The sequence below is a fragment of the Mobula hypostoma genome, chromosome 9 (assembly GCF_963921235.1).
Source record: "Mobula hypostoma chromosome 9, sMobHyp1.1, whole genome shotgun sequence".
In the NCBI taxonomy this organism is placed as follows: Eukaryota; Metazoa; Chordata; class Chondrichthyes; order Myliobatiformes; family Myliobatidae; genus Mobula; species Mobula hypostoma.
In genome coordinates this window covers 147,430,575-147,574,753 of record NC_086105.1, presented here as the reverse complement: position 1 = coordinate 147,574,753, position 144,179 = coordinate 147,430,575, and the positions used below count along the sequence as shown (strand labels likewise).

Below are 144,179 nucleotides of genomic sequence, written 5' to 3'. Positions count from 1 at the left end.
CTGCCTCCAGCATGACCGGAATCATTGATTCTATTGTGCTCTTGTATTCACTGTGAATCTCGGGGTTGTATATCATCACCTGTATCGTCGTTGGCATCCGTCTGTCTCAAACAACAATGGGTGCTGATGATCATCACAAACCTGGGCAGAAGATACGGAGATTGCAATACCCAGTCGTCAAGACCACCCTCTCGGCCTCACCAGTGTAGTCCAAAGGAAAGTTTATGAAGCAATGTGTTTGACATCAGCTTGGCTGCAGGAGCTGCTGGAAGCATGTTCAATAATGTTCAGCCACCTTAGGGGCTCCGCTCCGGATTTGCAGTCTGGGTTTACTCCTGTAGCCTTCGGCTCCCGAGGCTGCCCACAGGCAGTGGGGCTATTTACCCGTCGCTGGGGGTCTGGTTCATGGGCACCAGGGCGTGTCCGCACACCGGTGGGCCTGCGTGCCACGTGTGCAGGGGCCGGACCTCCTCCCCGTCCTCTGTAGTTCATCCTGAGTCCGAAACGAGCTCAGTTTCCGTGTGTCACCAGTAAGGAGTCTCTAGGTGAGGCTGTGTACTGGCAGGGAGAGACTGACACACCTGGCTCTGCTTTCCGCCAGCGGTGGAAGCTGAAAGTGAGAGCGACGAGCACTGGCCACTACACTACCTCACTAGACCATGTCACAACAGCCATTTTGACACCGATGACCTTTATGTACTTTGATAATAAATTTACTCTGAATTTTGTTGTTGTTTTCCCTTGTACTACCCAAGTGCACTGTTGCAGTGGAATTATCTGTGAGGACGGTGTGCAAAACAAAGTGTTTCCCTGTGCCTTGGTCAGGTGACAACCATAAACTGATAAACCAATTTATAACCTTTCCAGAAGGCGTGGACCTTACAGTGATGGCGTACCGCAGTTGGCGATGTGTCAGAGGCCTGGCTTACAGTCTCCATATGCTACGTTTCTGATGACCTTTTAATTTCCTGTGCAATGTTCTTGCTTCCAGCTTCACGTCCTGAAGGAGTTTATTGCCATCTGCACAGGTCCACGTGTGCAGTGAAAAACTCACAGATATCGCATGAGATAAGCAGCATTCACAAGAAAAGCATCAACATAGATTGTACAGAATTAGAACAGAAAAACAATACAAGGGAGGTTTCAGTATTTTTGTACAGGTGTTGGGAGATTTGTTCTATTCCCAGGAGTGTTTGGTGGCTCTGGGTTTGTACTCGCTGGAGTTTAGAAGAATAATGGGGAATCTCATTGAAACCTATCGAATACTGAAAGGCCTAGATAGAGTGGATGTGGAGAGGATGTTTCCTAAAGTGGGGGCGTCTAGGACCAGAGGGAATGACGGAATAGGCATGAGGAGGAATTTCTCTGGCCTGAGGGTGGTGAATCTGGAATTCATTGTCACAGATGGCTGTAGAGGCCAAGTCATTGGGTGTATTTAAATGGAGGTTACGGAGAGAATGGGGTTGACTGTGATAATAAATTAGTCATGATGGAATAGCAGAGCAGATTTGATGAGACCACACCTGGAGTACTGTGTGCAGTTTTGGTCTCCAAATTTGAGGAAGGACATTCTTGCTATTGAGGGAGTGCAGCGTAGGTTCACAAGGTTAATTCCCGGGATGGCGGGACTGTCATATGTCGAAAGATTGGAGCAACTGGGCTTGTATAATTTAGAAGGCTGAGAGGGGATCTTATTGAAACATATAAGATTTTTAAGGGATTGGACACGCTGGAGGCAGGAAGCATGTTCCCACTGATGGGTGAGTCCAGAACCAGAGGCCACAGTTTAAGAATAAGGGGTAGGCCATTTAGAACGGAGTTGAGGAAAAACTTTTTCACCCAGAGAATGGTGGATATATGGAATGCTCTGCCCCAGAAGGCAGTGGAGGCCAAGTCTCTGGATGCTTTCAAGAAAGAGATGGATAGAGCTCTTAAAGATAGCGGAATCCAAGGTTATGGGGATAAGGCAGGAACTGGATACTGATTGTGGATGATCAGCCATGATCACAGTGAATGGTGGTGCTGGCTCGAAGGGCTGAATGGCCTACTCCTGCACCTATTGTCTATTGTCTATTGATGGGCCAAATGGCCTAATTCTGTACCTATGTCCTTTGGTCCCACACTCCAGCGGGTCAGTCCATGGTGCTGTATCGTTTGGGTGTCTGGGCACCTGGAATGAGCTGCTGGAATCTGGCAATGATGTTGTGTTTATGCCGGGTCCAATGTTTGTTCCACTGCAATGGCTGAGCCTGGCCACTGAGAGCAGTGCTGGACCCAGGAGGGGAACTCTTCACAGGTCAGGCAGTGTCCGTGGAGACAGGAATTGGAACTGGAATTGGTTTATTATTGTCACATGTACGGAGATACTGTACAGTGAGAGGCTTGTCTTGTGCACTGTTCACACAGATCAGATCATTACACAGTGCACTGAGGTGGAACAAGGGAGAACAATAACAGAACGCAGAGTAAAGTGTCACAGCTACAGAGAGAGTGCAGTGTGCGTAATCAGTAAGGTGTAAGATCATAAAGTGGTAAATCGTGACTCTCTTTCTCTCTCATTCTCTCTGTTTCTTGCACTCTCTCTTGCTCTCCTGCCCCCTGTCATGCTCTCTCACCCTCTCTCTTTCTCACTCTCTCGCTCTCTCTTGTTCTCTCTCACTCTCTCCCTACACCCTCTCTCGGTCTCTCTCTCTCTCTCTGTCTTCCCTCTCCCCCTCCCCTCTTCCCCTTTCTCGCTTGCTCCCTCCCCTTTCTTTGTCTCTTAACCAAGCGGTGCTGATGAAGTGTCCCCCCTCCACCTCCCCTCAGGCTGCACCGGGGCTCGAACCCCATCCTCCGACCACATCCTCAAGCTGGCCGACGCCAACTCCTGTTGGTCAGCCCGGGAGCTGCGCTGCCTGTCCCAGGAGACCTTTGTACGGAGCGTCGAGTTCCTCGGTGCTGTGAAGGCCTTCAGCGTCGCTCAGCTCGAGGCCCTGAAGGAGAAGGCCAAAGAGGTATGGGACAGGGGTCACGTCCACGACACAGGAGCCAGTCTAACACCCACAGGAAAGACAGCATCTGTGGAGAGAGAGAGAGAGAGACAGCCAGCGTTTCGGCTCCATGACCTCGCGTCAGAGCTGCTTTCAAGCATTAACTAGACGACAAATTATAAACACGAGATGCTGGAAATCCGGAGCAACGCACATAAAATGCTGGAGGAACTCAGCAGGTCAGGCCGCGTCTGTGGAGAGGAATAAGCAGTGGATGTTTCAGGCTGAGACCCTTCATCAGGGTATCCTGTTGGCAGTTAGAAATGTTATTTATTTTTATTTTATTTATAGATATAGTGTGGAACAGACACGTCTTGCCCAACGAGCCACACCGCCCAGCAACCCACCTATTTAACACTAACCTACCAGTAATCCTGGGACAGCTTACAATGACCAATTAACCTACTAACTGGTAGGTCTTTGGAGTGTGGGAGGCAACTGGAGGAGCCGGAGGAAACCCACGCAGTCAGGGGGAGGGTGTTCAAATTCCTTATAGATGGCGTCAGACTGGAACTCCGAACTCCAGCGCCCTGACGGTAAAAGCACCACATTCATCGCTGCGCTACCGTGGTGCCCTCTAGAGGTTTATTCCTCTCCATAGACACCGCCCGACCTGCTGAGTTCCTCTGCATTTTGTCTGTGTAACTTTACAAGATTAGTAACAAATCCCTCCTCATTGCGGAGTACAAGATACAAAATAATCCTTGCCCTGAAACGATAACCGTGTCTCTCTCTCTCTCCATAGTCCTGCCGAGTGTTTCTAATCCATTCTATTTCTTAGCATCCCAGAAAAAAGCCTCCTGGGGATTTCAGTGTAAATATACGCTGAGCCAGACGAGGGACGAAAGGAATATCTTTAACACCACGGTGGTGGGAATGCGGAAAGGATGATCAAGGATTGAAACAATTAAGGAGAGGTTAGGGAAGGGCAGAGGGTCACACTGGTACATTAGATGGGGAAAGGCAGGAGAAGGCTTGGGCATAAAGGCTAGTAAAGATTGGCTGGGCTGAATAGTGCGATCCTCCAAATGGCCGAGTCCCCGTGGATCCCATGCATCTTAATCTTTTTTTAAATTTACTGAGATTCAGTGTGGAACAGGGCTGCACCACCCAGCCACCCCCGATTTAACCTCGGCCTAATCCTGGGACAATTTACAATGAGCAATTAATTGATCTACCAACCAGTATCTGGAGGAAACCCACGTGGTCACAGGGAGAACATACATACCGTCACAGGCAGTGACGGGAATTGAACCCGAGTCCCTGGTACTGTAAACCGTTGTGCTAACCACTACACTACCATACCGCCCTACTCTTCTGGATGAGCCCAGCATGAGAGACTTCGTCAAATACTTTCCTAAAATCTTCCACGGCTCTACCTGCACCAAGCACTGTCTTCACCTCCTCGAAGGGGAAAAGAGAAAGAGCAGGGAGATAGTGAGAGACAGAGAGTGAAGGAAAGAAAGAGACATGGGGAGAGGGAGAAAGAGGGAAGGAATGTGAGAGAGGGAGAAAGGCTGAGGGAGAAGGAGGAAGAGAGAAGACAGGAAGAGAAGGGAGGAGATATGAGAAGGCAAGAGAGAGCGATGGAGAGAAAGAGGGGAAAGAGAATGGGAGAAAAAGAGACAGAGGAAGAGAAAGATGGGATGAGAAAGGAAGTGAGAGAAGGGGAAGTGGGAGGTGAGGAATGTGCCAATGGCGTGATGTTGAACACGGATAGGACTTTGAACTCGGATGGGGATATTGAACACGGATAGGATGTTGAACACGGATGGGATGTTGAGCACGGATGGGATGTTAATATCAAGTGTTGCTGAGTTAGGAAGGGGTCTGTGAGCAGCAAGGAGGGGAGGTGACATGGGATGTGTGGTTGGAGAGGTTAGTTGCCCTTGTATATGGAGAGTGGGATGACGGAGACCAGTGACAAATCTGTTGCCATGGTCCCTGCCCCTCCACGAGCACTCCCGCAGCTGGTCCCACCCCTTGGGTAGCGGTGGTGGGAGTTGAAGGGTGTGTTGGGGAGGGTTTCTCTGTTGGGGGATGTGTTGGGGAGAGTCTCTCTGTTGGTGTGTTGGGGAGGGTCTGTTCGGGGGGGTGTTGGGGAGGGTGGGTAGCGGTGGTGGGAGTTGAAGGGTGTGTTGGGGAGGGATTCTCTGTTGGGGGATGTGTTGGGGAGAGTCTACCTGTTGGGGGGGTGTTGGAGAGGGTCTGTTTGTTGGGGGGGTGTTGGGGAGGGTGGGTAGCAGTGGTGGGAGTTGAAGGGTGTGTTGGGGAGGGTCTGTTGGGGGTGTGTTGGGGAGGGTCTGTTTGTTGGGGGGGTGTTGGGGAGGGTGAGTAGCGGTGGTGGGAGTTGAGGGGTGTTGGGGAGGGTCTGTTTGTTGGGGGTGTGTTGGGGAGGGTCTGTTTGTTGGGGGGGTGTTGGAGAGGGTCTGTTTGTTGGGGGGGTGTTGGGGAGGGAGGGTAGCGGTGGTGGCAGTTGAAGGGTGTGTTGGGGAGGGTTTCTCTGTTGGGGGTGTGTTGGGGAGGGTCTGTTTGTTGGGGGGGTGTTGGGGAGGGTTTCTCTGTTGGGGGTGTGTTGGGGAGGGTCTGTTTGTTGGGGAGGGTCTCTTTGTTGGGGGGGTGTTGGGGAGGGAGGGTAGCGGTGGTGGGAGTTGAAGGGTGTGTTGGGGAGGGTTTCTCTGTTGGGGGTGTGTTGGGGAGGGTCTGTTTGTTGGGGGTGTGTTGGGGAGGGTCTGTTTGTTGGGGGGTGTGTTGGGGAGGGTGGGTAGCAGTGGTGGGAGTTGGGGGGTGTTGGGGAGGGTCAGTTTGTTGGGGGGGTGTTGGAGAGGGTCTGTTTGTTGGGGGGGTGTTGGGGATGGTGGGAGTTGAAGGGTGTGTTGGGGAGGGTTTCTCTGTTGGGGGTGTGTTGGGGAGGGTCTGTTTGTTGGGGGGGTGTTGGGGAGGGAGGGTAGTGGTGGTGGGAGTTGAAGGGTGTGTTGGGGAGGGTTTCTCTGTTGGGGGTGTGTTGGGGAGGGTCTGTTTGTTGGGGGGGTGTTGGGGAGGGTCTCTTTGTTGGGGGGTGTGTTGGGGAGGGACGGTAGCGGTGGTGGGAGTTGAAGGGTGTGTTGGGGAGGGTTTCTCTGTTGGGGGTGTGTTGGGGAGGGTCTCTTTGTTGGGGGGTGTGTTGGGGAGGGAGGGTAGCGGTGGTGGGAGTTGAAGGGTGTGTTGGGGAGGGTTTCTCTGTTGGGGGTGTTGGGGAGGGTCTGTTTGTTGGGGGGGTGTTGGGGAGGGAGGGTAGCGGTGGTGGGAGTTGAAGGGTGTGTTGGGGAGGGTTTCTCTGTTGGGGGGTGTTGGGGAGGGTCTGTTTGTTGGGGGGTGTTGGGGAGGGTGGGTAGCGGTGGTGGGAGTTGGGGGGTGTTGGGGAGGGTCTGTTTGTTGGGGGGTGTTGGAGAGGGTCTGTTTGTTGGGGAGGGTTTCTCTGTTGGGGGTGTGTTGGGGAGGGTCTGTTTGTTGGGGGGTGTTGGGGAGGGTCTGTTTGTTGGGGGGGTGTTGGGGAGGGAGGGTAGTGGTGGTGGGAGTTGAAGGGTGTGTTGGGGAGGGTTTCTCTGTTGGGGGTGTGTTGGGGAGGGTCTGTTTGTTGGGGGGTGTTGGGGAGGGTCTGTTTGTTGGGGGGGTGTTGGGGAGGGTCTCTTTGTTGGGGGGGGTGTTGGGGAGGGTGGGTAGTGGTGGTGGGAGTTGAAGGGTGTGTGTTGGGGAGGGTTTCTCTGTTGGGGGTGTGTTGGGGAGGGTCTCTTTGTTGGGGGGTGTGTTGGGGAGGGAGGGTAGCGGTGGTGGGAGTTGAAGGGTGTGTTGGGGAGGGTTTCTCTGTTGGGGGGTGTTGGGGAGGGTCTGTTTGTTGGGGGGGTGTTGGGGAGGGAGGGTAGCGGTGGTGGGAGTTGAAGGGTGTGTTGGGGAGGGTTTCTCTGTTGGGGGGTGTTGGGGAGGGTCTGTTTGTTGGGGGGGTGTTGGGGAGGGTGGGTAGCGGTGGTGGGAGTTGGGGGGTGTTGGGGAGGGTCTGTTTGTTGGGGGGTGTTGGAGAGGGTCTGTTTGTTGGGGAGGGTTTCTCTGTTGGGGGTGTGTTGGGGAGGGTCTGTTTGTTGGGGGGTGTTGGGGAGGGTCTGTTTGTTGGGGGGTTTTTGGGGAGGGAGGGTACTGGTGGTGGGAGTTGAAGGGTGTGTTGGGGAGGGTTTCTCTGTTGGGGGTGTGTTGGGGAGGGTCTGTTTGTTGGGGGGTGTTGGGGAGGGTCTGTTTGTTGGGGGGGTGTTGGGGAGGGTCTCTTTGTTGGGGGGTGTGTTGGGGAGGGTGGGTAGTGGTGGTGGGAGTTGAAGGGTGTGTGTTGGGGAGGGTTTCTCTGTTGGGGGTGTGTTGGGGAGGGTCTCTTTGTTGGGGGGTGTTGGGGAGGGAGGGTAGCGGTGGTGGGAGTTGAAGGGTGTGTTGGGGAGGGTTTCTCTGTTGGGGGGTGTTGGGGAGGGTCTGTTTGTTGGGGGGGTGTTGGGGAGGGTCTGTTTGTTGGGGGGTGTGTTGGGGAGGGAGGGTAGCGGTGGTGGGAGTTGAAGGGTGTGTTGGGGAGGGTTTCTCTGTTGGGGGGTGTTGGGGAGGGTCTGTTTGTTGGGGGGGTGTTGGGGAGGGTCTGTTTGTTGGGGGTGTGTTGGGGAGGGAGGGTAGCGGTGGTGGGAGTTGAAGGGTGTGTTGGGGAGGGTTTCTCTGTTGGGGGTGTGTTGGGGAGGGTCTCTTTGTTGGGGGGTGTGTTGGGGAGGGAGGGTAGCGGTGGTGGGAGTTGAAGGGTGTGTTGGGGAGGGTTTCTCTGTTGGGGGGTGTTGGGGAGGGTCTGTTTGTTGGGGGGGTGTTGGGGAGGGAGGGTAGTGGTGGTGGGAGTTGAAGGGTGTGTGTTGGGGAGGGTTTCTCTGTTGGGGGGTGTGTTAGGGAGGGTCTCTGTGTTGTGTGCAGGCTTGTTGAGTTTCTTTGCTTTGCGACTGCCTGCAAGATGAATCTCAGGGATGTACATGAACAGAAAATGAGAGTTGAGCACTGACAGTGTCACTGACACCTTGCCGGCAGGTGTGGGGCCCTGTCCCGGGCTGGAAGAAGCACCAGGTACGGGCTCTCGGCCGCATCGTGCTCTCCCTGAGTGAGGAAGAGATTGCGGAGCTCGATCTCGGCTCCATCGACACCGTGGTGGCTCTGAACCAGCACAGTGAGTGGTCTCCACCACAGGTAGGGGCAACTAACGCCCAAAACGTTATCTTGGTTCCTTTCTTCACAGACACTGCCTGGTCTGCTGAGTACTGCCAGCACTCTTAACATAAGAGCAAAATTAGGCCGTTCAGCCCATCGATTCTGTTCTGCCATTCCATGATGGCTGATTTATTATCCCTCAACCCCATTCTCCTACCTTCTTCCCATAACCTTTGACACCCCTGATTAATCATGAATCTATCATCCTCTGCTTTAAATATGCCTAACGACTTCACCTCCACTGCCGTCTGTGGCAGTGAATTCCACAGATTCACACGCCCAGCTAAACAAATTCCTCCTCATCTCTGTTCTAAATTCTTCCTTCTATTCTGATGCTGTGCCCTCTGGTCCTAGACTCCCCCATGATAGAAAACATCCACTCCATGTCCACGCTATCCAAGCCTCTCAATATTCGATAGGTTTCAATGAGGTCACCCCTCCCTCTCTTTCTTCTAAACTGGCAACACTTGTGGGCTGCCCCCAGCACATTCTCGGACTGTGTTGGTTGTTTACACAAACGAGGCATTTCACCCTGAATGTTTCAATGTACATGTGACAAATAATTTGCATAATTCAGATGTGTGCGAAACAGACAACAGATTAAACACGCCAACATTAGTGCTAGATGGGGCCACACCTGGGACACTGTGAAAACAAGAGGATGCAGATGTTTTGATCCAGAGCGAAAAGGAATAAATGGCTGGTGGAACTCAGCTGGTCGAGCAGCAGCATCAATAGAGGCTGTTGACCCCAAACATTTTTGCCCTTCTCTTCAACCAGTTCTTTCTGATCCCCACCTCCCCCTGTGTGAAAAAACCTGTCTCAGAGGAATGTGTTGGAATTGGTGTGTTATTGTCTCTAACTTGTCTTGCATAGTGTTCATTACAGATCAAATCATTGCACAGTGCGCTGAGGTAGAACAAGGGAAAACAGTAACTTCTAACTCTGACTTCTCCCCTTTCCTTCCAGTCCTGATGAAGGGTCTCGGCCTGAAATGTCAACGGTTTACTCTTTTCCACAAATGACCTGCTGAGTTCCTCCAGCATTTTGTGTGTGTTGCTCTGAGATTTCAGCATCTGCAGATTTTCTCTTATCATATGAGGGGACCGTTCAATAGTCCTATAACAGGAACAGAATGCAGAATAGAGTGTCACAGTTACAGTTAGAGTGCAGAGCAGGTAGACAGCAAGGTGCAAGGACATAATGAGATAGATTGTGAGGTCTGGAGTCCATCTTGTTGTGTACTGAGGAACAGTGAAGATCTTTGTTTTGCATGACATCCATATTGATCATTTCATGACAGTACGTCATAGTGGGTTCATTCATTATGTGCTGTGTCGTATGACATCATCATTATGTGCTGTGTTGTATGACATCATCATTATGTGCTGTATCATATGACATCATTATGTGCTGTGTCATATGACATCATCTTTATGTGCTGTGTTGTATGATGTGAATGATCATGGTCGTTCGATGACCGTGATCGTTCTTGGCAAATTTTTCTGCAGAAGTACTTTGCCATCGCCTTCTTCTGGGCAGTGTCTTTATAAGACGGATGACCCCAGCCATTATCATTACTGTTCAGGGATTGTCTGCCTGGTGTCAGTGGTCACATAACCGGGACTTGTGATCTGTACCAGCTGCTTGTACGACCATCCACCACCCACTCCCATGGGTTCATGTGACCCTGATCGGTGGGCTAAGCAGGTGCCACACATTGTCCAAGGGTGACCTGCAAGTAGTGGAGTGAAAGAGTGCCTTCCATGTCCTTTAGTAGAGACCTATCTCCACCCCGCCACACCGGACAATGTAGTACAAAGTGAAATAATAACAATGCAGAATAAAATGTTACATCCCACTGCTGTCTGTAAGGAGTTTGTACATCTCCCTGTGACCATGTGGGTTTCCTCCAGGTGCTCTAGTTTCCACCCACATTCCAAAGACATTCCCTACTACAACAAGATGGACTCCAGACCTCACAATCTATCTCATTATGTCCTTGCCCCTTGCTGTCTACCTGCTCTGCACTCTCTCTGTAACTGTGACACTCTATTCTGCATTCTGTTACTGTTTTCAGTGAAAATCTTGTCTCGCATACTGTTCACACAGACCAGATCATTACACGGTGCATTGAGGTAGAACAAGGTAAAACAGTAACAGAATGTGTCACAGTTACAGAGAGAGTGCAGTGCAGACAGACAATAAAGTGCAAGGTCACAACGAGGTAGATTGTGAGGTCATGAGTTCACCTTATCTAACTAGGGAACCATTGATGCTGAGATACGTCCAGGGATGCGCTGGGACACATCATCAGTGATATAACATGGGGTCATCAGGTGTTTCGGGTCTTTCAACACCAAACACTCTCACTCAGGTGACCCAGCCAGGGTTGATCGGCCTTGGCTTGTGTCCCAGCGGCACTGGTCCACGGGACACACCTCTTGATCCATAGCCATCTGGAGGCTCGATCGGCCCCCTCTGAGATGGCTCAGTAGATTTATAACAGTGGGTAATTGAGCCCGGTGGAATGTGCTTTCCTTTGGACTGTGGGAGGAAACCAGAGCACCCGGAGGAAACGCGTGCGGTCACAGAGAACATACAGACAGAGAGACAGACAGACAGTCCTTACAGACAGAGAGACAGTCCTCACAGACAGTCCTTACAGAGAGACAGAGAGTCCTTACAGACAGACAGACAGACAGACAGTCCTTACAGACAGAGACAGACAGACAGTCCTTACAGAGAGACAGAGAGTCCTTACAGACAGACAGACAGACAGACAGACAGTCCTTACAGACAGAGACAGACAGACAGTCCTTACAGACAGACAGACAGTCCTTACAGACAGCGGTGGAATTGAACCCGGGGCACTGGTTCTGTAATAACATCACACTAATCCGCTACGTCACATGCCTCCCCAAATCTGCCCGCTGGGAGAGAGGAGAAGAGAGAATGTTCAAAGTGGATAAGTCCTTGATTCTGCTGGCTGCTTTACCGAGGCAGAGAGGAGTGTAGACAGAGTCAGTGGAGGGGAGGCTGGTTTCTGTGATGTGCTGAGCTGTGTCCACGTCTCTCTGCAGTGTCTTGAGGTCACGGGCAGAGGAGCTACAGAATGTGTCCCGATAGAATGCTTTCTATAGGACATAGAAACCTCTGCACTCTTTCTATAGTAAATACAAATCTTTCCATCATGTCAGATTTCTTTAGCCTCCTGAGACACTGGACATCAGTGTGGTTAGCAGAGGGTTCCATGGAATTATGTTTACTTGTACCTAAGGGCCCCTTTACAACAAGGTCAGTAACTGTCCCTTTCTGTTTGCACCGGACAAGATGTAAAATAATCAGAACTGAACTTTGACCTTAAAGCATTAACAGTTTCTCTCCCCACAGATGCTGACTGACCTGCTGAGTCTCTCCAGCACTTTTCATTTTTATTCCAGATTTCCAGCATCTGCAGGTTTTCTGATTCTCGTCAAAAATAGGTGATTCCCAGCATGCAGAAGAGCTGGGGAGGTACCGAGCAGAGGAACAGGCTGTTCGGCCCATTGAGCCTGTGCAGACCATTTACATTAATCCTAATTTATTCTCCCCACATTCCCTCCAATTTTCCCCAGACTCCTACCCGTCGCTGACAGACCAGCAGCCGATTAGCCCATTGAGCCACAGCTTGGAGATGTGGTTAGAGACTGAGGGGAACCAGTGTGGTCACAGGGAGAGCGCACAAACTCCACACAGACAGTGCCAGAGGTCAGGATCGAACCTGTGTGTCTGGGTCTGTGAGCCACTGGCTCTATCCACTGCACCACAGTGCCACCCTTCAGACAGAAGGCACTGGGGTTGTTCTTAGACAGGGTGGGGAGGGTTTAAAGGAGACTGGCTTAGCAGCCCGGGCCACAAGCTCTGAAATTTCCTCCCTGCACCTCTGCATCTCTCTCTCTTCACCTCTCATGGGCTCCTTAAACTCCTTTCTTTGACTGAGCCTTTCCTCTCCTATCCTAACACCTCCTTACGTTTGCTGCTGGGATACAGGGGCTACGAGAGCGCAGATTGTTTCTTGTACAGTCCAGCACCTGCTCTTCCCTGGCAGGTCAGAGCCATCTTGGACGGGTTTCTCCGAGACTCGAGCCTGGCGGTTGGTGCTCTGGACGGCTGGGCCCTGGCCGGGCTCGGCAGCTTGCTGTGCGCGATGACCAGCTCTGAGGTTGACTCCGTGAACGCTGCCGCCTACAGGTAGGGAGACCATTTGGCAGGTTGGAATCAAAATCGGATTTGTTTCAAAATTCAAAACTTCAAAGTAAATTTGTGATCAAAGGACATCTGTGTCACCAAATACAACCCTGATATTTGTTTTCTTGTGGGAAACTGAATAAATCTATAGAGTAATAACCATAACAGAATCAGTGAAAAACCACACCAACTTGGGCATTCAACCCGTATGCAAAAGACAACAGACTGTGCAAGTACAAAAATAAAGAAATAATAATAATAATAAATAAATAAGCAAAAAATATTCAGAACACAAGATGAAGAGTCCTTGAAAGTGAGCCCATGGGTTGTGGAAACATCTCAATGATGGGACAAGTGAAGTTATCTCTCAACTTCACTTCAACTATAGAATCAGATTCATTATCAGAATCGGGTTTTGAATCAGATTTATTTTCACCGATTTTGATGATGAGAAATGTGTTTTTTTTTGCAGCAGCAGTACAGAGCCAAGACAAAAGATTAGTATAAGTGACAAAGGGATAAGTAAATAGTGCCGACAAAGCAGAATAACGAGGTAGTGTGCACGCGTTTCCATTGTGGAAACGGTGGCGGTGACTGTACCTTGGCAGAGCGAAGCTGGAATCGAGGTCACGGCGTTGTCGGGACAACCGCTGCACGAGGGAGAGGCCGCGAGGAGTGGAATTGGAGTTGGTTTATTATTGTCAGGTGCCCTGAGATACAGTGAAAAGCTTGTCTTACACACTGTTCACACAGATCAGGTCATTACACAGGGCACTGAGGTAGAACAAGGTAAAGCAATGACAGAACTGGATTTGGTTTACTGTTGTCACACGTACCGAGACAGAGTGAAAAACTTGTCAGCATCAGGTTTAATATCACTGGCATTCATTGAGAGATCTGTTGTCTTTGTGGCAACGGTACCATGCAATACATAATAATAGAAAAAATACTGTGGGTTTCAGTAAGTGTGTGTATATGTGTGTGTGTGTGTGTGTGTGTATGTAATAGTGAAATTAAATAACTAGTGCAAAAATAGAAATTAAAAAAGTAGTAAGGTAGTGTTCGTGGATTCAGTGCCCATCCAGAAATCGGATGGCAGAGGGGAAGAAGCTGTTCCTGAATCGTTGAGTGTGTGCCTTCAGGCTGCTGTACCTCCTCCCTGATGGTAGCAATGAGAACAAGGTGTGACCTGGGTGATGGGGTCATTAATGATGGATGTTGCCTTTTTCTTGCATTGCTCCTTGGAGATGTCCTGTTTGTACAGATCAGATCATTACACGGCTGGCGCATTGAGGACGAGCAAGGTAAAACAATAACAGAACACAGAATAAAGTTACAGAGAGAGTGCAGTGCGGGGAGACAATAAGGTGCGAGGTCACAGCGAGAGAGATTGTGAGGCCAAGAGTCCATTTTGGGGAATCGGGGACAGTTCAATAGTCTCGAGCCTGGCGGAATGTGCTCCTCCGTAAAGTGATGGCTGCACCCAGTGATCACCCTCTGCCTCTCGCAGTGTCGCAGCAGCAAGGGTTGGCGAGGTCACCTGCAGCCTGGAGGTGCGGCAGAGGCTGCTAAGGAAGGCGAGGGAGGTGTTCGGAGACATCCGCCAGTGGCCGGGCTTCATCCTCTGGGAAGTTGGAGCAGTGGCAGGTCAGGAAGTAAGGGTCATGAGGGAGCTTGGCTGCGTGTGGTGGGGGGAACAGGGGTCACGGTGGACAAGAGGGAGCTTGGCCACGTGTGGTGGAGGGAACGGGGCGTGGGTCACGGTGGACAAGAGCTGAGCCCTAGGATTGGACTGGACAACAGTGATAGATTTAGCTGGCATGGAAACTGACCGTTTGTCCCACCATATCTGTACTGACCAGCACGTTGGACTAATCCCACCAGCTCCCCGCATTCCCGTCGATATGGGGTGTCAGCGTTATTACAGTACCAGCAACACAGGTTCAATTCCCACTACTGCCTGTAAGGAGTTTGTACATTCTCCCCATGAACACATGGGTTTCCTCTGGATGTTCCAGTTTCCTCCCACAAGGAGAAGGCAGGTGAATGGGGTTGAGAGGGATAATAAATCAGCCATGATGGAATAGCAGAGCAGACATGATGGGCTGAATGGCCTAATTCTGCTCCTTTGTCTTATGGTCTTATTCCGAAGACGTACAGCCGGGTTAGTAGGTTAACTAGTCACATGGGTGTAACTGAGCGGCCTGGCCTCGTTGGGCCAGAAAGGCCTGTAATTGTCCTCTATCTTGAAATAAATAAATTCCCTCCCTGAATGAAATTCCCTGTTCCTACCACCGAAACTCCCGCAAGGAATTCTCTAGCCCTACCACCGAAACTCCCGTAAGGAATTCCCTGTCCCTACCAAAACTCCTTTAAGGAGTACTGGCAAGTCCTAATTCTAGAAGTTTGTAAACATTGAGGGCTATTGATAAGGTGAATAGTCAAAGTCCTTTCCCCAGGGTAGGGGAGTCTAAACCTAGACAGCATTGGATTGAGATGAAAGATTTAAAAGAGATTCTCTCTCCCCACTGCCGACTGTCACCCCTCCGGCACAGGGCACTGAGAATTGAGTCCAGCGGTCCGATATCTCCTCAGGAACAGTCTGCCGGAGAAACTCCAGCAGGTCGGGAAGCTTCTGTTGGGGGAGGGAGGGAGCTGCCGACAATTCATCAAGGACTGAAAATCCTCCCCACACCCCAAACTAAAGATGAGTTCCTCCTGCAGACTGTGTTCAGGATCAGAATCAAGTTTATTAGCGTCGTCCTATGTAAGGGTCTCGGCCCGAAATGCCGACCGTTCATTCATTTCCACGGATGCTGCCTGACCTGCTGAGCTCCTCCGGCAGTTTGTGTGTGTTGATGCGAAATTTGTTGTTCAGCGACAGTGGCAAAGGGCAAAAACATGAAATTAATGTCAATTACCGAGAAATCTGAGCGAAACGAAGGGAGAATGAGGTAGTTGTTCATGGTTTCATGAACTGTTCAGGAATCTGATGGCAGAGAGGAAAAAGCTGTTCCTGAGTCATTGGAAACAGAAATTAGTTTTATTTGTCACATGCTCATCAAAACATGCAATGAAATGCGTCATTTGTGCCAAATCTAATCAGCGAGAATTGTCCTGAGGGCAGCCCACAAAATGTTGTCACATTTCCAGCGCCACAACTCACTAACCCCAAAGTTCAAAGTTCAAAGTACACTTATTATCAAAGTATATCTACTGTACACAACCTTGAGATCTGTCTTCTTGCAGGCAGCCACAGAACAAAGGAACACCATGGAACAAACCATTTTAAAACAAGCCCACACAGCAAAGACCATCAAGCACCCAATGTGCAAGCAAATCGAACAAACAATAAAAAAGTAATGAATAACACACAGAACAGAACATTTATTTGCAGTGTCCCCGAGAGTGGGGCCACAGCCACAGAGCCGGTTCAGGGCCAAGGCGAGTGCTGATGCTTTTCAGGGCCGAGGCGAGTGCTAATGGCTGCAGGCCACAGTCACAGAGCTGGTTCAGGGTTGAGGGGTGTGCTAATGGTTGCAGGCCACAGCCACAGAGCTGGTTCAGGGTTGAGGGGTGTGCTAATGGCTGCAGGCCACAGTCACGGAGCTGGTTCAGGACCCAGAAACAAACTGCAGAGTTGGTCTTTGGAATGTGGGAGGAAACTGGAGCCACGGGTGGAAACCCACACAGTCACACGGGGAGAACGTACAAACTCCTTACAGCAACGGTGGGAATTGATCCCTGATCTGACATGAGCTGCTGTAATGCTTTACGCTGACTGCTACACTCCTGAACCACCTCCTCCGAGGAGGGGTAACGAGAAGAGGGTGATGAGGATCTTTAATGATGAACGCTGCCATCTTTAGGTGCCAGATGTGTTGCTCCAGATTCAATATTTGCATTCTCTTGTACCTCAATAAACGCCCCTCGCCCCTGTGGCTGCTCTGACTGTGTCAGCAGAAGGAACTGTTGTCCCTGTCACTGGCCCAGCTCTCTACAGCGTCTCCACAACATAGAGAGGATGTGCTGAAACTGTCCAATTGGTGCAGAAAGCACAACACAACCTATCACTCAACATCAAGAAGACTAAAGAAATAATAACTGAGTTCAGGAACAAGCCCCACTATTCATGCATGGTGAGATAACAGTTTCAGGTTTTTGGGGACGGACAGCACCGAGCCCTCGTGGCCGGTCAACACAACGTCGATAGGAGGGAGGGCATGTCTGCGACTACACTGCCTGGGGTGCTGAAGGAGAGCTGTATGCTGCTGTCCCCTCCTGGTGGAAGTGGTGCTCTGCCAATCACTCTGCTCGAAATGGGAGGTTAATTCCTGTTCAAAGTAAACGTTACTGTCGAAGTACGTATATGTCACCATATTCAACTCTGAGATTCATTTTCCTGTGGACATACTCAACAAATCTATAGAACAGTAATTATAACAGAATCAACGAACGATTGCCAGACTAGTGATTTCAGCCAGAGTGCAGAAGACAACAAACTGCAAATGCAAAAACAAGAAACAATAATATAAATAAATGAGCAATAGATATCGAGAACATAAGATGGAGAGTTCTTGAACGTGAGTCTACCGGTTGTGAGAACATTTCGATGGTGGGGCAGGTGAAGTTGCCCCAGTCAAGTGAAGTTATCCCCTCTGGTTCAAGAGCCTGATGGTTGAGGGGTAACTGTTCCTGAACCTGGTGTAAGTCCTGAGGCTCCTGTATCTTCCTCATGACGGCAGCAGCAAAAAGGGAGCATGTCCTGGTGGTGGGGGTTGTCTGATGATGGAGGCTGCCTTCCTACAACAACGTTTCATGTAGATGTGCTCAATGGAGGGGAGGGCTTTACCTGTTGTGGACTGGGCCATATCCACAACTTTTTGCAGGATTTCCCATACAAGGGTATTGGTGTTTCCATAGCAGGCAGTGATGCAGCCAGTCAATATGCACTTATAGAAGTTTGTCAAAGTTTTAGATGTCATGCCAAATTTCTACAAACTCCTAAGGAAGTAGAGGTGCTTCTGTGCTTCCTTCATAATTGCACTTGTACCTCAGGGCCCAGGACAGGTCCTCCAAAATAATAACACCTAGGAGTTTAATGTTGCTGACCCTCTTCACCTCTGATCCTCCAGTGAGGACTGGTTCATGGACCTCTGGTTTCCTAATCCTGAAATCCATAATCAGTTCCTTGGTCTTGCTGATGTTAAGTGAAAGGTTGTTATGACACCACTCAGCCAGATTTTCAATCTCCCTCCTCTATGCTGATTCATCACTACCTTTATCAGCAAACTTGAAGATGGCACTGGAATGTGACAAGAGAGGCTGCAGATGCCGGAAGATCTTGCAATTCTTGGAATAATGGCAGGATTCTTAGCATTGTGGCAGAACAGAGAGATCTTGGGCTCCACATTCGTAGATCCCTCAAAGCTTCCATTTAAATTGACAGAGTGGTGAAGAAAGTGTATGTGTGTTGGCCTTCATTAGTTGTGGGCATGCAAAGCTGGCACTGGAAGCATGGTGACATGTGTGGGCTACCCAGCACCAGCATGCCCTCTAATACTTTTTACAGCTGCGCACACCAACCATTGCTCTGATCATGAAATTTTTATGCAGCCTGAAAACTGCGCAGCATTTTTAATGATTTTTTTTTGTAATTTGCACATCAAACACAAACCACAACTCACAACACGTGTAAACAATGTCCAGACAATCTAAACAACTGACAGGCAGAATGGCAAAAGTAAAATGTTTTGACTAGACAGTGTCAGTGTTCAGCAGGCTAGTGAACAATGAGTTATTGATTTCCATTCTGTGTTTATTGTTACAATTTGTAACTTGTAACACAGACAATGTAAATTCATCGAAGCTCTAAAATGTTTCATTGGTAAAGGTTATGGTATGTTTAATATTTAGGAAATGTATGAATTATTTTCAGTAACATAATTACAGGGTAGTTCACAATTATATTAACATAGATATCACAATAATACAGAATTAACATAATTTCAAAATGATATAAAAGAAAACTCCCCCCGCATGGTAACAAAGGCCATGTGCGCGGGAGTATTTCAGTTACTGTGCGCTGCGAGGGAACAGTGCCCAGCCCAGCCCTCGCCGATTTGATTTGACACAAATGACTTGTTTCACTGTATGATTCAATGTACGTGACAAATAAAGATAATTTTACTATAAAACACTGTGTAGACCACACAGTGTTCAGTTCTGGTCACCTCATTATAGGAAGTATGTAGAAGTTTAAAGAGGTTGCCTGCATGGATTAGAGAGCTCGTCTTATGAGGATAAGTTGAGAGAGTTAGGGCTTTTCCCTTTGGAATGAAGGATGATGAGAGGTGACTTGATGAAGGTGTAAAATGGTGAGATGCAAAGATCGAGTGGACAGCTAAAGACCCAGTGGAAACAGCTACTATGAGGGACATGATTTTAAGGTGATCGGAGGAAAGTACGGGGGATGTCAGAGATAGGTTCTTTACACCGAGAGTGGTGGGTGCAGGGGTGGTGGTCGAGGCAGATACATTAGGGACATTTAAGAAATTCTCAGATAGGCACAGGGATCAGATAAAAAAAAAGGAGAGCTATGTGGGAGGCAAGGGTTAGATTGATCTTGGAGCAGGTTAAAAGGTCAGCACAACATTGTGGGCTGAAGAATCTGTATTGTGTGGTAATGTTCTATATCGACACACAAAGTGCTGGAGGAACTCAATGGTTCGGGCAGCAAGAGGCACTGCTGTTGCTGGGGGCTGCTGGGTGGGGAGGTGGTGGGGTTGTAGACTTCCTTGTTGTGTTACGGCCTCTCACTGTTCACCCCCCCGTGGAAGGAAGTGGAGGGTCGACGTTTCGGGTCGGTACTGGAAGAAGGAGGGGGATAGAAAAGGTGGTGGGGTAGGTGTGGAGCAAGAGGTGGCAGGTGATAGGGGGATACAGGTGATGGGCTGATAGGCAGATGACGCAGGGAGGAGATTGCCACGTAATAAGTGGAAGGGCTGAAGAAGATGGGAGACGATGGAATAAAGGGAAAGGGCTGGGGAGGGGAACAGGAAGGAGGAATGTAGGTGAGGTACCTGGAAGGACTGTTTAGGGGACTGAACGGAGGTGAGGGAGGAAGTGGGTGGGTCGACTGGGAGGGCAGGGAGAGAAGATTCCCTGTTAAGGCGGCGGGAAGAAGGGGAAATGGAGGAGATGCGGGTGAGGGCAGCATCGATGGCGGAGGGAAGAAAACCCCATTCTCTGAAGAAGGAGGACATCACTGATGTCCTGGAATGGAAAGCCGCGTCCTGGAAGCAGATGCAGCGGAGATGACGGAACGGAGGAAAGGGAACGGCATCTTGACAGGAGATAGGATGGGAAGGGCTACTGTCAAGATTTCCATGGGAATTAGTAGGTTTATAAAAGATGTTGGTAGACAGTTTGTCTCCGGAGATGGCGAGAGTGAGGTAGAGAAAGGGGGAGGAGGTGTTAGAAATGGACCAGGTAAATTCAAGGGCAGGGTGAAAGGTTGAGGCAAGGTTGGTGAAATTGACCAGCTCAGCGTGGGTGCATGAAGCAGCGCCAACGTAGCAGAGGAAGAGTTGGGGAGTATAACGGGGAAGGCTTTGAACATGGATTATTCAGCGTAGCCAATGGAAAAGCAGGCACAGCTGGGTCCCAGGCAAATGCCCATGGCTACCTCTTGAGTCTGGAGAAAGTGGGAGAAGCCAAAGGAGAACTTGTTAAGGGTGAGGACCAGTTCTGTCAGATGGTTGAGGGTGGTGGTGGAGGCAAACTGGCTGGTCTTGTATAGGGACTGGACATCCCTGGTGAAAATGGGATGGTCGGAGTCAGGGAATTGAAAGTTTGTGAGGAGACCAGGTGAGGGGGAGGGGGGGATGAAGTGAGAAATTGGGAGGTGATAGGTGGGAATGGTAAAGGGCTGGAGAAGAAGGAATCTGATAGGAGAGGAGAGTGGACCATGGGAGAAAGGGAAGGAGGAGGGAACCAGTGGGAGGTGACGGACAGGTGAGGAGAAGAGAAGGGAGGAGAGGGGAACCAGAGTGGAAAAAGAGAGCAGGAAAAGTGGGAGTAGGGGGAATATCTGGAAGCTGGAGAGATTGATGTTTATACCATCAGATTGAAGGCTACCCAGATGGAAAATCATCGTCCAATGTGGCCTCATTGTGTGGGATTCCCGTTCTGCGGGAGGCTGCCAGAACCTTCTTTTCCCTTTGGGAGGGGGCATATGGTTCTGGCGCAAAGCTCTCCCCACAACCAGCTTGATGGACCCTCCATGAGGCACTGTTGTTGCTGGGGGCTGCTGGGTGGGGAGGTGGTGGGCTTGTAGACTTCCTTGTTGTGTTACAGCCTCTCACTGTTCACCCACGAACTCCTTTGCAGCCGGGATGAGTCGGGAGGAGATTAAGGACCTGAACCGGGACCTGATGCCCTATTTCAAGCCAGCAGCGGTAGCTGCACTACCTGCCGACGTATTCCAGGTGAGGAGACCAGACTGTCCCTGGTCCCGGGGATGTCGTTGACGGTTGCAGTCTCAAGCTTGCACTAGTGCAATGAGTATCCGCTGTGTGTGTAAGCTCATCTGCTCATGGTCTAGGGGTGGGGAGGGGGACATACTACACCCCTGACAAATATACCAGTTGCTGCGAGAAGTTACATAGCTGCCTGCCCTTGTGTTCAGATCTGGTCACCTCATTAAAGGAAGGATGTGGAAGCTTTAGCGAGGGTGCAGAGGAGATTTACTTACTTTACTTTATTGTCGCCAAACAATTGATACTAGAGCGTACAATCATCACAGCGAAATTTGATTCTGCGCCTTCCCGCTCCCTGGAGTACAAATCCATAGTAAATATAATAAAAATTTAAATTATAAATCATAAATAGAAAATAGAAAAGGGAAAGTAAGGTAGTGCAAAAAAAAACGAGGCAGGTCCAGATATTTGGAGGGTACGGCCCAGATCCGGGTCAGGATCCGTTCAGCAGTCTTATCACAGTTGGAAAGAAGCTGTTCCTAAATCTGGCCGTATGAGTCTTCAGGCTCCTGAACCTTCTCCCGGAGGGAAGAGGGACGAAAAGTGTGTTGGCTGGGTGGGTTGTGTCCTTGATTATCCTGGCAGCACTGCTCCGACAGCGTGCGGTGTAAAGTGAGTCCAAGGACGGAAGATTGGTTTGTGTGATGTGCTGGGCCGTGTTCACGATCTTCTGCAGCTTCTTCCGGTCTTGGACAGGACAACTTCCATACCAGGTTGTGATGCACCCTAGAAGAATGCTTTCTACGGTGCATCTATAAAAATTAGTGAGGGTTTTAGGGGACAGGCCAAATTTCTTTAGCCTTCTCAGATGCTGCCTGGATTAGAGAGCGTGTCTTGTGAAGGTAAGCTGAATGAGCAAGGGCTGTTTTTCTTTGGAGTGAAGGAGGATGAGAGATGTCTTGCTAGCGGTATGCAAGATGATAAGAGACATTGACAGAGTGAACTGTTAGTGCCTTTTTTCCTAGGGCAGAAAATGGTAATTCAAGAGGCATAATTATAAGGTGTGTGGGGGAAAGTATAGGGGCGAGGGGATATCAGAGGTAGGTTTTTACACAGAGCCTGGTGGGTGTGGAACACGCTGCCGGGGGTGGTGGTAGGGGCAGATACATTAGGGGCATTTAAGAGACCTTTGGGCACGTGGATGGTAATGGAGGGTTATGTGGGAGGGAAGGGCTCAATTGATCTTGGACTAGGCTGAAAGGTCAAGGGCTGAAGCATTGGTCTGGTGTAGTGTTCTACGTTCTGGAGAGGGGTAACTCAGAGTTGTGCTTTGGTTTCGAGAAACTTTATAAAAAGCAATGTGAAATGGTTTTGTCCTGATCATTATCCAGATTTACTGGAGCACAAAAACACAGGAGCAGAGGAGGCCACTCGGCCCCTTCGTCCAACCCCACTACAGTATTCAATACAACTGCGGCTGATCCATGTTGGTCTCGGAACTCCACCTATACCTCCCCATCTTGTACCACTCCATCAGGTCCTCTCGTCCTCCTTCACTCCAAAGTGAAAAGCCCCAGCTCGCTCAGTTGTTCTCATAAGACATGCTCTCCAGTCCAGGTAACATCCTGGTAAATCTCCTCTGCTCCCTCTCTAAAGCCTCCATATCCTTCCTGTAATGAGATGACTGGAACTGAACACAATACTCCAAGTATTCCCAATATTCTCCTTGTATCTCTCTGTCTGTCTCCCTCTCTCTCTGTCCCTCACTCTGTTCTGCCCTCTCTCTTATTCTGTATCTCTCTCTCTCACTATGTCTCTCAATCTCTCTTTCTGTCTGTCTCCATCGATCTATCTCTCTCTCGCTCTCTCTTTCTCAGTATCTCCCTCTGCCTCTCTCCAACTCTCTCTCTCCATCTCTCTCTCAATCTCTCTCCCCTCTCTCTGTCCTCCTCTCCCCTTCCCTCTCCCCTCCCCTTCTCCTCCCCCTCCTCCCCTCCTCTCCCCACCCTCTCCCTCTCCCCCTCCTCCTCCCCTCCTCTCCCCACTCTCTCCCCTCCCCTCCTCCTCCTCCTCCTCCTCCCCTCCTCTCCCCACCCTCTCCCTCTCCCCCTCCTCCTCCCCTCCTCTCCCCACCCTCTCCCTCTCCCCCTCCTCCTCCCCTCCTCTCCCCACCCTCTCCCTCTCCCCCTCCTCCTCCCCTCCTCTCCCCACCCTCTCCCCTCCCCTCCTCCTCCCCTCCTCCTCCTCTCCCTCTCCCCCTCCTCCTCTCCCTCCCCCTCCTCTCCCCCACCCTCTCCTCCCTCTCCCCCTCCTCCTCCCCTCCTCTCCCCACCCTCTCCCTCTCCCCCTCCTCCTCCCCTCCTCTCCCCACCCTCTCCCTCTCCCCCTCCTCCTCCCCTCCTCTCCCCACCCTCTCCCTCTCCCCCTCCTCCTCCCCTCCTCTCCCCACCCTCTCCCCTCCCCTCCTCCTCCCCTCCTCCTCCTCTCCCTCTCCCCCTCCTCCTCTCCCTCCCCCTCCTCTCCCCCACCCTCTCCTCCCTCTCCCCCTCCTCCTCCCCTCCTCTCCCCACCCTCTCCCTCTCCCCCTCCTCCTACCCTCCTCTCCCCATCCTCTCCCCTCCCCTCCTCCTCCCCTCCTCTCCCCACCCTCTCCCTCTCCCCCTCCTCCTACCCTCCTCTCCCCACCCTCTCCCCTCCCCTCCTCCTCCCCTCCTCCTCCTCTCCCTCTCCCCCTCCTCCTCTCCCTCCCCCTCCTCTCCCCCACCCTCTCCTCCCTCTCCCCCTCCTCCTCCCCTCCTCTCCCCACCCTCTCCCTCTCCCCCTCCTCCTACCCTCCTCTCCCCATCCTCTCCCCTCCCCTCCTCCCCTCCTCCTCTCCCTCTCCCCCTCCTCCTCTCCCTCCCCCTCCTCTCCCCCACCCTCTCCTCCCCCTCCCCCTCCTCTCCTCACCCTGTCCCCCTCCCCTCCCTCTCCCCTCCCCTCCCCTCCCTCTCCCCTCCCCTCCCCTCCCACTCCCCTCCCCTCCCCCTCTCTCCCCCCGAGCAACTGCAGCAGTTGTTGCATTTCATGCCCGCGTGGCCAGATGAGTGATTGATGGGTCAGTGACGGACGAGTGTGCCGTGGCGGGCCAGGTGTGTGATGGGCAGATTGGCCTGTGGTTTTCCTCTCCTACAGGCGCTCTCCCCACAACAGCTGCTGAGCCTGGGGCCAGAGAATGCGGCTGCCGTGACTGAGGCCCAGACGGCAGCACTGGACCCGGACCAGACCTCCAGCCTGCGGGCTGCCAGGGACGGCGGCGAAGCAGAGGAGACGCCCCCCTCCACTTCCCCGATTACAGGTAGTGAGTGGGGAGTCGTTGCTGTGCTGAGCTGGGGATATAACTCACCCTCCCCATCAACTCACCGGGATCTGAGGACCCCCTCCCGACCACAATGGGACCCTGGTCCCCTTCCCACCCACACTGGACCGTATGTCCCCCTCCCCATCAGCCCATCAGGATTCAGACCCCTTTCCCATCTGCACCGGGACACCAATCCACACATAGAACACTACAGCACAGAAACAGGCCTTTTGGCCCATCTAGTCCGTGCCAAACCATTAATCTGCCTCACATCCATCACTTCCACTGGCAACTCTCACCACCCTCTGAGTGAAGAAGTTTCCTCTCAGGTTCCTCTTAAACATTTCATCTTTTACCCTGAACCCACAACCTCTAGTCTCATCCAACCTCAGTGGAAAAAGCCTGCCCCTCATAAACTACCTTTACACTCACCTGGATCTGATTTCTAACACACCCTTTAGACTTACTGGGATCACTTATAAATACAAGACATGAATTTAAAATGTTTTGAAGTTTTGGTAAATATAAGATCCAGCAGTCCAGACAATGCGCAGACCAGTGCCAACAAATCTCGAGAGTGCCAGATCGACAGAGTTTCACTGTTCTGTGAACCAAGCACAGAGGAATAATTGTTTTTGTGTTACATTGCTGTGTCTCCTGTGTCTAATCATTCCTTTCATTCATTAGACTTTCTAACAGGTTCAGCTTGCCGTGGTGACCTATGCCTCCTGCTCTGGGCTGCCGCAACTGCTATGTGTTTTGTTTCCTGAGGGTCAGACCGAGTCGCCGTGTCCCAGCACACGCTATTTGTACTTTCGAATGGTCACAGGCTGTAGATGTCCCTGTCAACGCGACGTGGCTAGCTACAAAGACACAGATTAGTGTAACACTTTACAGCACCAGCAATCACTGATCAGGGTTCAATTCCTGATGCCGTCTTTAAAAAGATATAATTATCTTTATTTATCACACGTACATCGAAATATTCAGTGAAATGTGTTATTCTTATTCTGCCACCTTCCTCCTTCCTTTCAGTCCTGATGAAGGGTCACAGCCCGATATGTCAACTGGTTATTCATTTCCATAGATGCTGCCTGACCTGCTGAGTTCCTCCAGCATTTTGTTTGTGTTGCAGTGAAGTACATTGTTTGCAACAAAACATGTCAGCTGGGCTGCACTTCTGGAGCCAACATAGTGTGCCCACAGCTCACTGACCCTGACCCACTCCTCTCTGGAATGAAGGAGGAAACAGACTTTTGCACAGTACTGTATTTGTCAATGTGGACAGGAACAAAGGGTGTCGGGAATGGTGAGGGTGGAGCGCCATGGGACAGGTGGCAGAGAGGGAGCCCCAGGGTTGGGGATTGGCACAGATACAGACACACCCAGCCCTAAAACACCAGGCAAGGTAATTTGATTCCAAACAATTGGTTTATTAATTATTATAGAATGCCTCTCTGGTGCTTCCTGCTCCCTCCCATCTCCCTTTCCCTTTTCCCAACCATGATTCCCCTCTCCCTGCCCCCTTCCCAATCTCAGATCACAATAGAGACCCAGATCAGAATCAGGTTTATCATCACTCACATACGTCATGAAATTTCTTTTTTTTTCAGCAGTACAGTGCAATACATAAAATTACTACAGTACTGTGCAAATTTCTTAGGCACCCGAGCTATATATATATGCGTGTCTAAGACTTTTGCACAGAGCTGTCCGGGTTAGGGTTAATACATTGTGGACACGTTATGCTGGCCCCCCAGCACATCTTCTGACTGTGTTTGTCATTGACACAAATGATGCATTTAACTAGATATTTTCACTTACATGTAACAAATAAAGCAAAGCTTTAATCTTTAACAAATCAAGGATCAACTTTATTCACCAAATACATTTACATGGATTAGGAATTTGCTGTGGAGTGTTGACGCGACTGCAACAAAAAACACAATTATAATTTTGAAGAATTATATAGATATAGGATAAAATGTGCATAAATACTGTATATAAACACCAGCATGTATTTACAATTTAAACATCATTATAAAACAGTGGTTTAAAGTGTTTACAGTGCAGTGTCAGGGTTAATAGATAGAGGGGGTGGAGGTGGGTACTAACCAGATTGGTTGATCAGATGAGTTGCCCGAGGGAAGAAACTTTTAAGAGGGAGTGAAGTTTTTGTTTTAATAGCTTCATAATGCTTTCCAGAGGGGGCTTTGGGAGAGGCAGTTTTCCGATGAGCAGTGTCCACTTCATTGTCCTGGACACATGCAAGTCCTGAAGTGATGGTAGACCTTTTCTGCTGACTTGACAGTTCGCTGTAGCTTTCATACATTGTGAGGGGACGCTGCGCTAAACCAGACAAGGAGTGGCTGATGTGAGGATGCTGTCTATGATGGCAGTGTAGAGCTGTACCAGTACGTTCCGGGGAAGATGGAATTTTACCCACTGCAGCACAAAGTACATCCCCTGCTGAGCCCTTTTATTAATGAAGGAGATGTGTTTCTCATACGTGAGGTCCTGTGAAAGAATGATCCCCAGCAAACTGAATGTTAAAATGGTGCTAACTGTAGAGATAGAGCAGCACGCAACAGGGCCTTTCACAATGTTTTGACAACCGTTTAACTTACTCTAAGATCAATCTGACCCTTCTCTCCCACATAGCCCTCCATTTTTCTATCATCCATGTGCCTTATCTAAGAGTTTCTTAATGTGATATTCACATCACCCCTGGCTGGGTGTTCCACGCACCCACCAATCTCTGTGTAAAGAACTTACCTCTGACAACCCACCTATACTCTATCCATTCATCTTCAAATTACACCCCCCCCCTTGTATAAGCCATTTCCACCCTGACTATCCACTCTATTAATGCCTCCTATCCTCTGTCAAAATCACCTCTCATCCTCCTTTTCGCCAGAGAAAAGCCCTAGCTCATTCAACCTATCTTCATAATACATGCTCTCCAATCCAGGTAGCATCCTGGTAGATCTCCTCTGCACCCTCTCTAAAGCTTCCACATCCTTCCTATAACGAGATGATCAGAACTGTCACAATATTCCAAGTGTGGTCTACACAGGGTTTTATAGAGCAGGGCCACATCAGCTCATGGCTCTTGAACCCAGTCCCCTGATCAATGATGGCCAACACATCACAAGCTTTCTTAACAATTTACAAACTTGCACTGCAACATTTTGGGATATATTGTCATGAACCCCAAGACCCTCCTGTTCCTCCTCATTGCTAAGAATTCTGCCACCATCCCTGTATTCTGCCTTCAAATTCGACCTTCCGAAGTGAATCATTTCAGACTTCTGCAGGCTGAACTCCATCTGCCACTCCTCAGCCCAGCTCTGCATCCTGTCAATATCCCACTGCATCCTAGAACAACCCTCCAGGTTATCCACAACTCCACCGACCTCCGTGTCATCTGCAAACTTACTAACTCACCCTTTCCACTTCCTCATCCAAGACATTTATAAAACTCACAGAACAGGGGCCGCAGAACAAATCTCTGTGGAACACCACTGGTCACCGACCTCCAGGCGGAATATGCTCCATCTACTTCCATCGCCAACACAGCGCATCCAAGCATATTAACCTTTACATCTCTGGAATGTGGGAGGAAACTGGAGCACCCAGAGGAAATTCACGGTGTCGTGGGGAGAACGTACAAACTTCCTACAGTGAATCATAACCCTAACCGCTAAGTTACCACGACTTCACTCCCCAGGAAGCAATGAACTGAAAAGAAAATGTTTTACTATGCCATTAAATTAAACTGTTTCAAAATGAATCAGAATCGGATTTATCATCACTAATTTCTGTATTTTGTGGCAGCAGTACAGTGCAAAGACTTAAAGTTATGATAAATTACAAAAATAAATTAAGAGTACTGAAAGAGGAATAGTGATGTACAATCAGAATCAGGTTTGATATCACCAGCATAAGTCACGAAATCTGTTGACTTTGCAGCAGCAGTACAATTAAATACATAATCAGAGAGAAAATGAATTACGGTAAGTTTATACAGTATATGTATTTTAGTTAATATGTAGTGCAAACGTAGAAATAACAGAAGGAGTGAGGTAGTGTTCGTGGGTTCAATGCCCATTCAGACATCAGATGGTGAGGGGAAGAAGCTGTTCCTGAATTGATGGGTGTGTGTCTTCAGGCTCCCGTACCTCCTCCCTGATGGGGATCCTTAATGATGGATGCCACCTTTTTAAGGCAACGCTCCTTGAAGATGTTCTGGATACTACGGAGGCTGGTGCCCATGATGGAGCCGACTAATTTTACAACTCTCTGCAGCCTACTTAAATCCTGTACAATAGCCTCTTCCCCACACCCCCATACCAGATGGTGATACAACCAGTTAGAAAGCTCTCCACAATACACCTGTAGGAATTTGCGAGTGTCTTTGGTGACATACCAAATCTCCTCAAACTCCTAATAAAATATAGCCACTGATGTGCCTTCTTCGTAGCTGCATTGATATGTTGGGCTCAGGATAGGTCCTCTGAGACACCCAGGAACCTGAAATCGCTCACTCTTTCCACTTCTGATCCCTCTATGAGGACTGGTGTGTGGTCCTTTGCCTTGCCCTTTCTGATGTCCACTCAGTTCTTTACTCTTACTGACACTGAGTTCAAGGTTATTGCCGTGACACACTCAATTAGATGATATGCCTCACTCCTGTACGCCCTCTCTTCACCATCTGAAATTCTGCCAACAAGACTTGTGTCGTCAGCAAATTTATAGATAGCATTTGAGCTGTGCCTAGCCACACAGTATTCTTGTGTTCATGGACTGCTCAGAAATCTGATGGTGGAACGGAAGAGGCTGTTCCTGGAATGTTGAGTGTGGGTCTTCAGGGTCCGGGATCTCCTCCCAAAGGTAGAAACTAGAAAGTTTCCCTGGACTGGTATCACAGCCTCATCTCTTACCTGGCATTGTTGTGTGAGAGCCTCCAAAAGAGAGTGAGGCTTCTCAGAAGGGTTCAAGGCTCTCTCTCCCCACCGTCAACTGTCAACCCTCCAGGACAGGCCACCGGTAACTGAGTGGGAAAGTGCAAAAATCTTAGGCCTCTTAGATTTTTTATATAGTTTCAAATGCTATGGCCTCCGCAGTGCCCTGATCTCAACCTCATCGAGGCCGTCTGGGATTACCCGGAGAGACAGGAGCAAGCGAGACAGCCAAAGTCTGCAGAAAAACTGTGACAAGTTCCGCAAGATGCTTGGAACAACCTACAAACCAATTTTCTTATAAAACTACACAACAGTGTACCTAAGAGAATTGATGCAGTTGTAAAGGCAAAGGATGGTCACACCAAATATTGATTTTAGGTTTTTTTTTACTGCTTATACTTTATACTTTATTATCGCCAAACAATTGATACTAGAATATTTGATTCTGCGCTTCCCACTCCCTGGATTACAAATATTAAATATTTAAAATATTAGAAATAGTAACAATTAGTAAATATGACAAATTTAAATTATAAATCATAAATAGAAAATAGAAAAATGGAAAGTAAGGTAGTGCAAAAAAAACCGAGAGGCAGGTCCGGATATTTGAAGGGTACGGCCCAGATCTGGGTCAGGATCCATTCAGCAGTCTTATCACAGTTGGAAAGAAGCTGTTCCCAAATCTGGCCGTATGAGCCTTCAAGCTCCTGAGCCTTCTCCCGGAGGGAAGAGGGACGAAGAGTGTGTTGGCTTACTGCTCTTTCTAGAAATTTTTTTGATATTTAGGATCTTTTCACTTCATTATTTTTGAAAGCATCTTCACTTTACAGAATTTTTTAAGTGTGCCTAAGATTTTTGCACAATACTGTATTTCCTCAGGAACAGTCTGCTGGAGAAACTCAGGGGGTCAAGTAGCATCTGTGTGGGGATGGGGGTGGGGGGAGATGACTGTTTAATTCATAGATTAGACTAATTATTTTTACAATTTAGCAATAATTATCTGGTTGTGTTTCAAGTGATTCTTAATAACAGTTTAATATGCCTCCAGCGTCTATACAAAGTATAATTCTGGAACACTCTGGAAGCTTCTTTGTTTTGCATTAAGTGAACATGTGCTTTCTCATTGGTTAATTTGGTACTGCATTATTCAAATGTGTGCTTTCTAATTGGCTGTCTCTTATCTATAGCTTTGAATGGAAATTTTCCTTATCTTGGTAGTATAAAATTAGCTGTATTATACTCCGCACCACCATTAGTTTCTCTCTCATCGTCAAGTAGCAGACTCGCTGTTTCAATTTCTCCTTGTTCTATCAAAGTTTAATAAAACAATTGTGACGCAACATGGTTTATGCCTCATTCTTGACTTCTAAAAGAACCTTGATTAAAATGGCAGCATCTATCGGAACTGTCAACGTTTCATTTCTGACCCTTAGTTCTGACGTAGAGTTTCGACCCAAAACATTGACGGTTCCTCTCCATGCCCACACTACAGATGATGCTCCACCCGCTAAGTTCCTCCAGCAGATTGTTTGTTGTAAAACCTTAATGGGTGATTTCCTTGCAGAATGAATATTAAGGCAGGCTGGCTAACCCTTCACTTGGGGAGATTCAGGCCTCAGTGACAGTGTTGGTGTAGGAGGCGCTCCTTGTAGGAGTGATGTTTGGAAAAAGTTCAGAAGTTCTGCAAACTAAACAGCTGACTTGGATCAATAATTAATTTTGGCATGATGTGTGACACAAAGGAACCAGGCAAACAAATCCTGAACCCCCACCCCCATCGTTCAATGGGATCATCGGAATCAGACCCAAATCAGGTTCATTACCACTGACATACAGTACTGAGCAAAAGTCTTAGGCACCCTTGATTTTTTTTATATGGTGTCAGATGATATGGCCTCCACAGAGCCCATATCACAACATTATCCTGGCTGCCCGGGATTATCTGAAGAGACAGAAATAAGTGAGACAGATGAAGTCTGGGGAAGAACTGTGGTGAGTTCTCCAAGATGCTTGGAACAACTTACCAGCTGATTCTCTTATAAAACTGCACGACAGTATACCTTAGAGAGTTGATGCAGTTTTAAAGGATGGTCACACCAAATATTGATTTGATTTAGATTTTTATTGTTTACTGCTATTTGTGTGCGGGCACATGGCCAAATGATTAAGGCTTTGGACTAGTGACCTGAAGGTCGTGAGTTCGAGCCCCAGCTGAGGGAACGTGTTGTGTCCTTGAGCAAGGCACTTAATCACACATTGCTCTGGTGCCAAGCTGTATGGGCCCTAATGCCCTTCCCTCGGACAACATTGGTGTCGTAGAGAGGGGAAACTTGCAGCATGGGCAACTGCTGGTCTTCCATACAACCTTGCCCAGGCCTGCACCCTGGAGAGTGAAGACTTTCCAGGCGCAGATCCATGCTCTCGCAAGACTATTATTTGTAGTAATTTTTTGATATTTAGGAACACTCAATCTTTTAGGAACAGCTTCTTCCTCTGTGCTATCAGATTTCTGAACGGACAATAAACTCATGAACACTACTTCTCTCTTTTTTTCCTTCCCTTCTTCCTCTGTGCTCTTTCCATCCTTCCTCTTTCCCTCCATTTTTCCTTCCCCCTCCCATCCCTCTTTCCTCCCTTCCTTCCTACCTTCCTGCTTTCTGAGTTTGCAATATTTAAATTTTGCATTGTACTGCTATCTTATCGAAAACAACACATTTCACAACATATGTCAGTGATGAGGAGCCTGATTCTGATTCTAATCAGAAACACGAGAAATTCTCTTGATGTTGGAAATTCAGAGCAACACACTCACACAGACACACACACACACACACACACACAATGCTGGAGGAACCCAGCAGGTCAGGCAGCATCTATTGAAATGAATAAACAGTCGACATTTCGGGCCGAGATCCTCATCAGGGAAGTGAGAAAATGCCAGAATAAAAGGTGGGGGAGGGGGAAGGAGGCGAGCAGGAAGGTGACAGGTGAAGCCGGGTGGGTGGGGAAAGGCGAAGGGCTGGAGAAGAAGGAATCTGATAGGAGTGGAGAGTGGACCATGGGGGAAAGGGAAGGAGGAGGGGAGACCCAGGAGGAGGTGATGGGCAGGTGAGGAGAAGAGGTAAGGGGCCAGAATGGGGAATAGAAGCAGAGAGAAGGGGGAAGGAAATATACTGGGAGGAGAAATCAGCGAGTTGTTTGCTATGTCTCTCCTCTCGCTGTGAAATGGGGACACCTCTTTTCTCTCATTAGGGAGAGAGAGAGCCTGTGGTATGTCGAATTACTGGGTGAACGAGTAGTCTTTGGGGTGCTGCAAGTCTGTGCCTTTGTTGATGCTTTGCTGCACACTTGAGTGCTCGGTGGAGGGTGCAGATGCTTTTTTGCCGGTGGGGGTGGGATGCCTTGCTTCTGCTTGTGCGTGGGTGGCTGGGGGAGCTGGGGGCACTTCGGGGGTCTCACGTTTTAACTGTCATTCATTCTTTGGGGCACTCCTCTGTTTTCATGGATGTTTGCGAAGAAAAAGAAATTCAGGATGTATACTGTATACATTTATCTGACATTAAATGTACCTTTTGAAACCTATTGATATTCATGCCATCAGTAAGTTGGTCACCATGGATTTAAGAGAAGGAAGTATGTTTGACAAATCGGAGAGATTTTTGAAGTTGTAGCCAGCAAATAGGTAAAATGGAAACAGTTCATGTGGAGTCGTTGAACCTTCAGAAAGCCTTTGAAAAGTTGCCACACAAAAGATAATTAAAGAAGATTAAAGGGCAGACTATTGGAGACGACATATTGGATTGGTTGATGATTGGTTGTTGGATGATAGGGTTCAGATACCGTGATTAGTGGGGTGCTGTAGGGATTAGTGCTTGGACACTAACTGTTCGTAATCCAGATCTATGAATTAGGTGAAAAGGTCATGTGCAATACATGTGAAGTGATTTGCTTTAGAAGATCAAATTTGAAGGCAGAGTACAGGGTTAGTTCAAGTTCAGGTTTAAGTTTTTGTCAACAAGCAAACGAAACAATGTTCCGGCAGACCACAGTGCAGCCACACAACATATATCACACACAGCACATCAAACAAAATATTACTGTAAATAAGTTAATAAAATATAATTTAAAATGCATATAGTGCATTGCAGAGATGAGCAGTGAACAGCTCCCTGTCCTAGTGACAAGACCTCAGCAGTGGCAGGGTATTCATTAGTCTCACAGCCTGAGGGAAGAAGCTGTTACCCAGTCTGACAGTCCTAGTCCTGATGCTGCTGTCCCTCCTTCCTGACGGTAGTGGGTCAGAGAGATTGTGCGATGGGTGGTGGGGATCCTCAGCAATGCTTTGGGCCCTTTGTCTGCAACTCGCCTGGTAAGTGTAACAAATGGGGGAGGTGGGGGGAGACCCCCTATGATCCTCTCAGTGGTTTTTACTATCCTTGAAAGGTTTTGCAGTCCAATGCCTGTCAGCTTCCGTACACGCAACGATGCCGCCAAACAGGACAGTTCTGATGGTGCTCCCATAGAAAGTTGTTAGAACGGGGGTAGGGTGCCTTGCATACCCCAGTCTCCTCAGAAAGTGTAGACACTGCTGTGCCTTCTAGAATAATGAGGAGGTGTCGTGGGTCCAGGTTGGATCGTCTATGACTGTATTCTTAGCATTGTGGAGGAACAGAGGGATTTTGGAGTCACAATCCATAGATTCCTCAAAGTTGCCGCACAATGATTTGGTAGGGTGGTTAAGGTGGATGGTGTGTTGGCCTTCATTAGTTCCCACCACTCTTGGAGTATTGTGTTCAGTTCTGGCCACCTCATTATAGGAAGGGTGTGGAAGCTTTAGAGAGGGTGCAGAGGAGATTTACCAGGATGCTGCCCAGATTACAGAATGTGTCTTATGAGGAGAGGTTGAGAGAGCTAAGGCTTTTCTCTTTGGAGTGAAGGAGAATGACTTAATAAAGGTCTACAAGATAGAGGCATAGGAAGAGTGGACAGCCAAAGACTTTTCCCCAGGTGGAAATGGGTACTACAGGGGGGCATTAATTGAAGGTGATTGGCGAACAGTATAGGGAGGGATGTCAGAGGTCGGATTTTTACTCAGAGTGGTGGGTGTGTGAAACGCCCTGCCAGGGATGGTGGTAGAGGCCGACACATTAGGGACATTGAAGAAATCTTAGATAGGCACACGTATGAAAGAAAAATGGCAATTATGTGGGAGGGAAGGGTTAGATTGGTTATTAAAAGGTCGGCACAACATTGTGGGGAGGTTAAGTTCCTGAGGCAGCGGGAGGTGTAGACAAAGCCAGTGTCGGGGAGGTTCACAACTCTGCAATTTCTTGCGGAGCCGTTACTGCACCCGATGCGTCCGATCCACAAAAATTGGTAAAAGTAATCGGAGACACGCCGAATCTCTTTAGCCTTCTGAGGAAGTAAAGACATTAGCTTTCTTATCCATTGAATCCACGTGTTTGGACCGCGGTAATAGTCAGACCTCGGAATTTGCAACTCTCCCCATCTTCATCTCCGCACCTTTGACACATGGAGAGGTGTGCAGTCCTGCTTCCAATTTTAAAAAACTGTACATGCTGAGATCCTGAAATAAACAGACCGCGTCCTGTAAATTCCCGCAAGGTGTTTCACCCTTCTGAAAGGTTAATGATGTGCAACATTTCGGCCTGGTTCCCTCTTCAAAGATACCTCCTAACCTGATGGGTATTTCTAGCCCTAAAGCAGAGTCTCGACCCGAAACTTTTATTCATTTCCATAGACACTGCCCGACCTGCTGAATTCCTCCAGCATTTTGTGTGTGTTGCTTTGCAGAATCTCCTGTCTTTGGCCAGTGTTTATTTCTATTTATTAGAAGGACCAGTCTTCTCTTCCTGTTAGTTATGCACCTCTGAAAGGGGATAATTTTGTGGATTTTTGGAAAAGATATTAATATTGGGCGAAACATGAGACTGGCCCTTTAAGTGGGCGGGACTATGGGCCGAGCAGGCCGGATGACGTTACCGTCTCCATGGAGCGTCGCGCGGCCCGGGGTAGTGGGCGTGGTCCGGCCGGTTCCGGAGTTGTGTGGGCGGGTCCTCTCGCGGGCAATGACCGCGGGTTCCAGGGTTAGGCGGGCGTGTCTCCGCCCGGACTTCGTAGTTGAGCGGGCGTGGCGTGGGCGGGGCTTCTGGCGGATCGGGGGTGGGGGGGGCGGCTTTATTTCGGTCCGGGATCCGGGTTGCGTGGGCGCGGCTTCCGAGCGCGCGTGCTGAGCCGGCAGGGATGACGTTGCCCGCGATCCCATGGTGCGCGGCGCGGCCCGGCCCGAGAGGGGGGCGTGGCCTCCCGGCCGTTGGCCACGTCCCCGGGCCACGTCGCTGCCGCCGCCATTTTGCCGGGGAGGAGCGCCCGAGGTTCGGCTGAGGGACGGTCACCGCTTTGCTTTCTCTCATTCCCTCTCTCTCCCGCCTCTCACTCAGACGCCCGGCCGCCATGAACGTCTTTCGGTTGACCGGCGACTTCTCGCACTTGGTGGCCATCATCATCCTGCTGCTGAAGATATGGAAGACCCGATCGTGCGCCGGTAAGCTCGGCGGGTAACGGGGAAGCGCCGAAGCGGCAGAGGGCTTACCTCCGTTGGGGCTTTCATGTGAAAGGCTGCATGTAGAAAACCCCGGGGAGTGGACGCTGGTCGGCGGCCCACGTTAGGCCTCGGTTGCCTGGGTGCCTTTGCGGTACCCCAGGGTCCTTCCTTCCACCGCGTTACGCCTGACTGCAGGTATTGGCCACATCTGGTCGCTGTCTTGTGTGTGTGGCTACTATGCTGACCTTTAGGACCCTGCTGCTTGACCGGACCTGCGGTCACTCACACCGTCTCTCTGTAACCCCTGCTGACATCACCGCCGGACTTTGCTTTGCAACCATCACGTCAAATAAGAGTTTCGTGTTCCTTGCAAGTTAGCAAGAGAATAAGCGGGGATGTCCTAAAGGATGCTTTCGTCCAATTCATAGTGCATTTGTAGTTCAAATAGTGAATAACTAATGATAGCTGATCGTTGGAAAGGATTTTATTTTATTTAATCATGACTTTCTAACTGCAACTCAGTGTATTCCTCGAGTTCCCCCCACGCCATTGTGCAGCCGTCAGTTTGGTTTGATGGTCATGCTCTGACGTGGCAGACGCTTTAGGTATGGTGAGGGAGTTGTCTTCTCTGCAAAGGATGAGCTTCGAATGAGAATTGTTAACTTTAGGTGTGCTGTTTGACCATCTGTGTTGGTTCGGGTATTGTGATGGAAATGCAACAGCGTTGCTTTGTTTGCCCTTTGTTTCGCCACCGTTTCTTGAACGCATGCGTGTAAGTTGCAAACACTCAGTAAAATTCGCGTTGCTGAAATTTATATTTAAAAAAAGACACACAAGGTGTTTTAAGTGTCTGAGCACTCCCGCAAATTCAGCCAAACTTTGATGCTCGTTGCACTTTTGTCCTTCCAAGTTAAAATGGGAAATAGTCCAACAGAAATTCTGGTAAATTGTCAATGTACAAACCGAAGCTATTGTAGTCCCCAAATGCAGATATTGAAAAACTTCCTTGTGTGTTCCCTTTTCCCTTGTGAAGAGCGTGGTTGGGGCTCTCCAAGTACTGCTGGAGTTGGATTTACAGTGACTGTCAATGCAGTAAGCTGCTTATTCAGAAGCAGCCTTGACCATTAGCATAATTGTGGGGTTATTTGTAGCAAAAGGGGGGATGGTCCTCAGTAATGGGGGGATTTGGTAAATTGACCAAATTTCTGATCACCAATTCATGATGTATTCAGCCTTGATCCCATGAAGCACAGAATACTGTTCCTTGTACATTCTCTCATTGATAAAGAAAATACTTTTCTCTGAATTAACTCTGCTTACATTGTTTACTTTTCTTTCTTGTCTCTTTTCTCCTGTATTTCCACTGTGCTATTGACAGAAGGTTGTTTGTCAGAGGAGCTCAGTAGGCCAGGCAGCATCTATGGAGATGGATAAAGCAGTCGATGTTTTGGGCTGAGACCCTTCCATCAGCACTTGGAAAGAAGAGGGTGGTAGAAGCCAGAAGAAGTTGGTGGGTGGGGGGGGGAGGGAGGGGAAGGAGTACAACTGGTAGGTGATGGGTGAAACCAGGAAAAGGTAGATTGGGAGAGAGAATGATGTGAGAAGCTGGGAGGTGATGGGTGGAAAAGGTAATGGGCTGAAGGGGGAACCTGATAGGACGATGCACCATAGGAGAAGGGGAAGAAGGGAACCGATGGGCAGCTGAGAGGGGAATCAGAAGGGGAGGAGTGAAATTACTGGAAGTTGGATGAATTGACATTTAAGATCCATTAGTGAAAGATTATCAAAGGTATAGCTTGGTGTGGTACATGTATAGTCTTGTGGCACTGCCCTTAAATAAGCATTTCAAATGGTTTACCCATGATACTAACTGATTAAGATTTCAGTCACAACAGAAATAACAGTCTAATTCTTGAAAGTGACAATGAAAAAAGTTGCGTTAGTTGCAAAGGTTGGCTGAGTTCCAAAAACTTGAAAATAGCTTCTACGTTTAACCTCTAAACTTTTTTTTTCTAGTGTTAGTCTTGCCTCGTAGCAAATACTTGCCTGTTAGGCTGCCTTTAGCTTGTTTTTCCCCACTGATTTTACGTACTGGAGAGAGCCTTGGTGTGATTTGTGAAGGATAACCAACTTTCATCCCTGTATACCCAAGTTAAGGGCAGTGTATCTGCTTTGTTTACAACAAATGGAAGAGTCTAACAACTGCTGGAAAACCCAGCCAATCATGCAGCTTGTGTGACGAGACGATTCTGATGAAAGGTCATTGACGTGAACTGTTATGTTATTTTCACTTTTCTTTCAACTGCCAACTGTTGTATAAAGTATTTGACCAAGCAGATGGTTATTCCGCCAGGTTACCTCTCCGTATTAGGTGATGTGAATCTGCCATAAGTGCATCTGTGAAGAGTTGTATTGCAGTTTGAAAGTACTGCCAGCACTTTATCAGTGACCTCCAGCATTTACTTAGGAATGATGCTATAAAATCTTAATAGCTACCTCATGAAGAGGTGGTTTCCTGTTCCTCCTTGAAGGCGAAGTTAGTATCAATGTTTTCACTGTATACTCAAGTGTCAATAGGAAAGTGTTTGGTGAAAGCAATACTTCAACTGTAAAATCCCATCTGTAATATAAAGCATATGAAAAGTTGACTCAGTCATTTTCATTTCATTGTAGTTCTACAGTGCTGCTTAAAACTTAGCTCCTTTGATTTTACACACAGTACTGTCATCATCTACCTGTGCTGTCCTTCAGGATGAACAGATGCCTTTTTGTACACACCAGTGTAGAGCTTTGTTGCTCCTGTAAACGTGTAAAGTGCTGACTGCTTTACCCAGCATTGTGCAGGGTATAGCTAGCCACCAGGTTAAATTCTTCTTGGTCTGTTCTTTGAACAACTTACTTGCATGGGAAGAATTTCTTCAAATTTTTCAACTCTGTCATAGAACATAGAATAGTACAGCACAGTACAGGCCCTTCGGCCCACAATGTTGTGCCGACCCTCAAACCCTGCCTCCCATATAAGCCCCAACCTTAAATTCCTCCATATACCTGTCTAGTAGTCTCTTAAACTTCACTAGTGTATCTGCCTCCACCACTGACTCAGGCAGTGCATTCCACGCACCAACCACTCTCTGAGTGAAAAACCTTCCTCTAATATCCCCCTTGAACTTCCCACCCCTTACCTTAAAGCCATGTCCTCTTGTATTGAGCAGTGGTGCCCTGGGGAAGAGGCGCTGGCTATCCACTCTATCTATTCCTCTTATTATCTTGTACACCTCTATCATGTCTCCTCTCATCCTCCTTCTCTCCAAAGAGTAAAGCCCAAGCTCCCTTAATCTCTGATCATAATGCATACTTTCTAAACCAGGCAGCATCCTGGTAAATCTCCTCTGTACCCTTTCCAATGCTTCCACATCCTTCCTATAGTGAGGTGACCAGAACTGGACACAGTACTCCAAGTGTGGCCTAACCAGAGTTTTATAGAGCTGCATCATTGTATCGTGACTCTTAAACTCTATCCCTCGACTTATGAAAGCTAACACCCCATAAGCTTTCTTAACTACCCTATCCACCTGTGAGGCAGCTTTCAGGAATCTGTGGACATGTACCCCCAGATCCCTCTGCTCCTCCACACTACCAAGTATCCTGCCATTTACTTTGTACTCTGCCTTGGAGTTTGTCCTTCCAAAGTGTACCACCTCACACTTCTCCGGGTTGAACTCCATCTGCCACTTCTCAGCCCACTTCTGCATCCTATCAATGTCTCTCTGCAATCTTCGACAATCCTCTACACTATCTACAACACCACCAACCTTTGTGTCGTCTGCAAACTTGCCAACCCTCCCTTCTACCCCCACATCCAGATCGTTAATAAAAATCACGAAAAGTAGAGGTCCCCGAACAGATCCTTGTGGGACACCACTAGTCACAATCCTCCAATCCGAATGTACTCCCTCCACCACCACCCTCTGCCTTCTGCAGGCAAGTCAATTCCGAATCCACCTGGCCAAACTTCCCTGGATCCCATGCCTTCTAACTTTCTGAATAAGCCTACTGTGTGGAACCTTGTCAAATGCCTTACTAAAATCCATGTAGATCACATCCACTGCACTACCCTCATCTATATGCCTGGTCACCTCCTCAAAGAACTCTTATCAGGCTTGTTAGACACGATCTGCCCTTCACAAAGCCATGCTGACTGTCCCTGATCAGACCATGATTCTCTAAATGCTCAGAGATCCCATCTCTAAGAATCTTTTCCAACAGCTTTCCCACTACAGACATAACGCTCACTGGTCTATAATTACCCGGACTATCCCTACTACCTTTTTTGAACAAGGGGACAACATTCACCTCCCTCCAATCCTCCGGTACCATTCCCGTGGACAACGAGGACATAAAGATCCTAGCCAGAGGCTCAGCAATCTCTTCTCTCGCCTCGTGGAGCAGCCTGGGGAATATTCGGTCAGGCCCCGGGGACTTATCTGTCCTAATGTATTTTAACAACTCCAACACCTCCTCTCCCTTAATATCAACATGCTCCAGAACATCAACCTCACTCATATTGTCCTCACCATCATCAAGTTCCCTCTCATTGGTGAATACCGAAAAGAAGTATTCATTGAGGACCTCGCTCACTTCCACAGCCTCTAGGCACATCTTCCCACCTTTATCTCTAATCGGTCCTACCTTCACTCCTGTCATCCTTTTACATAATTGAAGAATGCCTTGGGGTTTTCCTTTACCCTACTCGCCAAGGCCTTCTCATGCCCCCTTCTTGCTCTTCTCAGCCCCTTCTTAAGCTCCTTTCTTGCTTCCCTATATTCCTCAATGGACCCATCTGATCCTTGCTTCCTAAACCTCATGTATGCTGCCTTCTTCCACCTGACTAGATTTTCCACCTCACTTGTCACCCATGGTTCCTTCACCCTACCATTCTCTATCTTCCTCACCGGGACAAATTTATCTGTAACATCCCGCAAGAGATCTCTAAACATCGACCAAATGTCCATAGTACATTTCCCTGCAAAAACATCAACCCAATTCACACCCGCAAGTTCTAGCCTTATAGCCTCATAATTTGCCCTTCCCCAATTAAAAATTTTCTTGTCCTCTCTGATTCTATCCTTTTCCATGATAATGCTAAAGGCCAGGGAGCGGTGGTCACTGTCCCCCAGATGCTCACCCACTGAGGGATCTTTGACCTGACCCGGTTACTGTCGCAACCTATCTTGAATTTGGGACTAAAAAACTTAGAGCAATTGCCATTTCTTAAATATCACTATTATAGTTCAGGTTCACAAAGGATAAAAATTAATTATATTATCTGTTAAATGTCCATCAAAACATACAGTGAAATGTGTTGTTTTATGTCAACAACCAACGCAGTGTGAGCATCATTCTGGGGGCAGCCTGAAAGTGTCGTCACACTTCCAGCACTAACATAGCATGCCCGTGACTAACCTGTATGTCTTTGGGATGTGGGAGGAAACCAGAGCACCCAGAGGAAACCCACACAGTCACAGGGAGGTTGTGCAATCTACTTGCGTCAGCAGGAATTGAACCCAGATTAGTGATCGCTGTGCACTAACTGCTACCCTGCCATGCTGCCCAATTGGCATTGGGATCAAAACTCCTTCTAGTGTTAATCCTGACCCTCCATTACCAAATGTATACTTATTCATTCCTCAGGTACAGTAAAAGCTAGTTGCCTTTAACCAAGGGATATTCAGTGGCTAGAATTGTACTTTTTCCCCATAATCGGAAAATCTATTGTCTCTACAAGAATTATTATCATGTATGTAGTGTTTCCAACCCATCTGGTGTAATGCAACCAGAGAGGAAACTGCATTTGATAGACTTCTTCATTAGAGTCACGTTGGACCTTGGGAAAAGCAGGTGGAGCAGCTTCCTGCTACGTACACTGAAGTTTTTGATGACGAGGCCCTTTGTAAGGAAGCCTAGGTGATTCCACCTGGTTCTACAAGGTGTGGTGCATAATGTTGACTTAGTGTTGCTGTGCAACATCACTTGTGGGGGAAATTCTTTCCCTTGCTCCCTCTCCTCTCCTACACACAAACATGTGCTTTAGCTCCAAATTAATGTCTGATGTGAGAAGGTGAACTCTTTTGGTAGGTGTTTCAAACAGAGATCAGTGGGTCCAGGGAATGGGTTAAGTCACTTGAAAACTTTTAGCAGTTTATTGTAGTTTTGGGAAACTCTGGCCTGGTTAGGGGGAGTGCATCATTAAAATGTGTCGGTGATGTGATGTGCCATTGAAAGAACATTAAAAATAATAGGTCACAAAGTAATGGGTTGCCACATTAGTGTAATGGTTAGCTTGGGGTGTTGGAGTTTGAAGTTTAATTTTGGCGTCCTCTGTAAGAAATTTATACATCCTTCCTCTGAATGCATAGGTTTCCTACAAGTGTTCCAGTTTCCTCCCACAGTCCAAAGACCTACCAGTTAGTAGGTTAATTGGTCATTGTAAATAGTCCTGTGGTTCGGCAGGGTTAAATCGGTGGGTTACTGGGTGGTGCGGCTCATTGGGCCGGAAGGGCCTGTTGCATGCTGTATCTCTAAATAAATAAATAAAAATTGACCAACCCTCCCCCCCCCTCCCAGGATGGTCTGGCTCGCAGGAGGATTGTAGTTGGTTAAATGGTTCAGGTTCACGACCTTGCCTGTTAGTGCCCAAGATAATCCATCTCACTTCATAGACCAGTGAATATTGTCTAGACTGATAGTGAAGCATAATACTGAGGGAATGCTGTGCTGTTGGATATGGCATACTTGGAATGAGTTACACAGGGGTTCCTAACCTAGGATCCACAGACCCCTTGCTTATTGGTATTGGTCCATGGCTTTAAAAAAACAGTTTGGGAACCCCTGCAGAGAGAATCAGTTCTGTGGTTATTTCAGAGTGAAGTTCTCATGTGTCAGTTAACTTCATTCAATGCAACAGATTCTTCCATTATACCATTATTTCTCTTGTAGACCTGGATTGGCTGTTACATTTTACTTGCATTCCAATAGCACCTCAATGATTCTGAAACACATTGTAATATCGTTGCGTGGTGAAATGTGCTTTGCGAATGGTTTCTTTAATGTTAGTAAATGTGACAGTTCTTTAATTGGAGAGATTAACCATTTTACAGATGATGGTCTTAAACCCAAAACCCCTACTGGGACATAGGCTGACGACAGCCGCTTGCCAGAGTCCTCTATCCTGGGCCAGTTTTTCAACTTGTAACCAGGTGTGCCCTATCTTCCACTCCCAGGGATGAGGTCCTCAGAGCTTCTGTAGTGCTAGGTGATTGTGGGCTAGCCCCACGCCCAACCTTTCTCCTCTGGCAGCCCGCCTTGGCTGAGTTGGTTAAAATGGTTGTGGAGGTTGATGATTCTCTCGTGTATTTTGACATTTGCACTTTTCGACAATGAGTAGTTTCCTGTGTTGCCAAAATGTCTCTGAATTTAGCTTATTTTGAGGGTGATGTGACATTAAATTGTCATGAATTCAGCTCGTTTTGAGGATATGATATTAACTTGTCATGAGTTTAGCTCATTTTGAGGGTGATGTGATATTAACTTGTCATAAATTTAGCTCATTTTGAGGGTGATATGACATTAGCTTGTCAGCTTGCATTAGATTTCCCTTTCCTAATCTCATGGCTGAGAAGTTAATTGAATAACCCCCTGAAGTATACAAGAATCTGTGTGCAGCTAGGCCTTCAATCTGATTGGGTGCAGTTAATGCCTTTGTGCTGTCTGCCTCCCTGTGCTTCCATTGCCTGCTGTGCTCACGTCTTTTCAGTTTTTGCGTTGGTGATTCAATGGGGAAGAGACTCACCTTTGCAGAAGAGACTCAGATTCATTATTCAGAGCTCTTCTGAAGTGTAGAAATCCTGAACTTCCTGGGAGATCTTTGCCACGTATATTCTGACTGCTTACTTGGACTCTTTCTGGAATACTGTGGCAGTGTGCCAACTTCCTGTAACAAAAGTTGTAATGGCAAATCACTCTGTATGTCAGTGAACAGGGGAATGGGAAAGTTCCAGGTAATTGTATTCACCTTTTAACAGATAAAAAATGTATTTAAGTATTATCCAGTACTTTAATTTTTAAACTTGGCACTTGAAAAATGTTGAATACTTTGTTTGAATGTTAAAGGATACGGGCATTCAGTCTGTGATGTTTTGACAACTGGTAATTTGGCTGTATGACAGGGTCAGCTGTCATAGCATTTTTAAGGATGGATCTTACAGCTCTGTGCTTTTCAAGGAACCTGTCAATCAGGAACTGCATTCCAGGTTGTTGATGCAGAATGGCTGAATGGGGTCTTCCCATAGGCTGGAAGTTCTGCATCGTTGGTCTAGCCATACATTAGGATGCCATGAAATCCATATAAACCATAGTTCCATTTATTAGCATTTAAATCTTTAACATACCTTGCAGAGTGTTAAATCAAAGAGTAACAGATTTTGTAATCCCTGAACCTAAATGTTCAGAGATTACACAGTGCTATAAATACTTAGACCTGTAGGCAGTTCAGTTTGGAATTTTTGGGAGCTGGGCAAAATGGAACTGTCTTTGGTAGCTCTTCAGAGATCTGCTTGGGTCCCCAACCACATCAATCTAAACCCACCAGGCACTTTTGTTTATTACCTGACATAAGCTACACAGTTGGGCTCTGACTGCCATATTTTACAGTGAAGCCAGTATGTTGAGAGGTGGGAATCTCTTCCTGCACTATCTGCTCTGCAGTGAAAATTCTGATTCTACAACATTGGGCTGTTTGGTACATTGTGCCCACGCCCGTTGGAAGAGCTCTTCAAGGGATTTTCCATTTCAAGCACTGGATCAGTTGCTCTGCAGGTTGTGGCTGTTCGAGTACACAACCAGGCATGTTTATTTCCACCGCTCCTTTATTGATTTCCTTCTCCCCTACTGTCTTTGTGACACTGTTTGAACACATCTCCCTATAGTCATTCTGCAAATTATTTTAAAACTTTACCCCTCGAGTCCATTCATTCTTTCATCAATGGTTTTATTGAGTATGCCCACAAGAAAATGAATTTCAGTTTTGTATATTGTGGCATGTGTACTTTCATACATATTTAAGGAGGGGTAGCACCTCTAGTGAAGAGGCTTGTGTCCATTCCAAGGTAGCTCACTCCCCTTTACTCCCCACTGGATACTGTGGCTGTTGGCACCCTGGTATAGCCGTTTCAACAGGCAGGCTAAACCAGGTGAGGGTAGCTGGCACCCTCATACCCTGGTAAGATGAGGACATGGCATGGCTGTATAAGCCTGCTCCAGCAGACTGGGTGGATGAGATCTACAGTAAGATCCAAAGGCTAGGAAGGTGGTACTGCAACGTTCTGTGGAAAGCGAGGGACATGACAAGGTACAGCAGATGTTGTGATCATCCTCTGCAACCGTGGAAGACCCCAGTTTGAGATGCTTGTTTGTACCACTTGACCCAGACTTCTGAGCTCGAGAGAGTGGAACTGCTCCAGTGCCATGCCTTTTCCCCTCTAAAAACCACCCCCCCCTTAGGTTTTTCTGTCATTGTTGGACACAGTGAGCAACCACCACATGCTTAGTCATAGTCATACTTTATTGATCCCATGGGGAAATTGGATTTTGTTACAGTTGCACCATAAATAATTAAATAGTAATAAAACCATAAATAGTGATATGTAAATTATACCAGGAAATAAGTCCAGGACCAGCCTATTGGCTCAGGGTGTCTGACCCTCCAAGGGAGGAGTTGTAAAGTTTGATTGCCACAGGCAGGAATGACTTCCTATGACGCTCTGTGTTGCATCTCGGTGGAATGAGTCTCTGGCTGAATGTACTCCTGTGCCCACCCAGTACATTATGTAGTGGATGGGAGACATTGTCCAAGATGGCATGCAACTTGGACAGCATCCTCTTTTCAGACACCACCGTCAGAGAGTCCAGTTCCATCCCCACAACATCACTGGCCTTACGAATGAGTTTGTTGATTCTGTTGGTGTCTGCTACCCTCAGCCTGTTGCCCCAGCACACAACAGCAAACATGATCGCACTGGCCACCACAGACTCGTAGAACATCCTCAGCATCGTCCGGCAGATGTTAAAGGACCTCAGTCTCCTCAGGAAATAGAGACGGCTCTGACCCTTCTTGTAGACAGCCTCAGTGTTCCTTGACCAGTCCAGTTTATTGTCAATTCGTATCCCCAGGTATTTGTTATCCTTCACCATGTCCACACTGACCCCCTGGCTGGAAACAGGGGTTGCTGGTACCTTAGCTCTCCTCGGGTGTACCACCAGCTCCTTAGTCTTTTTCACATTAAGCTGCAGATAATTCTGCTCAGACCATGTGACAAAGTTTCCTACCATAGCCCTGTACTCAGCCTCATCTCCCTTGCTGATGCATCCAACTATGGCAGAGTCATCAGAAAACTTCTGAAGATGACAAGACTCTGCAGTAGTTGAAGTCCGAGGTGTAAATGGTGAAGAGAAAGGGAGACAAGACAGTCCCCTGTGGAGCCCCAGTGCTGCTGATCACTCTGTTGGACACACAGTGTTGCAAGCACACGTACTGTGGTCTGCCAGTCAGGTAATCAAGAATCCATGACACCAGGAAAGCATCCACCTGCATCGCTGTCAGCTTCTCCCCCAGCAGAGCAGGGCGGATGGTGTTGAACGCACTGGAGAAGTCGAAAAACATGACCCTCACAGCACTCACTGGCTTGTCCAGGTGGGCGTAGACATGGTTCAGCAGGTAGACGATGGCATCCTCAACTCCTAGTCAGGGCTGGTAGGCGAACTGGAGGGGATCTAAGTGTGGCCTGACCATACTTTGAACTTTGGTTTTTGACCCTACTTCCAATGGAAAATGTTGACAATGAAACTGCAGCTACTAGTATCTGGAGGAACTCAGTGGATCATGAAGCATAAGGGCCAATAGATGTTTTGGGTCAAGGCTCTTCATTTGGAAATTGTTCAAATGAAAAGTCTTCACCCTAAACGTTGACTGTCTGTTTCCCTCCATAGATGCTACCCAATTCAGAAACTCTTGTGTTTAACATTTAAATTTCCACAACTTTCTTTGTTCTGATGAAGTAACCCCAGTGGTTCCAGTCTTTCATTCTATAGCTACAATTTTCCAATCCCAGCAACAATTTCCTGCATTTCCACCACACACTCTTGTGTAGTTGTAGCTTTTCTACAGTGCTTGCTATCTTATTTGTGCTATATGGGACCTTGTCAAAACTCTGAGTACACTACCCTCATCAGCCCTCCTTGTTACCGCCTCAAAGAATTCAGTCATATTTGCCAATCATGTCTTTCCCTTAACAAATGCATGCTATTTGTCCTTTCTAATGAATGTCTACCTTAGTGAATTTGAATAATTTGCGAACTACCAAATTTGTCTATCCTTACCTTACTTTTTAAGCAATAATAATTTTTGTGGTCCTCGTGTATGCTGGCATTAGGCCAGAGAGATTTTAAAAACTGGTCAGATGTTCTTCTTTACTTTAACACTTGGTGTACATTTTATTTTTGCCTTGCGGTTTACAAGGATAATAAATCATTCAATCAGTGATTTGAACACAGTTTACCTTGCCACCATCACAGTGAAACTCATTAAGAGCCTTGCTCATATTTTCTTCCTCCGCATACACTTCATTCCCATTACGCCACTTGTGTTTAGGGCAGCGATGAAGGTCATCCATCTCTGTCCGTACTGTCGCACACAGATGTAGAAGAATTCTTCATTGCTGTTTTAGTAACAGTTTTGTTTTGTCAATCAGGGTTGTTCGTCCTCAGCTGAACCTGCAGGACCAGTGGACCACTCTTAGTCTGGCCTCTACACTTTGACCTGTTTAGCATGGGTGACCCTACCAGAGCCAAAGCACAAGATTGTGACAGTAGCCAACATAATTTCAAGAAAGTTTGTGAATCCTTTGCAATTACCTGATTTTCTGCATTAATTACTCATAAAGCATGGTCTGATATTCATCTAAGTCACAATAATAGACAAACACTATTTGCCTGAACTAATAACACGCAAGCAATTGTACTATTTCTTGTCAATACTGAGTACACCATTTAAACAATCACAGTCCAGGTTCACCATGCCTTGATCAGAACAACTTTCAGAGGACCTTAGAAGAAGAATTATAGAGATCCATGAACCTAGAAAAGACTACGAAAGCATTTCTAAAGACCTGAATGTTCATCAGTCCACAGTAAGAGAAATTATCTACAAATGGAGGAAACTCAGTACTGTTGCTACTCTCCCGAGGAGTGGGTGTGTAACAAAGAACTCAAGTGCACAATGTTCAATGCTGAAGGAGGTGTAAAAGAACACAAGGGGAGCAACAGTGTTCTGTGGGCAGGTGAGACTGAAGTTGAACCTTTTGGCAGAAATGCACATTGCTGTGTTTGGATGGGAAAGAGCACTGCACACCAACACCAAAACCTCATCCCAACTGTGAAGTGTCATGGGAGCGTAATTGTTTGGGACTGCATTGCTGCTCAGGGCCTGGACAGCTTGCAGTCGTGGAGGGAACAATGAATTCAAAATTGTTTCAAAACATTTTACAGGAGAATGTCTGGATAGCAGTCCATCACCTGAAGCTTAATAGAAGTTGGATGATACAACAAGACAATGATCTGAAACGATAGTAAATAAACATTTAATGTTTATTTAAAAAAAAGAAAATTCATTTTTTAAAATGGCCAAGTTAGAGGCCAGACCTTAACCCAATTAAAATGCTGTGGTATGACCTGAAGAGGGCTGTTCATGCAAGGTATCCCAGAAATATTGATGAACTGAAACAGTTTCAATGTAGGAGTGATTTAAAATTCCTCCTCACTGTCGTGCAAGTCTGATCAGCAGCTGCAGGAAATGTTTGGTGGAGGTTATTGCTGCTAAAGGAGGTTCTACCAGTTATTAAATACAAGGGTTCACATACTATTTCCAGCCTGGACTGTGAATGGTTAAATGATGTGTTCAATAAAGGCATGAAAAGTACAATTGTTTGTGTTATTAGTTTGGGCAGATTGTGACTTGGATCAAGATCAGACCACATTTTATGAGTAATTAATGCAGAAAAATAGTTAATTGCAAAGGGTTCACAAACTTTCTTACAATGTATTTTGGCCGCAGTTGGGGTCTTAATGTTTTTCGTGTGTAAATCTGTCCTTTTCACTGCTATTTTTAACAAAGGCCGCTCAAGCTAGTATCAATGTCTGTAACATCTGTCGCAGTACATCATATGTCTGATGTTAACAGCTATCTAATTTATGTAGTGATTGCCTGACAAATGTCTTGGCATTGCAATGTCCCATCCATACCTTCTAAAATTAGACACTTTGTGCAAAGTACAAGTTTCTTGAGTTTTAGATTCTGGGTGTTCATTGGTTTATTAAAATTTTTGAATGTTTATTTTCCAGTTAGTTAATGGGTGCTGCTGAACTGCTCAGACGGGTTGATGAATCTTTTGCCTACCTGGTAAAGCTCTAATAATCTTGAATTCATTTTAAGCTTGCATATTTTTTAAACATGAGAGTCTGCAGATGCTGGAAATCCAGAACAACACACACAGTGCTGGAGGAACTCAGCAGGACGGGGACATCTCGGGAGGGGGATAAGCTGTCGAGGTTTTGAGTGGAGACCTTTCATCAGGATTGTTTAAAGCTTATTTGTCACCAATATGAGCGATCATCTTGGCTACATTTCCCCTGCTTTTGCTTATTTTCCAGAAGTTGAGCATAGGATTTACTTATCAAGACATCCAAAGGCACTTGATCTGGAATGGGCTCAGCAGAAGACAGTACCTTTGGGAATGTAGGGAGGCAAAAGTGGCACTAGGACAGTGGTCCCCAATCACCAGGCCGCAAAGCATGTGCTACCGGGCCGTGAGGAAACGATATGATTTGGCGATATGAGTCAGCTGCACCTTTCCTCATTCCCTGTCACGCCCACTGTTGAACTGGAACGCACGCGAGGTTATCCATGTCAGCGCGGGTAGAAGATCAACTCCTCGAGCTTGCAAATGATGGCGGGCTGAGAAGTATGTTTGACATAACATCTCTAGATGCAGGAAGATCATTCCCGATGTTGGGGAAGTCCAGAACGAGGGGTCACAGTTTAAGGATAAAGGGGAAGCCTTTTAGGACCAAGATGAGGAAAAACTTCTTCACAGAGAGAGTGGTGAATCTGTGGAATTCTCTGCCACAAGAAACAGTTGAGGCCACTTCATTGGCTATATTTAAGGGGGAGTTAGATATGGCCCTTGTGGCTAAAGGGATCGGGGGTATGGAGAGAAGGCAGTTACAGGGTTATGAGTTGGATGATCAGCCATGATCATACTGAATGGTGGTGCAGGCTCGAAGGGCCGAATGGCCTACTGCACGTATTTTCTGTGTTTCTATGTTTCTGCCGGCATTCTGGATCAAAGTCAAGGCTAAATATCCTGAGATAGCCACAAAAGCACTGAAAACGTTGCTTCCATTTCCAACATATCTCTGCAATGAATGCAACGAATAAAATTGCAGAATAGACTGGACATAAGGAACCCCCTTCGAGTATCGCTGTCTCCCGTCACCCCTCGATGGCACCGTCTTGTTGCAGGGTAACAAGCCCAGGGCTCCCACTGATTCAGCGATATTGGTGTGTTGCAATGATTTTATATGTACATGCGGGGGAAATATGTGTTGTGTGTTTAATATCCAAACGTTACTTAAAAGGTTTTGATGCTATTGACTTATAAGTGACTTATACAGTACTGATTTATCACTATATTCATGCAAGGAAAATATGTGCTGTGTGTTTAATATTAAGTTCGTTAGATAAACCCTTTTAGAAACGAAATTGAGTGTATTAGCCACTAAAAAGTGACTTGTAGTTGACTGATCTTCTATATTCCGGTTGTGATTAACACCCTCTCCAAACAGAATTGCCAAAAACGATTTGTAGAAAAAAAAGATCGGCGCGTACAGGCATGCGCACACAGGTGCCCGCGCAAGGCTTTGTGGTAATTGTAGTCTACTCTGGGTAAACACAACGTATTTGACAGTTACTCTTGTCCGTTGGCAATCCTAACCCCGCCCCCCGGGTCAGCCGGTCTGCAAGAATATTGTCAATAATAAAGTGGTCCGTGGTGCAGAAAAGGTTGGGGACCTTTGCACTAGGACAATTGGGTGTGTGGAGAGATTTGAAAACTGCTTTTGGGGGAGCATTTTAAATATGTATATTCTTGTAAAATAACTTGGAAAAGCTGCCCTTGTCTCCAGCAACGCACATCAAAGTTGCTGGTGAACACACCAGGCCAGGCAGCATCTCTAGGAAGAGGTACAGTCGACATTTTGGACCGAGACCCTTTGTCAGGACTCGGTCCGAAACGTCGACTGTACCTCTTCCTAGAGATGCTGCCTGGCCTGCTGCGTCCACCAGCAACTTTGATGTGTTTTGCTTGAATTTCCAGCATCTGCAGAATTCTTCGTGTGTGCCCTTGTCTCCATATGATTTCCCACTCCCCAGCCCTCATGGTTTTGTGTGCCTTGTCCATATTCCAGTAACACAATTTTTCTACATACATTTGTACTATTTTAAACTAGAGTTTTTGACTCATCAGTAACGATTGCTGGCCTATAAATGCATTATCCTTTCTGTTGTGCTTACAGCAAAAAAACTGGATAGTTATAAAATACTATACAACAGAATCAGGCCCTTCGGCCCATCCAGTCTCTGTTGAACCATTTATACTGCTTTGTCTCATCAACCTGCACCAGGATTGTAGCCCTCCGTACCCATCCTGTCCATCGTACCTGTCCAAACTTCTCTTAAATGTTGAAATTGAAATCACATTCACCACTTGTGCTGACAGCTCATTCTGCACTCAACACCTTCTGAAGAAATTCCATGTTCCCTTCACCCTTCACCCTTGCCCCATGACCTTTGGTTGTAGTCCCACCTAACCTCACAGGAGAAGCCTTGCATTTATTCTATCTATCCTCATAATTTTGTACACCTTTATCAAATCTCCCCTCGTGCTCTAGGGAGTAAAGTTCTAACCTATCCAATCTTATAACTCAAGTTCTCCTGTCCCAGCATTATCCTTGTCAATTTTCTTTTCTTATATATCCTTTAATTTGTTTTTTTTTTGAGGGTGAGAATCATCGATGTCATGTTGCTGTTTTGCACTGATCTTCCTATCCGCACTTCAACTTTCAGTATCACTTTTAACCTGCCAGCTGAGTTTGAGGCTGTAAAACAGTGAATTGAAATTGCAAGTTGTCAGGTTGCTGAGCAACACCATGCCAATACTGCCAGGTCTTGCTTTTCAGCTTGTTGATATGCAGTGCACTGGTTCAGTCTTGGCCCATTGCTTCAGTAGCAAACTTAGAACTGTACTGGAGGGTAAAGGGTCATTCACTGAGTTAGGTGCAAATGCTCTGCTTCACTCAAACTATTTATCCTGGTAAGTTTTCCATTCTGTGTTGTGTTGAAACTTATTTGTAACATTTCTTTTCATCTTTGGAGTCTTGTACCCTGAACAGTAGAATGACTTGTGTTTCCATGTGGCGTATGCCCAAACCGGTTATCTCTGTTGCTGCCTGAATGCAAGCATGCCTTTGGAACTGCTTGCAGTTGGTGGGATTTTGTGTGTGCATGTGTTTCATCTGTGTTGGCACCAATTCACTTCTAGTTAAATGAAGGGCACAGTTTGTCAGCTGGTTGTACAGAGATGGTCTGCTGCTGATCTTATTAGCTTGGCAGGTCAGGTCAGTGATATTTCAACCTATTACTTTTGCAGGTGTATGTGATAGTCCACTGTGCTCTAATGCAAGGATTCCCAACGTTATGCCATGGTCCAATACCATTAAGCAAGGGGGTTCTGTTGACCCCAGGTTGGGAACAGCTCATGACCAGCATAAAAATGGATTGCTCTCTGTTCAAATTAATATCAGAGAATGTACACAGTTTACAACCTGAAATTCTTATTCTTTGCAGGCATCCACGAAACAAACAAAAACAAAGAATAAATCACAGAAACATCAGAACTCCAAAGATCCCCCTTCCCCTACCCACGCAGAAGCATGGACCTTCCTCCTCCCCCACTACCTACATGAGAAAAATCAGAGCCCACTCCTCCCCACCATGCAAGCAATGGCAAAAGCACACACCGCCTGCTATCTTGATGTTTCAGTCAGCGACATTGGCGAGGAACCGAGTCGTCCATGGGGCCACACCCTGAAGACTCACTTCTTCCAGGCCGCATCTGGAGATATCAAAACATCAGGCCGTAAGGCCGGTCCGAAACCCACTGCTCGCAGAGAACCATAGTTTGAGTTGTAGATCACAAACTCCGACAGGGCCCCAGACACCTTAAAAAGAAAAGAGAGATGTGAGACAAGAAGAATAAGCTGTTTGTGGACAAACTGGAAGAAGTTGCCTGGGTCTGCAAAAACTTCTGATGCCATCTTTTCTAGCTCTTCCCCTTCTCTTTCAAAAGAGAAGATGTCAGCTGTGCTTTTTGATTAATCTGAAAGCAAAATAAAATGGCAATTCTAGGAATCTGATATAAATACAAACTGGTGCTAATACACCTGTGGAATTGGAGACATGATTACTTTTTGTTGTCCAGCGTTTTGAGTTTGTTTCAGATGAATTTGTTGATTTCCTTTTTGCGTATGTGTTGCGTATGGATTGGTGCAGTGCAAGGTACTACGAAGTTTTGAAAAGACGTAGAGCACGGTTATTAACATTGCAATATTTTGCAGAAAGAAAAACTGGAAAACTAATCCCATGGAAATACCACAACATTTCTGTAGAATTAGGGTCAGGCCTTTTGACTTGGCCATTCCAAGACATGAAACTTCTTCTGTTTAACCATTCTTTGGTAGACTGACTAGTGTGTTTAGGGTTGTCGTCTTGCTGCATGACCCACTTCTCTTGAGCTTTAGTTCACGGACGGATACTCTAACATTTTCCTGTAGAATTTGCTGGTACAATTTAGAATTCATAGTTCTATCAATGATGGCAAATTGTAGTGATCCCGAGGCAGGGAAGCAGGCCCAAACCACGACACTCCCACCACGTTTCACAGATGGGATGAGGTTCTTGTGCTGGAATGCAGTGTTTGCTTTTTGCTGAACCTAACACTTCTTATTTAAGCCAAAAAGTTCTTATAAAGGCATTGCCCTTTCTGATGTGTTTACAACAAATTTCTGGATAGAGTAATAAAATACTATAGAACAGAATCATGCCCTTCGGCCCATCCAGTTTCTGTCGAACCATTTAAACTGCTTCGTCTCATTGACCTGCACTGGGACCGTAGCCCTCCATACCCATCCTGTCCATGATGCCTGTCCAAACTTCTCTTAAATGTTGAAGTTGAAATTGAAATCAAATTCACCAGTTGTGCTGACAGCTCATTCCACACTTTCACCACCCTGTGGACCCATCTGTCCACAGAACATTTTTCCGGTAGCCTTCTGGTTTATCCATGTGGTCTTCAGTAAACTTTAGACTGGCAGCAAACACGAGGAAATCTGCAGATGCTGGAAATTCAGGCAACACACACAAAATGCTGGTGAACGCAGCAGGCTGGACAGCATCTCTAGGAAGAGGTACAGTCGATGTTTCGGGCCGAGACCCTTTTCACAAAGCATTTTGTGTGTGTTGTTTAGACTGGCAGCAATGTTTTTGGAGAGTGGTGGCTTTCTCCTTGCAATCCTGCCATGCACACCATTGTTATTCACTGTTTGCCTGATGGTAGACTCCTGAACACTGATGTTAGCCAATGCCAGAGAGGCCTGCAGTTCCTTGGATGTTACCCTGAGGTTCTTAGTGACCTCCTGGGATATCACACACCTTGTTCTTGGAGTGATTTTTTTTTTTGGTTGACCACTCCCTGGGAAAGTAACAACGGTGCTGAATTTCCTCTATTTGTACACCATTTGCCTGACTGGATTGATGGAGCCCAAACTCATTAGAAATGATTTTCTGTCCTTTTCCAGCCTGGTGAGCATCAACAACTTTTTTTTTTGAGGTCCTCAGAAATCTTCTTTGATCGAAGCATGGTGCACTTACAAAAACCTTTGATAGTGAAGACCCAGGTTTATATTCTTTAAATAGGGCAGGGCCTCCCACACTCACACCTGATTGTCATCCCATGGTTGAAACATCTAACTTTTAATTTCCCCTTTAAATAAACAGATAATAGAGTTTCACATACTTTTTCTAACAAATACTTGTAATATTGGATCATTTTTCTCAGTAAACAAATGAACAAGTATAATGTTTCTGTGTTTTTTAATTAGGTTCTCTTATTTAGTGTTAGGTCTTGTGAAAGATCTGATCATATTTTAGGTCATTTATACAGAACAGAGAAAATTCTAAAGAGTTCGTAAATTTTCTAGCACCGTTTGTACTTTTACGACTATGTTAAATGGATTAAATGTATCTAGGTTTTTGTTATCTACCAATTGCCATGGTCTTGCTCTTCGTCGAAGCAGTTGTGACTAGATTAGCTAACAAGCTTGTCAAGCTAATGGTGACTTAGTGACAATCACCATTAAGAATGATACGGTAATGGTCCCTTAATATTACATCATTAAAGGGTGGTACGGTAGTGTAGCAGCTTGTGTAACACCAAAGTCTCACCAAGTGAAGTTCCGTTTCCACTGTTGTCTGCGAAGAGTTTGCACGTTCTCCCCCATGACTGCGTTGGGTCCCTCTGAGTTTCCTGCCACGTTCCAAAGGTGTGCGGGTAGCTGCAGGTACCGGAAGCATGGCAACACCTGCAGGCTGCCTTGGCACACTTCTCGTGACTAATCTGATCTTTTATCTTCTTGCCATTTGTGCTATTTAAACAATGGTCAAGAACATTAAGTTAATTATTTAGGTAAAACTTGTAATGCCATTTGGATATTTTTGGAGTGTCCTGTTTAAAGTTGCTGTTTTTTCTTTCTCTTAGGAATCTCTGGGAAGAGTCAAATTCTGTTTGCTTTGGTCTTTGTCACTCGATACCTGGATCTGTTCACGGTTTTCATCTCTTTCTACAACACGTTCATGAAGGTAAATTTAAGATTGTGGCTGAAGAATTTCCTGCAACACTGAAGTGTGGTGGCACAGAGATCTTTCTTGCACAGTCACAATGTGGAAAATTTCCCCTGGCACTTCCTATCAAAAATGATAGGATAAAGTCAATACAACTATTTACTGCCCAATATGTCTACTGTCACTCAGTGGTAGGTGTGAACAATGCTATAAGTATGCCACTCATTGGCCCATTTGGGTTTCAGTTGCCAGCAGCTCTCTTCAGTCTCAGCTCAAACATGGCTGCACAAAGTTCTTTCAAAGTTGCTGCGTAAGTTGAAAGGTGGATTATGAAGGCACGTGGTACGTTAGCTTTCATTAACCGGGAAATCGAATTGAAGAGCCACGAGGTAATATTGTAGCTCTATAAAACTCTTGTTTTGACTGCACTTGGAATATTGTGTTCAGTTCTGGTCATCTCATTATGTGAAGGATCTGGAAACTTTAGAGAGGGTGCAGAGGACATTTACCAGGTTGCTGCCTGGATTAGAGAGTATGTCTTATGAGGATAGGTTGATCAAGCTAGGGCTTTTCTCTTTAGAGCGAAGGAGGATGAGAGGTGATTCGATAGACGTGTGTAAGATTGTAAGAGGCAAACAACGGGAATTCTGCAGATGCTGGAAATTCAGGCAACATACAGCAAAGTTGCTGGTGAACGCAGCAGGCCAGGCAGCATCTCTAGGAAGAGATACAGTCGACGTTTCAGGCTGAGACCCTTCGTCAGGACTAACTGAAGGAAGAGTTAGTAAGAGATTTGAAAGTGGGAGGGGGAGATCCAAAATGATAGGAGAATACAGGAGGGGTAGGGATGGAGCCAAGAACTGGACAGGTGATTGGCAAAGGGGATATGAGAGGATCATGGGACAGGAGGCCCAGGGAGAAAGACAAGGGAGGGGGGGACCCAGAGGATGGGCAAGGGGTATAGACAGAGGGAGAAAAAGGAGAGTGAGAGAAAGAATGTGTGTATAAATAACAGATGGGGTACGAGGGGGAGGTGGGGCTTTAGCGGAAGTTAGAGAAGTCAATGTTCATGCCATCAGGTTGGAGGCTACCCAAACGGAATATAAGGTGTTGTTCCTCCAACCTGGGTGTGGCTTCATCTTTACAGTAGAGGAGGCCATGGATAGACATGTCGGAATGGGATGTGGAATTAAAATGTGTGGCCACTGGGAGATCCTGCTTTCTCTGGCGGGCCCTCACCTGCCACCCCACCAGCCTCCGGGTCCAACATATTCTCCGTAACTTCCGCCACCTCCAACGGGATCCCACCACTAAGCACATCTCCTCTCCCTCCCCCGCTTTCCACAGGGATCACTCCCTACGTGACTCCCTTGTCCATTTGTTCCCCCATCCCTCCCTCCTGGCACTTACCCTTGTGAGCGGAACAAATGCTACACATGCCCTTACACTTCCTCCCTTACCACCATTCCGGGCCCCAGACAGTCCTTCCAGGTGAGGCGACACTTCACCTGTGAGTCGGCTGGGGTGATGTACTGTGTCCGGTGCTCCCGATGTGGCCTTCTATATATTGGCGAGACCCGATGCAGACTGGAAGACCGCTTTGCTGAACACCTACACTCTGTCTGCCAAAGAAAGCAGGATCTCCCAGTGGCCACACATTTTAATTCCACGTCCCATTCCCATTCTGACATGTCTATCCACGGCCTCCTCTACTGTAAAGATGAAGCCACACTCAGGTTGGAGGAACAACACCTTATATTCCGTCTGGGTAGCCTCCAACCTGATGGCATAAACATTGACTTCTCTAACTTCCGCTAATGCCCCACCTCCCCCTCGTACCCCATCCGTTATTTATTTTTATACAAACATTCTTTCTCTCACTCTCCTTTTTCTCCCTCTGTCCCTCTGACTATACTCCTTGCCCATCCTCTGGGTCCCCCCCCCCCCCCGTCTTTCTCCCTCGGCCTCCTGTCCCATGATCCTCTCATACCCCCTTTGCCAATCACCTGTCCAGCTCTTGGCTCCATCCCTCCGCCTCCTGTCTTCTATCATTTTGGATCTCCCCCTCCAACTTTCAAATCTCTTACTGACTCTTCCTTCAGTTAGTCCTGACGAAGGGTCTCGGCCGGAAACGTCGACTGTACCTCTTCCTAGAGATGCTGCCTAGCCTGCTGCATTCACCAGCAACTTTGATGTGTGAAGATTGTAAGAGGCATTGATCGAGTGGAAAGCCAGAGACTATTTCCCAAGGTGGAAATGGCTAATGAGGGGGCATCATTTTAAGGTGATTGGAGGAAAGTATGGGGGGAGATGAGATATTTTAAAAAATATTGTGAAGGGTGCTAGGGGTTCACAAGTGTATCACCCATTTACCCATTTTAAGAATCTTGTGTGCAATAGCTTGTGGTTGTTAGATTCTTAAACTGGGTGATGAGGTAATAAATCTGTTCAAAATGAAACAGATTTTGCCTTGTTCTTCAGTGCATATAAAATAAAAACTAGTGTGCAGAAACAGTATTTCCGAGTAGACGTGTACTTCAGTGGGTCAGGCGGCATCTCTGTAGACCTGGTATCAATGGACCCCTCGGTTCATGGTAAAAAAAAGGGTGGAAACTTCTGATAGAAGGAAATGAACAGTCAACTGCTTCAATAGGTACATTTAATGTCAGCGAAGTGTATGCAATATACATCCTGAAATTCTTTTACTTCGCAAACGACTGCGAAAACAGAGGAGTGCCCCAAAGAGTGAATGACAGTTAACTGTTATAAACCCAAAGCCCCCTCCCAGCTCCTCCCTTCCCTTGCACAAGCAGCAGTAAAGCGACCCCCCCACCCCCCAAAAGCATCAGCACCACCACTGAGCACAGAAGTGTGCAGCAAAGCATCAGTAAAGACAGACTTGCAGTACCCCAAAGACTACTTGGGGTATTCGACATATCAACATTCCCTAATGAGAGGGAAAAAAAAGTGTCCCTGTTTCCACGTAATGAGAGGAGAGACATAGCAAACAACTCATTGCCTTATGGTGTTAAAAGTCTTTGCGTCACTTCTTCCGAGTTCTGGGCATGCAACCAGCTCACTGCTGTCGATTTTCCGTATCCCACGACACACCAGTTTTCTGTAGCAACACTGACCACGAGTCTGCCCGCCTTCAGAGCCACGAAATCCCAGAACCCTGAAGGCACACTAGTCTTCTAGGCCGCATCCTTGGCATGTCAAATAGTGGGCAGTCATGAGACCCCGAGAGCGAGTCCCATTTCTGCAAAGAACCGAAACCAGCGTGTAACTCCAGGTCAGGGTCTTCAAAAGAACCCTGAAAGGGAAAAAGAGATATTACAGACAGAAATAGAACTGTTTCTGAAGCTGCAAGCGAAGGAGTCGTCATTTGGTGCCATCTTCCTCCTAAGCTCCTCCTCATGCTTAGTCCCCTCTGTAGATGTTGCCTGACTTGCTGAGTTCCTCTAGCAGTTTGTAGTGCACGACAGTCGAAGCGATCAGTACCCTTGTCACCCATTCAGACACTATTTGTTACATGGAAACGTTTTTGCATCCAGATCTGGAACTTTACCCAACGGTGGAAGCATCTTCAGGACTGCAGTAGTTCAAAAAAGAGTTGCTGTACCACCACTTTCACAATGTCTTCTAAGGATGTCCATGAAATGCAGGCCTTTCTGGTGGGTTCATAAACTGCAAAGAGGAAAAAGGCTTTCCTCTTCACCTTACACACCTTGGGCCCTCCCTTCCCATTAAAGAACCAAACCAATTGCTTCAAAGGTGGTTATATTAATTTTTTTCTAACATTTGTGGGTACATTACACTTCTAGAGTTATTTTTAAGAGTTTGTGTGTGCAGGTAAGCTCTTATGAACACGGCTTGCTTGTCCTCTCAGATACTTATTGCTGAGCCATAGTGACTTTGTTTGTTTTCACAGGTCATCTACATTGCCTGTTCATTTGCCACAGTGTATTTGATCTACTTCAAATTCAAGGCTACATATGATGGAAACCATGACACATTCCGGGTGGAATTTCTGGTTGTCCCTGTCGGTGGGTTGTCCTTCCTGGTCAATCATGACTTCTCTCCAATGGAGGTAAATTATTTCAGAATCGGGTCTAATATCACAGTGTCGTTAAAATTTGTTGTTTTGCAGTACAGTGCAATATATTAAACATTACTATAAGTTTGTGGGCACGTGGCCAAGTGGTTAAGGCATTGAACTAGGTACCTGAAGGTCGTGAGTTCGAGCCCCAGCCGAGGGAACGTGTTGTGTCCTTGAGCAAGGCACTTAATCACACATTGCTCTGTGACGACACTGGTGCCAAGCTGTATGGGTCCTAATGCCCTTCCCTTGGACAACATTGGTGTCGTGGAGAGGGGAGACTTGCAGCATGGGCAACTGCTGGTCTTCCATACAACCTTGCCCATGTCTGCACCCTGGGAGTGAAGACTTCCCAGGCGCAGATCCATGGTCTCGCAAGACTAACGGATGCCTTTACTACTTGCTTTTACTATAAGTTACAATAAGACTTGTATAAAAATAAGTGCGATCATGTTTGCTGTTGTATGCTGGGGCAGCAGGCTGAGGGTAGCAGACACCAACAGAATCAACAAACTCATTCATAAGGCCAGTGATGTTGTGGGGATGGAACTGGACTCTCTGACGGTGGTGTCTGAAAAGAGGATGCTGTCCAAGTTGCATGCCATCTTGGACAATGTCTCCCATCCACTACATAATGTACTGGGTGGGCACAGGAGTACATTCAGCCAGAGACTCATTCCACCGAGATGCAACACAGAGCGTCATAGGAAGTCATTCCTGCCTGTGGCCATCAAACTTTACAACTCCTCCCTTGGAGGGTCAGACACCCTGAGCCAATAGGCTGGTCCTGGACTTATTTCCTGGCATAATTTACTATTGCTATTTAACTATTTATGGTTTTATTACCATTTAATTATTTATGGTGCAACTGTAATGAAAACCAATTTCCCCCGGGATCAATAAAGTATGACTGAAATGGTGAGAGAGTGCTCATGGGTCCATGGACTGTTCAGAAATCTGATGTATGGAAGGAAGCTGGGTCTAAACTTAAACTCATAACATTTTGAAAAACAGTTTCTGAAGATGCTTTTGTTAACTTTCCAACTAAATTTGATTAAGTTGCTTAGCCGTGATATATCTCTGCTCAACATGGGAGGTGGCTCAGAAAGATTTCCTGTATTAGTGTTCAGAGGAGGTTCACCAGAATGATCTCGGGAATGAAGGGTTTAACATATGTTGGATTCTGGTGTTTAAATCCAAGGTTCTTTTAGAAGTCAGGAATGAAGCATAAAACTTCGATTGTTTTATTAAGAGTAAATAGAAAAAAGAGAACAGAAGCTGAACAGTGATAGGGTGCCTTACTACTTGAGGGGAGGAGCTAAAGATAGTGCCTAGCATAAAATGACTACTTTTATACCCAAAAGATAAGGAAATTCCATAGATAATAAGCCAATTAGAAAACACTTATTCAATACTGCCATAAAAACAGACAATGACTAAATACTAGCCACTTAATGAAAGAACAAAGATGCTTTAGAATTATACTTTGTATAACCATGTATTCACTCACAGGTGAAGTGTTGCTTCATCTGTGAGTCGGTTGGGGTCATATATTGTGTTCAGTACTCACAGTGTGGCCTCCTGTATATCACGAGACTTGACATAGATTGGGGGACCGCTCCGCCAGAACAAGTGGGATCTCCCAGTGGCCACCCATTTTAATTTCACTTCCTACTTCGGGATAAGGTCACGCTTAGGTTGGAGGAACATCACCTTGTATTCCATTTGGATAGCCTCCAACCTGATGGCAAGAACATCAACTTCTCAAACTTACAGTAATGCTTCTCTCCCCCCCCCCACCACCACCATTTCCCATTGCCTTTTCCCTCTCTCGTGTTATTTCCTTGCCCATCTGTCGTTTTCCTCTGGTGCTCCTCTTCTTCCTTCCTAGCTCTTTGTTTCATCCCTCCCCCTCTGTTTCACCTATCGCCTGGTTCTTCTCTATCCCTCCCCCCACCTTTCAAGCCTACTCCTCAGCATTTTTTCTCCAGTCTTACCAAACGGTTTTGGCCTAAAACATCAATTGTGCTTTTTTCCATAGATGCTGCCTGGCCCGCATTTTGCGTGTGTTGCTGAGACATCCAGCATCTGCAGATTTTCTCTTCTTTGTACATAGGAGTGCTTAATGGCTGCAGAGCTGTACTCACTGGAATTTAGTCGAATGTTCAGGGGGGTGGGGGGAGTCTCATCAAAGCCTACCAAATACTGAACTATTAACTAGACTCGAAAACTTGCACTCATTCCTCAATCACACTTTATCTACTTGTGCCCAACTCTGTCCCCTGTCACCAAGTGTATTCTAACTGCTATAAAGTTTGAATAAAGAAAGGCCCTTTTTTTTTTGGAAGAGAAATTGATTATTTGGCTATTTGGGTGCAAGTACCTCCCTGTAAGTCTTGTATATCAACCCCTCAGCCTCCTGAATGATCCAGAGTTTCCAGCTCCAACTCCCTAACATGGTCCGTTAAAAGCTGCAGCCGGATGCATTTCTTGCAGGTGTAGTCATCAGGGACATTGAAGGTTTCCCTGCCTTCCACATCCCACAAGAGGAGCCTTGCACTATTCTGCCTGGCATCCCTACTGCTCTAAATGTACAATAAGAATAAATAATAAAAATAAATAAATCTACCTACAGCTACTCCAGCTCTTGTTAAAGCCTCAGCTCTCCACTCTAACACTGGGCCTCTCACACAATGGCCACTCCACTTAAAGCTAACTATGGTTCCCTAGGAAACAAATAATCTGCAGGCTTTAATGAAACTCTGCAAACTGTGACTTCATTTGATTGTTGGGGTAAAAGTGATTGAAGACAGCGTACTGAGTTTTGTACTGTCAGAGTTACCAGATTAATTACCTGGGCTGACTGCACACTAAATTATCCTTGCCTGGACATTATCATAGCCACAACATCCACAAATCCCAGCACAAACCACTCAGATACATTTGGGAAAGTGAGCCTATGTCTCTGCTTGGAATGGTGACTGACTACACTATCATTTCAAAGTTCAAGGTAAAGTTATTATCAAACTACATGTATGTCATCATATACTACCCTGAAATTCATGTTCTTGCAGGCATTCACAGAACGAAAAAAGTACAGTGGAATCAATGGAAAAACTACACAGGCTGACAAGCAACCAATGTGCAAATACAAGAAAAAATATTACTGAGAAAACAAGTTGTAGAGCCCTTGAAAGTGATTTCATATTTGTGTTCAGTGATCATTTCAGTGTTGCAGTGAGTGCAGTTATCCACACTGGTTCAGGACCCTGGTGCTTGTTGGGGTAATAACTGTTCCCAAACCCAGTGGTGTGAGTCCTGAGGCTCCTGTACCTCCTTCCCGATGGAAGCAGCGAGAAGAGCATAGCCTGGATGGTGAGGGTCCAACAAGTGTCAGCGCTTTATCATGGCCTGGTATGAAAAGACTAATGCCTTTGAATGAAAAATCCTCCAAAAGATAATGGATTTGGCCCAGTACATCACAGGTAAAGTTCTCCCAATCACTGACCACATCTATATGAAACCCTATCATAGGAAAGCAGCAATAATCATCAGAGATCCTCACCACCCAGGCCTGTTCCTTTCTCACTCTGCCATTATATACAAATGTTTGTAGAAGGTACAGGAGCTTCAGGACTCACACCACCAGGTTCAAGAACAGTTGCAGCCCCACAATCAGGCTTTTGGACAAAAGGGATAACTCCATTCACTTGCAAACAACAGGAATTTTGCAGAAGCTGGAAATTCAAGCAACACACATCAAAGTTGCTGGTGAATGCAGCAGGCCAGGCAGCATCTCTAGGAAGAGGTGCAGTCGACGTTTCGGGCCGGGACCCTTCGTCAGGACTAACTGAAGGAAGAGTGAGTAAGGGATTTGAAAGTTGGAGGGGGAGATCCAAAATGATAGGAGAAGACAGGAGGGGGAGGGATGGAGCCAAGAGCTGGACAGGTGATTGGCAAAAGGGATAAGAGAGGATCATGGGACAGGAGGTCCAGGAAGAAAGACAAGGGGGTGGAGACCCAGAGGATGGGCAAGGGGTATATTCAGAGGGACAGAGGGAGAAAAAGGAGAGTGAGAGAAATAATGTGTGTATAAAAATAAGTAACAGATGGGGTACGAGGGGGAGGTGGGGCCTTAGCGGAATTTAGAGAAGTCGATGTTCATGCCATCAGGTTGGAGGCTACCCAGACGGAATATAAGGTGTTGTTCCTCCAACCTGAGTGTGGCTTCATCTTTACAGTAGAGGAGGCCGTGGATAGACATGTCAGAATGGGAATGGGATGTGGAATTAAAATGTGTGGCCACTGGGAGATCCTGCTTTCTCTGGCGGACAGAGCGTAGATGTTCAGCAAAGCGGTCTCCCAGTCTGCGTTGGGTCTCGCCAATATATAAAAGGCCACATTGGGAGCACCGGATGCAGTATATCACCCCAGCCGACTCACAGGTGAAGTGTTCATGTCCATCCACGGCCTCCTCTACTGTAAAGATGAAGCCACGCTCAGGTTGGAGGAACAACACCTTATATCCCGTCTGGGTAGCCTCCAACCTGATGGCATGAACATTGACTTCTCTAACTTCCGCTAATGCCCCACCTCCCCCTCGTACCCCATCTGTTACTTATTTTTATACACACATTCTTTCTCTCACTCTCCTTTTTCTCCCTCTGTCCCTCCGAATATACCCCTTGCCCATCCTCTGGGTCCCCCCCCCTTGTCTTTCTTCCTGGAACTCCTGTCCCATGATCCTCTCATATCCCTTTTCCTTATCACTTGGCTCCATCCCTCCCCCTCCTGTCTTCTCCTATCATTTTGGATCTCCCCCTCCCCCTCCAACTTTCAAGTCCCTTACTCACTGTTCCTTCAGTTAGTCCTGACGAAGGGTCTCGGCCTGAAACGTCGACTGCACCTCTTCCTAGAGATGCTGCCTGGCCTGCTGCGTTCACCAGCAACTTTTATGTGTGTTGCTTCCATTCACTTGGGTAGCCTTTGAATTGCTCCCACAATCAATGATCTCACTTTAAGGCTTCTTTATCTTGTTATTTCATGTTCTTGTTATTTATTGCTATTTATTTATATTTGTATTTACACAGTTTGTTGTCTTCTGTGCTCTGGTTGATCTCTCATTGATCCTGTTATAGTTACTGTTCTGTAGATTTGCTGAGTGTGCTGGCAGGAAAATAAATCTCAGGGTTGTATGTGTTGACATACGTACTCTGATAATATTCACTTTGACTTTGTCTTTCTAGATGTACTCAGTGGTGAGAATGGTTTTTCTTGTGATGGACTAGGCTATATTCACTACTTTTGGAGATTTGGGGAGAGGTTTGTGTGCAGACACATTGGAAAAAACTCGAGGTTCTCGTGTATTGCAGAAAGGGGTGTAAAATTCTTAGGATTGAAATGTGAAATTTAACTAAACCAAAGCAGTTCAAAAACATTTATTTGAAAAGTATTTAGCCTGAAGGAGGTCTGATCAAAGCTTTCTCTTGCAGATTCTGTGGACTTTCTCAATCTATCTGGAATCGGTTGCCATCCTACCACAGCTCTTCATGATCAGCAAGACTGGCGAAGCAGAAACTATCACGACCCATTACCTCTTCTTCCTTGGCATGTATCGTGCCCTGTACCTGATCAACTGGATCTGGCGCTATTACTTCGAGGGCTTCTTTGACCTCATTGCTATCGTGGCAGGCGTGGTTCAAACCATCCTCTACTGCGACTTCTTCTATTTGTATGTCACAAAAGGTGAGAACTGCTTTCTCTCCCTGCTAGCTGGGTGAAGACGTCAGCGTGATGGTGGAGGCGGATACATTAGGAGTGTTGAAGATGTTCTTAGTTTGACACACAGATGAAGAAAAATGGAGGGCTATGTGGGTTTGATTGATCTTGGAATAGGTTAAAAGTTTGGCACAACATTGTGGGCTGGAGGGCCTGTACTGTTCCATGTTAACACACGAAATGCTGGAGGAGCTCAGCAAGTATAGGGATGATGCCGGGGATAAGTTTCGTTTTTACACAGTGGTGAGTGCATGGAATGTGCTGCCAGGACTGGTGGTAGAGGCAGATATGTTAGGGGCATTGAAGAAGCATTTAACTAGGCACATGAATAAATTCGCATTGTGGGCTTGGGGATTATTTGAGGCAAGGTAGCTTTAAGTTTCCATTACACTCTAGTGTAGGGGTGACCATCCTTTTACATTCCATGCATCAGTTCTTTCACTCATGAGTTCAGATGTGCCATATAACTCTTGTACCCCCACTCAATTCTTGTAAAAAAAAATGTTAATATAGAACTCATGCTTGAAAAAAATTGATGCATGGAATGACTAAGGTTGGTCACCCCTACTCTAGAGCGTAGGAGAATGAGAGAAGATTTGACAGAGGTATACAGTTGAGGGGTGAAATAGGATAAATGCAGGCAGGCTTTTTCCACTGAGGTTGGGTGAGACTACAACTAAAGATCGTGGGTTAAGGGTGAAAGGAAACATTGAAGGGGAACCCGAGGGGAACTTACTCAGAGGGTGTGGCAAGTGTGGAGTGAGCTGCCAGCAGAAGTGGGTTTGATTGCAACATTGAGAGAAGTTTGGACAAGTACGTGGATGGGAGGGTTATGGGGGGGCTATGGTCCAGATGCAGGTCGATCAGACTAGTCAGGATTATAGTTCTTCACAGACTATATGTGTTGAAGGGACTGTTTCTGTGCTGTGCTGTGTTCTTCTGTGACTCTGACAATAAACCATAGTCATTATAATGACTTTTTCTTTCTCTGTTTTCCTTTAGTTCTGAAAGGAAAGAAGCTGAGTTTACCAGCTTAAGTGCCAAAGATCATCAGAACTTCTGTTGTTGGTCGTCTCCACACAAAGGAAGCATTACCACAAAAATCAAGAGCGTAAGATGCCTAAAACAGAGAGCAGAGGCAATAACTGAGTAGTATTTGAAGTTAATGTCAGCAGCTGATCTGTCATATAATGGACCACAGACTTCAGTTTTCTGTTTTATGCATCTTTGCCTTTTTTATTACAATGTAAAAATATATTTTCTACAAAAATCTATGCTGAAAGGCTGAATTACTCATAGTGGTTTAAAACAATCTTGGAGGCTTGGATTGGAAATGCATCATGTGTTTCTGCCTGAGCTGTTTACGAGGATTAAGTGCAAATTGTTTGGAAGAAATTTGAACATGGCTGACCACGTTAATTTACTTGTAATGCAGTATCTGATGGACAAAACTGGTCTGTGATTTTATTTTTCCAACCACTTACTATATTTATTTGAATTTGCCAAATTCTTTTTGAAAGTTGTTGATTCTATTCCCAGCTGCCACCTTTCGCTTCTACCAACCATTCAAAAAAAAACACTAGTTGTCTTAAAGGCTGTTGTAATGACAAGTCATTTGGCGAGATATCCTTTATTCTATCACCTCCAGATAGAATGCACATGTTCACATGTGAACATAGAACCTGAATAAAGATTATCAAAACCTAACTACATTAGATGTGCATATTACTGATTGGAAAGTGGTTTGGACAATATAACGTTTTAAGTATTCAAGGGACCATGAGGCTTTGAGTTTGATCCTGGGTTTTTTATTTTGTTGAACAAATTGATAGAATCGCTGACCTCGACTACCACTCTTATTATTTTTGAAACATTGAGAGGTTTACCTTGTAGTTTTTTTTACACACTGAGCTGTTGCATGATATCTTGTGATACTGCCCAATAAACATTTTATGGAAAAAAAACCTTTCCTTGTGTTCTGACACATTTGTCTACTTTTTAGTCTAGATGTCAAAGTAGGAAAATGTCTGCTTTAAGTCAGCAGCATTTGGCCGACGTAAACTTTTCCTGCCCTCACACCTTCACCGAAGTGTACACTGTGAGGCTGCATACATTTGGGGGTCTCAAAGTATTAATTTTACATTCTCTCCTTATTCAAAATGTTGCTGATGTTGCAAAATGCCTTTAAAATGTAGTGACAAATTGTACACTTGAATCTATAAATAAAAGCCACAAAATACAATAAAAGTAATGGCTCTGAGATTGAAAACAAACATTTATCTTTTCATTTATTTTGCAGTTTCCCGCCATGGCTTGATTTCCTCTGCAGTGACCATTCACGACCTCTAGGTGGTGATAGACAACATGGTTACATGTCTGAGTTCAAAGTAAATTTATTATCAAAATACCCATAACTACATTGAGATTCATTTTCTTGTAGGCATTAACAGTAGAACAAAAATACAATAGAATCAATGAAAAAAAACTACTCATCAAGGCTGCCAAGCATTCAATGTGCAAAAAAAACAAACTGTACAAATACAAAAAATAGTAATAATAAATAAAATTTGAGAACTTGAAAGTGAATCCATAGGTTATGGAATCAGTTCAGTGTTAAAGTGGCTGGAGTTATCTATACTGGTTAAGGAGCCTGATGGTTGAAGGGTAATAACTTTCTGAGCTTGTCAATGGTGGGGAGGGCTTTGCCCGGGTTTTATAACCTGACGGCATGAACATCGATTTCTCTAACTTCTGGCAACTGCTTCCCCTGTTTATTCCCTCCTTATCCCACCAGCCCCAGTATGCCATTCCTTTCCCCTCTCCCATCTGCCCATCTCCCACACATTCCTCCCTCTGATTCCCCTCCCCATCTTTATTCCATGGCCCACTGTCCTCTTGTCGGATTCTATTTCCTTCAGCCCTTTGTCACTTCTACCCATCAGCTGCCATCTTCTGACATTTATACTCCTCCCCTAACCCTCACCTACCTATCATCCCCCCTCCCTGGATCCACCTATCACCTGCCATTTCTTATCCCTCCCCCTTCCTGCCAGCTCTTTAGACTGGCTATCACCCCTCTTCCTGGCCCTGAAAAGGTGGCCTGACCTGAAGTGTCACTTGCAGGTATTCATGAGGTTCAGCGCTGTTAGGAGTGCAGTCCTTCAGTTGAAACCAAATTACTATGTGCTCTCCAAAGGACATCTTGTATGTTAGACTGACTTTTACTAAACAACACCTGAAGGGCATGCATTTTTTTGTACATCTATTCTTATGATTGGTGAAGACTAAATTGTGCCAAATGGCCTAATTTTGTTTGTATGTCTTGTCCTTCAATGCCAATAGTGGGAAAATATATACATAGAGTACAATCTTATTTATGTCGTGCTACAGCATACTAACAGATTCTTCCGGCCCAGTGGGCCTGTGTGACCAATTAACCTACTAACACACACGAGAGAATCTGCAGATGCTGGAAATCCAAGCAACACACACTAACACATAATGCCTTTGGAATGTGGGAGGAAATTGGAGAGATCTATGTGGTCACAGGGAGTGCATACAACCTTACAGAGCCATTTTTAAACAGAATTGACAAGCATTTATGGATTAAACTGTTCAAATACCTTGTTTGCATGATCGTGCTGGTCGGACGATGCTGAGGATGTTCTACGAGTCTGTGGTGGCCAGTGCTATCATGTTTGCTGTTGTGTGCTGGGGCAGCAGGCTGAGGGTAGCAGACATCAACAGAATCAACAAACTCATTCGTAAGACTAGTGATGTTGTGGGGATGGAACTGGACTCTCTGACGGTGGTGTCTGGAAAGAGGATGCTGTCCAAGTTGCATGCCATCTTGGACAATGTCTCCCATCCACTACATTAATGTACTGCAACACACATCAAAGTTGCTGGTGAACGCAGCAGGCCAGGCAGCATCTCTAGGAAGAGGTACAGTCGACGTTTCAGGCTGAGACCCTTCGTCCTGACAAAGGTTCTCGGCCTGAAACGTCGACTGTACCTCTTCCTAGAGATGCTGCCTGGCCTGCTGCGTTCACCAGCAACTTTGATGTGTGTTGCTTGAATTTCCAGCATCTGCAGAATTCCTGTTGTTTACATTAATGTACTGGTTGGGCACAGGAGTACATTCAGCCAGAGACTCATTCCACTGAGATGCAACACAGAGCGTCATAGGAAGTCATTCCTGCCTGTGGCCATCAAACTTTACAACTCCTCCCTTGGAGGGTCAGACACCCTGAGCCAATAGGCTGGTCCTGGACTTATCTCCTGGCATAATTTACATATTACTATTTAAGGTTTTATTACTATTTAATTATTTATGGTGCAACTGTTAACAAAAACCAATTTCCCCCGGGATCAATAAAGTATGACTATGACTATGATCAATCACCATTCACAATACAGGTGTTAAAAGTCAATAGAAACTACAAGCTAACAACCGATTCTCATTGCCAACTTCAGGGAGAGATACAGCAGCCTGAAGACACACACTCAATTATTCAGAAACAGCTTCTTCCCCTCTGTATCCAATTTCTGAATGGAAATTGATCCCATGAACACGACCTCACTACTTCTTTACTTTAATATATATACTTACTGTAAATCATGTGTTTTAAAGTCTATTATATATTGTACTGGTGCTGCAAGGACAACACAATTCATGATATATGCTGGTGATATTAAACCTGATTGATGATGTTTTGAAATGAGTGAAATATCCCCCAGTTGGTGTGTGCTTTGCATTCTTATCTTGTCTATGGATGCCAAATGGCTCCGGTCCCCTGTTGTGTAAAGAGAAGCAATGCTCTTCAAAGACCTCCCTTGCCTGAGTTGACTGCACACTATCCATAAACCCCTTACCTGGACATTATCTTACACTTTGCCTTGCTGCAACTCGAGTAACAATGTAAAGGCAGTGAGCAGTTGGTGACATGGAGCGATTTTAACATCAAGTGCTGCTGGCACACCGTCAACTCGGTGAGGATGTCCTTTGATCTGCCATCATGTTGAGACGTCAGTGGAGGAATGCTGCTGACTGGTACACTCCAGGCTGTGGGAGTACCTGCTGAGGGTTGCACCGAAGCTCGATGCACCCACTCCAAGCACTGGGTGGGGAAGGACCACAGTGTAGGATTCTTCTGCTATTGGACAAGGAGGGGCTGAGGTGGGTGAGGAATCCCCTCAATTATTGGAGTAGTATACCACCTTGGGGGTGGGCACACAAAAGGCAGTACGACTGAGCAGTTGAAGTGGCAGGGTACAGACTTGAGAGCAAGGAACAAGCTGAGGTTTGACAAATTTAAGCATTAGGTGGTGGGTCCATTGTCCAAGACTAGATTGAAGCAGCAGGGTTCGGGGTCTGAGAACAAAGATTGACCTACTGTTTGGCCAATTTAAGCACTGGGCCAGATTGGAAAGGTCGGGGGGTTGGTGCTGGAGGTGAGTGACATGCCGGTGTTTCGTTCTCTACTTGCGGGGTTTACTAGTCTCTGCATTGAGCTGAGGCTCCTGGATTGGCTGTGACTGACTTTGTGGCTGTGGACTCACTTTTGTGAACTTCAATTCTGAATGTTGTTTGCTTGCTTTTATTGTTTGCATGACTTAATTCTTTTCTGCACATTGGGTGTTTGAAGTATTTTTTAATGGGTTCTATTGGGTTTCTTTTTTGTGTGGCTGACTGTAAGGAGATGAATCTCAAGCTGTATATACTAAACATTGATAATAAATCTACTTTGAACTTTGTGTAAGGATTTTGAGTACTGTAAGCATTGATTATGAATATAAAAAAGGCACTGCACAATTTATTCTTGTAAACATTTTTATTAGCAATCAACATTTTGTTTAAAATAAGTTTTGTTAAAAGGTGTGTACACCATTACTTCATGCTTCATGTTAAAATTGCATTGTTCAAAGGAAAGAGGAGTGTTATATTATCTATATGTCTCAACAGGCCCTCTAATGAAAGGTTGGACAGATTAGGCTTCTGTTCATGGAACCTAGAAGAGTGAGAGATAATTTCATTGGGAAAAAGTTAAGATCTTGAGATTTTGATGGGAGTCAAACAAACAAAGTAGGGCAGCAGGTCCCCTATGTCTGTCCATTATCAGAAAGAGGTTCGTTATCACTGACATACGCTCAGTGGCCACTTCATTAGGTACACCTCATTAATGCAAATATCCAACCAGCCAATCATGTGGCAGCAACTCAATGCATAAAAGCATGTGGACATGGTCAAGAGGTTCAGTTGTTGCTCAGGCTAAACATCAGAAAGAGGAAGAAATGTGACAGGGTGTCTTTGACAGGGTGGCTTGAGTACCTCAGAAACTACTGATCCCAGGGTTTTCATGCACAACAGTCTCTAGAGCTTACAGAGGATAGTGTGGAAAACAAAACACATCCAGTGAGCAGCAGTTCTGTGGGTGTAAAGGTCTTGTTAATGAGAGAGGTCAGAGGAGAATGGCCAGACTGGTTCAAGCTGACAGGAAGGTGACAGTAACTCAGATAACCACACATTACAACAGTGGTGTGCAGAAGAGCATCTCTGAATGCACAACACATTGAACCTTGAAACGGATGGGCTACAGACACAGAAGATCACACTGGGTTCCACTCCTCACCTAAGAGTGGTCGCTGAGTGTATGTTGTGAAAGTTGTTGTTTTGTGGCAGCAGTACAGTGCAATAATACAAATGACTAAAAGTTATAATATGGAATATAAAAAAACAAGTGTAACGAGAGAGCAAAATGGTGAGGTAGTGTTCACTCCCAAGTAGACAGGGTGCTTGCGATGCCTCAGTGTTGCTCCGCACCAGGTCACTTTAAGCTGGCGCTTGGCTTCACGGTTCCTGAGGTGGAATGCACAAACTTGCGTCTTTGATGGGTTTGTGCGGAGGTGGTTTTCTTCATAGTGGGATGTTAGTCCCTCCAAGGCCTCAGAAAGCGTTTTCTCCACCGTGTTAAAACCAGCACTTTGGGCAGTAATGCATAAGTCATCAGCATATATAACATGGCGTGTGACATCATCTATAGGCTGGCCATTCGTGGAGATGTTGTACAGAGCAGTGCAAGCACACTTCCCTGAGGAAGACCATTCTTCTGAACACGCCACCTACTGCACTTCCCACCTAGTTCAACATAGAACCGGTGACTCTGAAGCATGCTTTCTAACAGCTCTGTTAAGTGAGTATCTTTTGTCATCTCTAGGATCTTGCAGAGGAGACGTCTATGGTTCACTGTATCGTAAGCTGCTGACAAGTCTACAAAAACAGCACCTGTTACCATCCCTTGCTCAAAACCATCTTCGATATACTGTGTGAGGTTGAACAGTTGGCTTGTTCTTGATCTGCCGGGGCGGAAACCTGCTTGCTCTGGAATGATCTTCTCATCTCCAGTTGGTGCTATCCTATTGAGTATCAGGCGTTCCAACAGCTTATTGATGTGGCAAAGCAGTGAGATTGGCTGAAAAGTCTTAGGATCTGAGGGATCTTTTCTAGGGCTTAGGTAGTGCTATTACATGTGACTTCTGCCAAATATTAGGTAGCTTGTGTGTTGCCAGACAGTGGCTGAATAATTGTAGGAGCCATTTCTTTGCTTGCTGTCCAAGATGCTTTATCTGCTCCAGTACTATGTTGTTGAGACCAATTGCCTTCCCGTGTTTTAGACTAGATTTCCAGCTCTTCCATGGTGAATGGTCCAGTGAAGCCAGGGTCATCGCTGTACCTCTTCCTACTGTTGCCCATGATAGTTGGAAAGTAGAAAGAACAACTTAAGAAGCCAAACCTCCTGATAGAACAAAGGACGGTACAACACAGTTCAGACCCTTCAACCCACAATGTTGCACTTGCCTTTCAACCTTCTCCAAGATCAATCTAACCCTTCCCTCCCACTTCATCATCATTATGTGACATGGTCTCACGTCCATGACTGTTTTTGGCAAATTTTTCTGTATTCTCTTCTTCCGGATAGTGTCTTTACAAGCCGGGTTACCCCAGCCACCACCGGCTCCCATGGTTTCACGTGGCCTTGAAGGTGGCTTTGAAGAAAGCCGGAGAAACGGGTGCTACACCTTGCCCAAGGGTGACCTGTAAACTAGCAGAGGGAAGGCGCACCTTACACCTCCTTTGGTAGAGATGTATCTCCACCTTGCCACCTCTTCCCTCTCACAAACTCTTCTGTTTTCCTTTCATCCATGAGCCTTTCTAAGAGACTCTTAAATACTCCTAATGTAACTGCCAATACAACCCCCCCCCGTAGAACATTCCACATACCCCTCACTCGGTGTAAAATTCCTAAATTAATGATCCCCTACTTCCAATCACCTCAAAGTTATGACCCCTAGTAGTTATGACCCCAAAGTTATCACCCTGGGAATAAGTCTCTGGCTGACTATGCTATCTATGCCTGTTATCAATCACCCCCCACCCCCCATCTTCCTTCTCTCCAAAGAGAAAAGCTTTTTCTCTTTACTCGGAAGACATGCTCTCTCATCCAGGCAGCTTTCTGGTGAGTCTCCTCTGAATCCTCTCTAAAGCTTCCACATCCTTCCGATAGTGAGGCGACCAGAACTACAACGTTACCTGAACTCTCAATCTCCCCTGAGGTGTCTGTCTGTCTGTGTCTTGTTTTACGGTGGTTGGCACCCAGCTTAATGGTGCATTACCACCACCTTCTGCTCCAGAGTGTGCCATAGACATACATTCTAAATCCCTTCACTCAATCTCACACACACACCCAACCTATACTTTATCCTCCTAGTACCCTATTCTTGTTTATCCGTCATATCCTATAAAAAACCCCTGTACCCCTTAAGAAAGCTAAAAATACCCTAACCTGTGCTCTCTCACCAATGCCCAGCAACCCTTTTAATGTGATTCCTGCACCCCCAGTTCCCTTAGATTAATTCTCATCATCTCTCTCTGTATCTCATACTTGCTGCAACTCAGAACTACATGTTCTACTGACTCCTCTTTCTGACATTCCTCACACAATCCTGTCTGGTGTTTCCCTATCATTTTCAATGTTTTTAATGCACAATGCCCCAGCTTTAACCTAGGCCACATAGTTTCCTCTCTTCTGTTTTCCATTACCTACGCTAGTACCTGCAACACTTTTTTGTATTTGATATAAATGCCTCCCTTTCCCCTCCCTGTCCCATCTTTCTTGCCACATTTGGTTGATTTTTTTCCCAGATTACACACTTAACCTCTGCTTTACTGATATTAATGTGCATTTCTATGCTTTCTTTCTTTAATGCCCTCTTTGCCAACTCATCCACCCTCTCATTCCCCTTCACCCCTACATGTGCTGGAACCCATTGAAATTTTACCTGACCTCCCTGATTTGCAATTCTTGTAACTAACTGAAGAACTTCATAAAGTACATCTTGCCGACTGTTTGTGTGAAAAGACCTTAAACTTGCTGGAACTGAGGATGAATCTGAGCATATCAATGCTTTGGCTTATCTGGCTTTCTGCACCCATTGCAACACAACCAACACCGCCAGCATCTCCACTGTAAACACCCCTAACTTATTAGATGTTCTTCTGCTGATTCCAATTTCTTTTGCTGGTATAACCAGCCCAAACCCTGTTCTCCTGAGGTGAAATGACCCTAACATTTACGAGAGGCGGGCTGCATTTTAAACACAAGAACCTAGCAAAAGCGATGCAGTAATTTCTAACTGCGAAGGAACGAAGTTGACGTCGCTGCCGACCGGGCCCGGGCCACGGCCTCAGGGCGGAACGTTTGCGCGGCGAGCCGGTTGCCGGAGGGAGCGTGTGGTGGGCGGGGCGGCCCGGGCGATGGAGGGTGGTGCTGACAGTCTGTGGGTTGCTGTGGACCCGGCGGCCACGGGCTGAGCTGAGCCGAGCCGAGCCGAGCTGAACGCGAGCACGGCCCAGAGATGCCGGCGCTGGTGGTGTTCGGGAGGCGCTGGTCCCTGGCCAGTGACGACCTGGTCTTTCCTGGGGCCTTTGAGCTGTTTCTCCGGCTTTTGTGGTAAGGAGAGCGGCCCCGTTCCATCCCCTAAACGCACACTCCCCTCTTCGCTCCCCGGTATTCCCTGTCTCTCTACCTCTCCCCGGTATTCCCTGTCTCTCTCTCTCTCTCCCCCCCTTCCGGTATTCCCTGTCTCTCTCTCTCCCCCTCCCGGTATTCCCTGTCTCTCTCTCTCCCCCTCCCGGTATTCCCTGTCTCTCTACCTCTCCCCGGTATTCCCTGTCTCTCTCTCTCTCTCCCCCCCTTCCGGTATTCCCTGTCTCTCTCTCTCCCCCTCCCGGTATTCCCTGTCTCTCTCTCTCTCTCACTCTCCCCCCCCCTTCTGGTATTCCCTGTCTCTCTCTCTCTCTCTCCCCCCCCCCTTCCGGCATTCCCTGTCTCTCTCTCCCCGGTATTCACTGTCTCTCTCTCTCCCCCTCCCTAGTATTCCCTGTCTCTCTCTCCCTCTCCCCGGTATTCCCTGTCTCTCTCCCCCTCCCCGGTATTCACTGTCTCTCTCCCCCTCCCCGGTGTTCCCTGTCTCTCTCCCACTCCCCGGTATTCCCTGTCTCCCTCTCCCTGGTATTCACTGTCTCTCTCTCCCCCTCCCCAGTATTCCCTGTCTCTCTCCCCCTCCTCGGTATTCCCTGTCTCCCCCTCCCCAGTATTCCCTGTCTCTCTCCTCCTCCCTGGTATTCCCTGTCTCTCTCCTCCTCCCTGGTATTCCCTTTCTCTCTCTCCCTCCCCGGTATTCCCTGTCTCTCTCTCCCCCTCCCGGTATTCCCTGTCTCCCTCTCCCCGGTATTCACTGCCTCTCTCTCTCTCTCTCTCTCCCCCTCCCCAGTATTCCCTGTCTCTCTCCTCCTCCCTGGTATTCCCTGTCTCTCTCCTCCTCCCTGGTATTCCCTGTCTCTCTCTCCCTCCCCGGTATTCCCTGTCTCTCTCTCTCCCTCCCCGGTATTCCCTGTCTCTCTCTCCCCCTCCCGGTATTCCCTGTCTCTCTCTCTCCCCCTCCCCAGTATTCCCTGTCTCTCTCTCCCCCTCCCCAGTATTCCCTGTCTCTCTCTCTCTCTCTCCCCCTCCCGGTATTCCCTGTCTCTCTCTCTCTCTCTCTCTCTTCCCCCTCCCGGTATTCCCTGTCTCTCTCTCCCCGGTATTCACTGTCTCTCTCTCTCTCTCTCTCCCTCCCCAGTATTCCCTGTCTCTCTCCCCCTCCTCGGTATTCCCTGTCTCTCTCTCCCTCCCCGGTATTCCCTGTCTCCCTCTCCCCGGTATTCACTGTTTCTCTCTCTCCCCTTCCCTAGTATTCCCTGTCTCTCTCTCCCTCTCCCCGGTATTCCCTGTCTCTCTCCCCCTCCCCAGTATTCACTGTCTCTCTCCCCCTCCCCGGTGTTCCCTGTCTCTCTCCCACTCCCCGGTATTCCCTGTCTCCCTCTCCCTGGTATTCACTGTCTCTCTCTCCCCCTCCCCAGTATTCCCTGTCTCTCTCCCCCTCCCCGGTATTCCCTGTCTCTCTCTCCCCCTCCCGGTATTCCCTGTCTCCCTCTCCCCGGTATTCAGTCTCTCTCTCTCCCCCTCCCCAGTATTCCCTGTCTCTCTCCTCCTCCCTGGTATTCCCTGTCTCTCTCCTCCTCCCTGGTATTCCCTTTCTCTCTCTCCCTCCCTGGTATTCCCTGTCTCTCTCTCCCCCTCCCGGTATTCCCTGTCTCCCTCTCCCCGGTATTCACTGCCTCTCTCTCTCTCTCTCTCTCCCCCTCCCCAGTATTCCCTGTCTCTCTCCTCCTCCCTGGTATTCCCTGTCTCTCTCCTCCTCCCTGGTATTCCCTTTCTCTCTCTCCCTCCCCGGTATTCCCTGTCTCTCTCTCCCCCTCCCGGTATTCCCTGTCTCCCTCTCCCTGGTATTCACTGCCTCTCTCTCTCTCTCTCTCCCCCTCCCCAGTATTCCCTGTCTCTCTCCTCCTCCCTGGTAGTCCCTGTCTCTCTCCTCCTCCCTGGTATTCCCTGTCTCTCTCTCCCTCCCCGGTATTCCCTGTCTCTCTCTCTCCCCCTCCCGGTATTCCCTGTCTCCCTCTCCCCGGTATTCACTGTCTCTCTCTCTCCCCCTCCCCAGTATTCCCTATCTCTCTCTCCCCCTCCTCGGTATTCCCTGTCTCTCTCTCCCCCTCCCGGTGTTCCCTGTCTCTCTCCCCCTCCCGGTATTCCCTGTCTCCCTCTCCCCGGTATTCACTGTCTCTCTCTCTCTCTCCCCCTCCCGGTATTCCCTGTCTCTCTCTCTCTCTCTCTCCCTCTCTCTCTCTCTCTCTCTCCCTGTCCCCAGTATTCCCTGTCTCTCTCTCCCCCTCCCTGGTATTCCCTGTCTCTCTCTCTCTCTATTCCCCCCCCCTCCCTGGTATTCGTTGTCTCCCCCCACCCAGTATTCCTTGTCTCTCCCTCCCCCCCCCACCCGGTATTCCCCCGTCTCTCCCTCCCCCCCACCCCGGTATTCCCCCCCTCACCGGTAGTCCCTGTCCCCCTCTTCCCCCTCCCCAGAATTCACTCTCTCCCCCCCCCGGTATTCCCTGCCCTTTTCTGCCCCCTTCCCTGGTGTTCCCTGTCTCTCTTCCCCCACCAGTACTCCCTGTCCCTCTTCCACCCCGCAGTGTTCCCTTTCCCCTCCCTCTCCTTCCCTTTCCCCTCCCTCTCCTTCCCCTGTGTTCCCTTTTTCCCCTTCCCTTCCTTTCCCACCCCCCCACATTTTTCCCCCTAACTCTCTCCCCACTGTTTTCTCTCTCCCCCAGTATTCCCCATCCTATCTCCGGGGTTTCCCCTCCTCTACCTCCTGGGCTAGTTGTGTGTAACCGTGCTTCATTAATGGAACAGGACTCCAACAGCCCTATTGCACAATGATAGTTTGCACAAATAGCAGTTTAGAAATTTCTTGCTCAATCACAGGTTCTGGAATTGTTCCTGCAGGTTTGAAAGTAGCAACGTAACTTCAGTTTGAGAAAGGAGGATGAGACAACAGGGAATTAAAGATCATTTAACTTGACAGCCAGCAAGACACTCAATCCTATTGATGTATTTTATTATTTTATATTGTAATTTTATTACTGAACAGTAACATAGTAGTTAAGGCCAATTTATGCTTCTGCGTCAAATCTACACCGTAGGTACCCTACGCTGTAGCCTGACGCGCACCTCCCCAAAAATGTAACTACGCGTCGCGGTGTCGCAGACCGCAACAACTGTGATTGGTCCACTTGGTAGCATCGCATTTCCTCCTACGCTGCAATAGCTTCCCATTGGGCGACTGACGGGCAGGGAAGGAACTCTGGCTGCAATGCTTTCCATAAAGCTTTACAGACCTCCGGAATTATGGAGGACCCTGTGCTTGACGCCAGTTTGTAGCTGGCTGCTACAGCCTGTTGACTTCCACCTGAAGCTAAAACTCGAATGGCGATTGCCAGTCTCTGAGTATACTGTGCATACACTGATGCGAAATAAATGGTTGGAGACGATGAACCAAATCGTCAAATCTACCTGACGACATCTGAAAATATTTGAAATGCATTTCCTCGTCCATGTCTCTCAGTGGCCGGACAAGCACAGAAAATTCACCCTCCTTCAGTTTCAGTCGCCGTTGTTTGAAGTTTGAGTTTCTTCGTGATGAGTTTCAACACGAAGAAACTCAACACAGTGGCATAGAAACCTCACCGCCAATTAGCGTTTTGGTGCTGAATTGCAGAGCGACGCAGACACACCAACGCACAAGTATAAATGCTCACAATGGCGTAGGCTACCACGCAGAAGTATAAATCAGCCTAGTGTTAGCAGGACGCCATTACAGCGTCAGTAATCTGGGTTCAATTCCCACCGCTGTCTGTAAGGAGTCCGTACACTCTCCCTGTGACTGCACGGGTTTCCTCCAGATGCTCCTGTCTCCTCCCACAGTCCAAGGACGAGCAGGTTAGTAGGTTAATTGGTCACATGGGTGTAAATGGGCGGCGCGGGCTTGTGGGGCCTGTTGCCATGCTGCATCACCAAATAAACACTATAGTTAGACCGGGCAGGACAAATCGATATTGGTGTTTTCAAGTGCAGTTCCATCAAGCATTCCATCAAACATTCTTGTCAAGGTTCAGAGGCTATGGAGTGCTGTGCTGGCTAGGGTCAGAGTCTTATGCTTTGGCTCTTAGTAGGGTCATCCATGCCAAAAAGGTCAAAGGGTAGAGGCCACAGTGGTCCGCCAGTCCTCCAGGTTCAGGGGCTCAGCTCAGGGCTAACAAGCCTGACTGGTAAAACAGAACTTTTACAGAAACGACAATGGAGTATCCTCTACATCTGAGTGTGATGTGTTATGTACCCTGGAATGGGTTAAAAGAACCAGCAGAAATGGAACACACCTGGAGTCTGTTTCTGCAATTTACTCACACTTTTTATTAGTAACTATGCAATACAGTAATATAAAACTAGATAAATCAAACAGGTTAGCAGAGTTTATGCATACTGTATACAGGGGTGGAAATACAAAACCCAAACTACTTCGAGCTTAGGCGGTAAGTGATACAGTCTTACGATGGTAGGTAAATGAAGTCAGTTCAGTTCATGATTTTGAGTTGAGTAGAGTTCAGGAGAGAGAGAGAGAGGTTTGTTGTCCACGTAAGCCAATGCCGTCGATTCTTCCCGTTGCCCTCCGAAACTTCCAAGTTAGCCAAACTTGACCAACTTAAAAACACCATCTTCAAGTGATAGTCTACCAACCCAGGCAAAGGTTAGACACACCGGTAGACTCCACAGGGTCACTCTGTCACGCACTAATAATCACAGATTGATCCCTCACAATCGATTCTCAGTCCCATACTCGTGGGCACCTGAAAGTGTAGTGGTAATTTCACCACACATTAGTGCGTCTGCGTGTCCTTGTATATTCAAAACAAGCTGCAGAGAAACCATAACATCGATTGTCCATCAAATCTCTCTTTCTCTCCTCATCGTCATCCTCCTCCTCTCCCCCCCCCAACAGTGTCCAAAAGTCATTCTCATTCTCCTGATGTTTTAAGGTGACAGTTCACAGAAAATATGAACCCTAGGGGTACATAACAGATGGTATTCCTGAATCTCCACCATGATTGACAGTAAACCAAGAGGAAGCCACTGACAAGATGAAGGAAGCCAGAGAGTGATGGATCTGTGGAATTCTTTGCCACAGGCAGCTGTGGAGGCCCTGCTTTTGTATATAATGGAAGGCAGAGCTTGATAGATTCTTGACTGGTCAGGGCATGAAAGGATATGGGGAGGAGGCAGGAGACTGGGGCTGAGAGGAAAATTGGATCAGCCATATTGAAATGGTGGAGCAGACTCAATGGGCAAATGGCCTAATTCTGCTCCTATATCTTATGGTCTTGTGGGACATTGCCAGACTTGGAGGGCCTTCATTGGTGCCCTGAACATTGGCGGCATAACGGGCAAAAGGAGAATGTGCGGTGGGTTGTGGAACGTGCAATGGGGGCCGATGAATTGCGGAATGCGCTTTGGGGCCCGGCGGGTTGCAGAACGCAAAGCGGGGCCCGGTGGATTGCAAAGCGGGGCCTGGCGGATTGCGGAGTGCGCATTGGGGGCCATTGATTGTGATATGTTTGAAATACGTTACCACTCAAGGATTTTGGATCTGGAGACGATATTGACTAGATAATTATTTTGACATCCAGAATAAGGCACAAATTTTGTGGTTATAGCCTTTGTTCAAAACTAAGAAATAAACAGTAACCCAATCACTCTACTGTGAGGCTTCTGTCAGTCGGGTCAACTGTGGATGTTGTACGCTAGCTGTCTGGATACACAAGCCTGGCCAGTACAATAGGAGAACAAGTTATTGTTCATGCAGCAAGCTCCCCTCTCCACGCAGTTGACAAATCCGAAGGAACAGCACAAACTGATACAGTTTGGCACCAGTGACATCAAAGGAGTTGCCAGTCAGTGTTCAACATAGGACTGCCTTAGGGACTCCAGCTCCGGAGTTTCTCTCGGGATTTACTCCCAAAGCCTTCCCCATGAGTGGGTGTAGCCGCAAGGCAGCGGAGATTTTCTTCTAGGTGAGCTGCCAACCACAAATGATGAGCCCTATCTGCCTGAAGTGACTAGTTTTGGGGCGCCAGTAACCCACCTTTGTCCTTTCTCCTGTCGGTAGAAACAACTCCGTTGGGCTTAGTAGCTAAGCCACACATGAAGGCCAGGAGCTGGACTTGGTTGTCAGAGGCTATTTGAGGCACACAACATTGAGAGCATTAATAGGCAGTGGAAGCTTGTCCCCAGTACCACCCACAGCTATGACAACCTTTTGCTACCTTAAATATACCCCCAGAGAAGGCATCCAGTCCTTGCACTTGGTGCTTTCGTCCAAATTACTGATACAGGCACTGATCACTGGAGCACATTATTCACAGATGATGCTGATGAAGTGGTAGTAAGCAGCGTGAAGTGAAGTGAAGTGAAGACAGATTGGCAGATAAGCAACGGTGTGGAAGATGGTATGTAATGTGCAGGGAAAAAATGAGATGGTCCGGTTTGGTAGGATAAACAAAAGGGCAGAACATTTTCCAAATGTCGATAGACCAACAATCCACGTGGTCATTGACCGAGGATAGTGGGCCCCTGGGGCTGCTGATCTCTCCAGGCTGGTGTGTCCTGGGGTTGGAGGTCAGAGGTTAACATCGAGACCTGAGGTTGAAGACCAAAATCAGTGAGTCTGGAGGTCGAGGCCTGATTTCTTTGAGTCTAGGCCAGGGACTGGAGGTTGCAGGTCCGATGTCTGAGAGTCTGGGGCCAAGGACTGGAGATTGGAGGCCCAGAGGCGACCTGTCCTGGGGTTGGGGGCCTGTCTGTGTGCGGGTAGGTGGGAGGGTGTGGGTGTGCGGGTGGGTGGGAGGGTGTGGGTGGGTGGGTAGGTGTGGATGTGCGGGTGGGTGGGAGGGTGTGGGTAGGTGGGAGCATGTGGGTGTGGGGGTAGGGGGGAGGGTGTGGGTCGGTGTGTGGGGGGGTGTGGGTGTGCGGGTGGGTGGGAGGGTGTGGGTAGGTGGGAGCATGTGGGTGTGTGGGTAGGTGGGAGGGTGTGGGTGGGTGTGCGGGTGGGTGGGAGGGTGTGGGTGGGTGTGTGGGGGGGTGTGGGTGTGCGGGTAGGTGGGAGGGTGTGGGGGGGTGTGGGTGTGCGGGTGGGTGGGAGGGTGTGGGTGTGCGGGTAGGTGGGGGGTGTGGGTGTGCGGGTGGGTGGGAGCATGTGGGTGCGCGGGTGGGTGGGAGCATGTGGGTGCGCGGGTAGGTGGGAGGGTGTGGGTGGTTGTGTGGGGGGGTGTGGGTGTACGGGTGTGTGGGGGGTGTGGGTGTGCGGGTGTGTGGGGAGGTGTGGGTGTGCGGGTGGGTGGGAGGGTGTGTGTGGGGGGGTGTGGGTGTGCGGGTGTGTGGGGGGGTGTGCGGGTAGGTGGGAGGGTGTGGGTGTGCGGGTGGGTGGGAGGGTGTGGGTAGGTGGGAGCATGTGGGTGTGTGGGTAGGTGGGAGGGTGTGGGTGGGTGTGCGGGTGGGTGGGAGGGTGTGGGTGGGTGTGCGGGTGGGTGGGAGGGTGTGGGTGGGTGTGGGTGTGCGGGTAGGTGGGAGGGTGTGGGTGGGTGTGTGGGGGGGTGTGGGTGTGCGGGTGGGTGGGAGCGTGTGGGTGTGCGGGTAGGTGGGAGGGTGTGGGGGGGTGTGGGTGTGGGGGGTGTGGGTGTGCGGGTGGGTGGGAGGGTGTGTGTGGGGGGTGTGGGTGTGCGGGTGGGTGGGAGGGTGTGTGTGGGGGGGTGTGGGTGTGTGGGGGGGTGTGCGGGTAGGTGGGAGGGTGTGGGTGTGCGGGTGGGTGGGAGGGTGTGGGTAGGTGGGAGGGTGTGGGTGGGTGTGCGGGTGGGTGGGTGTGTGGGGGGGTGTGGGTGTGCGGGTGTGTGGGGGGGTGTGCGGGTAGGTGGGAGGGTGTGGGTAGGTGGGAGCATGTGGGTGTGTGGGTAGGTGTGGGGGGGTGTGGGTGTGCGGGTGTGTGGGGGGGTGTGCGGGTAGGTGGGAGGGTGTGGGTGTGCGGGTGGGTGGGAGGGTGTGGGTAGGTGGGAGCATGTGGGTGTGTGGGTAGGTGGGAGCGTGTGGGTGGGAGGGTGTGGGTGTGGGGGTGGGTGGGAGGGTGTGGGTAGGTGGGAAGGTGTGGGTGTGCGGGTGGGTGGGAGGGTGTGGGTAGGTGGGAGCATGTGGGTGTGTGGGTAGGTGGGAGGGTGTGGGTGTGTGGGTGTGTGGGTGGGTGGGAGGGTGTGCGTGTGCGGGTGGGTGGGAGGGTGTGGGTAGGTGGGAGGGTGTGGGTGTGCGGGTGGGTGGGGGGGTGTGGGTGTGTGGGTGGGTGGGAGGGTGTGGGTAGGTGGGAGCATGTGGGTGTGTGGGTAGGTGGGAGGGTGTGGGTGTGTGGGTGGGTGGGAGGGTGTGGGTAGGTGGGAGCATGTGGGTGTGTGGGTAGGTGGGAGGGTGTGGGTGTGTGGGTAGGTGGGAGGGTGTGGGTGTGCGGGTGGGTGGGGGGGTGTGGGTGTGTGGGTGGGTGGGAGGGTGTGGGTAGGTGGGAGCATGTGGGTGTGTGGGTAGGTGGGAGGGTGTGGGTGTGTGGGTGGGTGGGAGGGTGGGAAAAGGGCTTGTTTGCTGCTGCTGTTTGTGTTGTTCTGCTGAACATGGTGGACATGCAGTGTTGACACCAGAATATGTGATGACATTTGTGGGCTGTTTGTTGGTTGTCAATGCAAATGATGCATTTCGAGTTTGTTTAATGTCATTTCCAGTACACAAGTGTAAAGGAGAACAAAATAATTGTTACTCCAGATCCGATGCAGCATGAAAAACCTCCACAAAAGATAAAGCATGCAACAATAAAAACGCACAGTAAATGTAAATATGTAAAGTAGCTTATGTACATAGATTGATTGTATGTCCATAAAGTGACGTTAGGCACAGGAGTGTCTGTACATAAGGTGACTGACAGGAAATGATAAAGTAGGGGTGGATGGGGGTGTGGAGGGGTGGGTTAGTGGGTGGAGGTGTTGATCAGCCTGACTGCTTGGGGAAGGTAACTGTTTTTGAGTTTGGGTGTCCAGTGTGGATGCGTTGTATCCTTCCTGATGAGAGTGGGACAAACAGATCCTCCATGTTACTGGCCTTTTCCCTGCACCTTTCTGTATAGATGTCCTTGATGGCGGGTAGGCTGGTGCCAGCGATGCATTGGGCAGGTTTGAGTACCCGTCTTAGAGCCCTCCTGCCTGCCGCAGTGCAGTTTCCGTACCAGCTTGTCAGGATGCTCTCTACTGCGCAGCTCTGGTAGGTCACAAGGAGTGAGGTGCATGGTCCAGCGGTATGTCACTCTTTGTTTTGATTCAAAGTATGTATGCAGTATACAACCCTGAGATTTGTCTTCCCACAGACAGCCGCGAAACCAAGAAACACCATGGGACCGAACTGTTCAAAGAAAAACATCAAACCCCCTACCAATGCACAAAAAAAACCCAAATTGTGCAAACGGCGGCAAAAAAATGAGCGGAAACACAGAATATAAATTACAAAATGAAAAGGCATATTCAGTTCAGCTCAGTGTTCTTTATCTGCAGGCTGCTCAGATTCAAACTTGTCTAAACTAGCAACAAATAAAGGAACGGCCAGAAGAACTGAAAACGCATCGTACATGAATTAGAGTCCTCAACCCACAAGCTGATTGCACTCAACCTTACTCTGGCACCATCCTCTTGACAGCATTGGGGCAGTGGGGGAGAGAGATACATGGGATAAATAAATCTGAATGAATCTTCTTGCTCTGTGACTCTCTGAATTTAAACATTAATGCAATAATCAGAGCAAATTCAGTGATTTTGTTTTTAGTTGGTCACCAGTTTCCATCTTGGTTGAGATAATTTTATTTTTTGTTGCTGGTTTCATGCATTTATTTCTTTTGGCAGGTATAAATCTGGTCCTATGACACTAAGAATCTTCCTGCTGTGCTGGAAAGCAGGCTAACGTTATTTTGGTTTTACAGGTGGATTGGGATCCTGGTTTTGTACTTGACCTACAGAGGCCAGCTTAATTGTAAGCATGGAAGAATTCTGCCAAGCTACCTCCTGGTGCTGCTTGTCCTTTTGGCTGCAATCATAATCATCTTACTTGTAATTGTGTGCACGAGCATGCGAGGTGAGTATTGTTCCTGTTTACCATGCTACAGTTCAGAAAATTTGTGGATGACACCAAGATTGAGGGTGTAGTGGACAGCGAGGAACGCTATCAAAGCTTGCCGCAGGATCTGTTTCAGCTACCAATGGCAGATGGAATTTGATGCAGACAACTGTGAGTTGTTGCACTTTGGGTAGGACCACCCAGGATAGGTCTTACATGGTGAGTGGTCGGCCACTGAGGAGTGTGGTAGAACAGAGGGAACTGGGAATACAGATCTATAATTCCTTGAAAGGGTTGCAAAGAGAGCTTTTGGCACATTGGCCTACATTATATAACGTATTGAGTACAGGAGTTTGGTTTTATGTTGAAATTGTACGTATGAGCCCCTTGGTATGAACATAGAATTCTCCAACTTCCAGAGTCTCCAGCCCCTTGGTATGAACATAGAATTCTCCAACTTCCGGAGTCTCCAGCCCCTTGGTATGAACATAGAATTCTCCAACTTCCGGAGTCTCCAGCCCCTTGGTATGAACATAGAATTCTCCAACTTCCGAGTCTCCAGCCCCTTGGTATGAACATAGAATTCTCCAACTTCCGAGTCTCCAGCCCCTTGGTATGAACATAGAATTTTCTAACTTCCGAGTCTCCAGCCCCTTGGTATGAACATAGCATTCTCCAACTTCTGAGTCTCCAGCCCCTTGGTATGAACATAGAATTCCCCAACTTCCGGTAATTCCCTCCCCCTCCCTTCCTCTATCCCTATGTCACTCTGTCCCCTCCCCCAGCTGCCCATCACCTCCCTCATGGTTTTGCCTCCTTCTACTACCCATTGTGTTTTCCCCTATTCCTTCTTCACCTTTCCTGCCTATCACCTCCCTGCTTCCCCTCCCCCACCCCTTTATCTTTTCCCTTACTAGTTTTTCACCTGGAACCTACCAGCCTTCTCCTTCCCACCCTCCCTCCACCTTCTTTATAGGACCTCTGCCCCTTCCCTCTACAGTCCTGACGAAGGGTTCCGGCCTGAAACGTCGACTGATCTTTTCCACGGATGCTGCCCAACCTACTGAGTTCCTCCGGCGTGTTGTGAGTGTACGTATGAGATGTTGCTGAGGCCTAATTTGGAGTATTGTGTGCCGCTCTGGTCACCTACCTACAGGAAAGATGTCAATAAGATTGAAAGAGTACAGAGAATATTTACAAGGATGTTGCTGGGACTTGGGGACCTGAGTTTTAGGGAAAGATTGAATAGGTTAGGACTTTATTACCCTGGAGTGCAGGAGAATGAGGGGAGACTTGACAGAGGTATACAAAATTATGAGGGGTATAGATAGGGTAAATGCAAGAAGGCTTTTTCCACTGAAGCTGGGTGAGATTAAGACTAGAGGTTATGTCCTAAGGATAAAAGGTAGAATATTTAAGTGTAACATGAGGGGGAACGTCTTCACTCAGAGGGTTGTGAGAGAGTGGAATGAACTGCCAGCGGAAGTGGTGGATTTGGGTTTGATTGCGATGTTTAAGGAAAATTTAGATAAGTCTGTAGATGTGGAGAGCTGTGGTCCAAGTGCAGGTCGATAAGACGAGGCAGAGTAACAGTTCAGCATGACTGGAGGGCCTGTTTCTGTGCCATGGTGCTCTGGCTCCATGACTGTAAAATGTCTAGCTTTAATTTTTGGATGATGGATTTTGCTGTGAGTTATTCTGCATGTAAACACGTAAATAGAAGTGGGATCAGGCAACGAATCCTTGGAACACACATCAAAGTTGCTGGTGAACGCAGCAGGCCAGGTAGCATCTCTAGGAAGAGGTGCAGTCGATGTTTCAGGCCGAGACCCTTCGTCAGGTCTCTGCATTTCCAGCATCTGCAGAATTCCTGTTGTTTAACGAATCCTTGGATCCTGTTATGAAATTTGGGAACATGAAAGCTGGCACTGTGTCTCAGCCGGACTCCCTGCCTAATTCCCCGATGTCTCCAAACTTTATTCTTCTTTTGCTGCCTTTCAACTCACTAGTGAGCATAGGCCATCAACAACCAAGTGCCCAAAAATTCTCAGCCTGGGTATACGCAGTGAGTATATTGTGAGTAACTCTCAGTGAGTATATTGTAGTCTGTAAGGGTGGAGAAATTCAAAGGTTCGTTCACTTCCGTCTTCTTGTGTCCTCCATCTTGAATAGAGGACAGTGCGCTGAATGTGGAGCTGGTGGCTGTGAGAGGTGAGCCCAATCCATGTTCGAAATGGCAGCATTCATCATCAAGGATCCCCATCACCCAGGGCATGCCCTCGTCTCATTGCTCCCATCAGCGAGGAAGGTCCAGAACCCTAAAGACACACGCTCAATGATTTAGATACAGTTCCTTCCCCATGATATCAGATTTCTGAATGGACCATGAACTCATGTATACTACCTCACTTTGTTTGTGCTCTTTTGATACTACTTACAAAATTTAATCTTTTTTTAATACTTTATATTTTTTATTGCAACGTGTAGTTTTTTGTATTGTGTATTGCATTGTACTGCTGCTGCAAAACAACAAATTTCACGACATGTCTCAGTGATATTAAACCTGATTCTGACTCTTAGTGAGGCAGACAGGGGAAGTGTTGTGGGTGTAGTTGACCGCTTTGTCAGCTACAGTAGGTGGGGAAGCCAGTCTGCTAGACAACTTTGATCCTACTCTTTCACGAACAATCCCTGCTCTGCATCAATTTGAAAACACACTTGCTCTTTTCCTTCTGGCTTTATATAAGGCATTGGTGAGACCACATTTGGAGTATTGTGAGCAGTTTTGTGCCCCTTAGCTAAGAAAGAATGTGCTGGAGTTAGGGAGGAGGTTCACGAGAGTAATCCTGAAATGAAAGAGTTAACGTGTGAAAAGCGTTTGATGGTTCTGGGCCTGAATTCACTGGAATTTAGAAGATTGAGTGGGAGAGGGGTCTCAGTGAAAACTACTGAATATTGAACAGTCTAGACAGAGTGGACGTGGGGAGGGTGTTTCCAGTAGCGGGAGAGTCTAGGACCAGAGGGCGCAGCCTCAGTGTAGAAAGATGTCCCTTTAGAACAGAGATGAGGAGGAATTTCTTTAGGCAGAGGGTGGTGAATCTGGGCATTGCCACAGAGGGCTGTGGAGGTCAGGTCATTCAGTATGTTCAAGGCAGAGGTTGGTTAGTAAGTGCACTGAAGTTTACTGGGAGAAGGCAAGAGAATGGGGCTGAGAGGGTTAATAAATCTACCGTGACCAAATGGACGAGTAGCTTTCATGGGTCAAATAACCTTATTCTGCTCCAGTGTCTTATGGTTCTGATGGACCCAAAGCATTGTTCCTCCTTACCAGTGTTTTCTACTGCCTAAAATGTTCCTCTTCCTTCCAACATTCATATGCCTGTGCTCCACCTAACCTGAGGCAGGGTGAGCCTGGGGATTTTCCAGTGGAAGAACTCCACTGTTCTTACAGTCGGAGAAACTGTCATGAGGACTCAGGAAGTTTGGAACTCCACGCAGGCCTTCTGAACTGAATTAGATTGTCAGTCTGGCTCCACACTACAGGGGTTTGGCCTACTGCCACATCTAATTGCTGAAATACTTGACAATATTAAGCTTCTGTAGCTGAAGGTAACCCCCGTAAAAGTAAAACAGACACTGTGATCACTTCATCACCACTTTTCACCTGTTCCAGGAACAATCACTAATCTACGGCCACGGCGGCACATCCCAGTTCTGATCTACATCCGAACTGCACTCTACCTACCCGAGCTGGTCTGGGCTATCTTGGGCGTAGTCTTGGTCAACGATGAAACAATGGGCTGTCCTGCCACTTTGGTTAATACAATTTCAATAGCTGTCATTGCAAGGTAAGAACTTTGCTTAAGCTTTAGTTATAAGATTAGCAACTGCCAAAGTGTGAAGTGATTCACTTTGGAAGGTCAAACTACCCATCATCAAGGGCATATATATGGAAAGGGGTCAGTATATATTATGATGGATCCCACCCACTCGGCTCATGGACCGTTTGTCCCACACTCATCAGGGTGAAAGCTACATAGCATCCACCAGACTCAAAAACAGTTACTTTCCCCAAGCAGTCAGGCTGATCGACCTCTCCAACCACTAACCCACCCCTCCACACCCCCAACCACCACTACTTTATCATTACCTGTCAGAGTCACCTTGTGTACAGTCACTCCTGTGCCTAGTGTCACTGTATGGACATGCAATCAATCTATGCATGTAAGCTATCGTGTGTGTCTCCCAGTGGCCACACATTTTATTCCACATCCCATTCCCATTCTGATATGTCTATCCACGGCCTCCTCTACTGTAAAGATGAAGCCACACTCAGGTTGGAGGAACAACACCTTATATTCCGTCTGGGTAGCCTCCAACCTGATGGCATGAACATTGACTTCTCAAACTTCCGCTAATGCCCCACCTCCCCCTCGTACCCCATCCGTTATTTATTTATACACACACATTCTTTCTCTCTTTCTCCTTTTTCTCCCTCCGTCCCTCTGACTATACCCCTTGCCCATCCTCTGGGTTTTTCCCCCCTCCCCCTTTTCCTTCTCCCTGGACCTCCTGTCCCATGATCCTCTCATATCCCTTTTGCCAATCACCTGTCAGCTCTTGGCTCCATCCCTCCCCCTCCTGTCTTCTCCTATCATTTTGGATCTCCCCCTCCCTCTTTCTAGTCTCTTACTAGCTCTTCCCTCAGTTAATCCTGAGGAAGGGTCTCGGCCTGAAACGTCGACTGTACCTCTTCCTAGAGATGCTGCCTGGCCTGCTGCGTTCACCAGCAACTTTGATGTGTGTTGTGTGTATTTATATTTAGTGTATTTGCTTATTATTGTGTTCTTTATCTTGTTTTTCTTTTTGTGTTGGATTGAATCTGGAGTGACAATTATTTTGTCGTCCTCTTATACTTGTATGTTGGAAATGGCATGAAACAATTTTGAATCATTAATCTTGAACTTGAAGGCAGAAGACAGTCTTAATGATTCCGTAGGTTTCAATACGTACATTTAATGTCAGAGAAATGTATACAATATACATCCTGAAATTCTAATGATGACAGGACTCTTAGCATTGTAGAGGAACAGAGGGGTCTTGGGGTCCATGCCCATAGATCCCCAAAGTTGCTGCATAAGTTGATCGGCTAGTTAAGAAGGCCACCTTTAGTCAGGAAATTCAATTCAAGAACCACGAGGTAATGTTACAGCTGTATGAAACTCTAGTTAGACCGCACTAGGAATATTGTGTTCATTTCTGGTCGCCTCATTACAGGAAGGTGTGGGAGCTTTAGAGAGTGTGCAGAGGAGATTTACCAGGATGCTGCCTGGATTGGAGGGAATGCCTTGTGAAGACGGGTTAAGCGAGTTAGGGCTTTTCTCTTTGGAGTGAAAGTGGATGAGAGGTGACTTGATAGAGATGTAGAAGGAGATTAGAGGCCTAGATAGAATGGGCAGCCATGGACTTTTTCCCAGGGCAGAAGTGGCTACTACGGTGGGGCATAGTTTTAAAGTGTTGGGAGGAAAGTATGGAGGGAATGTCAGAGACGAGTTGTTTTTTTTACACAGAGTGGTGGGCGCATGGAGCACGGTTTCAGGATTGGTAGTTGCAACAGAGACATGAGGGACATTTAAGGTGTGCTTAGACGGGCATATGGATGAGAGGTGAATGGAGAGCTGCATGGGAGGGAAGGGTTAGATTGATCTTGGAGCTGCTGAGGCTCCTTCATGATGACTGCTGCTTTGCTGAGATACTGCCTCTTGATGTTCTCAATGGTGGGGACGGTTGTGCTCACGATGGAGCTGGCTGTGTAGTACTGGAACCTCTGTACTAGGCCGTGATGCAGCCAGTCAGAATGCTCTCCACTCTACATCTATAAAATCTCCTCGAGCTCCCTCAGAATCAGAGCCACTGGCATTCTCTAAACATATCGTAAAGCAGTGCCTTTCAGTTCCAAAAGGTATTTTTGAGGAAAATACATTTTTTTTTGTTGCTAATCCAACTATCCCCTTTGCAGCTGGATTTTCTTACTGTTCACGGTGATTGCAGTTCTCATTGTCTTCGACCCTCTGGGCAGGCCCAAGCGGCAGGGCTTGGCTCCCGGCGATGAGCGTAACCTGGTGAGCAGTGAGTCATTGCAGTTTCTGTACACTGCCCGCTCGATGGCTGCGCGGGTGTGGGAGTACAGGTTTAAGCTTCTGTGCTGCTGCATTACGAAGGACGCGGATATCCAAGCTGCCTTCACGCACATCGGCCAACTTTTCAGCAGCTTTTTCATGGTGAGTTTCTAAACACTGCACCTGCATTCCTTCTCCTTCCCTTTCTCCCCTGGTCCACTTTCATCTTCTAATAGATTCCTTCTTTTGCCCTTTACCTCTTCCACCTATCACCCCTTCCCCCTCACTTGTTACCTGCCAGCTTGTACTCCTTCTCTCTCTCCTCCCCCCACCCCCCATCTTCTTATTCTTGTTTCTTCTCGCTTCCTTTCTGGTCCTACTGTTTATTCCTCTCCATAGATGCTGCCTGACCTGCTGAGTTCCTCCAGCATTTTTTATTTGTTGTTCAAGATTTCCAACGTCTTCAGAATCACTCATATTCATGGTCTGCGTGCTGCATTGTTATTGCCTCAATGCATTGTGTAATGATTTTTAAAAATTACTTATCGCGATACAGCATGGAATAGGCCCTTCGAGTCACGCCGCCCAGCAATCCCCCAATTTAACCCTAGCCTAGTCACAGGGTAATTTACAATGACCAATTAACCTACCAACCAGTACGCCTTTGAACTGTGGGTGGAAACCGGAGGAAACCCACACGGTCACGTGGAGAACTTGCAAACTCCTTACTGTCAGCAGCAGGCATTGAACCTGGGTCGCCAGTACTGTAAAGCATTATGGTAACTAGTACACTGCCATGCCACCCTGTGGTATCTGATCTGTGTGAACAGTTTGCAAGACAAGCTTTTCATTGTATCTTGGTACATGTGACAATAATAACCAGTTCCGGTTCCCAATCTCTCTGTGCAACGTTTTAAGAACACTTGAAGGTCTAAAGGTCAGGCAAGCCGATTACCAGCTGAACTAATGTGTAGTTCAGTTTGCTGACTGCTGGCTTTTATCAGTGGGTTTTGATTCAGATTATCCTTCATCTGACACAAAGCAGTATGGTTTATTTTTGTCTTGTGTTCAGGTTATCATTATGTCTGCTAAATACTTCATCAATTTTTCTTGGAGCAAAAAAAATAGCAAAGAAGCAGGCTGTTCAGCCCATCCAGAACATATCGACATGCAGACCTTTTTATGTTTCTCATTAGCCCAAAAGTAATCACAGGACAATTTACAATGATTTCTTTGGACATTGGGGCAAACCCACACGCTCCACGGGGAGGATGTACAGAGACTCCTTATGGAATGGTGTCGGAATTGAACCCTGAAACACCCTGATCTGTAATAGCATTACGCCAGCCGCTGCGTTACCGTGGCGCCCATGAATGGTACCTCGTTATTTCGTCTTATTTTGCGATTTATGTAACTGTATTGCTGTTCTGTATTGCTGCCGCAGAGTAGGGGGATTCAGGGTCTAAAGATCCAGCACTCCAGAACTGCCCAAAGTTCTGCTCCCTGGTTTTGGATTTTAGAGGGGAAACCTTTTATGAATTTATTTTTGGGTTATAGGACATTTAGTTAAGTGTTCTAGATGGGTGTGCAGACTTGTTGGTCAGACTGGGTACAAGAGCCAGATTCAGAGCCAGAGATTGGACATAGAAATGCTGGAAGTACTCAGCTGGTCAGAGAGAGAAGCAAGAGTGAATGTCTCGGGTTGATGAATTTTTAGAATCAGGTTTATTGTCACTTGATGTGAATTTGTTGTTTCATATTAGCCGTACCGAGCAAGCTGCAAAATAACTAGTGTAACAAGAAGAAATAATGAGGAAGCGTTCATGGGTTTCTAGACTGTTAAGAAATCTGGTGGAAGGGAAGAAGCTGTTCCTGAATCATTGAGTATGGATCTTCAGAATCCTGTCTCTTGTTGGTATTGGTGCATAGCATAAAAATGGTTGGGAACCCCTGCTGTAACTCTTCCTTGATGGTAGTAAAGGGAATAGGACATGTGCCAGATGGTGTGGCTCCTTAATAATGGATTCCGCCTTTGTGAGGCACCATCTTTTGTAGATGCCCTTGATTGTGGAGAGGTCTGTCCCCATGATGGTGCTGGCTGAGTCTTCAGCCCTGTGGAGCATCTTGTGATCCTGTGCAGTGGCACCTCCATACCAGGGGTGGGGGTGATGTAGCCACAGTCGGAATACTCTCCACCATACTCTCCATCTGTGGAAATTTGTAAGAGATTTTGGTGACCTACCAAATCTCCTCAAGCTCATTCAGTTTTCACAATATTTCCAACATTTACTGTTTTTATTTAAGTAACCAAATTACATGACATTGCATTCCCAAAAGGATGTGAGAAAATTTCATGGGTTGTGACACAATTTCGCAGTCACTGTTACTGGCACTAAATTTAAGTTCCTCAGCTGCACTGATTTAAGCTTGTGTTTTCAAATTACTAGTGCAGTATTTTGGGCACTTTGCCACTATACCTTTTTAATATCTTTTACCTGTTATCCATCCTTGAGCATGTCTACAATAGTGCTGCCACAAGAAAGCAGCATCCTTCGTCAAACACCTGCACCATCCAGGCCATGCTCCATCCGACAGGAGGCACAGGGCCTTAGGTCCCACCACCAGGGTGAGGAAACAGCTCTTACCCTTCATCCATCAGGCTCACTCACCACAATACTGAACTGATTCCACAACCGAGACTCACTTTAAGGATTCTGCAATCCATGCTCTCAGTAATTATTTATTTAGTTGATTTTGCACAATTTGTTGTCTTTGCACATTGGTAATTTGTCAGTTTTTGTTTATGTATAATTTTTAATAATTCCATTGTATTTCTTTTTCCTGTAAATGTTAGCAAGAAGATAAATCTCAAGGTAGTGGTATGCTGATAATAAATTTACATTGAACTTTTGAATTTTGAGTATTCTTCTGTTTCTTTCCTTGCTCGTGGATAGGACACGGATCTAGTGCCTGGTGATATTGCCGCAGGGCTGGCTCTCCTACACCTGGAGCAGGATAAGATAGAGCAAAGCAGGGACCTGGACGATGGGGCGTGTGTAGACCCACAACCAGCTTCTGTGGTCAGTTTGCTATGAAGAGTCCATTCCGATAAGAATCAGGGTTAATATCACTGGCATACAGTTCATTTATTCATTCATTATGTGTCGTATAACATGGCTGATCATGCTCTTTCCATGACCGTGATTTTTCTACTGACGGAAATAACAAGAAGAGGGAATGACTTGGGTGATGGGGGCCCTTAATGATGAATGCCACCTTGAGGAGTTACCTTTTGCAGATGCTCTTGATGGCCGGGAGGTTTGTGCCCATGATGGAGCTTGCTACGTCCACAGCCCTCTGCGGCCTCTTGTCATCCTGTGCAGTGTTGCCTCTGTACTGGGGGGGTGGGGTTGGCGGTGGTGATGTAACCAGTCAAAATGCTCTCCACAGTACATCTGGGCAAATTTGATAGAATCGTTGGTGACGTACCAAGCCTCCTCAAACTCGTAATAATATACAGTATAGCCGTTGTCATGCCTTCTTAGTAACTGCATCAATATGTAGGGCCCAGGCTAGATTTTCCTGTGTAAAATCAACCTGCGAATATAAATCTCGTAATTCCCCTTGTGACTGCCTGGGTTTCCTCTGGGTGCTTCGCTTTCCCCCCACATCTGTGTGGGTCAGTTGGGTAACTGGCCGCTGTAACTTGCCCCTATTGAGTGTAGGTGGGTGGCTGGAGTTAGAGGGTGAGAGTGGGAGCAGCTTCATTCAACCTATGTATAATTTTAAAGTGACATCATCCAATGTTTACTCTAACTTTCCAACTTGTTATTTAATTGTCGTCTGCCATTTTATTGGAGACGAACAGAAATTGTTAACAAAATGGGCATATAACTACACAGAATTCAATTTGTATTTTTTTGTTGCTGATTGCAAGTAGATGAGGAGAAAGACTTAAGAGATCTTAAAGATTTACTTTATTTGCCTTATGTACATCAAAACATAGAGTGAAACGGGCATCAATGACCAACACAGTCCGAGGAGGTGCTGGGGCAGCCCACAAGTGGTGCCACACTTCTGGTGCCAACGTAGCTTGCCCACAGCTTAGTAACCCTAACCCTTGTGTCTTTGGAATGTGGAAGAAAACTGGAGCACCCGGAGGAAACTCACGTGGTCACTGAGAGAACGTACAGGCTCTTGCAGGAATTAAACTCTGGCCGCTGGCATTGTAAAGCATTAAATACCATGCCACTGCTGTGCCATACATCAAACTCGACAGTAAAATACTTGACATATATTTAATTGGCTATGATGCAATTTGGGACAATAAGATCATGAAATGATTTCTTGCTTAGTTTGAAATAGTGTGATTGTTGTCGTCCCCAGGCTGAGGAGCTGGACAGGGAGTTGGAGAATGCAGCGCACTACATGCGGTCTGCTGCTGCTATCTACGGGTGGCCTCTGTACATCTTCAGTCACCTGCTCACCGGTGTGTGCAAGCTGAACCGTGGCTGCAGCTGGTGAGTGCACCTGACGTTACTCACAGTGGTGTTTGGTATTTTAACGCATTGCACTGTTCCTCGATGTCAATGTGACAAATAAAGCTAATCTTTAAATAAAAAATACGTTCGATTCCAGTTAACTGGGACACATTGGGGCCAGTACATTTTGGCCCAATTGAGCGGTTGCCCCAATTAGCTGAAGTTTCATGAAAGTAGTTAAAAAGGTATTACAAAGACAAACAACACACACACAAAATGCTGGTGAACGCAGCAGGCCAGGCAGCATCTATAGGAAGAGGTACAGTCGACGTTTCTGTACCTCTTCCTATAGATGCTGCCTGGCCTGCTGCGTTCACCAGTGTTTTTTTGTGTGTGTTGCTTGAATTTCCAGCATCTGCAGATTTCCTCGTGTTTGCAATGACAAAGACAAACTACCATTTAACTGAGTTATAAATTATGCATTTCAATGAAATACAACTGATGCTAGTTAGAAGCTGCTCAGTAACAGTCTCCTGCCCCAATTTAGCGACATGGTGTCTCAAATAAATGAAGGCAGTCGTGGCTATTTTCTTGATTAGTTTTTGCTCTTTTAGAGTTGTCCCAAATAAGTGGTAAACTGATGGCAGAAGCAACCAGGATCCACTGCATTTAGTAATATGGCCTAGACTCTGTGTGAAATCACAGCTGGAGTGACTTTGGAGACCTGCAGTGGAAGGTGTTGCACAGGGCAGTGCCATGCAACAGATTTCTGAGCCATTTCACTGACTGTCTGTTGTGTAGCCAGATGGAGTCAGTGGTACCAGGTGTATATGGAATATGTCAGGTTGCAGCCTCTTTTTTAACATCAAAGTGGGGCTGCTTCTGAAGTTCTGGTTGTACTTCAGCCCCACGCTCCTGATCTGTGGTCACCCGGTAAAGAGGGTCTCCTGTTCGGCTTGTTCCTGGGCCTGGCCGGGCTGGCCATTAGCAGGTCGAGGTTCTGCCTGACCCTCTTTCGGAGTTACATCCATGCCCAGGTTTCCGTGGAGAAGAAACATGCGGTATCCATGGACACAGTGGGGGATTTCCGGAAATGGTGAGCCCTCAGGGGCATGAATGTGTTGTAGACAGCAATAATTGTATTTTAATTTGAAACTGTAAGTAGATCTTTTTTAACCTACTCTAAGATCAATCTAACTCTTCCCTCCCACGTAGCCCTGCATTTTTATTTCATCCATGTGCTCAGCCAAGAGACTCTTAAACATCTCTAATGTCTCTGCCTATACCACCACCCACGGCAGTGAGTTCCACAGTCGCCACTCTGCACTTAAACATCTCTAATGTATCTGCTTGTATCACCACCCATGGCAGCGCAGTCCACAGTCGCCACTCTGCACTTAAACAAAACTATCTCTGACATTTCCTCCAGTGACCTTAAAATTATGCTCCCTCGTATTCACCATTTCCACCCAGGGAAGAAGTCTCTGGCTGTGCACTCTTATCTATGCCTCTTGTCATCTTGTACACCTCTATCAAGTCATCTCTCATCCTCTTTTTTTTCTCCCCCAAAGCGAAAAGCCCTGGCTTGCTCGTCCTTTCCTCTCTCTACTCCAGGCAGCATCCTGGTGCATCTCCTTTGCTCCCTCTCTAACGCTTCCACATCCTTTCTATAATGTGGCCAGAACTGAACACAGTACTCCAGTGTGGTTTAAAAAGAGTTTTATAGGGTGCAACGTTACCTTGTAGCTCTTCAACTCAGTCCCCTGACTAATGATGCCCAACACTCCATGCACCTTCTCAACCACCCGTCAACTTGCGTGGCTACTTTGAGGGATCTACGCACGTGGACCCCAAGATCCCCCTGTTCCTCCACATTGCTAAGAGTCCTGTCATTAACTCTGTCGTCTGCCTTGCATGTTCTACAATTTATAGGGCTCCCAAGGTCTATCACCTCACATCAGTGAGGGTTAAATTCCATCTGCCATTTCTCTACCAATCTTTGCCAACTGGTCAATATAAGGCTGTCTCCTCACTATCAACACTAATATTCCTGCTGTCTGCATCTCCTACGTTCACATCTAAATCATTTAGTGTGTAACAGTAGGATATCATGGAAGCACAGTATTTAGCACAACACTATTACAGCGCCAGTGGCTCAGGGTTAATTCCCACCGCTGTCCGTAAGGAGTTTGTACGTTCTCCCCGTTGCCGCCTGGGTTTCCTCCGGGTGGTCCGGTGCTTTCCCACGTCCCAAAGATGCACGGGTTAGTAGGTTAATCGGTCAGATGGGTGTAATTGAATGGCCTGGGTTGGTTGGGCCAGAGAGGCCTGTTACTGTGTTGTATCCCTAAAGAAGTAAGTAGAAGGAAGGATCATAGCACTGATTGTCATGGTACACCACTGGTCAGAAAGCAACCCAACACACAAAATACTGGAGGAACTCGGCAGGTCAGGCTGCATCATTGAGTGGTATGGAAGCCTCAAGGCATTGGACCACAAGACCCCTCAGAGGATAGTGAAAACCTCCAAGAGGATCGCCATGGTCTCCCTCCCCCCCGCTTCCCCTTTTGTGACATTTAGTGGGAGCATTGTAGACAAAGGGCCCAAAGCATTGTTGAGGATCCCTGCCACCCATCCCAGAATCTCTTTGACCCACTACCGTCTGGAAGGAGGTACAGGAACATCAGGACTGGGACTGGGTAACAGCTCCCTCCCTCCGGCTGTGAGACTGTTGAATACTGTGCCACCGCCGAGGTCTCGTTGCTAGGACAGCGAACTGTTTACTGGTACGTGCTTTCAGGCTTTTGTATCTTCTGCCCGATGGGAGAAAGGAGAAGCAAATGTCTGGGCTGGGTGGGGCCTTTGATTATGCTGGCTGCTTTTCTGAGGCAGTGCCGAGTATAGATAGAGTCCATAGAGAGGAGGGTGGTTCCCTGATATCTACAACTTTGCAGCTTCTTGTAGTCACATGCAGAGCAGCTGCCACACCAAGCCCATGTCCACCTGAAAGAGCAAATTAGATTTTTAATGCTTCACTAAAAATTAATTGAGCAGCATGGTAGTGGAGTGGTTAGAACGATGCTTTACAGTCCCGGTAACCCGGGTTCAATTCCCATCACTGCCTGTGAGGGGTTTGTACGTCCTCCCTGTGACCATGTGGGTTTCCTCCGGGTGCTCTGGTTACCTCCCACAGTCCAAAGACGTACTTATTGTAGGTGCTTATTGTAACTTGTCCTGTGATTAGGCTGAGATTAATTCTGGGTATTGCTGGGTGGCGTGGCTCAAAGGGCCGGAAAAGCCTATTCCACGCTGTATCTCAATACATAAATAGGCCAGAGGGTTGGGTAGTGAATATGTATTGTGTATCTACCTTCAATGTAGAGAATATTGCTGACTGCTGCGTAAATGCAGGGCTTTTGAACTTCCTCTTGTGTCAAACACATTGCACAATGTCTACCCCAGGTGTGGTGTGCAACGAGTTAGGTCTGTTCTAATGAAGTTATTGACAAATGCTGCCTGTGGCAAAACTTGGATATTATTCAGCAACCTATCCATGTTGACATCCTGATTTCTCAATGACTGGGTGGCCTGAGAAGTGGAAGTGTATTGTTACATGCACAGCGCAATGGAAAGACTTGCTTGCAACGGTTGGGGCAGTTAGCAAGATGCTACGACAGCTCGGGGTGTAAGTACATTTGTACGTTCCTTCCATGTCTGCATGGGTTTCCTCCGGGTGCTCCGGTTTCCTCCCACAGTCCAATGGTTAGTAGTCTAATTGGTCACTGTAAATTGTCCTGTGATTAGCTCGGGTTAAGTAGGTGGGTTGCTGGGGGATGCGGCTTGCTGGACTGGAAGGGCCTGTTCTACACTGTATCTCTAAATTGGGGGGGGGGGTTGTAGGGGAATGTCAAGGGGAGGGGGGGGAGGGGGGAGGGGGAGGAGGGGGGAGGGTGGAGTAATACCTTGCTTAATGGTAGTGGTCCATGGCATAATAAAGTTTGTGAACCCCTGCACTGTAAATAAATAAATAAATAAATATGCAGTGTCACTGACAAATAGCATCATATAAGCAGCATATCACAATTAAAACATAAATTATGCATAATATTTAAAAGAAAGCATAATTAGAACAAAAAGAAACATCCATTTTAGTGCAAGTTGTGTTGCTAAACTATAGTGATTAGTTGTTCTTAAACCTGGTGGTTTGGGACTTTGGGCTTCTTTACCTCCTGCCTGATGTTTGCAGTGAGAAGATGGCATGACCCAGATGGTGGGTATCTTTGGATAAACAGCAGGTTCTGCAGATGCTGGAAATCCAGAGTGACACACACAAAGTGCTGAAGGAACTCAGCAGGTCAGGCAGCGTCTATGGAGAGGAACAAAGAATCCAGGTTTCAGACCGGGTCCCTTCGTCAGGAGGGGACCTGATGGATGTTGCTTCCTTGAGGCAGCACCTCCTGTAAATACTACTGATGTCATGGAGCACTATAGCACAGAAACAGACCCTTCAGCCCATCTAGTCCATGCCAAACTGTTCTGCCTAGTCCCATCAACCTGCACCTAGACCATGGCCCTCCATCCATGCACTTATTCAAATTTCCCTAAACGTTGAAATTGAAACTGAAGCCACAACTTCTGCTGGCTGCTTGTTCCACACTCTGAGTGAAGAAATTCCCCCTCGTGTTCCCCTTAAACGTTGTGAGTTAAGTAAATCAGCATCAGGTTTATTATCACGGACATGCATTGTGAAATTAGTTGTTTGTGACAGCAGTACGAGACATAAAAATTACCATAAGCTACAAAATTAAATGAATGGTGAGAAAAAGGAATAGTAATACAAAGTTCATGGGTTCATTGTTCATTAAGAAATCTGATGGCGGAGAGGAAGAATCTGTTCCTAAAACATTGAGTGTGTGTCTTCAGGCTCCTGTACTTCCTCCCTAATGGTAGCATGAGAAAAGTAATGAAATCTTGCCATTTCCCAAATCTGGACTTCCTGCCTCAGGAATCCTGAGAAAGGGGCTGGCCCCTGCACTGAGTTCAAAGTTAAGGTTGAAACTGTTTGGCCCTGTGAAGAACATCAAAAGAACATGAACTGAGTGCGTGCTGGAGGAGAATATTCACACAGAATTGGGAGGTGGGAAGAAAGGTGGTAAAGAAAGTCCTGGACACCTACCTTCATTAGCCAAGGATGTAATACGAGGGGTGATTGATAAGTTTGTGGCCTAAGATAGAAGGAGTCAATTTTAGAAAACCTAGCACATTTATTTTCCAACACAGTTCCCTCCTACATTTATACACTTAGTCCAGCAGCCGTGGAGCATACGGATCTTGGACCTCCAGAAAGTGTCCACAGCAAGGGTGATTGATAAGTTCATGGCTTAAGGTAGAAGGAGATGAGTTATACAGCTCTCGTTACATGCACATGCAGTTCAACTCTTTGAGTGATTATGCAGAAAGTTTGAAGTTAATAATTTATCGGGGTGATTGATGTTCGTGGCCTAAGGTAGAAGGAGATGAGTTATTAACGCCAAACTTTCTGCATAATCACTCAAAAGAGTTGAACTGCATGTGCATGTAAGGAGAGCTGTATAACTCATCTCCTTCTACCCTGGGCCACGAACTTGTCAATCACCCCTGCTGTGGACACTCTCTGGAGATCCAAGATCCGTATGCTCCACGACCGCTGGACTAAGTGTGTAAATGTAGGAGGGGACTGTGTTGAAAAATAAATGTGCTAGGTTTTCTAAAATTGACTCCTCCTACCTTAGGCCACGAACTTATCAATCACCTCTCGTACTGAGACTTTATAAATCATTGGTCAGACTTGGTGTATTGTGAGAAATTTTGGGCCCTTAATCTGAGAGAGGATGTGCTGACGTTGGAGAGGGTGCAGAGGAAGTTCACAGTAATGATTCCAGGAATGACAGGGCTGATGTACTAGAACATTTGATAGCTCTGGGGTTACACTCGGTGAAGTTTAGATGAATGGGGGTTTTCCTCATTGAAATCCTCAGACTTTGCTGGTCATTGACACAAATGGTGCATTTCACTGTATATTTTGATGTACGTGTGACAAATAAAGCCAATCTTTAAACATAAAGTCCAGCCTTGTTGCTTTTTCTGTGTTGGGGTCAGGCATGGTATTGGGGGGTCTTGGTGCTGAGCTCCTCGCCCTGCGCGTGAGGAACTTCGCGTCTCGGTGTGTTCGTTGAGCCCTTTGCAGATGCGGTGATCCACGTTGTGATTGTTTTCCTCTCCAGTTGCAGATGCCAAGTTCCTGAGCACGACATAGTTGGTGGAGACTGCTTGAACTGTCATTTCCAATCTATGCTGCAGACCACAGGGCTGCAATCCCGTGATTTTATCCACATCAGCTTGCACAACAAGGTAATGGCTATCGCCACAAACTTGGATCCCTGCCTTTATCTTGCGAACCATTCAGTTATACGGTTCTGGGCTCACTCTAGTGGCAGGATGATTTATCAATGAGGGGGCCGTCCCAGAGGGTGTTTTGTGGTTAGGATAGCGTTACTGCAGGGCCAGTGATTACTGTCTGTCAGGTCACTCCAAATCATTAGAGCCTGATTTATTATCACAGACGTGTCTTGAATTTTGTTTTGCAGCAGCAGTACAGTGCTATACCTTTAAAAATATTATAAATCACAAAAAGAACATATATAAAAATAAATATTGCAAATAGCATAATAGTAAGGTATGTTCATAGGTTCAGGGACCATTCAGAAGTCCGATGATGGGAGGGAAGAAGCTGTTTCTAAAATACTGAGTGTATGTTTACGGGGTCCTGTACCCCACCTTCTCTGATGGTAGCAATGAGAAGAGGTAGCTACTTCAGTGAGTGTAGACAAGGCCATAAAACAAAGGAGCATTACTGGGCCAGTCGGCCTATCGAGTTTGCTCTGCAATTCCATCAAGGCTGATTTATTTTCCCTCTCAACCACATTCTCCTGCCTTCTCCCCGTAACCTTTGAAGCCCTGACTAACCAAGAACCTGTTAATCTCTACTGTAAGTGTGTCTAAGCTGTCTGTGGCAATGAATTCTACAGATTCACCACCCTCTAGCTAAATAAATTCTGCTTTATCTCAGTTCTAAAGGAACGTTCTTCTATTTTCAACTTCCTCACCACAAGAAACATCCTCTCCACATTCACTCCATCTTGGCCTTTCGATATTTGATAAGTTTCAATGAAATCCCTGCTCATTGTTCTAAACTCCAGTGAGGGCAGGCTCAGAGCCATCAAAAGCTCCTCCTACATTAACCCTTTCATTCCCAGGATCAATCTCATGAATCTCCTCTGGACCCCCTTCAGTGCCAGCCCATCCTTAGATAAAGGGTCTAAAACTGCTTGTGCAGTCTCACCAGTGCCTTATAAAGCCTCAGCATTACATCTTGCTTTTATATTCTAGTCCTCTCAAAATGAATGCTAACATTACATTTGCCTTCCATACCGCTGACTCAGTTTGCAAGCTAACATTTATGGAATCCTGCATGAGGACTCCTAATTCTCCTTATACCTCTGATTTCTGAATTCGCTCCCCATTTAGAAAGTTGTCTACGGCTTAATTCCTTCTACCAAACTGATAACCGTACACTTCTCCACGTTCTATTCTATCTGACACTTCTTCGCCCCTTTTCCCAATCTGTCTAATGCCTCCCTGCTTCCTCAACACTACTTGCCCCTCCACTTCTCTTTGTATTGTCTGCAACCTTGGCCATGAAGCCATCAATTCCCTCATCCAAGTCATTGACATACAGTGACATGCAAAAGTTTGGGCACCCCTGGTCAAAATTTCTGTTACTGTGAATAGCTGAGCAAGTAAAAGATGAACTGATTTCCAAAAGGCATAAAGTTAAAGATGACACATTTCTTTAATATTTTAAGCAAGAAACTTTTTTTATTTCCATCTTTTACAGTTTCAAAATAACAAAGGAAAAGTTCTATTTTAATTTCTTCAGTCCACAGGATTTGTTTTCAAAATGCATCAGGCTTGTTTAGATGTTCCTTTGAACCTTTTGAGTAGAACTTTTTGGCCGCAATGAGCAAAGGTATGTTTGGAGAAAAAAGGGTGCAGAATTTCATGAAAAGAACCCCTCTCCAACTGTTAAGCACGGGGGTGGATCGATCATGCTTTGGGCTTGTGTTGCAGCCAGTGGCACCGGGAATATTTCACTGGTCGAGGGAAGAATGAATTCAATTAAATACCAGCAAATTCTGGAAGCAAACATCACACTGTCTGTAAAAAAGCTGAAGATGAAAAGAGGATGGCTTCTACAACAGGATAATGAACCTAAACATACCTCAAAATCCACAATGGACTACCTCAAGAGGCATAAGCTAAAGGTTTTGCCATGGCCCTCACAGTCCCCCGACCTAAACATCATCGAGAATCTGTGGATAGACCTCAAAAGAGCAGTGCATGCAAGACAGCCCAAGAATCTCTCAGAACTAGAAGCCTTTTGCAAGGAAAAATGGGCAAAAATCCCCCAAACAAGAACTGAAAGATTCTTAGCTGGCTACAAAAGTCGTTTACAAGCTGTGATACTTGCCAAAAGGGGTGTTACTAAGTACTGACCATGCAGAGTGCCCAAACTTTTGCTTTGGACCCTTTTCCTTTTTTGTTATTTTGAAACTAAAGGATGGAAATAAAAAAGTTTTCTTGCTTAAAATATTAAAGAAATGTGTCATCGTTTATGCCTTTTGGAAATCAGTTCATCTTTTACTTGCTTAGCTACTCACAGTAACAGAAATTTTGATCGGGCGTGCCCAAATTTTTGCATGCCACTGTATCATGTGAAAAGAAGCAGTCCCAACACCGGCCACTAGACACCAGTAGCCAACCAGAGAAGCCCTCCTCTATTCCCGTTCTTTGCTACCTGCCTGTCAGCCAATCTTCTATCCTACGACAAAGGCAGTGGGTGTCTGCCCATTGACAACCTTTGCTAGTTTCCTTCTTGAGGTGTTGTTTAATCCCGTAGGAGTATCCACATATTAAATATGAGAGGTGATGTCGGAGGTTTGGTAGCTGTCAGTTGAGGGAGCGCAGTTATAAATCTTCATGTTTTGTTTTTGCCCCACGCCCCGTGCAGATTTACGAAATTCCCTTTTTTGTGGCGCTGGATCACAAGAAGGAAGCAGTGGTGGTGGCTGTCCGGGGAACACTTTCACTGGAGGTGAGCCCCACTTTGTCTTTTTAAACTTCACTTGTGCAACTCTGCAGACTAAATAGTACTGGGTGGAAGGTATCTGGCATCCACCCGTTTGTCTATAGTCACTTGAATGTGGTGCCTGGCCTGAATCATAATCATAAACACAAGAACCTACAGATTCCGGAAATCCAGAAAAACACACACAAAATGCTGGAGGAACTCAGCAGGTCCATGCTGAACTATTATTCTGTCTAGTCCCATCGACCGGCACCTGAAGCGTAGCCCTCCATATCCCTTCCATGCTTGTACTTATCCAAACTTCTCATAAACATTGCAGTCAAACCCACATCCACAACTTCCACTGGCAGCTTGTTCCACACTCTCACCACTGTCTGAGTGAAGTAGGTTCCCCTCGTGTTCCCCTTAAATATTCAACTTTTCACCCTTAACCTCTGGCCTCTAGTCTCTAGTCTCATTCAACTTCAGTGGGGGGAGAAAAAACCTGCTTGCATTTACCATATCTTAATCCCTCATGAAGTTGTATACCTCTATCAAATCTCCCCTCATTCTCCTAGGCTCCAGGAAATAAAGTCTTAACTATTTTGACCCAGGAATGAACAAATTGAGCAGAACTAACTGGAAGAACTCTCAGTCCTCACTCAGGAGGATGAGTGTATCCTTGCTTCCAGTGCGTCCAAGTTCTGTGCCGGCTCTAACGTTTGCTTTAACCCGTAGGATGCGTTGACAGATCTGTGCGCAAATTGCGAGACGTTGAACGTAAGCGGGGTGACAGGAGAAAGTTTGGCACACAAGGTAGGTGTTTCTGCTCAACTGAGGCTGGCAGACCGGTGAGAATGATCAGTCATTAAAACTGTGCAAGCTACCGTTTCTGCTTCAGTTTGGCTTCAGGAAATCATTGCTTCATTGTGGTTCAGTGCTGCTTTAATAATCTACTGGCCTGGGCTATTGATGCTGAGTTACTGGATGCCACTGCAGTGTCCTAAGCCCAATCTTCTTCAGCTTCTCATCAAGGATTCACCTTTACTCAATGCCATGCAAGTTGAAAGAATGGTTAAGAAGGCCTTTGGTCTACATCTGACCAATACGTAATTGCATTTGTCACATTATTGGCTAGAAGGGCTATTTTATCAAAATGGAAAGATGCCTCTGCTCCCACTTTGATACAATGGTTCTCTCAGGTGATGTTATGTCTTAGTTTGGAGAAAATTAGAAGTCGAACTTTTGATCCTAAATTTGACTTTGAGAAAAGGTGGGGTACTTTTGCCCATTATTATCATTTGACTTGAGTTAATACAGATGGCCCTTTTCTGATGCTTGGTTATATGGATTTGGTTGGCGGTTTGATGTCTTTTTTTTTATGGAAGCTTGTATGGCGCATAGCTCTGGGTTTGTGCTCCAAAGGGTTTTTTCCCCCTTTTTTTTTTAGTTATTAGGGGTTTTCTCTGTTTTAGTTAGTAAGGGTTCTTTTTTTCTTTCTTTCCTTTTTTTCATAAAAATAAAAGCTTTAATACTTTGTTTTTTGATTATTATTGATATTCTGTTCAGCCTGGTTGATAGTTTAGCTCTTATTCTACATATGGATATGTTATCTTGATTATTTTGATGTATTTTTCTCTGTTGTTGATTTTCAATTATAATTAATAAAAAGATTTAAAAGGAAAGAAAGAAGGCCTTCGGTGTGCATTAGTCAGAGGATTGAGTTCAAAAACTATGAAGTCTGTGTCAAATGGCAATTAGGCAATGCTTGGAGTGTTGAGTTCAGTTCTGGTCCCCTCATTACAGGAAGGATGTGGAAACTCTGGAGAGGATGCAGACGAGATTTACCTGGATCAGAGAGCATGTCTTTGGAGGGTAGGTTGAGCAAGCTGGTGCTTTTCTCTTTAGAGTGAAGGAGGATGAGAGGAGACTTGATAGAGATGTAAAGATGATGAGAGGAAGAGATTGAGTGGATAGCCAGAGACTTTTTCCCAGAGTGGAAATGGCTAATACGAAGGGGCATAATTTTAAGGTAATTGGAATGTCGGTGGTAGGAATTTCACACAGCATGTACATACGTGGAATAGATGTATGGTGGTAGAGGCAAATACATTAGGGACATTTAAGAGTTTCTGAGACAGGTGTGTGGATGAAAGAAAAATGGAGCATTATGTAGGAGGAAAGGGTTTGTGTTTTGCTGGCGAATATGACGGATAAACTCTTCGCAGGCTTCCAGCCAGGTGCGAGTATTGATTTTAACCAATTTTTCTATAACAGACTCTGCCACCTTCATTAGGGATGATGCCTGGGCACGTTTAGTCTGGTGGTATCTGTGCCCCTGTTGTCTGTCCTCCTAATTGGTTAGTCCCCATCCAATAAGCTTTCTGCTGTCCACCTTGTTTACATTCAAATTCCAGTTCTTACTTAGAGTGAGACCTTCATCTTTGTTAAAATCCCTTTTCTCTAGTTTTATTTCTTTCCCAGATAGTCCCAAAAGCCATTGGCACGGCGCAGAAGTTTTGTGCCGTCGAAGACAGTCCAACGGCCATTGCGAATGCAACGTTCTGCTACCTCTGATTTCTCTGGGTAACCCAAACAGATACACCTCATGTGCCCCTTGATGCAGGTTTCCACCATGTGCCCTGTCTAGCTGATTTATGCTGCTCCACCTTCATTGATTTCCTTAAAAGGATTGATGGAAAAACCAGGAAACCTAACAACAAAGAACAACCCATTGCTGCCACCTGTCTACCCTATATTTCCACAGTTTCCTGAAGAAATACTGGATGAATGCCATCCACAAATCAGTAAGGAAGCTCAAATCCCAGCTTATGTGGGTCAAAGATGACCTGGAACTCAGGACAACTGGTATTTACAGGATTCTGTGTGAATGCAGAGTATGTGTATATCGGCCAGATGGGATGTATGGTGGAAACCTCCATCAAGGAGCACAAGAGGTGTATCCATTTGGGTTACCCAGAGAAATCAGCGATAGCAGCATGTTGCATTCACAATGGCCATTGGATTGACTTCAGCACCAAACTATTGTGCCGCGCCAATGGCTTTTGGGACCACCTGGTGAAGGAAGCCATTGAAATAAAGCTAGGGGAAAACAATTTTAACCAAGACTTGCTCTAAGTAACAACTGGAATTCGATTGTAAGCAAGATGGGGCAGTGGAAACCTGATTGGATGAAGACTAACCAATCAGGAGGGATGGACTATTGGGGTATAAATACCACCGGAGTAGACATGCCCAGGCATCATCTCTGATGGAGATAGCAGAGTTTGTCACTGGTTAAAATCACTACCTGTACCCAACTGGAAGCCTGAGAATGCTTTATTCGGTTAGATTGATAGGATAAAAGTGCCAGTCCCAAGACAGATCCTCTGATAGGATACTGCCAAGGAATTTAAAGTTACTGATCATCTCCTCCTCCTATCCTCTAATGGAGGACTAGGTCGTGGACCTCCATCTACTTCATCCCGTGATTGAAAATCAGCTCTTGGTTTTGCTGACATTGAGTGAGAGGTTGTTGTTGAGACCTTGGAGGGTGAGAGGCAAGATCCCCCCAGCAGAGGGCACTAACAGGCTTTCATAGAGTGTTCCAATAGCTAAACTGCTGGGTAAATGCTGGGTCAGGCAGCATCCGTGGAGGGAGATGAACGCTTCAGATCAAAACCCTTCAACTGGATTCCTGACCTGAGATGTCAACAGCTCAACCTTCAGTGGGTCAGGCAGCATTTCATCACACATCCAAGTCCCTACAAAGGATTGTGAGGACTGCTAAGAGGATCATCAGGGTCTCTCCTCCACCCATTGGAGAGATTTATCAGAAGCTGTGTATGCAGGCCCTTAACGTTGTCAGTGATACCTCCCAGCGGTCCAACAATCTCTTTGACCCTCTACCATCAGGCAGGAGGTAGCGCAGCATTAAGACAAGAGCTGTTAAGATGGGAAACAGCTTCTTCCCCCAGACTGTAAAACTACTGAACTCCCCGCTACCACTCGGGACTCGTGCATGAAGCACCAGGAGTGTTATACTATTTACTTCTGAACTTGTGTCATAAATATACCTTATTTGTTCATTTATTTGTGGTAATATTACTTTGTGTTATGTCCGTGAGTTGTACGTACTGTGTTGTGCGCCTTGGCCCAGAGGAACATGGTTTCGTTTGTGGCTGAATGACCATGAACTTGAAATTGAACGAGTTTGGGCCATGGGCTGTAGTTGAAGGCCTGATGTCTGTGAGTCTGTATTGAGAGTCTGTGTCTAAAGATTGGAGGCCCTTTCCTTTATCATTCCAATGCTCCCATTGTGGCCTCCTCTACATCTGTGAGACGTGACTCGAATTAGGGGATTTCTCCATCAAGCACCTTCACTCTGTCCGCTGTAACTACTGAAGTTTCCCTGTGGCCACCCATTCTAATTCCACTTCCCATTCCCACCCTGACATATCTGTCCATGGTCTCCTCGACTGCCAAGTTCAGATTAGACATACGCTGGATGAACAAACAAAGGGATCTGGGAATACAGATCCATAATTCATTGAAAGTGGTGTCACAGTCATAAAGAAAGCTTTTGGCACATTGGCCATAAATCAAAGTACAGAGTACAGGAGATGGGATGTTAGGTTCAAAGGTTAAAAGTTCAAAGTAAATTTATTATCAAAGTACATATATGTCACTGTTTACAACGCAGAGATTCACTTTTTTGTGGGCATAATCAATAACAGCTACATCAGAATCAATGAAAGACTGCCCAACTAGGGTGTTTAACTAGAGTACAAAAGACAAACTGTGTAAATGTAAAACGAAGAAACAATAATATAAATAAGTAATAAATAGCAAGTATGAGATGAAGAATCCTTAAAGTAAGTCAAGCAACGCACATCAAAGTTGCTGGTGAACGCAGCAGGCCAGGCAGCATCTCTAGGAAGAGGTACAGTCGATGTTTCAGGCCGAGACCCTCAGGACTAACTGAAGGAAGAGTTAGTAAGAGATTTGAAAGTGGAAGGGGGAGGGGGAGATCCAAAATGATAGGAGAAGACAGGAGGGGGAGGGATGCAGCCAAGAGCTGGACAGGTGATTGGCAAAGGGGGTATGAGACGATCATGGGACAGGAGGTCTGGGGAGAAAGACAAGGCGGGGGGACCCAGAGGATGGGCAAGGGGTATAGTCAGAGGGACAGAGGGAGAAAAAGGAGAGTGAGAGAAAGAATGTGTGTATAAAAATAAATAACGGATGGGGTACAAGGGGGAGGTGGGGCATTAGCGGAAGTTAGAGAAGTCGATGTTCATGCCATCAGGTTGGAGGCTACCCAGACGGAATATAATGTGTTGTTCCTCCAACCTGAGTGTGGCTTCATCTTTACAGTAGAGGAGGCCATGGATAGACATGTCAGAATGGGAATGGGATGTGGAATTAAAATGTGTGGCCACTGGGAGATCCTGCTTTCTTTGACGGACAGAGCGTAGGTGTTCAGCAAAGCAGTCTCCCAGTCTGCGTCGGGTCTCGCCACCCTTAAAGTAAGTCCATTGGTTTTGGGAACATTTCAATAATGGGGTAAGTGAAGTTTTCTCTGGCTCTATAATGACTCGTATTCCGTCTTGGTAGTCTTCAGCCCGATGGCATGAACATTGATTTCTCTAACTTCCATTAACCACTCACCTCTGTCTCTAGCCCCCTTCTATTTTCCCTCTCATCACTGGCCTCATCACACTTTCCCTTTCCTCTGTCCCTGCCCTCTCAATCTTCCCATCACCACACATTCCTCCCTCAAATTCCCCTCCCATCCTCCTTCCCTTGACTCTAGGGTCCACTGTCCTGTCCCATCAGATTCGATCTTCTACCCTGTGTCACTTCTATCTGTCACCTCCCAGCTTCTTGCATCATTCCCATCCCCCCCCTCACCTGGATCCACCTGTCACCTGCCAGCTCTTATTCCTCCCCTTCTCTCTCCCCCCCCCCTCCAAACAGCCTCTTTATATCAGCTGCCTAGAGAGCATGCCTTATGAGGATAGGTTGAGTGAGCTGGGGCTTTTCTCTTTGTAGTGAAGGAGCAGAAGAGGTGACTTGATAGAGGTGTACAGGATGATAAGAGGCATAGATCATATAGACAGCCAGAGACTTTTATCCCAGGGCAGCAATGAATTGTTTATGTGTGTGGGCATAATTTTAGTTATTTAGAGCTCAATGAACTGCAGCGCCCAGCAACCCACTGATTTAACCCTAGCCTAATCATGGGACAATTTACAATGACCAATTAACCTACTAACCGGGAGGAAACAGGAGCACCTGGAGGTAACCCACACATCCATGGGGAGGACGTACAAATCCTTAGATGGCAGTAATGCACACAGAATGCTGGAGGAACTCAGCAGGCCAGGCAGCATCTACGGAAATGAATAAACAGTCAACATTTCGGGCCGAGACCCTTCAGGACCGGAAAAAAAGAGATTGGTCGTCAGTGTAAGAAGGTGGGGGGAGGAAAGGAAGAAGTATGAGGTAGTAGATGATGGGTGAAACTGGGAGAGGAGGAGGGTTGAAGTAAAGAGCTGGGAAGCTGATTGGTGAACGAGATAAAGGGCTGGAGAAGGGGGAATCTGATAGAAGACAGAAGCCCATGGAATAAAGGGATAGACAGGTAAGGAGGTTAGGTGTGAGTGGGAAATAGGAATGGGGAACGGTGAAGGAGAAGGAGATTGCAATTATTGGAAGTTTGAGATATCAATGTTCATGCCATCAGGTTGGAGGCGACCCAGACGGAATACAAGGTGTTGCTCCTCGAACCTGAGTGTGGTCTCATCGTGATGGTAGAGGAGGCCATGGACTGACATGTTGGAATAGATTCCTTACCGATGGCATTGGAACCAACTCTGCTGCCCCCAGCTGTAACAGAGTTATACTAATTGTTATACTACTGTGGTACACAGTTTTATGATGATTGGAGGAAAGTTTAGGGGGATGTCAGATGTTTATTTTTTCCATGTAGAGTGATAGGTGAGTGAAACACCCTGCAAGAGGTAGGGGCAGAGGCAGATATATTAGAGACATTGAAGTGACTGTTGGATGATGGAAATGGAGGGAAGGGTTAGATTGAACTTGGAGCAGGTGAAGGGTTCAGCACAACAGTGTAGGCTGAAGGGCCTATGTTCAATCTCTTTCCAGTCCCGGGCTCCGCTTCCGGGTCACCAAGGGAGTGGCAGCGTAGGGGAAGGTCCCTCGACAAAAAAGAATGTAAACTGCCCCAAAGACGAAATTAGACAAATATTTAGTATCATATAACTATATCAACAAAAGGGGCAAGGATGACGTCTAAGTATAAGAATAAAAAGTCCACTCAGAACGCTGATAAATACAACAAGCCGCAGCAACACGAGGGGACTAGCTTCTCCACGGCCAGCCAGGACGGAGATAATGAGGAAGAATCGGTAAACCTGAATTTGATTCTCAAAGGGATCCGTGATTTCCGACAAGATAACAACAAACAGCTGGAAGATATTAAAGGAGAATTGGTAAAAACTAATTTGAAGTAAGATGAAGCTGAAGTGAGGATTGTAGGGACTGAGGAGAGGCTGCAAAACGCCGAGGAAGTGATAGCTGAAATGCTAAAGCTACAAGAGCAGCTCCAGTGGAAGCTAATAGACCAAGAAGGCCGCTCAAGAAGGGAAAATGTGAGGATCTGTGGAGTTCCCGAAGGAGCGGAAGGTAAACTCGGATTGGTGATTCCCTTCGTGGAGAAGCTGCTTGGAAAGAACCTTGACATACCAGACGCAAAAGACCTACAGATAGAACGGGCCCACCGAGTGTTAGCACTGCAGCCTCTGGCAGGCGCCCAGCCCAGATCGATTCTAGTCAGATTTCTCAGCTATGGAACGGAAGAAGTGCTTAAGCTGGCATGGCAAAAGGAAGGCTTTATGTGGAACAACGGTAAAATCAGTTTAGACCACGACTATGCACCGGGGATCCTTGCTAGACAGGAGGAATATGCGGAGACACGGAAGGTCCTGAAGGAAAACAACATCAGATTCCAGACCCTGTATCCAGCTCGGCTAAGAGTCTTTTACGACGAAGGGACAAAAACCTACGCTACAGTGGAGGAGGCAACGTCGGACCTGATGGACCGGGGACTACCTATTAAAGTTATCACCCAACCGGAGTCGCTACTGGAGAAGATTCGGCGGTGGACTTGGCAGCCAGTGCGTCGAGGACACTCCACTCGAACCAGAGTGTCAAGCTACAAGGAAAAGCTGCAAGTATTCAGACACGAACGTACAGAGAGTACAGATTAAGAGAAATGACTGAAAAGAGTAAATTGAACTTAAAGGTAAAATGAAAGCTGGTAACTGAAAATAAACTAGACGGAATAACTTGGAATGACAGCAATATGGTCGAGACATAAAAAGGGGAGAATTCTCCATGATCGTTCACACTGCGCAGGGCCCCCTAACACAGGGTGAAGATAGAGGTTATCCCTCTGAACTGAGGCAGGTCAGTGCTCAGGCCTCACTGTTGGAAGTCGGGGAAAACTTTTGAATGTTCTACGTTCAAAACTGCCTAGGGTTTGGTTTTGTGTTCTGGTCTCCTGTTGAAAAGGGATTGCTTACTGTTTGTTAAGAAAAGGAGAGTGTTTTCTTTTCTACTAGAGAAAAATGCAAACTGAACCTGTAAAAATAATTTCCTATAATGTTAATGGGGTTTTGAATCCAATTAAGAGAAATAAGATTATGTCTAAATTGAAAAAAAGAGAGGGCACAAATAGCTTTCCTTCGGGAAATGCACATGAGCCAATCCGAACATGCAAAATTAAAAAGAATGGGCTTTAAGCATGTATTTTATTCATCATATAAACTGAGCCACGAAAGAGGAATAGCTACTTTGCTATCAAGTGCTCTTAACTATGAACATATTTCAGAGACTAAAGACAGGGATGGACGATTTGTAAAGTTTACAGGAAGAATAGAAGGTACAGAAATAACATTGCTGAATGTTTATGCTCCACCAGGTAGTGAATGGTCATTCTATAGACACATTTTTGACCTAATGGCCAGCTCTCAAGGGGCAGTAATCTGCAGAGGGGATTTTAATATTCAGTTAAACCCTGCATTAGATTCTTCAGAAACAGTTATTCAGAACAAACCTCTGACTAGGAAAGTGAAATCATTGATGGAGGAGTTGGGAATAATAGATGTGTGGAGGGAATTACACCCCACTAATAAAGACTTTACATACTACTCTTACCCTCATTCAGCTTATTCAAGGATAGACTATTTTTTTATATTTAACATAGATAGATTCAGGATAAAAGAGTGTAACATTGCAACAATTGACTTGTTGGACCATAGCCCAGACTCTATGTCTCTAATCCTGGAAAGGAAGACACTATGGAGGTTAAACTCACATATACTCAATAACTCGAAAGTAATGGAGAGATTAAGGGGAGAAATAAAGAATACCTAGACCTTAATGACATGGGAGAAACATCACCAGTGATTTTATGGGATACATTGAAAGCTGTACTGAGAGAAAAAATTACTTCCATTACTACTCACATGAAAAAATTCAATGCACAAAAATTAGCAGACCTTCAAGGAAAATTAAAACAACTTCAAGTTGTAGATAGCAACAAAATTAATTCTAATTTAAAACAGGAAATTAAGAAATTGCAAAGTGAAATTGATATTTACACATTGGAAAGTCAAACTTTCTTTACCTGAGACAAAAGAATTATGAAGTAGGAGGTAAATCAGCTAGATTATTAGCATATAAATTACATAAACAACAAGCAGGCAATACAATTCAGAAAATAAAGAATCCAAAAACAAAGCTTGTTGAGAGTACAATAGGGAAAATTCAAGAGAGTTTTGAAACATATTATCGAGAGCTGTACTCTCAACTCCGGGCCTCCAATGAGTCCCACATAGACACTTTTCTGAATTCTTTAGAACTACCCAAGCTCACAGATTTACAAAATGAATGCCTATTAGAACCAGTAACTGCCAAAGAACTGAACGCGGCCACCTATGGATTAAAGGCTGGAAAGTCCCCAGGCTCTGATAGGGTTACCTCAGAGAGGTACAAATCGCTGAAGTCACAATTAGTTCCATTATTACTTAACACCTTTAATTGGATCTTACAGAGAGGAGAAATTCCACCTTCCTGGAGAGAGGCAATTATCTCAGTTATTCCTAAAGAGGGTAAAGATAAACTAGAATGCAGTAATTACCAGCCAGTCAGTGTCCTTAATTTGGATTATAAATTATTTTCATCTATATTAGCTCATAGACTGGAAAAGCTTCTACCTGGCCTCATCCACTTAGACCAGTCTGGATTCATCCAGCAAAGGCAAACTCAGGACAACGTAAGGAGAACTTTACACATGCTAGAACAGGTTACCAAGAACGGGACAGAGACAATGGTAATGGGATTAGACACCAAGAAAGCTTTTGATTCAGTTAGATGGGTATTCCTACATAGAGTGTTAGGAAGATTCAGCTTTCAAGAAAAGTTTATTAAAGTAATCCAGACTTTATATGACAGCCCTACAGCTCGAATTAAGATAAATGGAGACCTCTCTGACTCTTTTATTTTAGAAAGAGGAACTAGACAGGGATGCCCAATTTCCCCTCTCCTTTTTGCACTATAGATTGAACCTCTTGCCCAACTAATAAGACGGAGCGAAATTGTAAAAGGTATCAAGGTGGCAGGGATTGAACAGAAGGTGGCGCTATTTACAGATGACGTCTTAGTCTATTTGAGTGAACCAGAAAAATCATTCATAGGATTGTTTACACTGTTGGATGAGTTTGGGAAAATATCAGGTTATAAAATTAATGTAAAGAAAACGCAGGTTATGTCCCTAAATTATACAGCATCCAAAAAACTGTAGGATACATATGATCTTAAGTGGGAAGCTAAATCATTAAAATATTTAGGAATAACCCTGCCAAAAGAGCTTTCAATGTTGTCACAAGTAAATTATGGGCTGTTAATTTCTGAGATAAAAGCAGATATACATAGATGGAATCTTATCCCCTTTTTAAGTCTAAATTCAAGGATAAATACCATAAAAATGAATATTCTCCCTTGTTTTCTTTACTTTTTCCGGACTTTACCTGTGGAAGTAGACGATAATCAATTCAGGGAATGGGACAAATGGATTTCTGGCTTTATCTGGCAAGGAATGAAACCTAGAATCCGATTTAACACCTTACAGTTAGGGAAGGAAGGAAGAGGTATGGCACTTCCTTGCTTGAGAAACTATTTTCATGCTTCATAGATGACCCCTCTGTTATATTGGTGTAATGGGGAATACAAGGCTAGATGGAAAAAAATAGAATTTGGATTGATTGACAGTTTTCCTCTACAGTCCTCAATTGCGGACAAAGGATTGATGGTCCAATTGGAAAAGATTAAAAACAGCTGGATAAATCTCACACTAGAAGTATGGCAGAAGTGGTTAGTTCATGTGGAATCTACAACATGTTAAAACTTTTCAGATGGTGTGCTTATGATACCGAATTCCTTCCCAGCAGAGGAGATAAAAGATTTGAACTAGGGATAAAGAAAAGTCTTACAACCTACCTCTCATTCATACATAAAAGTGCATTACAAAGTTTTCAATCCCTGCAGGATAAATACGGCCTAGAACACAATGATTTTTTTTAGGTACCTTCAAGTACAACACTACTTTAACCAGAGTTGTAGATATACAGACTTATTAACAGCAGAATTAGAATTTTTCAAGATTCTGAAATCAAATTCTCAATTATACAATGCCCTCTCTCATGCCAAAAATGTAAACATATTGTATATTAAAGAGAAGTGGGAGAAAGAAGTGGGATTGGTACTTTCAGAGGAGGCTTGGGGGAAAATATGCAGCTTTCAGTGGTCTTCGACTAATTCTTTGACTTGGAGAGAACATTGTTGGAAAAATATTGTAAGATACTTCAAGACCTCATACCAGGAAAAATGTAAAGACACAAACGTGGCGTGTTGGAGAAGGTGTGACTCCAAGGAGGCAAATCATTTCCATATTTTTTGGGATTGCCCTAAATTAAGTTTATATTGGAAAGGTATTCACAGAACATTGGTTAAGGTATTTAAGACTCAGATACCTCTAAACTTTGAGACTCTCTATTTGGGATATGTATTGTTTTTGGAACAGAAGATGGATATAAAGTTGCTGCAGGCCCTTTTAGCGGCAAGTAAGAAATCAGTCACCAGAAAGTGGTTAAATCCAACATCACCTACATTAGAAGATGGGCATGAAATTATTTTGGAAATAATTAAAATGGAAAAGATGACTTTCTGAGAATTCAAAAAGAAATATTTTTATCAAATTTGGAATAAATGGATTGAATTTATAACCCCAATGCGAGTAGACTTTAGATGACTCTCCTGCTTTCCTCATCAACGTAGTAATAGTGTTAACGTAAGCTCCCTTGGTTTGAATGTTCACTGTTTTATTTCTGGAAAACGTGGAATTAATACAAGTAAAGAAAAAGGTTTGGGAAAAAATGATAAAATGAAGTAAATAAGTACACAGGGATTGGATAAGTATGTCTGTGGGTAGGAGCAAACATGAACGTGTACTTGTTAATGTATAAATATAGATTTATACATATATAAAAAATGGAAAAGGTTTTGTATGTAAAAAAGTTTGTGTAATACTTGCGAATACCTTATCCAAATAAAAATAAAGTGGAAAAAACAACAATCTCTTACCAGTCCTGACGAAATGTAATCAGTTCATTTCCCTCCATAGATGCTGACTGACCCACTGAGTTCCTCCAGCATTCTGTGTGTTGCTGTGCAGGATGAGATATGGACTGTGATGGCTGTGGAGGTCAAGTCTCTGGGTATACTTAAAACAAAGATTGACAGGTTCTTGGTTAGTCAGCAGGGCATCAGAGGTTATGGGGTGAAGGCAGGAGAATAGAATTGAGAGAGATAATAAATCAGCCATGATGGAATGGTGGAGCAGACTTGATGGGCTGATTTGCCTCATTCTGCTCCTCTGTTTTTTGGTCTACATAAGGGTTTTCCGATCTGGGATCCATGGACCCCTTGGTTAATGGTAAGGCTCTATGACATAAAAATAGCTGGGAACCAGTGGCCTACATGGATAGGTTGGAAGTGAGATGTTGGCTTTTGATTGCTGTCAGGGTGTGTATGTCTCTGGCAAGGCTGAAACCAATTGTCCATCCATAAATGATATTGGTACAGTATAGGCTTATTATTGCCACATGAACCGAGACGCAGTGAAAACCTGGTCTTGCTTACTGTTCATACGGATCAAATCACTACACAGTTCACCCAGCTAAAATAAGGAAAACCAATAACGGAATGCAGAAAAAAGTGCAACAGCAACGGAGAAAGTGCAGTGTAGCTAGGCAATAAGGTGAAGATCACACAACCAGGAATCATTCAATAGACTTGGAACGGAGAAGCTGTCCGTGAGCCTGGTGGTAGGTGCTTTCAGGTTTAAAATGATGCTGAACTCTGGCTTGCCAGGTCTGAAGTGTGTACAGACTGAGATTTTCATTCTTAGATGAACCTCGTGTTTCTTCTTCTCACAATCTGGTGGTTTCTCAGTTCACTAACAAACTGAATTCCTGTTCTCAGTTGCTATGTTGCGATTTGAACTTGCCTTCCCCAGAACAGTAGCCTAAACTCCTGCGTTCCTAGTGCTGGGCTGTAAACACTGTACCATATCAACACACACAGACTGCAGGAGGAACTCAGCAGGTCAGGCAGCATCAAAGGAAATGAATAAACAATTGACGTTCGGGCAGAAACCCTTTTGCAAGACTCAGGACTGGAAAGGAAGAGGGAAGATACCAGAATAAAAAGGTGGTAAGAGGGGAAGGAGGATTAGCTAGAAGGTGAAGCCAGGTGGGTGGGGTAGGATTTAATGGTTCCATTTAAAATCAGAAATTCTCACTGTCCACAGACATTCATGAAACGAGAAAAAAAATCCCAAAGAATGAATGACGGGGGGAAAAAAAGTTAAAAACAAGTCCCCTATTCCCCCTCCCACATATCAGCATCAACCCTCCCCCCACTTCTAGCATAAAGCATCAGCATTCCCACCACCCACTAAGCCCCCAAAGAGAGACCATCAAAAACTAACTGTTCACTCCAACACTTCGACATCCCTCAGGCTCTCTCTCACTGGCAAGGGAGAGACAGATAAGCTCCTTCCACAGTGAGAGGTGAGATGGTCACTGTTTCAGTGTTACAATCAATCTGAAGCATTGCTTTTTATTTTGAGTTCCCCATCTGGAGAATTAGCAGCAAACTCTCCCTCTCCAGAGAGAGCGCGATCGATCACCAAGTGCTAAGCCCTCCAACAGTTGCTTCGATGTTCTGACTCCCATTACACTTCAGTTCGTGACAGCAGTAAGAACTTGTGTCCACAGGGCTGCGAAAAGCTGCACTCTGACTTCAGGCCAAGCCTGGAGAGAATGAAATGCTGCTGATCGGTAAGCTCCACTGTGCAGAACCGCGGCTTGAGTAACGCTGTAGATCAGACCCAACAGGACCCCGGCCAGCCTAAAAAGGAAAATAGAGATGTTGGAATAGGAAGAATTTCACTGTTTGGCTGATGACCTGGGACAAGGTCACCCTCCAGCACCATCTTTAGCTCTGCCCACTGACGTTATGAGTACGAAGCTGGGAGGTGTTGGGTGGAAAAGGTAAAGGGCTGGAGAAGAAGGAATCTGATAGGAGAGTGAACCATGGGAGAAAGGGAAGGAAGAGGGGAACCTGAGGGAGGTGATAAGAGATCAGTGGGGAAATGAAGAAGAGGGAGGGAGGGAGTTGTATTAGTGGAAGGAGAAATCAATGTTCATGCTACCAGGTTGGAGGCTACCCAGACAGTGTATGAGATGTTGCTCTTCCACTTTGAGAGCAGCTTCATTGTGGCAAAAGAGGAGGCCACGATCCATATGTTGCCTTGAGCAGCAACCCTTACAGATTACCAGTCCAACCTCAGAATCTGCTTTATCATCGCCAACACGTTGTGAAATCTATTGTGGCAGTGGGACGATAAAAAATTACTATGTTGCAAATTGATAAATAAATAATGTAGAATAGGAATAGCAAGGTAGTGTTAGTTATCCCCAATGTTCCCAAAACATTGAATGTGGGTCTTCAGGCTCCTGTACCTCCCTCCTGATGAGAAGAGTTGGGCACAACATAGTGGGCAGAGAGCCTGTACCATGCTGTACTGTTCCGAGTTCAAAGAGGGCATAACCTGAAAGGAAAGGTGGATGAGACTACAGCCCTCTGCAGTTTCTTGTCATCCAGCACATTGGAGTCTGCATTAATGTCTGCAAAAATGTATTATATAAGAAATTCTTAAAACATAGAACAAAGGAAGCTGAAGTTAAATACAAGATATATAAAAATAAGTTAACAAGTATTATGAGATCTAGTTAAAAGGAGTTATTATAGTAATATTGGAGAATAATAGAAATAATATTAAAAATACTTGGAGAGTTTTAAATGACATTATTAAAAAGAATAAAAGAAAAACAATTTACCCTTACTACATTTGTACTTTAATTCAAACAATGATATGGTAATAAAGGATACTAATTTGGTTGCAGATAGATTTAACGATTTTTTTTGTTAATGTGGGAACTAAATTAGCTAAATCAATTACTGAACCCAGCAATAAAGATGGAGTAAATAGTAATATTATCAATATAAACACTTACACTATGTTTATTAGAGCAATTGAGGAAAAAGATTGATATAGTATTGATATAGTAATTGATATAGTATATAAATCAAAGAGCAAGAAGTGAACAGATTGGAATGGATATGATATGTATTTAATTAAAAACATCATTGATGGTGTTTTGAAACCACTGATTCATATCTGTAATCAGTCTTTGATTGCTGGAAAACTTCCCAATGAAATGAAAATAGCCAAGGTCATTCCAATATACAAAGCTGGAGATAAACATATATTTTCAAATTATAGACCAGTTTCTTTGCTCTGAAAGTTTTCCAAAATATTTGTAAGAAGGTTACATGATTTCATAACAAAACATAATATACTCTGTGAACAGCAATATGGTTTCAGAAAAAAACAGAACCACTACAATAGCATTAATAGATTTTGCAGAAGAAATATTAAACGCTATAGAAAGAAATGAATACAAATGAACAGAGGGAATATTCCTTGATCTTAAAAAAAGCATTTGACACCATTGACCATAAATTATTATTAACAAAATTAGAAAGATATGGTATTAGAGGGGTGGCACATGACTGGTTAAGTAGTTATTTGGAAGACAGGTATCAGTATGTACATATAAACAACTCGAATTCAAAACTTTTGCGGGTAACTTGTGGGGTTCCACAAGGTTCAGTGCTTGGTCCATTGCTGTTCATTTTGTATATAAACGATATATGTATGGTCTCTCAGACATTAAAATGTATATTATTTGCTGATGATACAACTATATTTTGTAGTGGGGAACATCTGAAACAAGTTTTGGATACAGTGGAGAAAGAACTAAAAATTATAAAGTAATGGTTTGATACTAACAAATTATCACTGAATCTAAGTAAAACTAAATTCATAATATCTGGAAACCGTGTACCAAACTCATATAGTGAACTTGGAATAAATGATGTTGAAATTGATAAGGTATCTGAAACAAAATGGGAGTGATAATGTAATAGATAATAAATTAAGCTGGAAACCACATATAAATTATGTCAAAGCAAAAATGTCAAAATCTATTGCAATACTCTACAAAGCACAAGATTTCTTAAATCAGGAATCTTTGTATACATTACAGTATACTGTTCACTTATAGTCCCATACATGACTTATTGTGTAGAGGGATGGGGAAATACATACAAAACAAATACAAACTCAATTTTTCTACTCCAAAAGAAAGTCATACAAATTATAAATAACACAAGTTATTATGAGCCAACCAATCTACTGTTTATTCAACTAAACACTTTAAAATTCAGAGATTTTGTAGATTTTAAAATAATACAAATTATGTATAAAGTAAAAAATGGACAGCTACCACAAAGTATCCAAAGATTGTTTAAAATGAGAGAAGGTCAACATGATTTGAGAGGAACATGTATATTTCAAAAACAAAGGATAAGAAATGTAAAAAATCATTGTATTTCAGTCAGAGGGTGAATCAATGGAACAGTTGTAGTGAGAATTTAAAAACATGCACCACACTTAACAAGTTTAAAAAAATTATTTAAAAATAATTTAATGAACACATATAAAATACATGATTTAAAATGAATGGGAGTAATGTAAATAAATGATACTTGGACACGAAAACTGCAGATGCCGGAATTTCAAGCAACACACATAAAAGTTGCTGGTGAATGCAGCAGGCCAGGCAGCATCTCTAGGAAGAGGTACAGTCAATGTTTCGGGCCGAGACCCTTCGTCAGGACACTTGGAGTTGGATTTTGTGTTAAAAGATTATGAAATTTTTTTGTTTGGATGTGATGATTGACGCCAATTATGTTGTTGTATAAGTAAGAGGGGTAAGTGTAATAAGCTGTAGCTTCAGCCTGCACCCTTTCAGTCTGTTTTAAAGAATATCTATGTTTTTCTGTTGTAATTTTGTCCTATGAAATCATTGTTGAAAATTATGCTTTTTTGTTATGTTTGTACTGACCAAAATAAATTTCAATCATTCATTCATTGGAGTCTCTGTGGCTTGTCACAATTAACTAACCCACAGAAACTGTTTCTTTCCAGGGCATCCTCCAGGCGGCCACTTATATCTACAAGAAGCTGATGAACGACGGGATTTTGAGTCAAGCCTTTGCAGTTGCTCCTGTGAGTCTGTCAATGTTAAATCTTCATCCTGCCTAGCCTGTTTATTGTGAATAGCTGGGTGTGCATAACTGGGAGAGTTCAGACAGGATCTTGTTCACTTTTGTAGCTCAAATTGCAGTTCCAACAAAGTTTATTTGAGCTCTCTTCACTGTCAGTGCAGGATATCCACAGATCCTGTTTTAAGGAAAACACATTGTTGTTAATGTCGTTTCCTTACTGAAAAGGTTGTGAATTGTTCTGCCTGTCCTTGCCTGCCTGCAGTGTTGTCTTTGTGTACAACAGCTGCATGACAGCATTCTCTGTCAGTGACTGTACGATAGATAAAATTCCACCTTCCCCGGAACGCACTGGTGCAATTCTACACTGCCATCATAGAAAGCATCCTCACATCAGCTATTCCCTGTCTGGTTTAGTGCAGCGTCCTCTCACAGTGTATGAAAACTAAGCAAACTGTTAGGTCTACAGAAAAGGTCACTGAGGCAGTCTACACTTGCATGTGTCCAGGACAATGAACTGGGCAGGAAAAGTCATTATGGACACTACCTACTCTGCAAACTGCCTTTTCCTAAGCTCCCTTCTGGAAAGCATTACGAAGCTATTAAAACAAAAATTTCACTCCATCTTAAAAGTTTCACTCCATCTTAAAAGTTTCTTCCCCCAGGCAGTTAATCTAGTTAGCCCCTCTCCCTCCTCTAATTATTACCCCTGTTACTGCACCGCACCGTGAACACTTTAAACCACCTTTTATCATGCTGATTTCATTCCAAGTACATGCTGGTATTCATGGATTTATGCACATTATATTCCACACTTGTACTCTGGCCTCTAACTTTATTTTTTTTATTATTCTTTATAATTGAATGTTCTCTCATTCTCTCTCTCTCTTTCTCCCTCCTCCTCTTCCCCCCCCACACGCTCTCCTTCTCCTCCAATCACAAGACAGGCTGCCTCTGGGCCTCCAGTTAATCCTACTCTTTGCCTCCCCGCCAGTCAACTGCCCTATGATCTTCAAGTACTTAAAATGCCTGCTGTAAACAGCCATTAAATCTGTGTTCACATCCTCTTGGGGGAGGATATTAGATCTTAGTGTAACATGGATAATTATTTTTTTAAAAAAGAACTCTTTATTCTGGTTCTATACCTGAATTTAAAAGGTCAGGTCACTCTCCTGGCAACCCCTATAAACACGAAACCAGGCCTTCATTTGACTGCAGGCCCAAGTTATCCAGTTCCTGAAACTCCTCATGTCTTTGTATTCTGTTCGTCCTTAGTGTGGTCTGTAAATGATTAAACCAATTCCTTTGTGGAGAGCTTCCTGGAATTTCTTTAAGGGACTTCCCTTTAAGCAGCTGAATGTTAACCTATGTACCTTGCTGCACTGAAGGAGTTATTTATGATCATTCTGCATGCAAAGAGACTTTCTGTCTAAGCGCAGAACCCTTCGAGCCACACCACCCTAGCAACCCTCGACAACCCTAATTTAACCCCAACCTAATCACTGGACAATTTACAATGATCAATTAACCTACTAACCGGTACATCTTTAGGCGGTGAGAGGACACCAGAACACCTGGAGAAAACCCACACGTTCCTCGGGGAGGAGGTACAGGCGACGCTGGGATTGAAATCTGGATTCCGACACCCGAGCTGTAGTAGTGTTGTATAAACCGCTGTGGTACTGCGGTGGCCCCAAGAATGATTGCTTCAGTTTAAGTCCAAATTCAAAGTAAATTTATTATCAAAGTACATATCTGTCACCATAGACTACCTTGAGATTCATTTCCAGGGGCAATTACTGGAAATTGAAGAAATACAATAGAATTTATGAAAAACTACATTACCGCGGCACAGTAGCGTAGTGGTTAGCGGAATGCTTTACGGCGCCAGCAAGCCGGGTTCAAATCCTGCTGCCTGTGAGAAGTTTGTAAGTTCTCCCTGTGACCGCATGGGCTTCCTCCGGGTGCTCTGCACATTCCAAACAGACCTGGTTTACAAGTTCAGGGTAAAATTTACTATCATGCTACCACATACAACCCTGAGATTCTTCAGTGGCATACTCAGCAAATCTATAGAACAGGATCTGTAAACAAACTCTGCAAATGTGGACAAATAAATAGCAGTAAGTAACGAGCATGAAATAACAAGGTAATAATCCTTAAATGAGTGTAGTTATCCCCTTTTGTTCAAGGGCCTGATGGTTGAAAGGTAGTAACTGTTCTTGAACCTGGTGCTGAGAGTCTTGAGTTACCTGTACCTCCTACCCAAAGGCAGCAGTGAGGAAAGAGCATGGCCTGGGTGGTGAGGATCATTGACAACGGATGCTGCTTTTCGACAGCAACGTTTCATGTAGATGTGTTCAACATGATATACTGGGCCAAATCCACAACTGCTCAAAGGCATTGGTGTTCCCATAGCAGGCTGTAATGCAGCCAGTCAGCACAGTTTCCACCACACATCTCTAGAAGTTTGCCGAGGTTTTCGATGACATGCTGAACGTCCACAGACTCCTGAGGAAGTGGAGGTGCTTTCGTGCTTTCTTTGCAACTATATCTATCTGATGGGTCCAGGACAGTTCTGTGAGATAGTGACACCCAGGAATTTTAAAGTTATTGACCCCCTTCACCCCGCTCCTCTGATTACTGGCTCATATACCTCTGGTTTCCCTCTCCTGCAGTCTACAATCAGTTGGCCTTCTGAGTTCCTCCAGCACTTTGTGTGTGTTATCTACAGTCAGTTCATTGACATTGAGTGAGAGGTTGTTGTTATTACAGCACTCAGCCAGGTTTTCAGTCCCCCTCTTCAGTGCTGACTCATGGCCCCCTTTGATACAGCCCACAATCAGCAAACCTGTATCTGGAGTTGGAGCTGTACTTAACCACACAGTCATAGGTGTGAAGTGAGTACAGCAGGGGGCAAGGTGCACGTCCTGTGGTGCCCCTGCGCTGATGGAGATTGTGGAGATGTTTTCGCCAATCCGGACTGAATGGGGTCTTCAAGTGAAGAAATAGAACATAGAGTAGTACAGCACAGTACAGGCCCTTCGGCCCACAATGTTGTGCCGACCCTCAAACCCTGCCTCCCATATAACCCACCTTAAATTCCTCCATATACTTGTCTAGTAGTCTCCTAAACTTCACTAGTGTATCTGCCTCCACCACTGACTCAGGCAGTGCATTCCACGCACCAACCACTCTCTGAGTAAAAAACCTTCCTCTAATATCCCCCTTCAACTTCCCACCCCTTACCTTAAAGCCATGTCCTCTTGTACTGAGCAGTGGCACCCTGGGGAAGAGGCACTGGCTATCCACTCTATCTATTCCTCTTATTATCTTGTACACCTCTATCAAATCCAGGATCCAATTGCGTAAGGGGTATTGAAACCCATTGGAGTTTACTGATTAGATTTGAGGGGAAGATGGTGTTATATGCTGAACTGTAATCGATAAAGAGCATCCTGATGTATGCACGTTTGCTGTCCAGATGTTCCAGGGTTAATTGATCAGATGGGTGTAGTTGGATGGCTTAGTGGGCTGGAAGGGCCTGTAACACGAAATATAATTAAAAACAGAAACAACCAGTGCGCAGAAGAAGACAAATCATGCAACTATAAACATTAATACTGAGAACATAAATCGTGAAGGGTCCTTGAAAGTGAGTCCTTAGGTTGTGGAATCAGTGCAGAGTTGAGGTGATTGAAATTATCCATGCTGGTTGAGGGGTAATAACTGCTCCTGAACCTGGTGGTGTGGGACCGAAGGCTCCTGTACCTCCTCTCTGGTGGTGGTAGTGGCCTGGATGGTGGGAGACCCTGATGATGGAGGCCGCTTTCCTGTGGCACTGCTGCTTGTAGATGTGCTCAGTGATGGGGAGGGCTTTCCCTGTGTGAACTGGGCCGTATCCAGCACCCTCTGTAGCAGTAGTACAGACAACCAGAAGTGTAAGGCCAGCAGCAGATTTTCCCCGTAGTGTTCACTTGCTGCTCGGGGAGGGAAGGGAAGGGAATAGGCATTTAATCCTCCTGTTTACAGATTCATAGAGTTGTATAGGACAGAAACAGGCCCTTCAGCCCAATTCAGCTACACTGACCAAGGTGCCTATCGAAACTAGTCCTTTTGTCTATAGTCATACTTTATTGATCCCAAGGGAAATTGGTTTTCATTACAGTTGCACCATAAATAATAAAACAGTAATAAAACCATAAATAGTTAAATAGTAATATGTAAATTATGCCAGGAAATAAGTCCAGGACCAGCCTATTGTCTGACCCTCCAAGGGAGGAGTTGTAAAGTTTGATGGCCACAGGCAGGAATGACTTCCTATGACACTCTGTGTTGCATCTCGGTGGAATGAGTCTCTGGCTGAATGTACTCCTGTGCCCACCCAGTACATTATGTAGTGGATGGGAGACATTGACCAAGATGGCATGCAACTTAGACAGCATCCTCTTTTCAGACCCCACCGTGAGAGAGTCTAGTTCCATCCCCACAGCATCACTGGCCTTACGAATGAGTTTGTTGATTCTGTTGGTGTCTGCTACCCTCAGCCTGCTGCCCGTATCAGGCATGAACATCGATTTCTCCAACTTCCAGTAATTTTCCCTCCTCCCTCTTTTCCATTTCCTGTTCTGGTTCCCCTCTCGTCCTTATTCTTCACCTGCCCATCTCCTCTCCTCTGGTTTCCCCCCTCCCCTTTCTCCCAACGTCAAGTCTCCTCTCCTGCCTCCTCCTCCAGCCCTTTACCCTTTTGACCTATTACCTCCCTGTTTCTTACTCCATCTACCCACCCACCTTCTCCCTCACCTGGTTTCACCCATCACCTGCCAACTTGTCCTCCCTCCCCCCACCATATTCTGGCTTCTTCCCCCTTCCTTTCCGGTCCGGATGAAGAGCTTCAGCTGGAAGTGTCGGCTCTTTCTTCATCTCCATCGCGGCTGCATTTTGCGTGTGTTGCCCATGAAAGTGGATTTCTTGCCTGTGACAGTGACCCACAGCCGGGTGCTGTGAGACAGGAAGCAATTCCAGAACCTTCTGTTTCCGGGGTCTGCCTTCCCCTTGGTGTGAGATCCTCGTGACAGCCTGGTCTGGGCCGTTTACTCTGACTTGGGTTGTAGCTCGGAGGTACAGTAGTTTATAATGGTTTTGTGGAGGAATTAGGGTTCAAGTTAGGTTCAAGGGTCAGAGATGTGGATCAGTTTGGGGTTAGGCCAGAGTCCAGTCCAAAGGCCAGTGATCCCCATGGACGGATGTCGGATGCCAACCAGTGTGGACAAGGATTGATGGGCCCTCCCCAGCTTCCAAGTCAGCAAGCCCCTGTCCCCCAGGCCAGCGGGTTCTGAGATCAGAGGTCCTTGCAGGAAGGGTGACTGAGGGCCGGTGAGCTGGCAAGCCCACTAGGGAATCAGGCCAGAAGTCTGCCAGTCTGTTGGGGAAGTCAGAGGCCCGACATCTGCAAGGCCATTTTGGGTGGGGAGGGGGGATTCGGAGGCCCAACAACTTCGAGGCCACTGGGGAGGTGGGGTCAGAGGGCTGACGTCTGCAAGGTCACTCGGGGTGGGGGGAGGGGGTGGTCAGAGGGCTGCGAGGCCACTGGGGGGGTGGGGGTCGCTTGTCCTGTGGTTGGATGCCTGACTGTATGAGTGAGTGGGGCTGGGTGATGGTTGTGGGGTGAGGAAGATCATAAAACACAAAATCAGAATTAGGCCATTCAGTCCATCAAGTCTGCACTACCATTCCAACATGTCTGATTTATTATCCCTCTCAACCCCATTCACCTGTGCCTTCTCCCCATAATCTTTAACACCCTTACTGATCACAATGTCCATTTAAATAGACCAAACGATTTGGCCTCCTCAGTCGAAGGGGTTTGTTTTGCTGCTGTTGTTGCTTCCGTTGTTCCGAGCATTGTGGGCATGGACCTTTGACGCCAGAATGTGGGTGAGGCTGCCCCCAGCTCACTGTTAGGTTGTGTTGTTTAGGGTTGCAAACGGCACATCTCACTGTTTCGATGTCCGTGTGATAAGTAAAGGAATCGGAATCTGTTGTGTGCTGTCAGACTAAGCCTGCGTCTCTCCTTAGGAGTACAAGTTGGTGGTGACCGGTCACAGTCTGGGTGCAGGCGCCGCCGCTGTCCTCGCCATCATGCTCCACGCCTCATTCCCGACGCTGCGCTGCTACGCCTTCTCGCCGCCAGGAGGGCTGCTGAGGTGAGGCAAGGGACAAACGCACGTGGGACATCCCGCGGTTACTCGGGCACTCTGTGTGGCCACATCCGGTTGGAGCGCAGGCTGATAGGCTCCTGATCGAGGGTTACAGGGAGAATGGGGTAGAGGGGGGTAATAAATCGGCAGAGCAGACTCGATGGACCAAATGGCCAAATTCTGCTCTTTTGACTTATGGTCCTAGTTGATGTTAACTTGGGGACTCTGTGCTTGTCTTGGGTCGATTGTGGAATTGTAACTGGGTACAGTCATAGAAACAGGCCCCTGGCTAGTTCATCGTTAAACATTAACGTTAATCCATTATTATTATTGTATTTTTACTATTTCTCAGCTCAAGCTGGTAAAATCTGAGGCCAAGCACACTCATTTCTCAATTGCTAGGAACATTCAGACTGTTCTAGTGATGTTTAATATTGTGCCTTTCTGCAGATTCACCTGAAAATTATTATTATTCCATCATTAAGGACCCCTATCTCCCGGGACGTGCCCTCTTCTCACTGCTACCATCAGGGAGGAGGTACAGGAGCCTGAAGGCACACACTCAACAATTCAGGAGCAGTTTCTGCCATCAGATCTATGAAGGGTTCATGAACTGTACCTCACTATTCCTCTTTTGCACTATATATTAATTTTATTTATTATAATATAGACCATATCCCTCTACCCTTCCCATCCCTGTAGCTGTACATAATGGAACCTGGTTTAGGATTAGAGTTGTGGATGTGCTCTGTTGGCACTGGAATTATGGCAACACTTGTGGCTTCCCCCAGCACATCCTCGGACTGTGTTGCTTGTCGATGCACATTTCACTGACTCTGTTTCGATGTACGTGTGACAAATAAAGCCAATCTCTTTAACCTCACCCCTCATCTGAACATGGTTCCTCCGGAATCCAGATTTACCAAGGGCGTCTGCCTCATTCTTTTCCATCAGAGTTAACAAGTTGGGTTCCACAGTAGCGCGGCCATTAGCACAATGCAATTACAGCTCAGGGCTTTGGGGTACAATTCCAGTGTCATCTGTAAGGAGTCAATACATTCCCCCAGGTGCTCCAGTTTCCTCCTACAGCCCAAGGTCTTGCTGGGTAAGCTAATTGGTTGTTGCTAATTGTCCTGTGATCAGGTTAGGGCTGAATTGGGTTCGTCAGGCACTGGGCAGGGCCAGAGTGGTCTGTTACTAAATAAACCAATGGCAGCTGCAATCTTCGCCTCCGTGCTAACGCAGGGAAACTGGTTTTGTTTTACAGCAAAGCGCTGGCCGATTACAGCAGAGGGTTTGTCCTGTCTGTCGTTTTGGGCAGGGATCTCATCCCAAGGTGAGTTCACCACTTCCACACGCTTCAGCTCAGCTGGTTTTGTGCTCGGGTACCCCGACTGCTGTCCTGACACCTGCTTTCATTTCCTCTTGCCCAGGCTGAGCCTGCCCAACGTCGAGGATCTGAAGAAACGGATACTGCGGATTGTCGCTCACTGCAACCGGCCCAAGGTATTGAGGTGTTCACCGTGGCCTCACGTGACCCTGGGTGGGTGGAGGTGTGAGCAGGTGTTACAGGTGACCTGCAGGCAAGCGAAGGGAGGGAGCATCTTATACCCTCCTTCACCTGCCACTCAGTTGTAATTTAGAAGTTTTTATTATTAAGTATTTCAGAAGTCCCGCTGCTGCAAAACCACAAATTTCACAACATCTGTCTGTGATATTAAACTTTATTCTGACTAGTGTGTCAGCCTCAGTGGGAAAACCTGATTGCATTTACTCTATCTATACATACTTATCCCAATTTTGTTATTCTCTAACCGATGCTTTAGTGCTCTATGACATAACTGAGGGAGATCTTGCCTCATTAACTGTTCTCCCCTCCAGTATCAGATTCTCCTGCGGGGCTGCTGGTACGAAGTCTTCGGCGGAGACCCGGGAGGCTTCCCCACCGAGCTGGACAGAGAGCCCCGGGCCCAGCTGACCCAGCCGCTGCTGGCTGAGCACACCCTGCGGGGCGGCCACTCCAATTCCAGTAGCTTCACCTCCGACGTGTCGCCTCCGGGATCGCCCTTCCGAGGGCCGCCCCTCTTCCTGCCGGGAAGGGTCATTCACATCAGGGAGGAGACCAGCACCGGATGGTGAGTTAGCCATTCCACTTCACTGTCTTCAGTCCAAGTTCAAGATGGGCCCCGAGTGGCCAAATTCCAAGTACATAGCATTCGCCGATTCTCCTTCATCTCACCTGGTTGTTATTTCCTCAAAGAATTCTAACAGATTCGTCAGGCAAGATTGAGGAGAATCAGTGTGAATGCTGACTTTGACCTATTTTATCATGTGCTCCAAACACCATGAAATCACATCCTTAATCGACTTCAACATCTTCCCCACATCTGAGATCCGGCTAACCTGCCACCCTCCCTTCTTGAAGAGCGGAGTGACATTTGCAATTTTCCAGACCTCCGGAACCATGCCAGAATCTATTGATTCTTGAAAGATCATTACTAAAGCGTCCACAATATCTTCAGCCACCTCTTTCAGAACCCTGGGGTGTAGTCCATCTAATCCAGGTAATTTATCTACCTTCAGACCTTTCAATTTCCTGAGCACCTTCTTCCTAGTAATTACTACTGCACTCACTCTGCCCGCTAACGTTCTCAAACTTCCGGTATACTGCTGTTGTCTTCCACAGTGAAGACTGGTGCAAAATATTTACTCAGTTCATCTGTCATTTCCTTGTCCCCTATTACCACCTCTCCAACGTCATTTTCCAATGTTCTAATATCCACCCTCACCTCTTCACTCTTTGTACACTGCCTATAAAAAGTATTTACCCCTTGGAAGTTTTCATGTTTTATTGTGTTACCACATTGAATCATAGTGGATTTAATTTGGCTTCTTTTTTGGCACTGATCAACAGAAAAAGACTCTTTCGTGTCAAAGCAAAAACAGATCTCTACAAAGTGATTTAAGTTAATTACAAATATAAACCACAAACAAAATAATAGATTATATAAGTATTTACCCCCTTCAAGTCAGTATTTAGTAGACACACCTTTGCACATCTGGAAACTGTTATCTTTCCCTATTCTTCTTTACAAGACTGTTCAAACTCTATCAGATTGCATGAAGATCATGAGGGAACAGCCTTTTTCAAGTCCAACCACAAATCCTCAATTGGATTGAGGTCTGGACTCTGACTAGGACACTCCAGGGCATTAACTTTGTTGTTTTTTAACCTATTCCTGTGTAGTTTTGGTTCTATGCTTGGGGTCATTGTCTTGCTGGAAAACAAGTCTCCCAAGTTGCAGTTCTCTTGCTGACTGCATCAGGTTTTCCTCCAGGATTTTCCTGTATTTTACTCATTCATTTTACCCCCTACCTTCACAAGCCTTCTGCGGCCTGCTGCAGTGAAGTAACCCCACAGCACTGAAACACTTTGACTGCACATGGTGGGTTTTAGATTGATTTCTAAAACCAATTGCCTGCACTAGTGATGATTTGGTGTGTCATGTTAATAGAGGTGAATATTTATGCAATCAATTATTTTGTGTTTTATATTTGTAATTAATTTAGATTACTCTTTAGAGATCTGTTTTCACTTTGACACAAAAGAGTCTTTTTCTGTTTATTGGTGTCAAAAAAGCCAAATTAAATCCACTGTGATTCAATGTTGTAAAAAAATAAAACATGAAAACTTCCAAGGGGTCTGAATACTTTTATAGGCAGTGTATATCTGAAAAAAAATCCTGGCATCCTCTTTGATATTGTTGGTTTGTTTACCTTCATATTTCATCTTTTTCCCCCTTGTGGCTTTTTCATTGCTTACTATTGGTTTTTAAAAGCTTCCCAGTCCTCTAACTTACCACTAATTCTTGCTTGCTTGTATGCCCTCTCTTTTGCCTTCGCGTTGGTTTTGTCAGCCACAGCCTTTAGAATACTACTTCATCTTTGGAACCTGTGCCTTCCGAACGCTCCCAGGAACTCCAGCTATTCCTGGTCGTCTGTCGTCCCTGTTCGGAGGCCTGAATATAACTCCCATCAGGATCTTTTTACCCTTGCAGTTTCTTAACTATCCACAAGGATTCTACATCTTCCAATCCTATGTCACCTCTTTCTAAGGATTTGATTTTACTTTTTTACCAACAGAGCCACACCACACCCTCTACCTACCTGCCTGTCCTTTCAAACAATCTGAGTCCTTGGACGTTAAGTTCCCAACTATAATCTTTCAGCCACGACTCGGAGATGCCCACACCATCATACCTGACGATCTCTAACTGCACTACAAGATCATCAGCCTTATTCTGTACATTGCATGCATTCAAATATAACACCCTCTGTTCTATATTTGTCACTCTTTTCAATTTTGTCTCCTTGTTACACTGCAGCTCATCCCAGTGACTGCAATTTTGCCCTATCATCTGCCTGTTCTTCCTCAAAGTCTTGTTGTATGTCAACTGCCCCACCCTCAGCCCGATCACTGCAATTCCCGTACCTCTGCCAAATTAGTTTAATCCCTCCCCAACAGCTCTAGCAAACCTGCCCACAAGGATATTGGTCCCCTCAGGTTCAACTGTAGCCTGTCCTTTTTGTACAGGTCATACCTTCTCCAGAAGAGATCCCAATGATTCAGAAATCTGAAACCCCTGCCCTCTGCACCAGTTTCTTAGCCACACATTTGTATACCACAAGCAGCAATCCAGAGGTTCTGCTTTACATCTTTCTCTAACTCCCTTTAGGAGCTCCTTGCTTTTCCTAGCTACGTCATTGGTGCCAATATGTACCAAGACTTCTGACTGCTCTCCCTTCTCATTTAAAACGTCGTGGACCCGATCCAAGACATGCCTCACCCTGTCACCTGGGAGACAACATACCATCTATGTGTCTCTATTACGTCCACAGGATCTTGTGTCTCCTCCTCTAACTGTGGAATCCCCTATTACTACTGCAGTTCTCTTTCCCCTTTCCCTTCTGAGCCACAGCACCAGAGATCTACTTGCTCTCGCCCTTCCATCCCAGTAAGTCATCCCCCTCAACAGTATCCAAGACAGTGTACTTATTATTGAGGGAAACGGCCACAGGGATACTCTGTACTACCTGCCCATTTCCCTTCCCTCTCCTGACAGTCACCCATTTACCTGCCTCCTGCGATCCTGCTCCCTCCCTTTAGCTCCTGTCTGTCTCCACCTCGGTTTCCTATATGAGCTGCAGATCCAGTTCCCTGACACGTTCTCCGAGGAGCTGCAGCTTGGTGCAGATCTGGTTATCCGGGAGGCCGGAGGGATCCCAGAATTCCCACATCTCACACAAAACACAACACAGCCCCTAGAGCCATCTTCACTGCTGTATCTATGGACTAACAGATGAATAATGAAAAAGAAGAAACTTACCACATATTGCCTCATCCAGGCCTGTTCTCACTGAAGCCTGATGACCCAAAGCTTCCTCACTCTAACACTGGTCCATACCAACAATGGCCGCTTCCATTTGCCCATAGAACCGTAGAACATTACAGCACAGAAACAGGCCTTTTGGCCTTCATGGCTGTGCCGAACCATTTTTCTGCCGAGTCCCACTGACCTGCATCTGGACCATATCCCTCCACACACCTCCCATCCATGTACCTGTCCAAGTTTTTCTTAAATGTTAAAAGTGAGCCCGCATTTACCCCTTCATCTGGCAGCTCATTCCACACTCCCACCACTCTCTGTGTGAAGAAGCCCCCCTAATGTTCCCTTTAAACTTTTCCCCCTTCACCCTTAACCCATGTCCTCTGGTTTCTTTCTCCCCTTGCCTCAGTGGAAAAAGCCTGCTTGCATTCACTCTATCTATACCCATCATAATTTTATATACCTCTATCAAATCTCCCCTCATTCTTCTACGCTCCAGGGAATAAAGTCCTAACCTATTCAACCTTTCTCTGTAACTGAGTTTCTCAAGTCCCGGCAACATCCTTGTAAACCTTCTCTGCACTCTTTCAACCTTATTAATATCCTTCCTGTAATTTGGTGACCAAAACTGCACACAATACTCCCTGCCTTATTTTTATTTGTCCTCACTAATGAATCGTGATTGTGCTGCCGATTAAAAAGCAAAAATCCTACAAAAGCCTTTTTTTTTTAAAAAAAACCTCTCGCTCCTGAACCTGCATGAGGCCTCCTGAATCCGTTCAACGGCAGCTGCACTGCTGAGTAAAATGGGGTTGTCGGGGGTTGCCTGGGTGCTGTGACTCTGTATCGCTAAATAAATAAATTTATTAACAAAGTACATATGTCACCGTATTGAACCCTGAGATTCATTTTCTTGTGAGCGTACTCAGTAAATAGGAAAAACCACAACAGGATCAACGAAAACCACACCCAAGATGGACAAACAACCAATGTGCTAAAGGCAACCAACCAACTGTGCAAGAAAGAGAAAAATATTAAGATTAATAAATAAATAAGCAACAAATATTGGAAGATGAGATGAGGATTGCTTGAAAGTGAGTCTGTAGGTTGTGGCAAATGAGTGATGGAGCGAGTGAGGTTATCCCCTTTGGTTCAAGAGCCTGATAGTGGAGGGGTAGTAACCGTTCCTGGTGGTGAGGGTCCTGAGGCTCCTGCACCAGCTCCCTGATGGCAGTGAGAAAGGGGCTTTGAATAGTGGGGTTCCTTGATAGATATTCTTGCACAAGCCTAATAGACCAGTTTAGCATAGTACAATGTTGCCCTTTAGACAGTGATGTTGTCTTGATCCACAATCAATCTAACCTTCCCTCCTGCACAGCCCATAATCTTCCATTTTTCTTACTAAGATTTCCTCTGCTAACCTTAAACCGATGTTCTCTGGCATTGCATATTGCCGTCCTAGGAAAAAGTATCTGGCTGTCCATTCAATCTAAGCCTCGTATCATCTTGACCACCTCTATCAAGTCACCTCTCATCCTCCTTTGCTCCAAAGAGAAAACCCCAGCTCACTCAACCTATCCTCATAAGACATGCTCTCTGGGAGCATCCTAGTAAATCTCCTCTGCACCCTCTCTAAAACCTCCACATCTTTCCTACGATGAGGCGACCATAACTGAACACAATATTCTGAGTGTGGTTTTTGGGTTAGTAAGTTAAGAGCGTAAGCTGAAGTGGAAGAATTAGGTCATTTCGTCCATCTAGTCTGCTGTGCCATCTCATGAGCTGATCTGTTAACTTCTCAACCCCATTCTGCTGTCTTCACCTTGAATGCCCTGACTAATCAAGAACCTATCAACCCTCACCTTAAATACACCCAGCAGCTTGGCCTCCACTGCTGCCTGTGGCAGTGAATTCCACAGATTCACCACCATCTGGCTAAAGAAATTCCCCCTCATCTCCGTTCTAAAAGGACGTCCTATTCTGAGGCTGTGGCCTCTGGTCGGAGACTCCAGAAGTAAGTTGTGGACATGCTGTGTTGATGCTGAAAGCAGGGCAACACTTTCGGGCTGCCCTCAGCACCTCCTCGGACTGTTGGTCGTTGATGCGAACGACACATTTCACTGGATGTTTTGATGTACCGTACACGTGACAAATAAAGCTAATCTTTAATCTTAATTTATTCCTCTCCCTCTCTCTCGCTGTCTCCGTCTAGCCTGTGCTTTTCCAAGGTGAAGTACCACGCCGTGTGGAGCGATTCCTCTTCCTTCGGCAAGATCCTCATCAGCCCCAAGATGATAACGGATCACATGCCAGATTTGCTGTTGAATGTCCTGCAGGATCTAACGCAAGAGACTCCTCATCTCCTCTGCCCCTCGCCTGACGCTACGCCGAGTGAAACCCTCCCCGCCTAACTGAGCCCTTTAAAGACAGTGGAGCATGCTGGGAGAGAGCTGGACAGTGTAACCCGCGGCCACGGCGGGACCTGCACAACAAGCTTGTTTCTCTGTATTGGGCTCCTCGCGTCTGTCTCCAACGTTCCGAGTGTTTTCTTTCATAAAGACACTGAATTAGTGATGATATTCACTTAGGACAACATAATGGATCTGATTATCTGTACTAACCTGAAGCACCTTGTAATGATGGTAAGCTGAGGAGATTGAAGAGATCTCCCAAAAAGAACTATTAGGATGTCCTAGGCCAGAACTTCTTTTCCGATCTCTCGAAGTGGAGTTTATGTGAGTAGTGTAACATATAAACCTGAATGAATCAATCCATATTGTAGGATGGATATATATTTATATAATTATGTCCCAACTTGGTGATGGGTTTGGGGGCAGGCACTGCCTGCTCTCCCTGCCCAGTGAGGTCGGTGTGTTTCCTCTGCTCACAGCCCTCTGGTGTGTGGCTGAGATGATCGATGTTCCCTTTTCCAGTTTGGTCTGAGGCTTGCTGGTGGGATGTGGGCCCTGTTGTCTTTGCTTGCTGGGTGTCCTCGTTGGAAAGTAATAGGTTGAAATAGTTTTAAATAGTTAAAAAGCGATAAGAAACGTAATTGGAATATTAAGATGCACAAGGGGGAGGGCAAGAGGAAGACAGATGTTGTACATCCAGCTGGTTTGTTGTGTCATTATTGCAGTTACTAAAACTGGCCCCTCTGATTCAGTAACCACTCTTCAACCTCCAGCCATGTGCCACTATAGTTTCTGTACTCAGAACTTCACTTTTTTGGATCCTGTTTGGGATTGTTGCCTTGGCAACTGTCCAGTCTGAGCTCAATTCCTCTTTAATAGTTATTCATAGGGGGGCGGGAGGAATGAAACTGCAGATACTGCAAACCTTGTGTGTAATATCAGTCCAGGGTAGAGCCACAGAGCATCGAGTCCTTCTGTCTCGGGTGTTAGGTGCTGTTTCTATTTTTGTCCACCCTCTGTGTGCTTCAGTACCCGTGGATTGAGATCTCCACCCTGTGTGCTCAGTACCCGTGGATTGAGATCTCCACCCTGTGTGCTCAGTACCCGAGGGACCAGGTACTCTTCCACTGGCCAATGTCGTGAAGTATTTGCTATCCTGGAGTGCTCTGGTGCTGGAGTCCAGCGTCGGCCATGGGAATTGTGCAATCCATTCCCTGTGAAATCTTGTGGCCAGGAATCTTGATCCCGAGGAGGTTTCTGGTGTTTGATCCCCTGTCTTCATGCCTGCGGAGAGGTGGGGGTGATATCCAAAGCTTCCAGGAGGGCAGATGCTTGTTCACAGTAAACCAGGCCTCTGGCTGCCTGCTGCTTCACTCCGTGGACCCAATAACCAAAGGTGTGGAGAGGCTTTGGGCACCGGTTTGTGTGGGGATTGTGGAAGCTTTTAAACTCTCCAGTGCCTTACTGCTGACTTGTGTGACAGCTCTCACCATGGGCTACCTACCCTGAACTTTCACCTCTGTGCTTTCATCCTCATCTCAAGATTGTTTAAGATTCAAGATTATATATATATATATCTCACCATGAGCATTTCTACCCAGAAATCTTCGCCTTTTTTTTTCATTCTTACCTGTTGAAATATCACAGACAGCATTCTTAATAGGAAAATTGAGTCAAAATAGCCATGGTCAAACACTAACACAGGACCCCTGTGCCAGTCTCAGCTCATGAAGCTTGCTTGGCTGTGACGATATCTCGCAGGCTGAGCGGGGATATTGGCAGTAAACTCGTTCTGACTGTGTGGGCTGGGACGTTCTGTGCCGTAGACCAGTGGTACAAGTATCAAGGCTGAGCTGCCTGTGGGAAAACCTTGCACTCTGGTAGTGTTGCTCTGAATGAAGAACTGAACCAAGGACACTGAAAGTTCCCAACACTGCGAACCTCTGGAGCTGGGGGATTGTTGAGCTGTGGTGACGTGGCATATCAACTTCATGTTTTTTAAGCCCATTACCCCAACTGGGGCATAGGGAGCCAACAGCAGCTTGCCAGGGTCCTGGGCTGGTAGAAGGTTGATTAGCTCTGTGACTTCCACTTTCACCACACAAATTCATACGTCCTCTCGGTGAAGATCATTCCCCCCCCCCCCATGGATGGGGTTTATGTAGTTCTGGGTTTTTATGGGATGGGGTTGCTAGCACGCCTTTCACAGCCGGGCTTGGGCCATTCCACGGCAGAGTTCAACACTGAGAACCTTGGAGTTGGCCGGGGCATTTTTGAGTTGTGGTGACTTGGCGCAACAACTTCACCGAGCGACTTTTTTGCTGCAGTTAGATTCTGCCTGCTGACTACCCCAGCAGATGTTGGTCATTGTTGCTCAGCTCGGCTTCTTCTCATTTTGTTCCTTATGGCAGCGTCAGCCGCGATCACCACGGGAAGTTGAGAGACTCGGTGCTGGTACTTATGGCAACTGACATCACAGGTTGCCCACATCAGAAACCCTGGTTCCAGCCCTCCTGTTCAGTCACCCTCAACTCACTTTTTACAATGCTCAAGTTTAATTATCATTCAACTGTACATGAATATAACCAAACAAAACAGTGTTTCTCTGGGGCTAAGGTGCAAAACGTATTACCACAAGCACACAGCACGTAGCCATGTGTTCGTTAAGCAGCTGATTTTTGTAATCTGCATAAATAAGTGATTATGACAAGTTTGCTTCTAACTTTATTTATCAAAGCCCAAGAGTTTGAGAGTTTGTGTACAACTTTTTTTTTAACAATGAGTGCCACTAATGGATTCTAAAGCTGTGTGAATCAAGTGATACTTAATCCTGTTCTGTAAATATTGAAAACTACAATGTACATCATTCCAGCCAATGTACAAAATAAAGTTGCCAAACGATGTTTTCTAAGCAAATCGAATTGCCCTGATGAAGGGTCTGTGCTGAGTTCCTCCAGCACTGGATTTCCAGGATCTGCAGAATCTCTTGTGGTTTTGAATTGTCAGTTTATTCTTGGATTAACTGGTGTTGTGGCGGGTGGGAGTGAGTCGGGGGACCCTTACTGCTCAGGGTAACCTCTCCTCCTCAGCCAAGCCTGGCTGCGCTGCTGGAACTGCGATGTGGGAGCAAAACGGTTAATGTAACCAGTTCACGAGAGTTCAGTTTCTGCCACTGTCTGCTTCCGCCTACGTTCCAAATATGGGTGGGATAAAATTAGTAAATTAAGGACATGTTATGCTGGTGTCAGAAGCATGGTGGTTATAGATTAAAGATTAGCTTTATTTGTCACGTACATTGAAGTATCAAAACATAGAGTGAAATACACCATTGACATCAACAACCAATGACAATCCGCAGAGAATGCATCAACGCCAACAGCAGGGAAGGTCCTGGGGCAGCCTGCAAGTGGAGAATGTGCAAATGTGGTACAGCAGTTGCAGGCTATGGCTCCCGAATTGACTGCAGTGATGACTGGCTTCTAGGCTGTGGACTCACTTTCATGATGCATGTCCTTTTGTCATGAAGCAATGAAATTAAAGCCCTTGTATGTGATCTGGTGGTTCCATTATATAGAATGTTAAAGATTCAAGGATATTATAACCAGACTGGCAAGATTATGTGAGATTTTTGTTTCCCCTCAACCACATGGACAAATGCTTGATAGGGTGGATGTGGAGAGGATGTTTCCTATGGTGGGAGAGTCTAAGACACAGCCTCACAATAGAGGGGCGTCCTTTTAGAACGGGGATTAGGATGAATTTCTTTATCCAGAAAGCGGTGAATCTGTGGAATTCTTTGCCACAGGCAGCTGTGGAGGACAAGTCTGTATGTATATTTAAGGCAGTGGTTGATAGATTCTTGATGGGTCAGGGTATGAAGGGATACGGGGAGAAGGCAGGAGATTGGACCCAAGCGGAATATTAGATCAGCCGTGATAAAATGCGGAGCAAACGTGATGGGCCGAATGGCCTAAATCTTCTATATCTTGTGGTTTTATGAACTTCAGTTTTGAATGTTATTTGCTTTTATTGTTTGCACGATTTGTTGTTTTTTTTCTCTGCACATCAGGTGTTTAACTTTTTTAAATGGGTTATATTGGGTTTCTTTGTTTTGCAGCTAGCTGCCTGTAAGGAGACGAACCTCAAGGTTGTATACAGTATACATACTTTGTTAAATGTACTTAGAAATTCAAACTCCTTACAGACAGCTATTGAATCTTGGTTGCTGGCACTGTAAGGCATTACTGTAGCTATGCTACCGGGGACACCCCTGCAGCTGAGTGAGACCACTACCATTCCAGGAGAAATCTGACCCCTGGCGATACTCTCACTATCACAGTTTGCGGATAGGAAAGTGGGTGCAGTCGGTCATCGTCCTTGTGTCCCGTGGGCCCAGGTTCAACGGCTGCCCATCCACCATCACATTGGCAGAGTAGTTGTCGAAAACACTGGGGATGTATTCGCGAGCTGCCCCCAGCACAACATTGTACCATGTTGGTTATTGACGGAAACAACACATTTATGTTTCGATGATAATCTGATGGCACTGACACAATGTGGAGACCCAGCGGGAAGTCACATTCACCCACCATGTACCAAGCAAACCCCCTCCTCTCTTCATCCAGTGTGGCAGAAAAGAATGCAGGGACTTGATTACTTTGTGAGGAGTTTGAGATTTGGTATATCACCCTGTAAAGCCTGTTGCAAATCTCTACGGAGCATTCTGACTGGTTGCACCACAATCTGGGATGGAGCGGCCACTGGACAAGGTAGTGATGAACTGTACCGGGTTGTAATCTCAGCCACCTCCATCACAGGCATAACCCTCCCCAAAACTGAGGATATCTGTAAAAGATAATGCCCCATTCAGGGCCCCACCACCCAGGACATGCCCTCTTGTTGCTACCATCAGGGGGAAGGAACCGTTCCTTCCCCTCCACCATTAGATTTCTGAACAGTCCACAAAAACTACTGTTTTTTTTTGCAGTATTTATTCTGAAGTTTACAGTATTAAAGAAGGAAACATTTCACATCATAAGTCAGTGATAATAGATCTGAGTAACACACAAAATGATGGGGGAACTCGGTCCTGATGCAGGGTCACCACCTGAAATGTCAACTGTTTATTCCCCTCCACAGATGCTGCCTGCCATGCTGCATTCCTACATTTTGTGTGTGCTGCTCTGGATTTCCAGCGTCTGCAGAATTTTGTGTTTATGTAGTTGATAATAAATCTGATCAGGTGCTTGGGATTTTTTTTCCCCTCTAGCTCACAGCTGGCCGAAACTTTAATAGATAGCGGTTAATGTACAAGATAGCAAGCAGTGGTAAATCAGGCAACTGGGCTTGGTTCATCACTCATGCGAGAGGCTTCTTTAGTTCTGATCCATGTTGGGTAGTTTTCCGATTTATAAACTCCGAGTTGTTTAAGGGTATAGCAATCACACGAATTTCGTTAAGGGTCGCAGAGATAATCAGGGGGTCTTTAATCTTATCTCTACATGAATGGAGGTGTGAATTATTGTGGCGATACCGGGGTAGAGATGTTAGGACTACATTGCAAGTAGCTGATAGGTGAGTCGTACTCCTCTGTTCGGGGATGTTTATAAGCCGGAAAACTACCTACCCTGGATCATAACTGAAGCATCTCGGATGGGGTGGGGGGGGGGGGTCATCCGGTATGTCTCTAGACAACGGAGCAGGTCCAGTTGCCTTGATTTACTACTGCTTGATATACACCGAGAACCTTCACAGACATCTGTACAAACTAGCTCTTCTCCGGATTACTTGCAAAATCGAGAAGTAATTCGGAACCAGAAATTAAACTCCCACTTCCTCTAATGGACCTGTTCCAGCTGGAATTTGAAACTACTGTACCGATCAAATCTACAAAAACACGCGAACTATTCTATTCCAGCACACCCAGTGAAGAGCTGCCCCTGTAACCATGGTTTTGGAGAGTAATGACATACTCGAGACTATTTAACCTGCTAATTAGCTCTTCAAAGGAAAGGAGTAAACTCAACCCGATCACACTAGGTTCGTGTAAAATCTCATGGCAACAAGTGCAAATTTACCTGCATATCACATATTTATGGAACAACAGAAATCATGCGTTTTAACCCGACTGAGGCGTTTCAGCCAGGTTCCTGTATCTTTTAGAATTGATTGTAAAGTTCTCTTACTTGTTTTTAGAGCTCTCGGTGTTCTGGGACAGAGTACATCACAGAAGCGTTTTTGTTTTATATTCCCGCTCGAGCTCTCAGGTCTTCTTCCGCCGGTCTCGTCTCTCATAAACAACCTCGCTCAAAAAAGTTGGCAAATCAGCTTCTTTGAACTACGTTCTTAAACTGTGGAATTCAATACCTAAAACTATAAGGGATGCAGACTCAGTTGACACTTTTAAACAGCAGTTCAATACCTATTTATTTAACCTCGCTTTTAAATCCCATCTTTTTTTTTATTTTCATGTTTGCACTTTGAACTACATCGTTGTATGAAAACTGCTCTATAACTAAGTTATTATTATAAACCTGCTGTCTTAAAGCTCATGTTAGACTACGAAGACATGGTAGCAGAATCAGGCCATTC

The 144,179-nt window shown here is 46.1% G+C and overlaps 3 protein-coding genes across 3 annotated transcripts in view; all 3 read left to right on the top strand.

Annotated features, from left to right (window-relative positions):
* Positions 1-25,908, top strand: part of LOC134352290 (otoancorin-like) — a 75,920-nt gene extending 50,012 nt beyond the window's left edge. The window contains exons 18-24 of the mRNA XM_063059580.1: positions 2,809-2,996; positions 8,109-8,264; positions 12,376-12,518; positions 14,026-14,162; positions 20,907-21,004; positions 24,170-24,332; positions 25,023-25,908. Coding sequence (XP_062915650.1) covers positions 2,809-2,996; positions 8,109-8,264; positions 12,376-12,518; positions 14,026-14,162; positions 20,907-21,004; positions 24,170-24,332; positions 25,023-25,105 — 968 coding nt within the window. The 3' untranslated portion in view covers positions 25,106-25,908. The remainder of the gene's footprint in view (positions 1-2,808; positions 2,997-8,108; positions 8,265-12,375; positions 12,519-14,025; positions 14,163-20,906; positions 21,005-24,169; positions 24,333-25,022) is intronic.
* Positions 25,909-35,643: 9,735 nt separating this feature from the next.
* Positions 35,644-68,053, top strand: kdelr2b (KDEL endoplasmic reticulum protein retention receptor 2b). Its single transcript, XM_063059395.1, has 5 exons — positions 35,644-35,864; positions 55,847-55,947; positions 59,861-60,019; positions 65,521-65,773; positions 66,809-68,053. Exons 1-5 carry the CDS (start codon positions 35,774-35,776, stop codon positions 66,841-66,843), a joined length of 639 nt encoding a protein of 212 aa, XP_062915465.1. The 5' UTR covers positions 35,644-35,773; the 3' UTR covers positions 66,844-68,053.
* A 7,431-nt stretch (positions 68,054-75,484) lies between these two features.
* Positions 75,485-140,530, top strand: daglb (diacylglycerol lipase, beta). The gene is made up of 15 exons (XM_063059394.1): positions 75,485-75,816; positions 85,847-85,998; positions 89,654-89,828; positions 92,000-92,261; positions 95,054-95,179; positions 96,486-96,619; positions 102,844-102,970; positions 105,690-105,773; positions 106,485-106,562; positions 123,514-123,594; positions 129,669-129,796; positions 131,058-131,126; positions 131,224-131,296; positions 131,672-131,925; positions 137,390-140,530. The coding sequence occupies exons 1-15, from the start codon at positions 75,722-75,724 to the stop codon at positions 137,586-137,588; spliced, it is 2,037 nt and encodes a 678-aa protein (XP_062915464.1). The 5' UTR covers positions 75,485-75,721; the 3' UTR covers positions 137,589-140,530.
* Positions 140,531-144,179: the final 3,649 nt, after the last annotated feature.

Excerpts from the sequence above, each read along its gene's own strand:
- kdelr2b (XM_063059395.1), top strand. The coding sequence starts at position 35,774 with ATGAACGTCTTTCGGTTGACCGGCGACTTCTCGCACTTGGTGGCCATC. Across the intron at positions 35,865-55,846 it reads GAAGACCCGATCGTGCGCCG|GAATCTCTGGGAAGAGTCAA; the intron begins GTAAGCTCGGCG and ends TCTTTCTCTTAG. Across the intron at positions 55,948-59,860 it reads TCTACAACACGTTCATGAAG|GTCATCTACATTGCCTGTTC; the intron begins GTAAATTTAAGA and ends TTGTTTTCACAG.
- daglb (XM_063059394.1), top strand. The coding sequence starts at position 75,722 with ATGCCGGCGCTGGTGGTGTTCGGGAGGCGCTGGTCCCTGGCCAGTGAC. Across the intron at positions 85,999-89,653 it reads TGTGTGCACGAGCATGCGAG|GAACAATCACTAATCTACGG; the intron begins GTGAGTATTGTT and ends CACCTGTTCCAG. Across the intron at positions 95,180-96,485 it reads ACCCACAACCAGCTTCTGTG|GCTGAGGAGCTGGACAGGGA; the intron begins GTCAGTTTGCTA and ends TGTCGTCCCCAG.